Source organism: Mercenaria mercenaria, chromosome 14 (genome assembly GCF_021730395.1).
Source record: "Mercenaria mercenaria strain notata chromosome 14, MADL_Memer_1, whole genome shotgun sequence".
NCBI lineage: Eukaryota > Metazoa > Mollusca > Bivalvia > Venerida > Veneridae > Mercenaria > Mercenaria mercenaria.
In genome coordinates, this window is record NC_069374.1 from 33,384,019 (window position 1) to 33,505,914 (window position 121,896).

General features: G+C 35.1%; 1 protein-coding gene across 1 annotated transcript; it reads left to right on the top strand.

The window, feature by feature from the left end:
* Window positions 1-55,455: 55,455 nt before the first annotated feature.
* LOC123527215 (ski oncogene-like) lies at window positions 55,456-115,856 on the top strand. The gene is made up of 7 exons (XM_045306542.2): window positions 55,456-56,505; window positions 74,642-74,838; window positions 78,460-78,549; window positions 90,880-91,076; window positions 92,238-92,440; window positions 94,323-94,508; window positions 102,087-115,856. The coding sequence occupies exons 1-7, from the start codon at window positions 55,606-55,608 to the stop codon at window positions 102,420-102,422; spliced, it is 2,109 nt and encodes a 702-aa protein (XP_045162477.1). The 5' UTR covers window positions 55,456-55,605; the 3' UTR covers window positions 102,423-115,856.
* Window positions 115,857-121,896: the final 6,040 nt, after the last annotated feature.

Genomic DNA, 121,896 nt, shown 5'->3' on the forward strand with positions numbered 1-121,896 from the left:
AGATTACACTTGTTTTGTAATTTATCGAGTGAACTTTTCGCATACTGATTAGCACACATCTTTTTTCTTTCGTTGGCCATGCTTTAGTAGACCTTTCGGGACTTCTAAAGTCGGTATTATTTGAACCCACATCGATGAGGGACAAGTGATTTAAAGTCAGCGCCCTTAACCACTCGACCTCGTACTCGTACGGATCTTTAATATTCCAAATGCAAAACATCTATATTGTTTTTACAGCAAAATATGTAACAACACATTCGCTAACATGTGCAGGTTCAATAGTTAAAATATACGATGATTCCTTGAATAATAAAGTCATAGCTTTGACTTTTCTTAGCTTCCATCTAATGATAAGTAGCCTTCGAGGTCGAGTGGTTAAGGGCGCTGATTCAAACCACTTGTCCCTAATCGATGTGGGTTCAAGCCTTGCTTGGGGCATAAAATTCTTCATGGGAGGAACCAATCGACATGGAAATTATGCTCGGTGTAGCACCTGGGGTCTTCCTTCACCATGAAAAACTGGAAAGTCACCATATGATCTATAACTGAGTCGGTGTGACAATAAACGCAACAAAAACAAATGTACATTTGAAACAGTTATAGGCTTAAATACATCAAAGTCTTTTACTCTAACTTCTATATCTTAGAGCGTCCGTAAAAGGGTATTTAATGATATTCACTCCGAGATGTTAAGTAGCTTGTATTTCAGTCTAGAAAACAATGAGTTTAAGAGTCGTAAATGCACCGTTCTATTTGGATATTTAAAAACTCTGCAGTGTTGAGACAATCCTAAAGACAAGGCACGCACACAAATATGCATCATATTTAAATCATGCATGTGTTTTTTTCTTTTAAATCCAGTACAAAAATATAATTAGTCAGCCCTGTGGCCGGTAATACGGCGCGGTAAAGACGTTTTGATTTGCTAAAAATATTGAAACGCCTGTTTTTTCACCAAAATGTGAATTCATTAAAAAAAAAAAACACTTGATCTATCATACTGATTTTCAAGCAAATATAATATGAAACATTATCACAAAAGCCAGTAATATGGCGCGGCCGATAATATGGCACAAAGTCACCGAAGAACTAGTCTAGAATCGTTGGAAACATTGTAATAGGTGCCGGAAAATATTGATCGATTCATGAAAACTCTTGGTGAAACATTTGGCAATGCCATTAAAAAACATTAAATATGAAGAAATGGTCTTTGTTTTACATGTAAGATATAAAATTTCTTCCACTTATGGGACGACAATTTTTATTATTTCGTTCTAGACAGTACCGATTGTGAATATATTACATTTCATGATCATTTGGTGACAGGTATTTCTATCTGGCACTGAAACTTATTTATATTACCTATTTCATAGCTTTCTAAGTTCCAGTGAAGTTCATTATCTTATTGATTAACAAGATTATCCAATCGGTATGTTTTTAATCCTTACCCTGCTAAATTTCTAAAATGGACTGGTCCATCTTTCAATTTGGACAGTACTATTAACTGTTAAAGGGGGTGCTTACCAAAAAGATACTGACTGAATGGCGAACAAAGCAGACCATGATCAGACTGCACAGATGTCAGGCTGATCTTGGTCTGCACTGGCCGGAAAGGCAGAATCACTTGCCACCAGCAGGATAGGGGTTAAAATAGGTAAACAATTATAATCAAACAGACCGTTAACGAATGGAACTCAGACAACGGTAAAAACTTGATTCTGCCCCTTAGTCTTCTTTTGTATAACAAGTTTTGTTGTTTGTTTGTTTTGTTGTTGGTCTTTTGTATTTTTTTTTTTTTTTTTTTTTTTTTTTCTGTTTCTTTGTTCTTTTTTGCTGTTTTTATTGTTGTACAAAAATATAAGAAAACTTACAAGTGCATAGTATAGTGAAATATTTTCAAAAAAATATGATTTTTATCTTGTTTCAAAATGAGTATCTTTTGCAAGAGAATATTCTGAAATAAGCGGGAACGTTTTCACTCTGCAAAATTTATGTTATAGTTTTCTTGTCTTCTGGAAGTTTAATCAATTATTATTGCTCTGACGTCAGTCTGTACTGGCTACGTCTGAGAGAAAAATATTTATCGATGGTAAGTGATCGATCACCACTGACCTGAATTTTTTACTAGGAATATATCATTTCCAATCTCAGCAATTAAATTCATTGTCTGCTCAGTGGTCTGTTGAGAGTATTACTATTGATTTATCCAACCATTTCTCAGTGGGCGAGTGTTGAGCCAGACAGTTCATATTTCTCTAAAAATAGTTCCTAGACAATTTGGCATTGACCATTTATAATTATTTGTTATCTGTAAAACTTCTTGGAGAACGAGATGACTGACCGCAATATAAATAAATCAGGAAGTTTTGGTGCCTTTCTCATTGCTAGAGATGGGGATGTCTTTTTTTATAAAGTTTCGAGTTGTAATAAAGGAGCATCCTATTGGACAATTCACAGCATTTTGTTTTCAAAGAAGAACAGTCGCTTGAACAATGAGATCCAAGTATGCCTTCTGGATTATTTATATAATAGATAATGCTACCAGACCAGAGATATGTTTAGCTTCTAAGAATGATATCACAAAACCTGTGTATGTAGAAATTTGATATATAGAAGTTCATGAAGTGCTTACTTGACACTAATTAAGGTGGTAAAGAGCAGCTTTACACAGCTTAAAGAATGTACTCTATAGTTGGTGTACTGGAGGTCATGTAAACACTTCATCTCGGGCGAGGATGAAGTGTTTTCTTCGTTTTACTGTCTGAACTTCAATGTTGTCTTATGATCTACTATATCTTTTTCGTTTTTTTATCAAGCCAACAATCGATATTTGTTTGATCTATTCCGCTTAAATGGGAAGACTATCTCTTTTATTTGATGCCTCAAATAACTAGAACATCAACTTATTTGTAACTATATGATGAAACACACACGATGTTGTGTATGTTGACATATAGAAGACACGAGAAGTTAGAAAAGCCACAGCCTGTGTAATAACATTTTCCAACAATGCTGATGTTGCATCAGTCGAATGTTTCAGTTCATTGAGATATGTCAGAACACCACTCTTAAAGTTATTTTACCCTTTAAACAGAAATATGGCATTAGACAAGAATTGACCATTGACATAAAATTTGAACCCGTGTCCATATAAATAACAAGTTATTCATTCAGCTACATATTAGCTTTACAACTGAAAGCAGTATTTTCTGCAAATGAACTTGTTATTTTATCCGAAGTTATTAGTAAACCTCTATGTTAAGAATGTTTATGGTATTTGTGAACTACAAATATAATAACTCAGGTCTCCATTAATTTTATCGTTAAAAGAATTTCCATGGCACGTATATATTATAAAATATAAAATGTATCGTATAGATCTAGCGCCTTTTTCACGACAAACATGTTCAAAGGCGCTTTACATACATGTAGTATAGTTCACCATTTAATGACAAATTGTAACGTTTACGATAGTGGACGATTTATGTTTTCCTATGACATTTCGTTTTTAACACCAATCAACATTTCATGTTTCCTTTTTATCTAACATATGAAATTGAAATTTATAAATTTTGAAATATTTAAAGCTGTTAATATATCGTTACTTTCTGAAGAAGCAATGTTCTCATTAGTATTAATGAAATTATCAAACGAGCCGGTAATGGATATGACAAGCTGAAATAGTCATAAAAATGCAAATAATTCTAAAGTAGGGTAAATAAAACTGTTATACTCCATGTGCGTCAAAGGCCTAAAAGAGAGATAGGGGTAATTTGCTTTAATTTTAATTCCAGAAAATCATCCCTATTGTTTTACAGATTTTATATTGTTTCATTATTACCGTAGTGCACTTAGACAAGAATTGTTTTGCATCAAAATGTATATCTTTGTTGCAATTAAAGCAAAAAAGTAGAACCATAACACGTTTAACTTAATGATTTATTGTGCTCTTTGTCTTGGTAAAGTACACGAATCTGCAATTTGTCTTGTTTGCTTCTTTGTTTTGGGGTTAACGCCGTTTTTCAACAGTACAAAATGTACATATGTATGTAGAAAATAGCAGTTTCTGACCTGGCTTTGGGACACTGAATTTTTGTTTGCAATTAACGCTAGGATGGTCTCAGATGAGCAGGCAAATACTTACGTTACGATACAACAGAACAGACCCACCACTTGGCCTTCTCTCTTTCAATTGTCTATATTCTTATGTGAAACTTTATCCGTGCTTGATAATTTCTATACCCACACGCGGCCCTCAATGGCTCTATGATTTTTAGAAATACAAATGAAAGACACATATTGTAGCTTGGCATATGCACTTTCCAACGACACTAAGTCTTTTGAAATGTGACTTTGAATGGGATAGCAGCAGTACACTAAACTTAGTGCAAGCAACGGACATTTCTTTAACGAGTTTAATATAATGTAACGGTGGACAGTTAACCTGACCAGTGTTCCTGGATTCTTTACCAGTACAAACCTGTTCTCCAAAAGTAACTGCCAACTTCCCCACATGAATCAGAGGTGGAGGACAAATGATTTTAGACACAATGTCTTCTATCAAATCGTCACGGGAACATACGCCTCGTCCGGGGGTCGAACTCACGACCCCGCGATCCACAATTCGTCTTGGTTAAGTTAAGTATTTATAACTACTTTCTTTCTTCAGTGTTATTCAAAATGGAGTTACAATATCCTACTTAATCTACCAAATATTTTGCAAAATTAATATGTTATGTTTTATATTACTTTACTGGTCACAAGGACTGGTCTTGTAGTTTATGAAGAGATCTTTGAATCATTTAACTGTATGGGTAAAACTTTCTATTGGAAAATCCTGTGTAATGTTTGAAACATGAGCTCGAGTATTCCGAAATATTATTAATTATTAATGAAAATTGTTATTTCTAATGATAACTAAGATATTCAGAAAGGTTAATGTGGATCCGCAAATTGAATCAAAATTGCTATTAAATTTCATGGCCCAAAATGGCTTGAATTTACAATGGACAGTACACTGTTAAACACATTCTTTGACGGCAAACCAAAAACTATTTGAGACAAATAAATACAATGTTCGGGAAAAGCTGGGTCACACAGTGGATACGAAACCCTTTTGATAAAAAGTAAAATTCATCGAGTCATTAATTGGCATAATCATATGCTATATAGCAATATTTGCAGTTGAAACATCCATCCTATTTAATCTTCCTTAAACTAATGCCATTTTACATTTGGACAAAATGTGATTCTCGTTTTATTGAAATGGACAATCAATTTAATGGCATGGGAAATGTATTCAAATATTGAATGCCAGAGGCAGAAAACATTTTTATATGAATTTCAGGCATTTTAGTTCATTTAAAAAACAGTTTTTAAGTTTCTACATTTGTATTTTAGTCTGCCGCCCTACGTTCTAAGTTATCTTTATACTTTAGGTCAAGATCTTAATCATGTAACAAACAAACAAAGTTAATTTGCTTGAATATTGAAAATATCATTAAATGGCACAGTAAGTGCACTACTTAAAGCAGAAAGAATTGTCAACAAGGAGCTTGAGCTGGTGTGGTCGAAAGTGTTATACAGGACATTTTGAAAGAAGTTAGAAAGATAAGAATCAGTTTTTAAATTATGACTATGTGACTATATGACCTTTAACTTCACCGAACAACCTTGTCCTTAAACGGCTGCAGGTTGCATGTTTGTGTCAAGTTATTTGAAAATAAGAAAAAAAGGCAAACTTGGATCACTGCTTTTTGACATTGACAGTCTTTTTGTGCCAAACGTTTGTGTCTTTCTTTTAATTGAAATATGTTAGAATGCGGCATAGAGGCATAGGACAGATATGAATTTTGGCGGCAGGACGGACAGGCAAACAGAAAACCAAACCAAAGTTAAAATAGTATCAGACTCTAAGATTTACGTTATAGCTTTCGGACTATGAGCTATTAAAAAGGAGCATTTGTCGTCAAGCCCTTACTACTATTACGATCTCTTTTATCTACTAAAAGTGTAAGAGATTTCTTTATTTATTTATTTGTTTATTGATGCCAACTGATCGATAACTTCTAACCTTAAAGTTTAAGTAAGACATACATTATTACCAGTCACAGCAATGTAATTTGTCGTCTGCTCAGAGATCTGTTGATAATATTACTATTGATTTTGCGTATAACTGTTTCTGAGTGGGCGAACTTTGAACCAGACAGCTCGGATTTATCTGAAAATTGTTCTCAGACAGTTTGAGGATTGGCCGCGCGAAGAAATTATTTGTCGTCTGCATTCAGCTTGATTAACGACATATTTGACGGCAATTTTTATCGTAGATACTAAAGCTTGGTAAAGCTGTCCAACAGCAACCGATTTTGCATGATTCTGCAATGAACTAAATATTCCATCCTTTCAACAAAATAATAAAAATGAATTGTTTATTCTATTTCAAAATTTTACTGAAATCAGAGGATCAATCGGAACTATTCATTTGTAATAAAAGTTTGGTGTAGCAGTATCTGTCTTGTCTAAATATCTGACGAAGAACGCGTTTATGTAAATTCGTTTCTTACAGTTATAAAACTCTTGTTACATGAGAACAATCACACGATCTGATCAAAGCTTGCAACTGAGTGTACGTTCAGTATTTCTGAAATACATGTATTCCGTTTTAATTAGCTTTTAACATAGAAATTAGACCCATTTACCCGGCATTAGCAAGAACTACCCATATCTAATTAATATACGCTGAATGTGTGCTGATATTCTATTGTGAATGGCAATTACCTGCCTATCTTATTTCACGTTTTATTAACAATATACATGATGTGACAATAGAATTTATATAAAGCTGCAGGTTGACACATCGATTTCTGTAACGAGAAGCCGATCCAAAGAAAAGGGTCATCAACCTATAAAACTATGTAATATATGACTATCCCGTTTTTTGTTTGTTTGTTTTTTATGACAATATTTGAGCTCTAAGTCTAAGATGAGAACACATATGGGCAATCGCTCAAATCTGGTTTCTCATTACTGACGGCATTGGATCTACAGGCCGTCTGTTAAGGATATATTCGTTATAAGCGATTAAAGTAATGCGTCTTATTCGTATATTAAACGATGAGAATTGATGTCAACGTCTTATGATACAAGAATTTTTATAGTTATTTGATGTTTTAATTTTCTTGAAAGATCGGGAGCTCTACTAGATATAAACATTCACGTGACGTCAGTAGACAAGTAGGAGACGTTTTACTTACAAAGGCCTTCGTCAGTGACTTTTGCAAATACTGAATTTTATTAAATGATATTATATAGACATGCATTTAATTAAATCTGTTGTTATAAATCAATGAAATGCTTTATATGAGCCGCGCCATGAGAAAACCAACATAGTGGCTTTGCGACCAGCATGGATCCAGACCAGCCTGCGCATCCGCGCAGTCTGGTCATGATCCATGCTGTTCGCTTTCAAAGCCTACTGCACTTAGAGAAACCGTTAGCGAACAGCATGTATCCTGACCAGACTGCGCGGATGCGCAGGCTGGTCTGGATCCATGCTGGTCGCAAAGCCGCTATGTTGGTTTTCTCATGGCGCGGCTCAATTATATACAGCTACATCAACATACCCGTGAAATAGTGCGAAATGAATTGCTCACTACTGTCATTATCAAGGAGTGGTGACTTCAAAAGGAGAAAATAAGACATAAAATATCAACGAATTTATCAGATTTTTGAACAATATACTGAGTTTTGATAAATCAGTGAGGTTACTTATAAAATGTTTGTTTTCGATTACATTAAATATGGCAAGCATTAAAGTTGACATTCTTATATGCATTAGCAGTGTCCAATGTGTGAAAAGGATGGATGTTTATTTTCTAGCATATATCGACTTTCGGAGCACCAAAGATCCTTAATTACTTTGTCGGGTATCACCCCATAGGAGTAGAATTTTAACTGAGTTTTCATCCTTCATGATTTGATATGAATTTTCAGCTATATTGGTTAAAACTAAGCTACCCCTCGTCTGAAAATTTCTCCCAGAGTATATTCGCTTCCTCATACCACTTATGTAATTGATTAGGTCGTCACAACGTATCAGAACGTATACACTTGTGTTTATTTTGGTGTCCTAATCAATTTATATAATTGAAAGAAAGTCCACAGCAACAAAACGCCGATTTGTGGTGCATAATAAGATTGGAATATGGGTTGTAAAATGTTTCATTGTTCCATGTGTTTTGAAAAGGAGAAACACAGTTCACATTTCAAATGATGATAAACAGAATATGGACAGATTGTTTTCCAGAAATCTATATACAACTTTTCTCATCGCGCCTAGCCAAGGACGTTAACCTAACTATCATTTTAACAAACAATAATGCAATATTATCAATTGTCATATGTTTTACAAAACGTTTGCATTGTATCACTATTGAAATCTGATTCATTCTTCTCGTTGTGGAGTTATCGCTCTTAGAAAATGTCCGTGGTGTTCAACTCATTTCGAAACATTACGGGCATATACGAAGGTAGTTTTGCACGTTCGAATCATTTTGTTTTTCTACAATGCAGAATTTCATTAAACCCTGATATTTTGTAAAACTTCAGAACATACTTATAAAATTTTGCATATGAAAAAGATACGGTCGTGTGTTTGATCTTTTGGTAGACTGATTTGAAAGATTTGGACCTCGCATAACAGCACTATATGGAAAAATAGTATAGGCCAGGGAGGCCCGCTGAGGCAGTGACCTCTAAAGTGGTTGCGAATGTTGAAGTTTTTGTCAACAAAGATCACAGAGCGACATTCCAGGCGGTAGCTGATCAGTTTTGGAATGCAAAGCATCGGCACATCAGATTTTGCACGCAAAATTAGGGTGGTGGCGAAACAGTTGATAAAAGACAAAAAGGCAACTAGGATTACTACAATAAAAGATCATCTGGGGCGTTTTAACCGCGATGAAAATAAGTTTTTGAACTACATTGTCACTGGGGATGAAATGCGGGTTCATTATGCTGAACCTGAAACAACAAAAGCACTTCCCAAGAAGATTATACTGTCTCCCTCTGCCGGCAAGGTTTTGCTGGTTGCTTTTGGGGATTCCTGTGGAATAATACTGGCTCATTTCATGCCAAAATGTCACACTGTGACTGTTAGATACTATTTAGAAGTAATTTTGGAAAAAAATGAACAAGTTGTGCTCCAGGCTATCCGTCTTTTGCATGACAATGCCCCCTCATACTGCCTCATCTACAGTAGAACTTTTCTATTACTTCAAGTGGCGATTGTTGTCCTACTCTCAATACAGCCAAGACCTTGCCCCTTAAAAAATATTGAACGGATTTCGAGAAAGAGCAAAAGTCCGGATATTTCCAGACCGTCCCTCATAGTAACAAGCTCCTCACAATTCCACATTATAAGATGCTGAGACAATCTGAAAATTCAATGGATTGGGATAAGGAATCCATTTTTATGCTCCATACAGCAATTTTAGTAAGAAATGGGAAATTATTGCACCTCTCTCTCGAATATTTTTTGTAGGTGTTCCTCTATGCCGCTTAATTGCTTGATTGTTTTAACACCACGTCTACTCATAACGTTAACTTGGGTCTGTGTTGCCCAATTTATGCACATATAATCATATGATCTATGATACAAACGAAGGCAGTACAGAATGGTGTTTTTCTGTACAAAATGAGTTAGGAACACGACTTACAAAATCACTCATTAGTATATGGAAAAAGAGAATACAAACAAACACCTTGATGTTCCAGTAGTACAGATGCAAAAGTATAGGGACAGATAATTTTGAAATGTATCTAAACCTTGGTACACCCAACCAATGGCGTAAACATGATTATTTGGTTTATTTAGGGATATCAAAGTATACGTCACAATGATGATAAAGAAGATGATAAATGCCACGGTTCAGTATCACTTTTAAGGAAACAATTCATTTTTAACATTTCCTTTTCTCGTTCTTCAGTTATTACTCTTAGAAAATGATCGCGGTGTCAAATGTATTTCGAAATATTACTGGTTTAAATTAATAACTTAACACCGATGTACATATGAGAATCCGACATGTCTAACTATAGTAACTGATCCAGGTGTGTAAAATCATCTATTAGACTGTATGACACACGTTTTAAATTACACCATTCTAAGGCAAACAATCTAAATTAATCCATATGACCTATTATTGTGTCGGTGCGACGTTAAACCTAACAAAGAAAAATAATAAGCATTTTTCCACTAGCTGCAGAGCAGTTGGGCACAGCTGCTGGTTATATGACACCTCTTTCAACATTTTTTCTAACATTGCAGTCAGTGAAAAATACTATTGTATTATATATTGACCGGAAAATAAATATTCGTCAAAAAACAGAATGACTTAGAAATAATAGTCTCTAACTGCCCGAGCCGTGACAATCATCGGCGGTTTTAGGACTTCCAAACTTTGACCGAAGCGGTTATTGGCCTTACAGTGTTTATGGTACCGAATTTGTCTTAGTTCCCAACCCCATAAGAAATCAACTATATTACATATTATCACATAATGTCAAGGTAGAAAACATATTATCACATAATGTCAGCAACCTTTGATACAGGATTATTGCTATTTTCGCGTTTGTCAACCCACTGTTTGGCTACGTGTGTATACAGTTGACGTTTCTCGCAAACTGGCCTTAGATGGGAGTTATACCAAAATCGTTTTGCGGATTACACAATTTACTAGCACTTGGATATTTCTGTAAATGTCTAAAACAGCATTGTCGCAATTCTGTTCTAAACGGCTTCTTTAACTTGTCTAAAATATAAAAGATACTTACTCAGAATTATATTTTAGTGAAACAAAATTTCAAATGTTTTTCCTAAACCTGTTTTATGCAAAAGGTTCCGTTAGTAGGTTCCTCAATTACTCTGGTAAGTTTACTACTAAAATAATATCAATCGTATGTTTTCCTAAGGTTGTTTGTGTACATTGTTGTCTTTTTAAGATCCAGAATCCATTTTGAAAAATCATAATAGAGTTAGTCTAAAATCTATATTTTACCTTCGTTGCTTCGTTGTATGATTATTTTAGTGACAATATTTCCTCTTGTTTTGTATTCTTTTAAAATATCAACGGCAAATACATGACACACTGAGCATAATAGATACCTGAATATGTTGCGGCATTATTTAGATAGCTTAGAGAATATGTGCCCTTATTTGTGACACGCGTCAGTACTTACAATATTGGTAGAATATGATCACTTATAGAAATGTTATTTTGGCATGACAATATATTTGGTGTGTACTTGAACTTGTTTTTGAGAATACACGAAAAAGCTTTATTACACGTTATCCAAGATTGCAATGGGCATCTTTCACTAGAATATATCATCTTTTGATATTTACTTCGAATGTGCAAAATCCTTATCTTTTGTATTTAACTTTACTAAATAGGCAAATTACGTTTGCATACAGAGAGCTACGTCAATACTAAAATGCTATGCAATAACGGTTGAAAAAACAGCCGGTTCTTGTAATGGTAGTACGCACTTATACTGTGTTTATCTATACATGAATACAGTGTGTACTATTTAAAACCCAATCTGACTAAAGTACATCTCCTATTACGCTACGCATAGGATCTGAAAACGACCTATTCATTGCCTCGTTCTGACGGCCCTTTCACTAGCCAATCAGAGCCTAGCTTACAACATCTTGCAAATCTACCTCTAGCATTGACTTTTGATATTTACAATTCTTATGTCGTAACGTATCAGATAGCCGGTTAGCTCAGTCGGTAGGCCACTTGCTTTGAAAGCGAGGGGTCCCGGGTTCGAGTCCTGGAATAACTGCAAATTTATCTTACTCTTTGACAATCGAACAAGTCGCCTGATTGGATAACATAAAAATAGCAATAATGGAAATCCAAAATATACAGAAGACGAATGTGAATGGGTCGTTCTCAGATCTTCGTTTAGAAGATCAAGTACTTTAGTCAGATTGATTTAAAACCTAAAGCATAGTACTGTTATTACACAGAAACTTTTTAACTTTATATTTGCATAAACTATATGAAGTAATTGTTCATGCTTTTAAATATGAAATTTGGATCTAATATACTTTAAGTGGATTGTTGATGATTATAGCAGTAAAATATCTATCACTTGTACGGAGCAATCAATTGAAAATACTTTTACAAATATATATATATATTTGTATTTATATCTATATACAGTCTTTCACTATATATATATATATATATATATATATATATATATATATATATATATATATATATATTTGTTTTATTCTTAACAGTCTTTCACTATTGAACACTACATCCAAAACACAAATATCATCTATATTTAATCAAAAATGTTAAAGGCATTTTGGGAGTAGGAACAGCTAAAGGACAGGAATGATAGCTGTAGACAATCAAATGCATGGAGCACAGAAATTGAACGGTAAACAATTCGGCACTTCTCAGCAGCACCCACATTCCTAAAAGTTTTATATGGACGCAACATAACGCCGTTCATTGCCGCCTTTAACCTTTACTTTGCTTAATTCATTTTGGGCAATACCATTTATTATTCAAAGGTGTGTTCAATGAAAATTTACTGACTGAATAGCGAACAACGCAGACCATGTGACCAGTCTACACGAACGTGCAGGCTGATCTTGGTCTGCACTGGTTAATCCTGTCTTTTAAGTCAGTTGCTAGGTACAGTAAATAAAATCTTTAATATTTAAAAAAATGTTAGTTTGAATACTGTAGCAATATTCATCATATTTAAGATTGTCAAAAAGGAATATTTGGAAGTACTAACACCGGGTCGTTGAATAGCTTGTAAATAAACAAAATCCTTTCTATCTAGAAAATATTACATGCGTCAATACTAAGTGCAGGGAACCAAAGATTAAAGTGGAATTTCTTCTTCCAACGTCGTGTCATTAACCTTTAGCCTGTTAAAATTCTAAAATTTACTGACTGAATAGCGAACAGTGCAGACCATGATCAGATGTGAAGGCTGATCTTGGTCTGCACTGGTCGCAAAGGCAGAATCCCTTGCTGCCAGCAGGCTAAGGGTTAAAATGCACTATGATAACCAAAAAATCCTTCGAAGTATCATTGGAAAAATATGAAGCGGACATAAAATTACCACTCTCACCGAAACAACCTTGACCTTACACTGATATAGTAACAGGTCGTCTCGTAATGATAAGCATGTCATTTGAATATCTTTCAAGGACGAGTGGACTCGAATCACAACTTCTAGACCTTTGATCATAGACAGAAGAAGACCGGACAAAAAACAGAACACAAAGAAGAGTATCTGTTACTCTCGCTCTGGTTACGCGCTGTACTATCGGCCTACAAGAGGAAATTGCTTTCCTTAAAATACTGTTTACCAATGCTAACTGATCTATCACTTCTGACCTAGAAGTTTATGCAAAGAATATATCACCATTACCAATCTTAGCAATGTAATTTATCGTCTGTGCAGTGATATATTAGAATATTGCTGTTGATTTTATCCATCCATTTCTGCGTGGGCTGATGTTGAGGCAAACAGTTCTGATTTCACTAAAAATAGTTCCCAGGCGATCTAGGGATTGAACGTCCGAAAATATTTGTCGCCTGTCAACAACAGCTTGGTTAATGGCATTTCAGTCCGCAGTATGAACAAATCAGGAAGCTTGGGTATCTGTCTTATCTAAATATATGTTTGTAAATTCGTTTCTTAGAGTTATAAAACTCTTGTTACACACGTACAGTCACACGATCTGATCAAAACTTGCAACTGAGTGTACGTTCAGTATTTCTGAAATAAATGTATTCCTTTTTAATAAGCTTTTAACATAGAAATTAGACTCATTTACCCGGCATTAGCAAGAACAACCCATATCTCATTAATATACGCTGAATGTGTGCTGATATTCTATTGTGAATGGCAATTACCTGCCTTATTTTTATCTTATTTCACGTTTTGTTAACAATATATATATGAGGTGACAATAGAATCTATATAAAGCTGCAGATTGACATATCGATTTCTGTAACGAGAAGCCAATCCAAAGAAAAAGGTCAACCTATAAAACTATGTAATATATGAATATCCCGTGACAATATTTGAGCTCTAAGTCTTAGATGAGAACACATACGGGCAGTCGCTCAAAACAGTCTTCTCATTACTGACGGCATTTGATCCACATGCCGTCTGTAAAGGATATATTCGTTATAAGCGAATTACAATTAGAAATTACAGTGATGCGTCTTATTCGTAAACTTAAACGATGAGAATTGATGTCAACGTCTTATGATACAAGATTTGTTATAGTTATTTGATGTTTTCATTTTCTTGAAAGATCGGGAGCTCTACTAGATAAAAAACATTTACGTGACGTCAGTAGACAAGTAGGAAACGTTTTACTTACAGAGGCCTTCGTCAATGACTTTTGCAATTTTGAATTTTATGAAATAATATTATATAGACATGCATTTAATTAAATCTGTTGTTATAAATCAATGAAATGCTTTATATGAGCCGCGCCATGAGAAAACCAACATAGTGGCTTTGCGACCAGCATGGATCCAGACCAGACTGCGCAGTCTGGTCAGGATCTATGCTGGTCGCTTTCAAAGCCTACTGCACTTACAGAAACCGTTAGCGAACAGCATGGACCAGGATGTGCAGTCTGGTCTGGATCCATGCTGGTCGCAAAGCCACTATGTTTGTTTTCTCATGGCGCGGCTCAATTATATACAGCTACATCAACAAACCCGTGTAATAGTTCGAAATGAATTGCTCACTACTGTCATTGTCAAGGAGTGGTGACTTCAAAAGGAGAAAATTAGACATAAAATATCAACGAATTTATCAGATTTTTGAACAATATACTGAGTTTTGATAAATCATTGTAGCTACTTATAAAATGTTTGTTTTCGATTACATTAAATATGGCAAGCATTAACGTTAACACTCTTATATGCATTAGCAGTGTCCAATGTGTGAAAAGGATGGATGTTTATTTTCTAGCATATATCGACTTTCGGAGCACCAAAGCTGCTTAATTATCTTGTCGAGTGTCACCCCTAGGAGTAGAGTTTTAACTGAGTTTTTATCATCATGATTTAATATGAATTTTCAGTGTCTGAGAGGATTTAGATACATTGGTCCTTGGACACAGTTTCTCACTATGAGATGTTAAGCCGTCCTAAAGGGATCAATAATCCATCTACTGGCTTGGCTATCTGAAGCTAATTTGGTTAGAACTAAGCTACCCCTTGTCTGAAAATTTCTCGCAGAGCATATACGCTTCCTCATACCACTTAAGTAATTGATTAGGTCGTCACAACGTATCAGAATGTATACACTTGTTTTTTTTTTTTTTGGTGTCCTAATCAATTTATATAATTGAAAGAAACGCCTACAGCAATAAAACGCCGATTTGTGGTGCATAATAAGATTGGAATATGGATTGTAAAATGTTTCATTGTTCCAAGTGTTTTGAAAAGGAGAAACACAGTTCACATTTCAAATGATGATAAACAGAATACGGACAGATTGTTTTCCAGAAATCTATTTACAAATTATCTCATCGCGCCTGGCCAAGGATGTTAAGCTGACTATCATTTTAACAAACGATAATGCAATATTATCAATTGTCATATGTTTTACAAAACGTTTGCATTCTATCACCATTGAAATCTGATTCATTCTTCTCGTTGTGGAGTTACCGCTCTTAGAAAATGTCCGTGGTGTTCAACTCATTTCGAAACATTACGGGCATATACCAAGGTAGTTTTGCACGTTCTACAATGCAGAATTTCATTAAACCCTGATATTTTGTAAAACTTCAGAATATACTTATAAAATTTGGCATATGAAAAAGATACGGTCGTGTGTTTGATCTTTTGCTAAACTGATTACAAAGATTTGGACCTCGCATAACAGCACTGTATGGAAAAATGGCACAGGCCAGGGAGGCCCGCTGAGGCAGTGACTCCAACAATGGTGGCGAATGTTGAAGTTTTTGTCAACAAAGATCACAGAGTGACATTGCAGGCGGTAGCTAATCAGTTTAGGATCGGTAAAGCGTCGGTTAATCAGATTTTACACGCAAAATTAGGTATGAGCCAGGTAAGTGGGTGGTGGCGAAACAGTTGATAAAAGACCAAAAGGCATCTAGGATGACCATAGCAAAAGATCATTTGGGGCGTTTTAACCGTGATGAAAATAAGGTTTTGAACTACATTGTCACTGGGGATGAAATGCGGGTTCTTTATGCTGAACCTGAAACAACAAAAGCACTACCCAAGAAGATTATGTTGTCTCCCTCTGCCGGCAAGGTTTTGCTGGTTGCTTTTGGGGATTCATGTGGAATAATACTGGTTCATTTCATGCCAAAAGGTCACACTGTGACTGCTAGATACTGTTTAGAAGTAATTTTGAAAAACAAAAATGAACAAGTTGTGCTCCAGGCTATCCTTCTTTTGCATGACAATGCCCTACTAGACTGTATGACACACGTTTGAAATTTCACCATTCTAAAGCAAACAATCTAAAATAATCCATATGACCTATTATTGTGTCGGTGCGACGTTATATCTAACCAAAACAAATGACAATAAGCATTTTTCCACTACCTGCAGAGCAGTAGGGCACAGCTGCTGATTATATGACACCTCTTTCAACATTTTGTCTAACATTTCAGTCAGTGAAAAATACTATTTTATTATATATTGGCCGGAAAATAAATATTCGTCAAAAAAAGAAAGACTTAGAAATAATAGTCTCTAACTGCCCGAGCCGTGACAATCATCTGTGATTTTAGGCCTTCCGAACTTTGACCGACGCGGTTATTGGCCTTACAGCGTTTATGTTACCGAATTGTTCTTAGCTCCCACCCCCATAAGAAATCAACTAGATTATATATTATCACATAATGTCAAGGTAGAAAACATATTATCACATAATGTCAGCAACCTTTGATACAGGATTATTGCTATTTTCGCGTTTGTCAATCCACTGTTTGACTACTTGTGTAGTTGACGTTTCTCGCAACTGGCCTTACATGGGAGTTATACCAAAATAGCTTTGCGGGTTATACATTGTACATACGTTCCTGTCTAATACAGCATTGTCACATTTCTGTACTTAACAGCTTCTTTGACTATCAAAGGTACTTAATCAGAATTATATTTTAGTGAAACAAAATTTCAAATGTTTTTCCTAAACCTGTTTTATGCAACAGGTTCCGTTAGTAGGTTTCTCAATTACTCTGATAAATTTACTACTAAAATGATAGCAATCGTATGCTTTCCTAAGGTTGTTTTTGTACATTGTTGTCTTTTTAAGATCCAGAAACCATTTTGAAAAATAGGGTTAGTCCGAAATCTATAGTTTACCTTCGTTGCTTCATTGTATGATTATTTTTAGTGGCGATTTTTGTCTTGTTTTCTTTCAAAATATCAACGGCAAATACATGACACATTATGCATCACAGATATCTGAATATGTTGTGACATTAGTTAGATAGCTTAGAGAATATGTGCCCTTATTTGTGACACGCGCCAGTACTTACAATATTGGTAGAATATGATTACTTATAGAAAGGTTATTTTGGCATGACAATATGTTTGGTGTGTACTTGAACTTGTGTTTGAGAATAAACGAAAAAGCTTTATTACACGTTATCCAAGATTGCAATGTGCATCCTTCACTAGAATATATCATCTTGTGATCTTTACTTCAAATGTACAAAATCCTCATCTTTTGTTTTTAACTTTATTAAATAGGCAAATTAAATTTACATACAGAGATACGTTAATAATTAAATGCCATGCAATAACGGTTGATAAAAAATAGCTAGTTCTTGTAATGGTAATACGCACTTATACTGTGTTTATCTATACATGAATACAGTTTGTACTACTAGTATTTAAAATCTAAAGCATAGTACAGTCAATACACAAAAACTTTTTAATTTAATATTTACATAAACTATATTATTTAATTGTTCATGTTTTTAAATATGAAATTTGGATCTAATATATATTTAAGTGAACTGTTGATTATAGCAGTAATATACCTTTCACTTGTACGGAGCAACAAAATGAGTAAAATCAATTGAAAATACTTTTACAAAAGTATATTTGTTTTATTCTTACTGTCTTTCACTATTGAACACTGATAATTGATAATTTCGCGTTTGTCAACCCACTGTTTAGGTGTTTTCCTGAAAAATACAAACAAGCTGTTATTAGACCTTTGCTATTAAAAAGCAGGTCTTGAACAAGAGCTTTCCAACTATCGTCCTGTGAGTAACTTACCATTTTTGACAAAACTTATTGAGAAAGCTCTTCTGTACAGATTAAACAAACATGTAAATCAAAACAGTCTTTTGCCTAAGAACCAGCTTGCAAGAAGAAAATATCACTCTGTGAATCTGCGCTGCTTCGGTTGGTTCATGATCTTCTAAGTGGTATGGAGAAACAGGAAGGCACGGCCCTTATTGGAAAGGTCTACCTCTCCATAGTGTTGGCTTTCAAACTGAGAGGATTTAGATTAATCTACTAATTTTACGGCGTTAGACTTCACTTTCTAGCGCAAATTACGGTGAGCCAGTCTAAAATGGCCCAATGCGCTTGCGCACAAGTAAGTTTTGAAATCCTCTAAGACGAAAATACTTGTTCGTTTAAAACAAAGACACATAGTGTAATACTATTGTTACCAATGTTGGAAACGGTTCAGTTACTAATAAAAAATATATAGATATATATTTACTATTCTTTGTTCGCAGTATTCAAAGATATGCATATGAAATGAATCACGTTAAATTAAATGAATTTATTGTTTAACTGGCGGTTCTTTTGACCCGTTCGTTTGGGCCACGGAAGATCTGCCGGCATAAGAAGAGCTCTTCCGAGATGTTCGATTGTGCGTCTTCCTGTTTTAGAAGATCTTCTTAGGCTTCCACCCGATAGTCGGAATTAAAAAAAATACATTTAAAAAAAAAGAATGATATATTTTTTCACTTCTGGCAGACGTCCGTTCGATTGGGATTTTCTTCCAAGCTTTACTAAAGCTTTTCCGAAGCTATTCTCTTCGGCCTAAACGAACGGGGCAGTTTACAAACAAGCCAGCCAGGTGAGGTTCTCCAAAATGGTCGCATTGATTCTGAGGTCATTAGGTCATGATCACAGTGACCTGGACAAGGAAAACAGTTTCCAGACTATAACCCAAGAAAGCTTGGGCTAAGGATCTCTAAACTTTATGCGAAGGTTCGCCATCACCGACAGAATGATGACCCCTAATAGGTCACAGTGACCTGCAACAGGGAAACTGTTTTTCGTCTATAGCACAATCTATCATATAACCAGAGACATAGATAACAATTATTATCTATGTATCTGATATAACTTTAAAAGCAGCAACACTGGACGTCTCCTACTTGTTGCAATTGACTTAAGTGCGGCATAGATAGCTTAGAGAATATGTGTCCTTATTTGTGACACGCGTCAGTACTTACAATATTGGTAGAATATGATTACTTAGCCTATAGAAAGGTTAATTTGGAATGACAATATGTTTTGTGTGTACTTGAACTTGTGTTTGAGAATAAACGAAAAAAGCTTTATTACACGTTATCAAAGATTGCAATGGGCATCTTTCACTAGAATATATCATCAAATGTACAAAATCCTCATCCTTTGTTTTTAACTTTATTAAATAGACAAATTACGTTTGGATACAGAGCTACGTTAATAATTAAATGCCATGCAATAATGGTTGATTGTTACAAAAAGCCAGTTTGTATAATGGTAGTACACATTTATACTGTATTTTGACTATAAATGAACACTTGTTAATTTTATTTTACATAAACTATATGAAGTACTTTTTCATGTAGATGAAATTTGGATCTAATATACCTTTAAGTGAATTATTGATTATAGCAGTAAAATATCTTGTAGGCTAATCACAGAGTAGAAATATTCGCTATCATTCACTTGTACGAATCAACAAAATGAATAAAAGCAATTGAAAATACATTGTACTTTTTAAAAATTATTTTTGTTTTATTCTTAACTGTCTTTCACTATTGAACAATACATCCAAAACACAATTATCATCTATATATAATCAAAAATGTTAAATGCATTTTAGGAGTGGGAATAGCTAAAGGACAGGAATGATAGCTGTAGACAATCAAATGCATGGAGCACAGAATTTGACCGGTAAACAATTCGGCAGTTCTCAGCAGCAAGTTTTATATGGACGTAGTATAACGCTTTAACCTTTATCTTGTTTAACTCTTAAAACAGACCGGTCCATCATTCAATTTGGGCATCTATTATTCCAATGTGTGTTCACGGAAATTGTACTGAGTAGCGAACAGTGCAGACCATGACCAGTCCTCACGGACGTGCAGGCTGATCACTGGTCGCAAAGGCTAAAAGATAAAACCTTTTTAGTCAGTTGCTAGGTACAGTTAATAAAATCTTTAATACAGAAAAAGTTAGTTTGAATATTGTAGTTGTCAAAAAAAGAATATTTGGAAGTACTAACACCGGGTCGTTGAATAGCTTGTAAATAAAGAAAATCGTTTCTATCAAAAAATATTACATGTGTCAATACTAAGTCCAGGGAACCAAAGATCTCCTTCCAGCGTAGTGTCATTAAAATGCTCTATGATAATCATAAAATGATCCGCACCATGAGGAAACCAACATAGTGCATTTGTGACCAGTCTGGTCAGGATCCATGCTGTTCGCTAACGGTTTCTCTTATTGCAATAGGGTTTGAAAGCGAACAACATGGATCCTGACCAGACTGCGCGGATGCGCCGGCTGGTCTGGATCCATGCTGGTCGCAAACTCATTAGAAGGATATGAAGCGGACATAAGATTTCGACTCTCACCGAAACAACCTTGACCTTACACTGATGTAATAACAGGTCGTCTCGTAATGATAAGTATGTCATTTGAATATTTTTCAAGGACGAGTGAACTCGAATCACAGCTTCTCGACCTTTGTTCACAGGCAAAAGAAGACCGGACCAAAAAACAAACACAAAGAAGAGTATTCTGTCACTCTAGCTCTAGTTACGCGCTGTACTATCGGCCTACAAGAGAAAATTGCTTTCCTTAAAATACTGTTTACCATTGCTAACTTATCTATCACTTCTGACCTAGAATCTTATGCAAAGAATATATCACCATATGTAATTTATCGTCTGCTCAATGATATATTAAAATATTTCTGTTGATTTTATCCATCCATTTCTGCGTTGGCTGATGTTTAAGCAAACAGTTCTGATTTCACTAAAAATAGTTCCCAGGCGATCTAGAAATTGGACGACGCAACAACTGCTCGGTTAATTGCATTTCCGTCCGCAGTATGAACAAATCAGGAACTTTGGTACTATATTTGTTCTACTGTGAATGAAAGGGGTGCCAGTGCGAACAACTTTACAGGGGTCACGATCTGAAACATTTCTTTCAAGTAATTGCAACGACTCGATAAAAAAGAATTCTGGTTGATCATTTTACAAAAATAAGTGAAATAATGAGCTCAAGTTGTTTTATGTCTTCAGAAATATGCAATTAATTTTGTCTTGAAAATTAAACTGAGATAAACCTTTCTGTATGGTGGCTGATTTCTGCCATTTCAGTCTAGTGCAAAACGACTAACTAGCGCGCCAATACGACTAAAACCCTTTTTTGCCGTATCGGCGCGCCTATTTGTCATTTTAGTGTGTATGCGCCCTTTAAACGCACCAACAGGACAGAACAGCAAATCAGCACGCCAATACGCAAAAAATAAAAATGTACGTGTCGTATTGGCGCGATAATTTCTCGTTTTGGCGTGTTGGCTTGTTGGCGTACTTTAAACGCGCCAACACGACAGAACAACAAAATAGTTTTATTTATGGTTATACTTCTACACATCTGTCAGAATAATTTGTATGTTTGATATATTGATAACGTGACACATAAGCACAGATAGTGCTTGACTCCCTTTTCATGCAATCATCGCTATTATTATTGTTGAATTGGTGTAAATAATAGAATTAGGGTCATGTGTGGCTTATTTGGGTTCATTATATGAATAGCTGGATCCCAGCATCACACATTATATCATATACAAAAGTTAAAGGGAACCAGATATTTGATAGATCAAGTACTCGTTGTTAAACGTTATGTTAAAATTTGGACCAATCAGAAACAAGTTCTAAAAATAGCACGTCTGCTAGGGTATAAATAGGTAGATGGATGACGGAGAAGGCATTCGGTATCTAGCGGTAGAAGAAGACACATCAAGGATTCAATTACTAATTTATCCCAGTACCTTGATAAGGAGACTATTGCAGTTACCCTGTCAGGGCGGATAAATTATTAAAAAAGAAGACGTTTGAAGTTCATAGACTAAAGAAGAGTTGCAGAATTTCAACAACGTTTCGAGGTATAGGGCCAGCGCATAGGAGTTTTACCTTAAAGGTAGTTGAATGCTATAGACGATAGCATATATAGGCTGAGCATCGGGAAGCTGAGACAGAGACCCAGAGTTTGGTAATCTACTGAGATAGTAGGAGAGTTCCAGCTTATAGACGGTTCAGCATTATTGGCGAAGTACAGCCAGGGCATCAGGGATATACCTATATGGTAGTTGAATGCTACATATGATAGCATATAGGCGCTGAGCATCCAGGAGTCAGGGCAATCATATAGAGTTTGAGAGGACAGAGGCCGAGCATCTATGCGATAGGACTCGTATGTTGTTGATTCAAAAACATTGTCTGACGGGAACTTCAACAAAAAGACCAGTCAAGTATAGAGTGTCACGCCTTTAGGAGTTTGAGCTAATCATTTTTAATTAAAGATTGTTAGTTTGAAATATTTAGTGATTTGCCTGATCCCTGAAATTGTCTACCTCATAATAGAAATCATTTACGAATCATTGGTACACGAATCATTTAGGCAAGGTAGCCAGAGGAAAATTCTATGTATGAGATATTTGGTCTCACCAGCTTTACGTTTTAACAAAGGACATTCTACATCGTTTGTCAGCTAGTCTAAGACATAGTCACCTTAGCGATTGGACCCAAACCATTGTTCAAGATACTAAAGGCGTAGGCACTTCCCTGGGTCATATAACTCGTATCCTGACAACATCAATATGTCAATTGCCAAAAATCCGACCCAAGCCAATCAAACGCTTATAGCTGAAAACTGTTTACTGCCTTTTTACGCTCTGTGCCGTAGATTAGAATATCTATTTCCCTGAAACACCTTTTTACTTCACTTTAAGTATACTACATGACCGCTATCAAAGGCCTTTAACCTTCCTTTCCTTTGTTCACTTTGTTTTCGCTATGGACCTTAATTATCATGTGCTAGTAATTAGGTACTGATGCTGATTTTCATTTGTTAACTTACACCACGAGAAATAATCACAAGCGATTAGTACCATGTCGTCAACATATAATTCCGGCCCGTCTTGGTTCTTCGGTATTACAACTGGATTTTTGTAAACGACAAAAGAGAGTCCAAAGCTTCCCAGTACCTTGCTTTCTGTGCAATAAGCAGTTGGCAAGCTGAGGACCGGTTAGCCCAAAGTGACTCTTTATAAATGAATGTTGTATGACACATAATATGTGGTAACAGATTGGTTACAAGTCATTGGTCTAAATTAGGCTAGATCTGTGATAGAATATAGAAAATACGCCTGTCTAAGAAAATTATCTAATTCAAAACCAAGTTTCCTTTCACAAACGAGAATAATTGTTATTGTTGTTACTCTGGCCAGTAGTCTTGTTACTTTATGACTGTTTAAATGTGCAACCTTTCTTGTCTTCGAAGTAAACAGCCACATATCTTTCTGTCTCGATTACGTTGAACAGTAACATAATACTGTGAAATCGTTTATATTCGTGGGGGACTAATTTTCGTGGATGTCATGGTTTAGTCGATCCACGAAATTTAAACCCAACGAACAAGCAAAATTCCCATTCATTTTATGTTCAAAAGTTGAAATCCATGAATTCACAGTAATCAGGCTCACAATCAGGCTGGGACAGGGCAGTAAAAAAAAAATTACATAATTGTGGTGAAAATGAGATACGTATTGGGATACGTTTATTTTATCCATCCATTTCTGTGTGGGCTGATGTTTAGGCAAACAGTTCTGATTTCACTAAAAATAGTTCCCAGGCGATCTAGGGATTGAACGTCGCCTGTTAACAACTGCTTGGTTAATGACATTTAAGTCCGCATTATGAACAAATCAGGAAGCTTTGGTACAGTATTTGTGCTTTATTTGTTTCTTCATTGTCAATGATAGGGGTGCCAGTGCGAACAACTTTACAGGGGTCACGATCTGAAACATGGATACCATGATACAGCATCAAGAAACTGAATCGATTTTTTTTTAAATGTCAGGGTAGTGAAGATGATGTATGTGGGGATATGGTGGCTGCTTTTGGGGATGAGATATAGAAATTTATCTGATAGTTAAAAAATACAAGAGCGGAGACAGGTGTATGGGGTGTTTATATGGATACCAAGATACAGTATAAAAAAACTCGGACTAAAAATGGGGGCGGGGAGGATGGAGCATCCCTGTGACCTTGGAGAGCCAGTTATCCGAAACTCAGTAGGGATCTTTCTCAAGTGTTACTTGGTCATTGTGTGAAGTTCGAAAGCCGAAGCTATTACACTTTCTGACCTAGTGCACGAAGGCTGTAGCTACTATACTTTGTGCTTTGAGCCCGGAAATGAAAGAAAACCAAGAACTTAAGTCAGGTCCGTGTGACCTTAACCTTTGAGTCACTGACATTTTCAACAGAGATCCTTCTCTAGTGGTATTCTCAGTCTCTGGATCGCTGTGACTTTGACATTTGACCTAATGACCTCCAAAAACAATAGGAATCTTTTTCAAGTGTTGCTTAGTCATCCTGTAAAGTTTCAATGGTGTAACTGTTATACTTTGTGAGTTAGGAAACCGAACATATTGACAGATGGACGGACGTTCTTACGTACGGACAGTTTATTGGATATTTCATGTGTTACAAAGTACCCAACAAGTGACAGAGAGTGCTCAAAAAGCATTACGAAATGAATGAGCTCTACGGTAACCTATTGTATTTAATATAATACAAAAGTCCTTTGGCTTATTCGGACAGACGGATGGACAACGCCATTCCATAATACGTCCTTTTTACAAAACGGGCATATAAAAGTAACCTTGCACAAATCAGTTGTTGCCATTCGGCCATTATATGAAAATGACTACGTGCGAGTATCCAGATACAGATAAAGCATACGAACAAAAATAGTAGTAAGAACGTGTAGAGGGTAAAATACTCCGCGAAGTCAATGACATTTGTCTTATTCTAGAAAATAATCTGCAGAAGCAGAAAATTATACCTTGTTGATGAAGTAGAATACAGATATTGTTTCATAAAGTCTTGCCTACAGTACGTCTGACAGTCACTTCTTAAAGACAAGTGTATCGATAGAAAGTAAACTGAACTCTTAAATTCACATTTCTGTCGAGACGTTACATTCTAAACTTATTTATAATTATTATACCACATTTATGTGACACTCTTTTCATGTATTTTATAGTCAGATTCAAAAGTATTTACAGAAAAAAGGCCAAAAATATAACAAATAAACTAGAGGTTTATCTTTCACCGCTTAACATGAAGGTATTGTAAAATGCCACAAGGGCCATAACTCTGGGTAAAATAACTGAACCATACCATTCCAACGAGATAGACAACTTGACTTGGCAGCGGTTTGGTGGAATTCCAACCAGGGGTAAAGAAGTAGCACAGATCAAAGAATTTGACAAAACAAGGGTCATGATTCCCATCAGACCATGACGTTACTATTCCCAACTATGCTTCACACTAATCACTGTTGATGTTTGGCGAAATTCAGCCTAATTGTATACAGCAAGAAGTGAAAAATATGGCAAATCAAGGGTCATAACTCTGCTTAAATTCACTAAACCGGAACTTGCTGATAATGTGTATAACTAGGCTAGGCACTGATCACTCCTCGAATGTTTTGGTGGAAATATGTCCAATGGGGTAAGAGAACTTGCCAAAATATCATAACATTTGAATAAATAAAGGGTCAAAACTCCCCTGGAAATCACTAAACCGGAACTTGCCAATAATATGATTAAAAAGTTTGACACTGATCACTCCTCTGCGTTTTGGTGAAAATCCACCCTATTATATAAGAAAAGTGTCTAAAACATCATAACATTTCAACCAAGAGCGATAACTCTGCTGAAAAACACCGAACCAGAACATGGCCACGATATACACAAGTATGCTTTACTTGGCAAGGGTCAGTGTTGTGAAGTTTGGTGTAATTCCTCTTGGTGGTATTGGAGCAGTTGCCTGGACAAGGTAAACTACAACAGATTGAAGGCCATAATTCAACTGAAAATAAATGAACCAGAACATGGCGACAATGTGCACAATGAGACTTGGCAATGATCACTCTTGTAAGGTTCGGTGGTAATCCGCCCAATGATATAAAAGAAGTGGCCAAAACATCGTAAGATTAAATGAATAAAGGGCCATAAGTCTACTAAAATCACCAAAAGGGAAAATGCCGGTAATATGCACAACGAGGCTTGGCACTGATAACTCCTGTAAGGTTTGGTAGAAATCTACCGAACAATATAATAGAAGTCAACAAAACATCATAAAATTTGAAAATTTAAGTGCCATAACTCCGCTGAAAATCATCAAACAGGAAATGCTGATGATATGCACAACTATGTTTGGCAATGATCACTTTTGTGAAGTTTGGTGTAAATCCATCCAGTGGTGTCGGAAGATTTTCTTGAACAAACTTTGTGACAGACAAACAGACTGACAGATCATCGACAATATGTCACTCCCACATGCGGAAGAAATAAAATGGAGAAGAAAATGACAACGAATTCATATCATAACTATATTTAAAATCAAGCAAATGTGTAAAGCAAGTTATAGAAACATAACAGATATTGATAGATACTGTTCTACACCTTCATATGAACAGAGGATCTGGTCGTCAAATTCCCTAATCTTTACGGGAAGAGAGTTCCAAAGCCGGGGAACAGTGTAGGAAACGATCCGATTGCCATACATCTGATCTTTTGCACAACCGTAGATTTAGTGATTTGTAATATTAGGCTTTTAAAGTGGAATTTTGCACATATTTCAAGTAAAAATCCACCTGAAATAGATGTGTGTGTAAAAAGGGTGAAGGAAATTATAGCTTTTAACCCAATAAACTAAAATCTTCCTGTTACTAGTAAGAAATTATAACTTTCGAAATATGACTTTTCTTATTTTGACTGGGGCAGTCTTTTTAAGAAAAGTCAAACTGCACGCAGGAGTTGCTTCCCTTCAACTTCAGAAATCGCTACCTGTAGGCAAGGGAGATCACTGCGTAGAAGCCTGAAGAAAAAGACCATTATTTTATCAGTCCAATTTCTTTATTTCTAAAGCATCAACTTCAAATACTTATGCGGCATTATCGTTAATTTAACACATTTAAATGCACAGCCACGGAAAATTGTTTTTATAAAACATTCACCAAAAACACACTATGTGCAGTAAGATGCGCATAATGCCACTTTAATTAATTAACATGTGTGTTAACATGTTCTTCTACCATTTTCCTGATGTAACAAGGGAATGGCCATAAAAAGTCTTCTATGGCGATGATTACTTTGCACAGTACTTCCAGGGTGTCTATTCTTATCTTCTGCTGTTAAAGGTGTAGGTTAGAACAATTTTGTACTGTGCACTATTTTTGCCAGTTGACCAATAAGTGGTGGGATGTTTTAGCGATAATGTGAGCTGCTGTGTTCTGGACATATTTGCAATCTGTACAATGGTGTGTTACGAATAGCACTCAACATGACATCGTAGTTGTTAATATCGCGAGGCAAACATGTAACTGACTGGGGTCGTTGTGAACATCATTTGATGTGCACTATTTTTGGGTAATTGTGAATATCCGGCACGGCACTCAATGTTGTTTTAGTGTTCCATGCACATATTGAGGTCAGCTTCCACACAAACCATTAGAGCTTCATGACAGTGTAAATCTAAAATTATTAGAAAATCACATTAGGATAATTCAGGTTCTACTAATGCCAACTTTTCTCTCGTTAGATCTATACATAGAGCTCTGAATTCGGCTACCCCTATCGGGCCTCAGTCAGTACATGCGATCAGCTGTTTAGACGGAATAGAGGCTATGACTATTCTCTCGTTAGCTGTGCAGGTTTTACTTTGTAACAGCGAGTGAAAATAAAGATATCTTCACTGTCTGTCTGTCTGTCTGTCTGTCATCTTCCGTATGTTCCAGATGCAAAAGTACTGAAATTCTCGTTTTACCTAGGTATTGCTCATTAGTCGCTTAAAGGTGTATTATCATCAGATCTGTTTGTCGCACTATGTATGTGCTGATAAAAACTACTTACGAGTTGTAGTCGCACAAATACTACAAAAGGGCTTGGTATTGATGAAGATGCGGATGTTGCCCCAGGAAACAACATTCAGTATATGTTAAAATGTCCTGTATGAATGGTGTGTCAGAAATGTAATGAATGTAAAGTCATTAAGGTTAAGTATTATACAATTTTGCAACCCGTCTGTTAATCAGTCAGAATATAGGCTTAGAACTGGTAAGACAACTCTTAAATATGAATACATTAACTCAATATTAGGATTATGTAATCACTGCAAAAATGTTGCACAGACTGCAAAAAGACCTCCAGGCGTGTTAATTGCTAAAAATAAAGCATTTGGGTATACTGTATGAAGCTTTTACAAACATGTACGAGGCCACAGGCCACAGTTGTACCAAGTGATATTTCATGCATCAAGCGGATGGGATGTAATACCGTGTCTTGCATCACTGCTAGGCATTTCTTAAATGTAGATAGATAGGTACACTTCAAATGCTGCAGGTTGTGCTGATATAGGGCAGTTGGAAATCTGTGTTAGCTAATCGGTACAGATTTATTAGTATGAACCAGTCAGGACTGAATAAGAAAATATTTATTTAGTACGACAGAATGTTATAAAAATATATGCAAGAATTGGAATTATTAAGTCTGTCAGAAGGTATGGCTGTGATATGTTTTGTAATATTAAAACACCATTTCATGAAGTAAAACGCTAGGTTTAGAATAAATTCATATTTATTAAACCATTTCCTATTTGAATGATGATGTCAAAGATTCAGCTTAATCTTTATCTTTTTAAACAAATTCTGAATATATATATGTTAAGTTTAAAAATTCATAAAGTACAATTTAGGTATATTTTCTCCTTTTATTGCCAAAAACCTTAAGGCAGCACTAATAATACTTTACAAGCAAAACATTTAACAGTTTGCACTAGGAGATAAATGGTCTGAGAGCAGTTTATTTTTGGCCCTCCACAATTATATCATATTTTACTATTTTATTTAAAAACAAAAATATCAAGGTATTTCATCATGTCTGATATAAATTATACTTCGATAAAGTAGATTGTTGGAAACCAATTTATAGATGTAGATTTTGCTTAGTGAGTATAATCATTGTTGTAGTGTACATTTTCTTTACTTAAATACACATTAATATAACTGTTCATATAAAGAGCCTCGATTATAAAAGGTTACATGTTTTACCTCATGTTTTCATGTATGCCATGAATTGAGAGAATAAAAGAGTTTGAGTTTGAGTTTTCAAAACAAGAATCCCTTGTTATCATTTTTCATGCACATTAGTCACAGTTGTTCATTTTGAGCAAGGTAAATATGTATTTAGGGAAGTTTTAACACATGAATGTTAAATTAAAAGGCTTGAAAAAAAAACTTTTTAGCTAATGTTGACTTGCAAGATCAATTCTCAGCTAAACTAATCAATAGAAATGGAGAAGACAAAAAACGTATATCCACATACAAATAAGACGATGAGATAATTTCGCGACACAGCGTGAAACTAATAGCATATAAATTGCTATACGAATGCCATCCTGTATAGGAAAGATGGTATATCACTCGAGCACTTCTATCGTCGACACTGAAAATGTTTTAATCTGCATGGCACATTTGTGCTTTTATGCTGGACTGTTAATGTATCCTCGCAGAAATATGTTGGTTTTTTTTCTTCTCTTTGTCGCATAGCAACTGTCAAATGAAGTAGGATAACGCTCTTTTACCGGAATAATTCGTAAGACTTCGCTAAAGTGCATCCATACTGTTAGAAGAAACAAAAACACGAAAACCAATGAAACAGGGCATAATACCATTTGAATCGTGACAATTATTGTCTTCTCTGTAACAAAGCAAGTTATCGCATGCTTCTTTAAAATAAATAACGTCGATGCTGCAAAAAAAATGCACTTCATGAGCGTTTCATTAAATTTGTACTTGCGAAGTTATTGCGAAAAACTATGTCACCCTCCTTATGTTTTTAGAAGAGAATATTTGTTAATTGTTTGTTCCGAAGCACAAGGAAAAAGAAACGGTAAAAAACGTTATACACATATAACAAAAGAACTAAGTGGACCATTGCTCTCAGTGCTCAAAAGGAGATTCCTGCTATGTGATGACAGATGATGATTTTAGCCCTTATCCTGCTAAATTTCTATAATGATCTTGTCCAGCTTTCAATTTAGACAGTACCATTAACTGTTAAAAAGGGTACTTACCAAAAAGATACTGACTGAATGGCAAACAGTGCAGACCATGATCAGACTGCACGGATGTGCAGGCTGATCTTGATCTGCGCTGGTCGCAAAGGTAGAATCACTTGGCGCCAGCAGCCTAAGGGTTAGTGTGACTTTTTGCATTTGTTAAAAATATTTATTTTATAAATTTTACTAGATTAAACATGTCACTTAAAAGTTTTTAAAAACTATTAACTACTACGTTTTAGTTTGTTTGGAAGTTTTTTTTTGTGGAATTTATTTCCCTATGATAAATATGGTATAATGCTAGCAGTAACGGATATGCAATTCAAAATGAACAATTCGGACATTATTTTTATTGCAGAACAGTCCTTTTTAAAGACAGTCACTGTAAGGGAAAGCTTGTTTATCTCTTAGACTAGATGTTTGTACCGGCAGTTACTTGATTATTACAATAAAGTGAATATGACTTTATGGGAATGACCGGGGTTAAGTACTTTTCACTATGCACGAAAAAAAAAACCAGGGTTCTTCAACGTATGCATGGACGTCTTCGGATTGTCACAAATTGTAGGAACTCGTTTACAAGCTGCGCATGCTGTTTGTTTTCCTTTAAAACAAGAAATGTTGAATAAGAATTTTAACATCAATAATACATTTAGGAATATAAAACTGCAGGTACTCTTTCAATAAAGAGTAAAATATTTTCTATAATTTCGTCGTATCATTTTGTATGATACAAAGTAAATTAGATCGGACAACGGAAAAATACATGGGATGAGTAATAGTGCAATATATATTTAACAAGTCAGTTGAAGTGAAGAAACAGAACTTCAGAGCTTTCAATTTATTTTTTATCATAGAAAATCAGCAACACATTATTTAGTTTAACCCTTACCCTGCTAAGTTTCTATAATGAACTTGTTCATCTTTCAATTTGGACAGTACCATTAACTGTTAAAACAGGTGCATACCAAAATAATACTGACTGAATAGTGAACAGTGCACATCTTGATCAGACTGCATAAATGTGAAAGCTGATCATGATCTACACTGGTCGCAAAGGCAGAATCAGTCGTGTTCAGCATGATAACTTTAAGGGATAAAACTTTCACAATCACTACTGTGTTCGCTTTGCTCTTCAGCAGTAATAGTTTTGGAATGTCAGCATATACAACCACAGGAAGAAAGTGTTTCAGTTTTTGTTGTTGTTGTTGTTGTTGTTGTTGTTGTTTTTTCAAAAGTAAAAACTATGAAGTCTACAGCTTTTATGTGTTTTTCTGATGACAGAAAAGTTTCCTATATTCTAATGCTTATAAAGTATCATATCTTTAAATGTAAATTTAAGGCAATAACACTGAACAATCAGGACTGAATTCAGCTGGGTTAACTGATTGCATTAAAAATTTTAAGCTAGAGATATTAATTATAATTAAAGGTAGTCAATCACATTTAATCAACATTTAATGACATTTTTTACTTTTTGTATATTCTGGTAGAGAATTATTTAAGGAACAAAAAGACCGATTACATAGAGTTAGATTCCTATTTGAAATGTATATTTTATTATTTTTATAAAATTTTGTAATTACTCCCCTTTAATATGAAAGTATATAAAAAGCTGGGTATTTCTTTTTATTTCGATACAATGTCTAGTTTTACATTTGCATTTGATAGACATATCAACTATTGAACAATTTGAACCAAAATGCAAGTTTTAAAGCTGTGTGTAGCTTTTGAATTCATTTATTTCCAATCTATCTTGGTTGCGCAACCAAGATAGGCAAAGGGAGGTAATAATAATTTTTCAAACTTGCGTTTCTAATGAATTCCATCTAAATACATAATTTTTAATGCAAATATTTTACAAATATATTACAATATGTCTAATATTTATACATTTCCTTAGGCAAAGTATGTTTATCAAATTTATACTTATGATAAAATAACTCTATCTTGGTTGGGCAACCAGGATAGGAAAATGAAATTTTAAAAATACCTCCAGTGAAAATCTAATTTGTATTAAGTGTTAAGTGAACATAAATGAGTGTAAATGATCAGATGCTAAAGTTTCGAACAAATCCGTTACATGGCCAAAATCTGATTATCCACCTTTAAACTTGGCACTGTTTTTTTAATAAGAAGAGAAGGTGAAAACTAGTGCAACACAACACCCTTTCTACTTTTTTTTTTTTTTCCTTTAGATTTGTTTTTAAAACGAGAGATTTTTTTATGGTTATCAATAAAACAAATTGTCCAAAAATGGTATGATAAATAGTTAAGTAAGACTGAAATTATCTTCCGCCAGTGAACACCATGCATATGCGATATTTTCACGAGTGGCACAGCCACGAGTGAAAATGTAAGATATGGTGTTCATGAGTGAACGATATTTTGATCTTACATGTAAAACAAACAAATTTTCTTTTTAATTCATGTTTTGACTAAATTTACCCATTTTATAGTTTCTTACCAGTGAAAAATATATTTGATATTTTTCTCTGTGAAAATACAAGATATATTTCACTCTTAATATTTCGATAATTCACTGAAAAAAATGTAATTAATAATATTATCAGTATAATTCTCGCGTATTTATTTTGAATGCACAATACTTGCGGATCAAGCATGTGAAAAAAAAAACAATGTCTGATCCGTGTTTTTACGAAAACAATTTACAGCTCGAATTTGCATTTATACAGCATATAGAAGGGTACTGTATCATTTTGCATTTTGTACTTTTACCAGCAGTGCGTAAGGCGTAAATTTTGTTTGTTTGTTTCCGGTATCCCGACCTACACTAAATTTTTGGCCCGACCCTAAATGTTTTTAGAGATGCCTTGGAGAATATTTTACTTTTTAACAAAAAGTTGCACAACTGCACTTTTTATGGTCAGTGATGTTAGAAATCAACTTACTGATACTCGAAAGGTATAACCCCCTTATTTGTATTCATATTTTTTTTGACACAAAAATAATATCCGAAAAGTTTCACTTAATAAAACAAATATTCAAAAAAAAAAAAAAACTACTTACCCTAATTTTTTGAGCATGTTACCGGAAACAAAGAAATTGTTTAGGCCTAATAGACATGGTTGGGTATAATCTAGGGACTTTCTCAAACCATTTAGTGATATAAAATTCATCTCAAATAATCGTCTCAAGAATTACCTTTGGAAACGACCAATTATGTTTTTAAGAGACCAGAACTATTGTTAGATATCAGCAACTCTAGGCAATGTAAAAAAACGAAAGGTAGTTGAGTTTGTGTATATTTCGCATTTGCAAACTAAATCCGGAGACTGTTTTTTATTAAATTGAATACCATGTTTCTGAGTTTTATTTTCATTGACAGTACCGTAGCATGATTTTTGTCTGTAGTGCGTTGTTCATCCATCTAGGAATAATACTGGTCTTTTGGTTAAGGTAAAATGAGACACCATCCACCGACAGTGTCATGTAATTTAAGTCTTAAAACGGTGGTCATTGCATATAGAACTCAACCTATCACAATAATTATTGCATCTTCAACATAGCATCACACTTCAATTACACATGGCAGAAAGCACGCGGTTTTTTAAATAAAAAGTATTAGAGGTAGTGAAGAATGTCTAATGGATACAGACTGATAATTGGGAAGCGTAGCCTTCCCAATGTTGCCAAACTACGTATAACGACATGGTGAAATTGTAGTTACAAATGCCGTTACTACCTTTCTCCATACATACGCTATAAAAGTAGTTCAGTAGTTCTATGAAATTCAAAGGTCTGAGAGTGAACAGATCGGTACCATTTATTTAGCATTTGCAATAAATGTGAAGACTTATGATTTATAAATGAAAAATATGGCAGGGATTATAAGTTCTTGTAAAGAACTTCCTCTACGCGGTGTACTACTTTACGACGTTGACCAAGAACAAGAACACATGGTTCCGATTTAGCGCTACCTTTCTCCATACATGCGCCGTAAAAGTAGTTCAATACTTACAAGGAATTGAAAGATATGAGAGTAAACAGGTTGATGCAATTTTTATGGATATGCAATAAATGTGAACACTAATTAATTTTTAATTGAAAAATGTGGTTTTAATCGGATACACTTGTAAAATTTATAAATGTTTTGATTTTTGTCTACACGTTGAACTACTTATTTACGCGGTAAATATTTGTCATGTGGCCAAGGCGAATGACACACGGAAAACTATATTATTCCGCTAAAAATACATGTCGTCGGTAGCACCAATCTTTATAACGTGAAAATCACGGATATAGAATTTTTTTATGAAGTATTTGCAAAAAATAGTAGTCACTCATAATTAGGGCCATTTTCTTACATATTACTGATATGATGCTAGTCTTGCCAACCCTTTTGTGGTATTTTGTTGATTTGCTGCTAGTCTGGCCCAATTATTTTCAAGTGCGCACACAATATTAGTTGGATTTCTTGACATGTAGAAAATATTGGGCCTTCAACATACTGAATTTTTAATCTCACTTTGTTTTTTTTTGTTGTTTTTTTTTATGTAAGATTGTTAAAAATTTGTTACACAGTTTAGAAAATAAATATTTTAACATTTTCTCTGTTTGTTCTCTCGGCTTTATGCATTGACATCTCACTTTGGAAGATTCTGCCATGATTGTCTGTCGAACCTGCTTTCAGTCTAGTCCGTTTGATTTTCTTAGATCCTTGCCAAAGACATAAACAACCCCTATTGATCCTGATGTCGATGTCAAAGCGACCTTTAAAGCCTTCGTCTGCTTTTACTGATGATCAGACTTCATAAATACAGACATTGGTTCCTATTAGATCTAGAGCAAGTCAAAGATTATGATTTGAGTAACCTTTACTGACTGTGGTCTAGATATGGCTTACTTTTTGGGTTCAATGAGTTAAAAAAAATGGAGGCATTTAGTGAAATATTGCAAAATGATGGAATCTTTTCTTGCCTGGCTTCTCTATTAAAATGCATACCGGTACAGCTTCGCTTCCCTACAGTCCTCTCAGGGCTTTGATTTTCTAGAGTGCGTAAGAGGTGCTCAATTCATTTAGGGATTCTTTGTCTATTTTATCTTGATAAATACATGTGATTGAAACAGCTGATAGAAGTTAAGATTATAGAAGATATTTTGCCGATCATAATTAGTAATATCCTGAAAAAAATGGATATCTTCAGGAAACAATATTGAAGCACTATGGCTATTTAAGTGTCAATCTCATGACTTAAGGAGGTAGGTTACCTTGTTACCAGGGTAAATTCAAATTAGTTGAACCGCAGTGATTTTTTGTATTTCGTGTAATTTAATGTTTTAACTGATATAATCTCAGTTCCGTTTATCTCTACGGATATTTAACACTTTTCAGTGTATTTTGGTTTCAATGTTATCCGTAGAAGTCTGCATAATTAATAGTTTTACTAGTATGCGCATTAGCTTTCTAATAAAAGCTTAAAATGTATATGTCGCGGGGCTCGTGTTTCCATGGTAACGCATTTTCTCTCATTTTTCAACAATTATGTATGAAAACGGGTTTTTCGACGGCTTCAGTGCCATTCTGTTATTGACCAACATGGAATATTTGGGTAATATGATTAGCAAAAGAACAAGAACTTTACATGGTACTATGTTTTTCTTAAATTTTAGAGTAACCATGGCAACAGAGATGTTTAAAATAGCTTATATGTTGCTTTTTATCGTAATTTCTTATAAAAAATATATTATATAAAATTATCTTTCTTGTTAATGTAGCTTTAAAACATCTTATTTCTAACGTTAGTAATATTTTCGTATGAATTGCAATTAATTTAACAAATTTCACAGCTTAAAATACTTACAGCAGTGCCCGTCGTCTGACATTTTTATTGAAAAATCGTTCTGCATGCTGCTATTATTCTCATGGCTATTGTTGAAATGAAAATAAAAAGCCGAAGCTGCGTTCCTTAAATAGACCAGTGTCAACGCTTTTGAATTTTACAATTAGACATATAGGTCACGGGCTTCGTTTCCATGGTAACATCAATTTAATTCAAGACACCATAATTTTATGCTGAAATTTGAACAAATTTATAGCTTAGTTTTAGTATTTAAGTAACAAATTATCAACGGAAACTTGGAAACAGGTATAACAAATCAAACTGTCCATTTTTTATTTGTAAATGACCGTAATAAGTTACCTTTCAGCCAACTATATTCCCAATCACATCAGTTACCATCGTCCATTTTCTTACATTCCGCATAACATTTCAATATAATTACATAAAAGAAGCAAAATATTGATCATTTTTCAGAGCAAAAGACTAATAAAAAGTATTTCAGCAAATAATGGCTGTATAAAAACAGTTCAAATAAAGTAAAAGCACAGAATAACGTACTTTCAAAATAAAAGCTATTAATTTTGCGCGGTAACTGACACGTAACGTCATGACGTCAATGACGTCATTTTAAGGCAACAATGTTTTGAAGCGTTTCTGAGGCAATTCATTCATTACTTCTGCATTATTAAACCATTAAACATAAGATCGGAGGCAGGTTCAAGATTTATTTCCAGAAGAATGGATATACAAACACATTTAGTTTGTCGTAAACGTCGTCGTAAATCGTCACGTTAGCTTCCGGTTGGACATGCGCACTTACAAAAATTAAGGTAACCTACCTCCTTAAAAACGTTCTTAAGTATATCAACGCGTAGATATCACAAAATCTGAAATACAGGATGTAACAAACTAATCAAGTAAAATCTTTATATGGCTGAACTACTTTCCCAACTCGCATATATGAAACAAGCGTCATTCCTGTATGTTTTTTTTTCTTTTTCTAATCTTGTTTTGTATTAATAAAAACATTAATGACAATAATTATTACTCTATTTTTATAACTTTGTTTCCTAAAATTCTATATTGAATTATAAAATACCGTCCATTTTTTTTTTCAAAATTGAATAATCAACTCCAGAATATCGTGTTAAATGTATTGCTTACAGCTCAGGCAAAGAAACGTTTGAGACAGTCTTGCAAAAAAAACAGGTAAATATCTTTGAAAACTAGACGGCAGGTTTAGAGGAGAGACATTTATATTTCCCACAGACAAAATAGGATTAATTTGAACAGTCTTCAAAGGTGATAATCCAAAGAACACGTGTGTAAATTATTTTAAAAATGGCACGTCTCATAAAATTTCTGCTACAGCTATAATAGGAAAACACTTTCCGACCCCTGGCGGTCATGTTTCTGGTGTGGCAAATTGATTCAAACGAATTTGATAGAGTGTCGTCACCAAAGCAACACTGTCGTGAAACTAATTTAAAATTAGCTCAATACTTTCAGACAAGAAGCCTCTCAAAATTACTATCAAAGCCTTATAATAAAAATCTATAAGAAGATTCATTGGACGCATAGAACGCAAGCAAGTAAAAATAATAGCAGACACGGTTTGACAGTGTGTGTTCACGAGAGGTAATGACATATGCGACAACCCTTACGCCCCATAGCACCGGCACTTTTCTAGCATAGCGGAGTGATCTGAAGGAATTTGTCAGTGGATTACCCAAGGAACGTTTCTACAGAATTATTTAAAAATTAACCTTGCTGTTTCGAACAAGAAGATTTTCAAATAGCTGTACGAGGAAAACTTGCTCCGCCCCCTGGTGGCCTTGTTAGTTTAATTCAGTAGCAATTTCTGACAAGAAGAGAGTCTCAAAGGATCCGCTATAGATACACAAATGAAGCATGTCCAGCCCCTGGCGGTTATGATTTGAGGTTATATTGAATTCAACGAAAACGGTTTGTAAAATCATTCTGAAGTAGTGCCAACGGTTTTTGAGGAAAATAATATTTAAGTTTTCCTGTGATTGCCATTGCAGATAAAACATGTTCGTCCTAGATTGTTAGGAATCTGAAAGAGCACTATTACCAAGAAACATCCCTGTGAAGTTTGATAATAATTGGCTCTGTGATATAGGAGAAGTTGCTTTTAGACCATCTCGGATTCGCAAGATGTTCGTAAACACCTTTAACTCTATTTTCAGAAATTGCTAACTTTTATTGACATTATTATATATGTAACCGTATTTGTGCGGAGTGTTTTACGTTACCTTAACGGAGTTCCTTTTACTAAATATGTGGGTGAAGTTAGCACCAACACTACCTATATAGTCACTATATTTGTTTGCGTATCTATTATCATATAGGGCAAGGGATGATTAACTTGAAAACGCGTTGATACCAGTGCAATTTTGAGAAATGTCAGGTGAAACTTGATGCATTTTATAGGATTTTTAACCTGCCGATTCGATGAAAACGAATTGAACACGGGACACGTAACGAATTTTACGCTTTTATCACTCTTCATGCTATGTTTTTTTATACCAATATGTTACGGAAACGTAGGGACGTTCTATTTTTGTTTAATTATCATTTTTCACAGCACAAACTTTTATTGTCTGCTCTCTGTCTTAAAAAGATCATCATTTCTTCATGTAGTCCTCGAGGTAAAAAGCGTGAATGTTAGGAAAAGTACAGCATTTTTCTTGGACTGTCTACATATGCTGGCTACGATGAATAACACATGTGCTTCCCTCCTACCATGGAACATATATCTACCACCATACATATAGATAGTACTGCCTTTTTCTATTTGCAGATTCGCTTGACTTCAAAAATGGTCCACGTACCTAGGTTCCACTCAGACCAGTATATATATAATACCTATTCTACCTATCCGTGCAAATTGTCCATGACAGTAAAGTTGGTAGGCAGTTGGTAGTTGGTTGTTGAACATTCGAATAACCAACTACTTACTAGTTGCCAGTTGGTAATTCAAAATGTATTAGCAAGTCCGATTAACTTTTCAAAATTAATGAAAAAAAATCATTCTAATCCTTGTTTTGTTCTTTAATATTAATCTTCATTTCTTTAAATGCATTCAGCAGTCTCAAAAAGTACCTGGAGAGCCAGATGCCAATTGGCGATATTTTTAGAACAGCCTTGTTTTCAGACACAAATAGATAAAATCATTCAATTTAACATTTAATATGTTCTTTCATATCAATACCCGATACTTTCAACATAAATATCAGTCTTGGAAACACTCTGGAGAGCCAGTTGCCAATTCGCGTGCGAATAACCAACAGCCTACCGGTAGGCATTTGGTTATTCGACATTTTACAGACAGTCATTTCATATCAATATCCGACACTTTCAATGTATATGTCAGTCTTGAAAACACTCGGGAAAGCCAGTTGACAATTCGCGTGCGAATAACCAACTGCCTACTGGTAGGCAGCTGATTATTCGACATTTTGCAGACAGTCATTGTTTTGGTCGAAAATGTTAAAAGTTCATTCTTATCATTGTTTTGTTCTTTAATGTTAATATTCATTCCTTTAAATGCATTCAGCAGTCTCAAAAAGCACGAGGAGAGCCAGTTGCCAATTCGCGATATGTTTCAGAAAAGCCTTTTCTCAGGCGCATATGCATGAAAAATTTCAATTTTACATATATTTTGTTCTTTCATATCAATATCCAACACTTTCAACGTATAGGTCAGTCTTGGAAACACTCTAAAGAGCCAGTTGCCAATTCGCGTGCGAATAGGCAGTTGGTTATTTGACATTTTACAGACAGTCATTGTTTTGCTCGAAAACGATAAAAAAAAAACCCATTCTAATCCTTGTTTTGTTCTTTAATGTTAATATTTATTCCTTTAAATGCATTCAGCAGTCTCAAAAAGTACCAGGAGAGCCAGTTGCCAATTCGCGATATGTTTCAGAAAAGCCCTTTTTCAGACACATATGCATAAAGTAATTCAATCTAACATCTATTTTGTTCTTTCATATCAATATCAAACACAATAGACAGATCAATCGTGGGAACATTAAAGAGCCAGTTGCCAATTCGCGTGCGAATAACCAACTACCTACTGGTATGCAGTTGGTTATTCGACATTTTACAGACAGTCATTGTTTTGGTCGAAAATGATAAAAAAATTCATTGTAATCCTTGTTTTGTTCTTTCGTGTTGATATTTATTCCTTTAAATGCATTCAGCAGTCTCAAAACGTACCAGGACAGCCAGTTGCCAATTCGCGATATGTTTCAGAAAAGCCCTTTTTCAGACACATATGCATAAAATAATTCAATTTTACATATATTTTGTTCTTTCATATCAATATCCGACACTTTCAACGTATAGGTCGGTCTTCGAAACACTCAGGAGAGTCAGTTGCCAATTCGCGTGCGAATAATCAACTGCCTACTGGCAAGCAGTTGGTTATTCGACATTTTACAGACAGTCATTGTTTTACAACGAGTACTTGCTCTATCAAATATTTGGTTCCCTTTAACTTTGGTATATGACATAATGTGCGAAGCTGGGACCCAGCTATCCATAAAATGAACCTAAATCAGCCACAAATGACCCAAAGTCTATTATTAACAGCAATTCAACAATAATTATAACAAAGATAGCTTGTAAAGGGAGTCGAGCACTATCTGTGCTTATGTGTTACGTTAGAAATATATCAAATATACAAATTATTCTGACAATGAGTGTTTTCAAGACTGACGTATACATTGAACGTGTCGGATATTAATATGAAAGAACAAAATATATGTAAATTGAATTATTTTATGCATATGTGTCTGAAAAGAGTCCATTCTGAAACATATCGCGAATTGGCAACTGGCTCGCCAGGTGCTTTTTGAGACTGCTGAATGCATTTTAAGGAATAAATACTAACGGGAAAGAGCAAAACAAGGATTAGAGTTAATTTCTTATCATTTTCGACCAAAACAATGACTGTCTGTAAAATGTCGAATAACCAACTGCCTACCATGCAGTAGGCAGTTGGTTATTCGCACGCGAATTGGCAACTGGCTCTCCTGAGTGTTTCCAAGACTGACCTATACGTTGAGATTTCGGATATTGATATGAAAGAACAAAATATATTTGTAAAATTGAATTATTTTATGCATATGTTACTGAAAAACAAGGCTTTTCTGGAACATATCGCGAATTGGCAACTGGCTGTCCTGGTACTTATTTAGACTGCATTTAAAGGACTGAATATTAACATTAAAGAACAAAACAAGAATAAATATGATTTTTTTTTCTTTTCATTTTCGACCAAAACAATGACTGTCTGTAAAATGTCGATTAACCAACTGCCTACCAGTAGGCAATTGATTATTCGCACGCGAATTGGCAACTGGATCTCCTGAATGTTTCCAAGACTGACCTATACATTGAAAGTGTCGGATATTGATATGAAAGAGCAAGATATATGTAAAATTGAATTATTTTATGCATATGTGTCTGAAAAATGGCTTTTCTGAAACATAACGCGAATTGGCAACTAGCTTTCCTGGTACTTTTTGAGACTGCTGAATGCATTTAAAGGAATAAATATTAACATTAAAGAACAAAACAAGGATTAAATTGAAGTTTTGATCATTTTCGACTAAAACAATGACTGTCTGTAAAATGTCGAATAACCAACTGCCTACCATGCAGTAGGGCAGTTCGTTATTCGCACGCGAATTAGCAACTGGCTCCTCGTTAAGTGTTCCCACGATTGATTTATATATTGAAAGTGCTGGATAATGATATGAAGAAATAAAATATATGTAAAATTGAATAATCTTATGCATATGTGTCTGAAAAAGGGCTTTTCTGAAACATATCGCGAATTGGCAACTGGCTCTCCCGGTGCTTTTTGAGACTGCTGAATGCATTTAAAGGAAAAATATTAACATTAAAGAACAAAACAAGGATTAGAATTAATTTTGTATCATTCTCGAGCAAAACAATGACTGTAAAATGTCGAATAACCAACTGCCTACCAGTAGGCAGTTGTTTATTTGTACGCGAATTGGCAACTGGCTCTCCTGAGTGTTTCCAAGACTGATCTATACGTTGAAAATGTCGGATATTGATATGAAAGAAAAAAATATATGTAAAATTGAATTATTTTATGCATATGTGTCTGAAAAAAGGCTTTTCTGAAACATACCGCGAATTGGCAACTGGCTGTCCTAGTACGTTTTGAGACTGCTGAATGCATTAAAAGGAATAAATATTAACATGAAAGAAGAAAACAAGGATAAGAATGAATATTTTATCATTTTCGACCAAACAATGACTCTCTGTAAAATGTTGAATAACCAACTGCATACCAGTAGGAAGTTGGTTATTCAGACGCGAATTGGCAAATGGCTATTTAAGTGTTTCCACGATTGATCTTTCTATTAGAAGAGTTGGATATTGATATGAAAATCCAAAATAGATGTTAGATTGAATTATTTTATGCATATGTGTCTGAAAAAGGGCTTTTCTGAAACATATCGCGAATTGGCAACTGGCTCGCCTGGTGCCCTTTGAGACTGCTGAATGCATTTAAAGGAATAAATATTAATATTAAAGAACAAAACAAGAATTAGAATGTGACCAAAACAATGACTGTCTGTAAAATATCGAATAACCAACTGCCTGCCAGTAGGTAGTTGGTTATTCGCACGCGAATTGGCAACTGGCTCTTTAAGTGTTCCCACGATTGATCTATTAATTGGAAGTGCTGGATATTGATATGAAAGAACAAAATATATATAAAATTGAATTATCTTATGCATATGTGTCTGAAAAAGGGCTTTTCGCGAATTGGGAACTGGCTCTCCTTGTGCTTTTTGAGACTGCTGAATGCATTTAAAGGAATAAATATTAACATTAAAGAACAAAACAAGGATCAGAATGAATTTTGTATCATTTTCGACCAAAACAGTGACTGTCTGTAAAATGTTGAATAACCAACTGCCTACCAGTATGCAGTTGGTTGTTCTCACGCGAACTGGCAACTGGCTCCCCTGTGTGTTTCGAAGACTGATCTATACGTTGAAAGTGTCGGATATTGATATGAAAGAATAAAATATATGTAAAAATGAATTATTTTATGTCTGAAAAAAAAAAAACTTTTCTGAAACATATCGCAAATTGGCAACTGGCTGTCCTGGTACTTTTTGAGCTTGCTGAATGCATTTAAAGGAATAGATATTAACATTAAAGAACAGAAGAAGGATTAGAATGAATTTGTTTTTATCATTTTTGACCAGAACAATGACTGTCTGTAAAATGTCGAATAACCAAATGCCTACCAGTATGCAGTTGATTATTCGCATGCGAACTGGCAACTGGCTCTCCAGTGTTTCCAAGACTGATATTTACATTGAAAGTGTCGGATATTGATATGAAAGAACATATTAAATGTTAAATTGAATGATTTTATCCATTTGTGTCTGAAAAAAAGGCTGTTCTGAAACATATCGCGAATTGACAACTGGCTCTCCAGGTACTTTTTGAGACTGCTGAATGCATTTAAAGGAATGAAGATTAATATTAAAGAACAAAACAAGGATTAAAATGATTTTTTATCATTAATTTTGAAAAGGTAATCGGTCTTGCTAATACATTTTGAATAACCAACTGGCAACTAGTAAGTAGTTTGTTATTCGAATGTCCAACTACCAACTGCCTACCAACTTTACTGTCATAAATGGTCCTCGATTCTACGCTCGACTATAGTAGACATATACCTATGTTCGACCGTTAAACATGTACTAAGTACTTACAATTGTCTATGGCACATGTCACTACTTTCGAAACTGGTCTGCGTACCTACGCTCGACAATGTCATAAGGACATACCTTCCAAAATGGTTCATGCGCCTTCGACAATGCTCCATTCCCATACGCCCGTCATTAAACATATATCTAATATACTTTCGAAAATGGTCCACGTACCTACGCTCGACCATTTCACATACCCCTAGTACTTACATTTGTGCTTGGCTCATATACCTCATGTACCTACACTCCCAAATGGTTAAAAAGTAACTACGCCTGAAAATTACACATGCGCATAATACCTACCATTGTCCAATCACCAGTCCTATCACCGAAAAGTCGTCCTTATTGCGGGCCGCTAGTGTTGAAACGGACGGCCACTGGGTTGTCATGTTTCTTTCTAATGCTTAGAAGTGTCTCTGGTACAAAGTGCCGCCGGTTTCCCCTGCATATTTGCAGTACACCGCGTACACTGCATTTGAACTCTTACAGTTAATTTCGTTGCGCACGTTATATGTCGTTCCGATGATGTCCATGAATGAATCAGCTTTTTTGTTGTATGGTCACACAGCACAACGGTTTGCACCACACGGGCCACATGAATGTTTTTCTTTAAAAAAACTGTTTATTGTGTTTCTTGTGTATAAGTATTTCTTGCAGATTGCAGTCCCTCTTAAAGGCTATCACGGGTACCTCTGGAAATACGTGTTTCGTCCTATCAGAGGTGTGGAGCATGGGTAAATGTTTTCATAAAATCCGACCTATATTTGGTACTAGTAGTGCTCGGGAAAATGTCAGCACAATCAAAACCCGCTTTTTCACTTTTTTTTGCTTTAAAATCGTAGAGCAGCAAGTCATCACTACCTTTCTTACTTCAGTTTCCACAAGCCATGTGTTCATTATATCCTCTATATTGCAAATTAGTTTTGATTTCGGCTCTGTGTAATTTATATTCTGAGTAATCAGAGCAAATTCTTTTAACGCGGATACCAATACCATACAGGATAGCTTTCTTCATGGTTTCTGGGTGGGACAATTCCTGGCGGAGGTACAAGTGTTTGTCACTTCCTTTAGTGTGTACGTCTGTCTTAAGTGTGTTTCTGTGTATGGATGTCGTGACGTCAAGGAACTCTAATTTGTCTGTAGAGTAACGTAAAGTTATTTCGATCCTCGGATGAATTTGGTTCCTGAGCTCATGGAATTCCTTTAACGTGTAGATACCATGCATCCACAGACCCCAGACGTCATCAACAAACCGGAAATACTCCAATGGTTTTTGTGCAATCTTTGCATCAACCCATGCGCCAAGGTACGTCGATGCATAGTTCATTTCCCAGATGCGAGCCAGTCGTCGTCCCTGCTTTTTATACCTACTGTTTGCCAGCAAAGGAAAATGTATTGTTCTCCAGCACGGTCTCCATCATTCTCACGATGTCTTCTGTTGGAATGTCTGGGTGTATTCTTTCGTCTATGGCCTTTATAACCGCATCACGAGCCTCCTGACGCGGTACACTCTGGTAAAGGGCCTTTACATCAAAGTAGAAAAGTAGCGTTCCTTTCGGAAGTTGTTGTTTATTATTTCGCACTTTGTTTAGAAAATCTGTGGTGCTTTTTATATACGACGGACGTTATGTCACACGGCTACGGAGTTTTTCCTTCACTATTTCCGCCATCTTTTCAGTTGGATTACCGCTTCCAGGTTACAACACACTAAATAGTTGTTCTTCTTTATTCTATATAAAACTGACATATTTCCAGTGGCTGCATCACACATTAGGACCTATTTTAAATGTCTGTAACTTACATTTTCTTGAAGAATATTGTCAGTGCTGAATAAAAATCAAAAGCAAATTGGGGGTCATGTTTGATGCAAGAAAAATATTTTCATTCAAACAAACTTCAAAATCAGCTAAAAAATGAGACCCCAAATTGTAGTGGAGGTTTATGATCTAAGTATACATGACAAATTCTGTCATGTTATTATTTCATTATGAAAATGCTACCTACATGTCACGCATAGATTTGTCATGAGATTTCAGCAAAAAGAATGCAAGGAAAATAGCTCTACAGAGCAAAACGCTGAGGACTATTTGAACCGCCATTATGCAACTACCATTTTTTCGCGCCATTTTTATATTTAGTGTCTGTATGCCTCCATTCGCAATAGCTCAAACGGCAGCCCAGTTTTGTCTGGTTTTCCTTGAAGCCTACCAGAAGTGCCATTGGATGACGTAATATAACCTTTCAAGTCCGCTGTAATTGTTTCTTTTTTTGCAAATCTCATCTGCGATCTTTTTCACCTTATTATTTATTGTAATTGTCTTGTCTTCTCTGACTTCAGCATAAGTTTTATCATCAGTCAATTCCCCCTGGAGTTTATTCACGTAATCTTCGGTGTCCATGACAACGACTCCAGAGCCCTTGTCCACAGGCCGAATAACGATTGTGTCATCATTTAGCAGTTCTTTCATCGGTGACTCTTCATCGTGTGTAAGGTTTGTCTTATATATATACAGAACATACCCTTGTCCATAACGCAGGGATATAAATATACCTAGTATCTACCTTTGTACAGGACGCATGGAACTAAATCAACAATGGCCCATGTGCCTACGCTCGACCATTATATATACATTTTGTATGCCTAGTTCCTACCCTTGTCCATAACACACGGACCTAAATTCGACAATGGCCCATGTACCTACGCTCGACCATTAAATATATATACCAAGTTCTTGCCCTTGTCCATAACGCACGGAACTAAATTCGACAATGGCCCATGTACCTACGCTCGACCATTATATATATACCAAAATCCTACTCTTGTCCACAACACACAGAACTAAAATCGACAATGGCCCATGTACCTACGCTCGACCATTATATATATATACCAAGTTCCTACCCTTGTCCATAAAACACGGAATTAAATTCGACTGAAAATGGTTCATGTACCTATATATATACCCGAACACTTTGTCAATACGGTGCGAGCTCCTGTTACTTCTCTGAAGCACTTGTGATAGCATTATGTGTGATACATAATCTTTTCTATGGATATTTAACAATCAAGCCCATTAAATCGGTTTCACCCATGGTACTACGCTAGCTGCATTGCCGAAAATGACCTCTTATGCGTGAATTTCTCCTTTTTCTACAAGTTCTACAGTACCAGGCCCGTAACTACACTGCTCAAGGCAAAAAGTAACAATCATTTTTACTCCATATTAAAACATTTTAAACTAATAAAGACAAATCCAGAAAGGAATTGTATAATTATCAATTTTTTCTACAAAATTAAACAGCGTAAAGACCCTTAGGTTGAATTTAGGACAAAGCAATCCCGTACAGTACTCCTCCCAACACCCCATCTTCTCACGTCCACCCATTGCAAATTTGACCAAAGCGGACAAAATCCTCGCGCTTTTAGTTGACTACTAAAAGCTATTTTAGATAAAAGAAAAAGAAAGCATTTACATTGATAAATATCCGTTTTACAACACTTAATTCTAAGGGGACGGAATTTATAAATATATTTATTGTTAGAGATTACACACAAAAGATTTTATTTCGGAAAAGTCTTTTTGGCGGGTTTCGATAGGCGCTATTTTTTTCCACTTATTTAGACTAATACACTTAACAAAATTCCTAATTGGCCAGTTTATATTGTATTACTATTTTGTTAATAATGCATGTATTTACAAGAAATTTCACATAGGTACTGCAGCTAATTATTGATTTATGTTTGGCCGACTCACGACCAGCGTAACCGCATTAGGCGTTTTGACCAACATTGCATATTTTGCAAGTGCAGGGCATACGCACCATTATACACTGTTAGTGATCATTTTTGGCATTACTGACGAAAGTCCTACTAGAAAAACACATATAATTGTGAAACTGACACAAGAGAAACGCACCAGGACTGTCGGAATTTTACAACAGAGCTCAAAATCGGTCACTTCAATGAATTGTCCTTGGATTAAATTTTGCCAAAAAACCGCGGGTGGTAGATAACCAACGATTGAAGGTTCTTGTAAACGGAAATAAGGTTAAAAATGGAAATAACCATCAAAGTAACAGGTACAAACAAATTATTTCAAAATTCTTTTGAAATTGTAAAAATAATTACACACGTGTCGTAAATGTGTCCCGGCTAGCAACATTCCGACAGCTCGATCGCGTTGCATTGGTGTCAATTTCACCATGATATGTGTTTTTCTAGTAGGACTTTCATCAGTAATGCCAAAAGTGTAAATCAACACGTGCATGATGGTGCACATGCCCTGCACGTGCAAAATATGTAATGTTAGTCAAAACGCTTAATGCGGTTACATTGGCTGTGAGTCGCCAAAAATAAATCAATAATTAGCTGCAATACTTATTCAAATGTCGATATGTGAAATTTCGTGTGAATACATGCATTATTAACAAAATAGTAATACAATATAAACTGACCAATTAGGAATTTTGTTGAGTGTATATATATATATATAGGAAGAGTGACCTTTACATTATTGGCCGATATTTTCGGACGTAGGCAATTGAAAGCACAAAGAAAAACTGGATTTCAATCCGATTAGAGTAGGCTAAAATTAGATATATGAACTTGGTCAATACTTACAAATCTGAATTGTATGTGCCACCCGCTGTTATTACTAAAATGTCTCTCTTTTTTTGGTTTATTTAACTACACTATGCCGCCTACAGTTTTGTATTGTCTGTAACAAACTTAACAAAAATAAAACTTAAAATAATACTTTAACTATATCAGCTAAGACTGGATTCTAAAGAAATGGTTGGTATTCATACAAATGACACAGGCAAAAAAAATGATTGAGGCAAAAAACCAACCCGAGGCTGAAAAAAATGACCGAGGCAAGTGCCTCATATACCTCAATAGTCGCTACGGCATACACACAATTACTTAAATTTCAAGAAACATCTAAGGAACCGACCCATTGATATTCGTGCTGGGTTGACTGGGACTTAATGCAAAAGTCATTCATTCATTCAAGAAATGAAATTTTCGGCTCGCCTCGCACGCAAATCATATACACTATCCGAGGATAATCAAAATTTCCATTTTTTTTTTTTTTTTTTTTTTTTTTTTTGCAAATTTATTTCAAGGATAAAGAACCAAAAGCCAAAAGTACAAGCACGATTTTTTTCGTGGACTTATAGAGGGCTTCAAAAGCCATAATTGAAAATTCCAACGGAATTGGTTTTATTACAGCTGAGTTACAAGTGTTTTAACTCACCACACTCGTATACACTGGTGTTGTTTTATTGTGAGCATGGAGGCTCCTGATCGGATGGAATAAAAAAAAGCCTTGTACTCTGAATATACCAGCCAGGCAAATTCTGCAACGATTTGACCCCTTCCAAAGCCACCGTCTATAGGTGGGTAAGGGGACTTTGGAATTGCACGTACATTAATAAGAGAGGCTCTAGAGTATATCTCGTGAAGGGCGTCCTAAAACATATGGCATTGTTGCTGTAGTAGACATAGGACTCAATAATACCGTTTTCCAAGTAGTTGCATCAGTAGGCATTTCATCTGTTTATAAAATTCTGACTAAATACTTGAAATTTTCGAATGTACGTGCATGGTGGGTACCGCATCTTTTTACCAAAGAGCAAAATGCTCAGAGTTCAATGTTGCGAAAACGTCTAAAAATCTATAAAAATGCAGATGAAAGAAGGTTTAACGAACTTCTCAGAGGGGGCGAGACATTGCTATTTTGAACCTCAAACCAAACAGTGGAAAGGGCAAAAATGACCAGTTATCGCAAAAAGAACTCAAAGTTGCAAACGGGTTCTCTACACCATTTTCTTCAATTCCAAAGTCCCCGTGGTGCAAATACACAGAGCACCCGGCAGAACTGTTACTGGAAAGTTTTACAGGGACAAGGTTCTAAAATCAGTTTGAAAACATTCCGTTAAACGTCGCCTACAAACTAGTTTGCCTTATTCATGACAATGCATCTGCACACAAAAGCAATATTGTACACCAGTATTTGCAGGACCAGAATGTCAAGCAATTGTCTTCGCCCGACCTAAGTCCCTGTACTTTTTTCTCTTTCTGATAAAATACAGTTCCAGAAGCGCCCGTGGTAGCGCAGTGTATCAGGGTCTGCATAGTATACCAAGGTCAGACTATTGTGTGGCGTTCAGGTCACGGATAGCCCCAGAGTGGGTAAGACCGTACTTGTATTTTAGCAATTTATGTTTTCCGGCTAATTTAACACTATGATCAGTGCATTGGTCATATGTTTTCCGTTCTAAAGTCCAAATTCCGTGGAAGTTTTGCTAGGTGTATTAAAGCAAGAATGGTTGAAAGCTGACATACGAGCTTCAACATCTTTTGAAAAATTGTTGGTCCTGAAAATACTGGTGTAAGGACTAAAAAGCAAAGCCTAGTTTCAACTGGCGTCGTAAAGCTTTTCAAGGAAGTTTGCATGTATTACACAAAAATGCCATCGTGTCAGCCTTATGTTGATTCGGATACCAATCTTTGGGGTCTGCATAATCCTGAAGAAAAAAAAAACGCACATACTTTGACAACCATATCAAATGATGTCGTTACAACACGAGCAGCGCAATGGTATTTACATTTTTTTTGTTTAAAAATCCACGAAATGACTGACAGCTTGAATAAGGCTGTCATTTAGACCGGGGCTTTTATTTAAAAAAAAGGGAGTACCGACATTAATGTGCAAAAAATGATGACAAATAGTATTAACTTAAAACAAAACTCGAAAGGTATTGGGGAAAAAAGAAGGCATGTAAAAATTACTTTGAAAAAAAAACACGTTAAAATGCATCAGTAAAGTAATCATGTGTCACGGACGTGGGCAGGTGCTAGATACATGTGGACCCGGAATCTTTAAACAGAAATATGGTAACTTTCTTCAGTTGTTTTTTACGTTAAGAATGTTTCTTCAGTTTCACAGGAATGATTCCTGCACGAACGCAGATGAAGTTCCCAAAATTTAACGTCAACGTAATAAAATTATGAGATGTATTTTTTTTTATATAACGGCGATATCATTCCAACAAGGTTAAGTACCTTTGTGTCCGTTTCACGAAGCTTACTTATAGGCCTAACTATAGCAAAGGAACCAGCGTGGGAGCCATCTCGTCTATCCGCGTATTTTGAACATTAATTTTTCATTTGGCATGGCCACAGAGGTCTAAATTAAAGCTGTTTTCTGTTTTAATTTCATTGTGGATGTATTTTTGACATTTTGGTAGAAAAAATAGGAGAGGAGGTTGTATTTGGTGAAGTGAAACTCAATTTTAGTGTGAGTAGTACTTCCAGGTCACAGCAGTGTGATTTTGATGTGATTTTACAGTAAGCAAAATTTAACAAGAGAAATCTATCTTAGAAGATACATGACCCCTACTTTTCTCTTCATTTTATGTCAGTTTTATCATAACTCTTTAAAATGAGGTAAGGACTTTTTCTCTGAAATGGGTCTAGCTATGTTTGGTAGCTCTTTAAAAAATGTCAGTTTTATATAGAATATATAAGGAAAAATATTTACTGTAGTGTGACCTATAAGACTAAACCATTTTAAGATAATTAATTTTAACTAATCGTATATTCCAAGCACTTGAGCCACCGAGTAAAAGTATGATAGTTGGTCATTGTAGCAATATCCTATGAACGCATTTTAAAATCCGAACCTAGGAGGGAACTTAGGGTGAAAGTTATGAATTTTTGTGAAACAGGCTGCAGGACTAAAGTCGAGGGTAGGTTCATGTGTCATGAACAAGGGTTGGTGGTTGAGCGTAGGTACATGTACGCTATTTATGGTACGTAGGGCCATTGTCAAAAGTAGATACATGTGCCATGGACAAGGGTGGGTACCAGGTACATGTTTAATGGTAGAGCGTAGGTACCAGGACAATTGTCGAAAGTTGGTTCGTATGTCATGCACAAAGCTGGAAGCAATGTACATGTTTAATAGGACTGATTACACCAAATAGGAAGTGACTATACTCAGTGTTACATGTGAAGTAGTCCAATATGTTGTTCCATGCTGTTGATGAAATCTGGTATAATGAGTCATATGAGGATGTAACAGTTATATGTTTGGCTTAGTTTTATTGCTTATTGTATTGAAAAATGATCCAGACCATTTTCATTGTGAATTTCCTGGAAAAAGTTTTATTCTTTGAGAAAATGTCTACATACGCGTAATTGCTAAACGGCTATTTTCATGGGGGTATTTTTAGAGGGTGATGTTTCTCAGAACAGATTATTTTTCTTATATGTAACATAACATGTCAATATTTTCTATTTTTGATAAGAAGATATGTCATACTAAATGACCATGTATGGTTATCATGTCATTGAAATGCTCTAAAGTGCTGAAAATGAGGTCTGAATATTTTATCGTTTATATGAAACAAAGAATGAACTGAATTGGTAGAATCTATTTAATAGCGTAGCATGTTGTTGGACAATTGTCGAGGGTTTGTGTGTCATGCATAAGGGTGGATACTTGGTTCATGTATAATAGCCAAATAACCTAACATTTATTCTCACAAATTAGATGTGTAAAATGTAGAAAAATATCTTCAAAATTGGAATTATAAAGATCATTGCTATATAATAAAAAAGATTAAATCATTTTGTTCCGGGTTTCAAGGCATGTGTAAGCTATTCTGGAATTTGTCTTTGTGGGTTTTTTTTCTGTTATAGCCCGATTGGACTTTAAGTTAAATCTGTGCGTTATTCAGGGTATATAGCCTACATGCATTAAACACTTGAAAAAAAAAATCTAATAATGACCAGTAGATGTCAATTCAGTTCTAGGTGCCTATATTGGGGTCGCGGTAAAAAAGGAGAGGAATGCGTTAATGGTTCCTTCGTTTCCATTGTTGCAACAAAGAAACTATTCTCGCATACTACGGTACCAGAGATCTACCCTGGTTTCTTAGTTGTCTCGGAATTTTGACGAACCTGTGATGGATGAGAATGCATAAGAACTTTATAATTTATAACTCTGGTGATATCTTCTTATACATGGTAAAAATATAAATATTATATCCGTGGATAAATCATATCCAGTATTTGGACTTATCTTAGATGTAGCCTATAGACTCCGGTGAATATCATGGAAGTTTAACTTAGAACTCATCATACACAGTGGGGTATAAGTCTAAGGTCTTTTTTTCTTCAGGTGATTTCTAGATGAATGACACAATAAAGAAATTAACATGAGCGCACTTATTGATTGGAAAGGTTTCAACATTAGTGTCGTGATGACATTTTTATATTATTCTTTTTCATGGAAATTCCAACAATATTATGTAGGCATTGTAACTGAAAATACAAACTTCAAGTAGGAGCTATCTATATTATATGTATGTGAAGTTAACTGCATCAGAATACGAGGACTGAAAAATTTTTAAAATATCATTTCCTGAAAAAGAGTTATTTGAGCTGAAAAAAATGATCCCGGATGAAATATTTGGAAAAAATGGAGACAACTCAGCAAAGACTTTATGATAGGCTTAGGTGACAATTGACCTAGTACCTCATGCAAACTACCCACTTTTTACCTCTAACCATGAAAAAAGCATGCATACCTGCCACATGCAAAACTATGTAAAGATCAAATAATTGATTGCCCTGGGGAAAGTAGGACATTTTTTGTGATGAAATTTGTCAACAAACAGACGATTTTTTTTTAAAAAGTCAAAACCCACAGAATTTCACAAGGTGAAATATGTTGAAAAGGCTACTGCTGGAAAGAGAACAATCTCAACTACCCATACATATGCGTCAAAGTATGGGAAAGATATCTAGAAATATGAGAAAATCGGAGAAATTAATTTCAAGACTGTTGGATGCATAACTGTGTAATCATACATGGCATTTATCATAGATAGGTTACTTTTCCTTTGCACTGATATAACACGGACAGGATTAGGATTAAGAAACGGTGTTCACTCAACAATTTCACCATATAATTAGATTGTTTCCCTTGCGTAAAGAAGGCTTAGGGTAAATCTCTTTATTATGACGACTGTTGTTTAAGCTAAAGTGTGCACCATAAGATGGAACTTAAACCTAGCGAGTACAAGACAGTGCCCGTGATAAACCAGAAGACCCATCAGGAAAAGTATTATACATACACCTCCTAAAAGATAAGTCCTGTAATGTATTGCATCCGAGACTTCCACCGCAAGAGCTTCACGTTACATTTTACGAATCACAAAAGGCGATTTTTTTCTTTTTCTCAAGGAGAATTTTGACAGCAAGTGTCTTATACATAAACAATGCACCCGAACGCGTTATTTCATGCCATCGGGGGCTGGGGGCAAACTTCCTGGATTGGGACCAGCTGCGACCCTGCCCTGGTCTACAATTTGGCCAAATGCAACAAAGGCCATTTAACAACATCATAGCTCCAAAAATAGCAATTTAATCAGAATCTTTTAAAATCATAGAAATACCCACTGATCTCTTATCTTCTAAGAGGTGAATTCCTTTGCTAATAAACGCGAAACAATGCGCATTCTCATTTACCTTTCTGTTTGTAAAATCGGCCCTAATTTCTCATAAATGAGACTGACCGTTATACGATTACCGAGATCACGGCTGAGGGCATTTATTGAAACAAACTATAGACGAGATAAGCGGTAGTGCGAGACTACCACGAGCCGTGACGTCAGCGACTAGACGGCTACAATGCATGTAGACTGGCTAGGCGAGTGGACACTATGTGGGGTGCAACACCAGCAGCAGCAATAGTGCCTATATCTGTAACTGAGTGAAGTCAAGTTTGGAAGTGAAAAATACACAAATTTGTCTGACACAGAAAGCTATCCATCCTAAAAACAAATACGAAATATTCGCTGTTATTGGAAATTGGCGCATAACTCTACATTCTGAGGGAGGAGAAAGCAACAGCCATATCATTTCTCAATTAGACACGTATCAACATTTTTTCCTCAATATTTTTCATTAATTTGTATTAAGGTATGAATCAATTGAAATTATAAATCATTCCCGTAATAAGGATAACATAGTATGAGCTGTCTTTATAATATTTTTGTTCTAGTAAACAACTCAAGGTCATACTGCACATGAATGATTGAAAACTGGAAGAGCCGCCACACTTTGTGTTATCCAATCAAAGTCTAGTCTAACAGTCAGTGTTATGTCTTCAATGTGTAGTATGCAGAGACCGACCGACATTGAAGAGGAAATATATCATGTCAGAAATTCGGAGTTTATAACTAAAATGTGGACGGATATTAAACTTGTTTAATGGAAAGTGCACCACAATCGGTTAGCCCGCACATTCAGCGGGTGCTGAAGAGTTTTCAAACGTCAGCGAATCGGACTTTACAAGGCCCAGGTGGTTTAGTTTTGTTACAACCTAACGGTCATGAAATCCAACAAATGGCGAAGATTTCGTCCGATGAATATCGTAAAGCTTTGGTTGCGAAAAGTAAGGAATTAGAACACATGTATCGTTTGCAAGCACCAATCCCGTTACAACAGTTCCCTGTGTTCACTCCTGCAGATTCTAGCAGAAGTGAACAAACTGACACTATTTTAGAGGGGGAGAAAATTGCTTGTTTTGTTGTTGGTGGTGAAAAAAGATTATGTTTACCCCAGATTTTGAACACAGTGCTGAGGGATTATGAGTTACCCGAAATACATGCAGTATGTGATGATCTGCATATTTTCTGCTCGCGATGTCAACACGAACAGTTGGACATTTTAAAAGCATCAGGAATTTTACCCCGGAGTGCACCAAGCTGTGGACTAATTACAAAAACTGATGCAGAGCGTCTTTGTAATGCTTTAATTCGTACTCCAAATGACACAACAGCCCCTGATCACCCCTCCCATAACAGTTTTAAAGTTTACCATGAGTGTTTTGGAAAGTGTAAAGGAAATTTCAATCCGGATGCTTACACGTCTTCAAAAGCTCTTTGCATACAATGTGTAGATTGTGGTAGATGGTTTACGCCACAAAAGTTTGTGTGTCATTCCCATAAAGCATTGGAAAATCGCACGTGTCACTGGGGATTTGACTCTGCCAATTGGCGTCACTATCTTCTTTTGGCTAAGCATCAACCAGGGATTGAAAAATTGCAGGATGTTCTTGAAGCTGTGAAGAGCCGCTTTGACTCGAACAAGTACAAAAGGAAACAACAGGTAATTTAGACACAGACAATTTTAGTTGAAAATCGGACTGATTTTGCTGCTTTTTTCAGTGTGCAGAATTATTTCACAAGCTTTTTCCTTTCTAGGACTAGCTTGACAGGAAAGTAGACATGAGGTCTGCTGTTCGGTTACAAGAGATAGAATACCATTATACCAATACAGTCTTTCTTTTGATTAGCATTTTATAAAGATGTTAATAGTGTAACTGTGTATATCGAAACAACATTTGTTCCGCATTATTTTTCTTATTTGTACAACGGTCATGCCGATAAGTATCCTTAATTCGCAGGATGAATGTTTTAGTAGCATCTCTGTTTTTGGCGAGAGTTGAGATAAAGAAAATTATCGGCACGACAGTCAGCCAAAGATTAAATTTCCCAAATGATTTTCAGCTTTTAGGTTTCTTTGCTATTTTACAACAGTTTGACATAGAGGTGCGCGGTATTTCAGGTATACCGGTAACCGTGGTACGATACCGCGGTACCATTGGGGAATACCGGTATTTTATCAACATTATCCCTACTTCTGTTTATTTTTAATTTACATTGACAGCAATTGACACCATGGATGATTTTCCAATTTATATCTCTGGAATTCCCATGCTACTATTATTAGTTTCCAAAAATAACCACCCAATGGTACAATTGAACATGCATGATCGACCGCGTGATCCCCAATCAAAAACTTCGAAAACCTCCAGATTATTCCGTATAGATGGATGACGTCATGGGCGCACTTGTTTTTACTTTGAGTCTGGTAAATTCGGCAAGTCCCGACTTCTTGTTTAAATGATGATAGTTAAAAATATCCCGGTATGTTTTTGATGTATTCAAAAAGAAATAAAGAGTAAAATGTTGAGTCGAAATTTATTATTTTTTGTTTGAAACGATTTGATGAAGCCTTCATACTACTTGTAAACGTTACTGGTTTATCAAACGGGTGCACGAATCTAACTTCAAACAAGCGCGACCTACATGTATATACATGTGACCCAGTGCTTCCCTAGAGACAATATGGCGTCTTCCGACGAATACACGCTGCTAAAAAATACTAAGGGTCATTAATCTAACTAGTCATTAGTCAAGTTAATATTCCAGTGTATTTTTTTCTTTAATTCTAGTCAAGTAACCAGTCTTCATTGTTGCTCATAATAAATTTAAGTATTTCTGAGAGTTTTTCAATATTTTTATGACCACTACCATAGAGCTGTAAGTCTTACGATAAAAATGGTGGTATACCGCGGTAATTAGGAAAAAATTGGGTATACCATAGGTATTTTTTTCAAGGCGGTACCCATCCCTAGTTTGACTGACAATCTACATATATAACACGCTGCCAGTTGACCAATCCTAGTGCTGTAAGCGTGCAATGGCAGCTTTTTTCGTGTCATAAAATTAATGTTATTTTTGAAGAAAAGCTGAAAATAGACCTTTCTGTATCTGTGGATGGTATGTATGTAGGATTAGTATGGAGAGGAAGAATCATGTTCAGCTTACAGGGTCATGTTCCCATAAACCAGTGCCGTAAACAAAACAACTCTATTTAAACCAAAGGACTGCATATTAAGTAAACAAGCCTTAAAGATTGCATCACCAGCCAGACAACTTAATTGACTTGAAACAGGAGGTGCTAAGCTTTTGTTGATCCAACTTTCTCTTTTAAAAAAGGGGCTTTTAAAATAATCCAAGTTTAGGGTATTTACATGTACTTGAGTAACATTGCATGAAAAAACTTGTATCAAGGATTATTCTCTTTCATATTCTTAGGTATTTTTTTATCTTGTGATATTTCTTTTTATACAAAATATTATAATTGGAGCTTAAATATATAGCAAATTGATAGTAACTGTTGTCATGAGATAGTACAAGAGATTTGGTCAATTGGGCAATTGTCTATTTTGTTTAAAATAATAACATTTTTTATAAAGTATGCTGTTAAAATGAATTTTAAGAGCCAATTTTTTTTACCAGTGACATTAGCTGTTTTATTTTTAAAAGCTGAAAAACTTTCCCATTTCCTTCCAATTTTTAAATTCTTTAAAAGTGGTTGTTGTTATTAATGGCAGTGTTTAAAATTCATGTATGACTTAAGAAAGCGTGTATATATGTATTATCATTCTTATTAAACTTGCATTGTATTCATGTATACTACTATACATTATCGTGACAGGTGTGTTTAATATTATGGCAAGCGTGCCTTGCATAAAATTTGACCAGTCTGCCCTTTTCTATTTAGGTGAGGTCAGTCAGTAAACACTCATAAAAAATCATATATCATTTTATTTTCTGTTCGTGGACCCTGTTCAAATAGGTTCATATCACTATGGAGTCGCATTGAATATATCTGCATACCTGGTCTTATTTGTTAATACTTGTGTAAAAAGCTTTTTTACGCTTGGCGAAGTATGTTTGTAAAGCGAGTTTTCTGCAATCAATAGACAGTGTTCTGTTTCATGGGTTATTTTTATACGTTTTATTTACTTTGCTCTTAAAATTGTAAAGGCCATGATATTAAATTTATACTTTTAGGAAAGGGAACATGTTCTTTTGCGCTAAAAAAAGACATATATTGAAGAGAAGCTTAACCCTTACCATGCTGGACACGATTGATTCTGCCTTTGCGACCAGTGTACATCATTATCAGCCTGCACATCTGTGCAGTCTGATCAAGATATGCACTGTTTGCCATTCAATCTGTATCTTTTTTTTTTGTAAGCACCCCTTATAACAGTTAATGGCACTGTCCAAATTGAAAAATGGACAAGTTCATTATAGAAGCTTGGCAGGGTAAGGGTTAATCTTTCGTTGTTTCTGTTGTGAAGCCCACTTGAGATGACTGCTCTCAGGATGACTGTTGGGTGTATGTGTGTCTGTTTGATGTGCCGGGCTAGATCTTTGAAATGCGCCTGACCAGAGCATTCATATTTGATAAAAATATGATAAGCTGTCACATGTATGCTAACTCTAAGGTCGTCAGAAATCAGATCTTTTTTGGGGTCATAGCTTCGAAATGCATCCATGGATCAGTCTTTTTATTTGGCATAAATGTGTTTTCCTGAATGATACAGAGTGACACACATAAAAACCAGGCATCTGTCTTGAAGGTCAAGGGCATTCTTATTGGTGAAATTTTACAAATCACAGCTTACTCAGGCTGTAACTTTGACATGTATGCATGGAGATTGGAGAAACTGATTTTTATTTGGCATATTGTAAGACAGTATTGCACACAAACACCAGGTCACTGTTAGGGATCAAAGTTTATTTAGAGCTGTTGCAATAAGTCCTGATGTTTGGATTTAAAACTTAGTGCTATGGTCTTACACAACAAAACAGCCAGGGCACTAGACAACTTTTGGGGACAGGTACCCATACCCTCAGGAAGGGGAATTTTTCGACGTTTTAAGACGAAAAGAGGAAGATTTTAGCCATATATATGTTACTACTTTTCACACTTATCAATACTGTTTTCAATCATTTCTAACTAATGTTACTATATTGCAGCAGTAACCTTCCTTAAGGTAACTAAATATAACTTGAAAGAGAGTTCATATTTAGTTGTGTCAAACAACCTGTTATCAGGGGAATTTTCTTCTGTGAAAGGGGAAAAAACATATTATTTTATAAGGAGAATGGGGCCCATATTTGGCCCCCAAAACGTCCAAACGAGTGCCCTGACAGCACTATTAATACCAGGTCCATCAAGTTTCAGCCATCCTCACACCCAACTGCTGCCCATTCCACAATCATGTGCTAGTATAAGACTAAGTGCATCTTGACAGTTTCTATTTCCATCATTTTTTCCCTCCAGGTAGTATTAAATTTATGATATGTATTTTCTCCATTTTTATGGAACTGGTTCCATCCTTAATCCCTTTTCAATGACCGTTTCTAATTAGGAAGCTTTGTTTTGAATGTTCCATGTAACACCCTGTAAAATTACATGAAGGTAAGAAACCAAAAAGAATAGTGCATTACCAATGCAAAAAATTGTGTATTAAATTAGGCTCCAAAGTGCAGCTTCTAGGACAGGTATACCGTAATTTACATAATCTTGAATTTCTTCCAAACCACAAATACAATGTAGCAAATAAATTCAGTCTTGTCGCTATAATTTAATACAATTTATATATGTTCCCCCACTGGAGGCCTCCACTGACCGACTTTTCCAGCTGACTGATGTTTATCATTTACTTTGGTCTGTATGTACCAGGTTGCATGAAGAAACAAAGTGTCACATGTTTCAGGAATTATGTGACCTGGAAATATTTTTTTTAAATACTGGAAATAAAAAAGATGTTTCAATTTCATTCTTTCTGTTTTTGCTCTCGGAGGAGAAGTCACATAGGTTCAGTAAACTTTTTATGTCTCTCCACATTTATGTGGTGGGCATATAGCATTGCTGCTATCTGTACATCCGTAGTCTGTCCGTCCGTACTTCCGAAATCTCGTGTGTCCAATTCCTCCCGCACAATTCGCCTGATTTGCTTCCAACTTTCACAGATGAACAAGCTAGATGTGCAGATGACCATAAAGGAAGGGATCTTTTCTGTGACTATTTTTACTCAGAATCTGAAAGAATTGTTCCACTTGTACATGGTTAAATAATTTTGTAAATTGAAGTGCTCAGTAAAAATTGTTGAAATTAGCATACTTTCAAAGATTTAGATGGGAAATACCACAAAACCACAAACTGTCGTCCATGACACTTAATCAGTATCTATTGAACTCTGTTACAAAGTTTGTAACTCTTGCTTCTAATAACTTGTTTGCTTACAATTATTGCTATAGCAGCTTCATCTGTTATCAGGTGATATACATGTGATGTAAAATAAAATAACAAAAAAAAACATGATGCTATGAGGACTTATTTTTGTAAGCAAGTTTAGCAATCGTAATGTAAATTTCTGTCCTTTCTGCTCATGGCAGTGATATATATTTCTGTTAGAAATGTTGGGAAATTTCCCCTATGAAATTCAGAAGATATATATATATATGTTGTGGCAATTGAATGATACATTTCATGAAGTCACATTGACCATAGAGTCTAAATACTTTGTTGGAGTAAACACTACCATAATTGAAATTGAATGGTTACTGCCTGTCATTGACCAGTAGGTATTAGACACTCCTTTGTGGTCAAGGTGACTGGCCGCCGAGAAATCGACTGGCCATTGTTCTCGTTACAATAGTTTTGCCGGTCAGTATTACCAATAAAGTGCATGGTTATACCACTCTATTTACCATCTCCTGATCAGTGGTAATCCGGCTTTAATTGTTATTATTATTACTTACAAAAATATAATTATGTACATAATTTTAATTGCACTTTTAAATATTCAGTCTGTCATATTTCACTAGTTTTCCTTATTGGCTTTACTGTGAAGTTCATCCATTACAGGGTTATACTGCAGGGCTTTTTTCCCCTATAAATCTACCTCCGGTAAAAGGACGTAATCCCAATGCCAAAAAGTATATTTTTTTCCCAAAGTTGAATTTAAAATTCCCAAATGATTATACCATTTAGGGTTTTTGCTGTTTTAAGATAGTTTTGCTAATTTGCATGTATATACTATATTTAGGTAAATTATAAAATACTGTTGAACAATTACTGAAATGCAAACTCATTAATATTTCACACAAAGACACATTTATGTAGATTTTGGTAATTTGCAAATTGTCCCAATAAGGATGATGTCCGAGAGCATTTTCCCAATTCCACCGGTGTCGGTGGCATTCCCAAATTGATGAAAAAAAGGCCTGTACTGTATTATGAAATATTATATATATTAAAAAAAAAAGGGTTTTCTTACCCCTAGCCTGCTGATGGAAAAATGACTGATTCTGCCTTTGTGACCAGCGCAGACCAAGATCAGCATGCACATCCATGCAGGCAGATCATGGGTCTGCACTGTTCGTTATTCAGCCAGTAAATTTTCAGGGAACACCCCTTAGAATAAAATAAAATGGTACTGCCCAAATTAAATGATGGACCAGTCCATTTTAGAAATTTAGCAGGCAAAAGCAAGTTTTATCTGCGGGTAACATTATTTGTTCAAAACTTTAATTAAATTTGGCAAATCTCTTCAAAACCTTTACAATTATATGCATGCTTTTGCTTTCAATGAAAAGAAATATATTTTGATTACTGTTATTGAATCAGTTTCCATCCTTAACGGTCAATGTTAATTTGAATACATCATTAAATGAAAGGAAAACAAATTTGCTTCTTTTGGTAAAAAAAATCTTATTTATTACCATTAATGATGGCACTGTTCGAGAATATTTTTCAGATAAAGGGAAAAGGTTTCAATACTCATAAATTTCAATATTTTTATCTAAAGGTTAAAAATGCTCCAATAATGTCCATAACTTTTGCTCTGCCTGATTAGAGAGCTTGTTTTTCTCTGATGATATTAAAAAAGGTGCTGATGGAAATAGGGTGACCTATAGACATAAGAGTTTTCTTTATTGGTGACCTTTTATTGACGTCCATCAGTCTCCTGCTGGAAAACAGTCTGAAATAGGAAGCAGTTTCCCATTTTCCCAATAATTTCCAGTTACGTTTGGCTAGTCAGTTTATTGACTAGACGACTGGAACCATGCCATGGATGTGGGCAGCAAGATCTCACAGAGAATCTAATTGGAAAAATCTCTTGTCGGTTTGATTAATGAGTATAATGTCTCCAGCAGTGGCTGCCAGTATTGATTCTCAGAAAAAAAATAGCCTTTTTCTATCAAAATGAGTGGTGCTGTATAGTGATGTATTGATAGGTTATTATCTCCGAGACTTCATTCATGGTTTGGGATGAGAAAGAAAAGGAATGGGACAAAACTGTCTTGTCTGTTTAGAGCTTACTTAATTTTGATGATTATTTCGGTTTTGTTATGAGTCCTTTTGGAAAACTTTTTTGATCATATAGAAATGGGTATGTAGTGTATTTTATTGGTAATTGACAATACTGCCTTTACGAACAGTGTAAACCATAAAGCCCCTCCTTCACTGAAGACTGAATGTCCTCAAATTTTTGGCCAGCAAACCAGACCAGTTCTACAAATTCATCTATTTATTTGTTGACAGTTCATATATTTTTCACACTTGTTTACAAATAATTAGGCCTCTTGATCAAAACAGCCAGTCAAACTCGGTAAAAATCAGCCATATAATTCAAGTTACATCAAAGCAATAAAACTCTCATTTACTTTCCCTCTAGAGCCTTGGATGACCAAATAATCATTATTACACATTCAATACATCAAATGCTTAGCTGATGGTCCAGAAGTATCATGACTTAACCCTTACCCTGCTAAATTTATATAATGAACTTGTCAATTTGGACAGTACCATTAACTGCTAAAAGGGGTGCATACCAAAAAGTTACTGACTGAATGGTGAACAGGGCAGATTATGATCAGACTGCGAGGATATGCAGGCTGATCATGATCTGCACTGGTCGCAAAGGCAGAATCAATCGTGTCCAGCATGATAAGTAGAGATGGTACTTATCCAAATAAATCAAAGGGGGACAACTCTGAATTGATCAATAAACTGAAGCCAACATTAAACATTGATAAAAAGTGAAAGGAAAATCAGATAGGTCCTTTTTCAAAAAACTTATCAGGCAGACAAAATATGACCTACATTTGTTTAAATCCTATTGTATTCAATATACAATATGCACGCTTTTCTCGTGACTTACACTGACAGTTATTAGCTCATCTGATTTTTTGAAAAAAAATGATGAGTTATTGTCATCACTTGAGCGGTTGTCGGCGTCGGCGTCGGCGTTGCCTGGTTAAGTTTTATGTTTAGGTCAGCTTTTCTCCTAAACAAACTTGGAATACTTGTTCACCATCATAAGCTGACCCTGTATAGCAAGAAACATAACTCCATCTTGATTTTTGCAAGATTTATGGCCCCTTTTGTACTTAGAAAATATCAGATTTCTTGGTTAAGTTTTATGTTTAGGTCAACTTTTCTCCTAAACTATCAAAGCTATTGCTTTGAAACTTGGAATACTTGTTCACCATCATAAGCAGACCCTGTACATCAAGAAACATAACTCCATCTTGCTTTTTGCAAGAATTATTGCCCCTTTTGGACTTAGAAAATCAGTTTTCTTGGTTAAGTTTTATGTTTAGGTCAGCTTTTCTCCTAAACTGTCAAAGCTATTGCTTTAAAACTTGCAACACTTGTTCACCATCATAAGTTGACCCTGTACAGCAAGAAACATGACTCCATCCTGATTTTTGCAAGATTTATGGCCCCTTTTGGACTTAGAAAATATCAGATTTCTTGGTTAAGTTTTATGTTTAGGTCAACTTTTTCTCTTAAACTATCAAAGCTATTGCTTTGAAACTTGCAACACTTGTTCACCATCATAAGCTGACCCTGTACAGCAAGCAACATAACTCCATCCTGCTTTTTGCAATAATTATTGCCCCTTTTGGACTTAGAAAATCATTTTCTTGGTTGAGTATTATGTTTAAGTCAACTTTTCTCATAAACTATCAAAGCTATTGCTTTAAAACTTGCAACAGTTTTTCACCATCATAAGTGGACACTGAACATCAAGAAACATAACTCTATCCTGCTTTTTGCAAGAATGATGGCCCTTTTTAGACTTAGAAAATCATGGGTAGGACAATATTTCTATTACACAAAAAAAAAAATCAGATGAGCGTCAGCACCCGCAAGGCGGTGCTCTTGTTTTGTAAGTTATAGTGAGGCCCTGATAGAAAGTTTAGTAATGCATGAAGATTATATAGAATAATGCATACATTCCTTTGAAGAAAATTAACGACATTAAGAAACATTATTAAGTTTTGATCTTTTAGCCAAAGTTGTTTATTATTTGTTCTTAATGGTGATACATTGGTTTACACAACATTTATGTATCAAAATGTAAAATGTATATATCCAACAATGAGAAATAACAAGAAAAGTTAAATTGGTAACACAAAAATTCATTGTCGTCAAATATAATTACAATGTTTTAAGGTAGTGGTTGTAATTACTACATGTTAAGGTAGCTGACAGGTAATGACTCTATGTAATGTATTTTAAGCAATTCTCAATTTAAACATTCTCTGGAGGGAACTAGCACGATCATTTGCTTTCCTTGAAAAACGAATAAATGCGGAAAAAGCATATGGAGATTACTCTATTTGATGATTTTCGTTACAGGTCAACTACCCTAAACAAACTAAAAGGTGTTTTATTTATTGTTGAAAACAAAGTAATCGGATAATTTCAGATATCAACATTAATTTAAAACTTATACTGTTTACACAACTTGAAAAAAAGGTTTTTGTTGGGGCCTCTCATTTACAAATATATCAACAATTATCACCTGAATTGAGTGCATTCATGAGTGGAAAATATTGATAGTAAAATGGTGTAGGGGTTTGTTTACAATATAAAATCTTTAATAACTTCTTTAAGGTACATTTTTGGTATGGTTTTGGTAAGCTTATAATAAAGAGCATGTCATTCTCTTTCACTCAGAATTTTTTCAAGCGTTTTAGACTCTTGGCTAGTCTTGGAATTTGACTTTATCAAAAGACAAAAGGAAGTTCAGTATAGGCTCTTTCAAAATGTTGAAAGTAGAGTAAACTTACCTTATACTCTATTGAATTTATTTAGCTGTGGGAGCTTTTGATATAGACTATAATTGGGGAAGTCCTAAAATCTTTGAAAAACGGTCAATACAAGAGTTGTCCATTTTGCTTAAGATATTTTGAGAAAGTCATTTTTTAGATATCAAATATTTCTATTTTTGACATGGAGAAGAGGAAAACCATTAATATATTTAGAAATTTGGTGCACTTAGCTATCATTTCACTCTGAAAAAAACCTATAAAGATGAATTTGAATTTTTTAGGTACCATCTCTATGATAAGGGTTAATTTATAGCCTGTCTGTTCTAACATATGTATCATAAAGGTGTTTTGGTAAACACAAGTAAAAATGTTTACTGTTATCCTGAAAATTCAGCAAACTGAGATATTATATTTGAACTTTTATTTCAATTTTTTTGGCATCTGTTAAAGCAAAATTTGATAAATCTATTTAAAAAAAGTAAAAACACGCACACATGTCCAAAAAAATGCCAGTTCACTACTTGAAGTGTGTGTCCTTAAATTTGACCTTTGTAGTCTGTACATAAATACAGTACTGCAGTCATTTTTCTAATATGGATTTTATTATGTGACATTCATTGTGTGCATCTATCAGTCAGTCATATTTTGTGTCAAGAGCACTGTAAACAAGGGATCATGAAGTTTTAGCCTAGCTAGGTACTAAGGATAAAACCTGTTTTCAGAATGAGAAACAGAATGTATTGTCATTTGTGCAGTAGCTGAATGTCAGCCTCTCCGAATTTGAGCTAAGTTATCAAATTTATGTCCTTCATTTTTAGCCGGAGCATTTTATAATTAAATTTGAAAACCATTTAAGATATTGAAACTTGGCATATAGGTATATGGCCGTGGGACATGAAACAATTCCGTAAGTCGAAGCATAAATTGATTTCAGTAGTCACAATCTTTCAGTCATATTTGGTGTCCAGAGCCTAACTTACATTATAAACCATTCAAGGTATTTAACCTTTAGCATGCTAGATAAATTGTCGTCTGCTGGAAATGTCGTCTGCTAAAATTGTAAAGTTCATTCAGTTTGCTCCAAAATTGGAAGAAATATTGTCAGAGTAGCAAACAGCTTGGAACCTGATCAGACGCCGATTTAATCGGCGTCTGATCTGGTTCCAAGCTGTTTGCAAAGGCTGTTAAATTCGCCTGCAGCAGGCTAAGGGTTAAATGTCTTCAGGGTAAGCATAATAGATCAGTGGTGAATGCATGAATTGGGTTGTTATATCAAAGATAAGGTCACAAATTGATCTCAAATGCCATAACTGTTTGTCATAATGATATTTTGTGGCAGTGATGAAATGCAAAAGTCCACATTACTACCCCCTCCCCCAACTTTCCCACTAAAAAAAAAGTTTGCACTTTTAGTTTCTTGTGCCTTAGTATCCTGTCATTGCTGCTGTACTAAACTCCCAACTGCCCCAACTCGTTCCCCACTCACATTGCACCCCTGCCTCTTGCAGCATAGACAGAGCTCTAGGGGTCTTTTATATGCTACAGGAGCAGTACCCTTGGCTTCAGACCACCATAGAAGGGGGACTGCTCCACGGCCCTTAATGAAACTCCAGTACTGTGTATTACTACAATATTTTTTGCTGACCAGATTCAAAGAAATGTAGTGTTATCATTTTGCAGTCTTTATTGGTGTGTTTGTAAAAACTCCTTTCAAAGTGATCAAGGGCTAATTTCTTACAGGCACCACAAGACTGTGCTAGGATTTTAGCTGTTTCATTCTAGATATGTTTAGATATTAATCCTAACCTTTTTCTTTCTTCAAAGATGATTTATTCTTTGTAAACAAAGCTGAGTAACAGGTGTGAGTGGCATATATAAACTTTAATAAAGGGTTGGTGACCTCTGTCAGCTATATATATATGTCCTTATTTTACTTCGTTTTTTTTTTTTGCTTAATATTTTACTTATTGCAGATACAATGAAAAAAAGTGACATATTGTAGATTCAAATAATTAAATTATTTGTGGTGGCACCACAATCATGGGTACATTTTATGTATTATCAATAACTTTTTGAATTAAAAAGATGTTAACAAGCACCTGTATTAAGTTCAATGGGGGTGATAATTAGATGGGATTCTTTTTTGCAATATTGGGTAATTTGCAGTATCTCCCTGAACTTTTGAACCCTTTGCAAATGACCTTCAGTGTAGATGCTGTAATGTTGTGAACCAGTCAATAACAATAATAACCAGACTGGAAACATTCTAGCCTCCAGTTCAGTCTGAACTTTTGAACCCAGTCTAGTTTGACCTTAACTTGTAGCCTTGACCCTGCACAATTTATTTTTTCCCCTGAAAATCAAGTACAATTGTACTTTGTCTGGAGCAGAAAGAAAAATGAGAAAAAATATCTCCAGGGAAGACAGCCATTGTAGGAGAAAGCCACTATTCAAAGTATTTTACATTGTGAATGTTGAAGCTGAAATGTTGGAATGAACAGTGAGTTGCTCTGTATATTTGAACAAGTCTGACAAATTGTTTATGCAAGTTCCAACTTTTCATTTGTGTGTATTTTTAGATAGGGGACATTGTTAACTCAGTAATAAGTTTTAACTTGACTATTCTAAGAATAACGAGAGATATGCTACTCACCTGGGTGCTGACATTTAGCGTAATACCTTGGTTAAAGTTTTGCATGCACAGGGTTCTGCTGAGGATCTTTAATGGTGGGGACATAATTTTGTCCCCTTGGTATAAAAAATGTGGGGACATTTTCAAAATCTAGGGGACATCAACTTTCGACTGTATGCCATTGAAATTAAACAGTATAACATTACTAAAATTGAAGTCTTTATTGTAGTACAACCATTGATACTTTTTAAATCAACTCTCCAGAAATTCGGTGTCACTTTCCTTTTTGGCTTCATCCGAAGTTTCTTCACCCTTTGTGGTTCGATTTTGTGAGGCATTTTCAGTTTTGTAAACAATAAGTGTCGAGTAGTCGACAGATTTTAAGCAGTCACACTTTCAGTTTCACTTGCCGAGACAGTGGGTTGAGAATGGTAAACAACATCGGGTTTGTTTGGTCTATCTGGATTTTTATGAAGCGACATGAAGTACTAGGCCGTTAATCATTAGACTGAATGTTTTTCCTGTCTGCAGATACAGAAACATAGCTTAAAAATGTTCATCCTTGATCAAAATGACGTTTTTGCGGGAAACTCTTCTATTCGGATACGGAAGAAAAAATGAACGATTTGTACTCAATTCTGGTCGTCCTATTTGCAAATTCTTCCTCAAAGTTTTCGTAACGCGACAACAGAAGCTTCTAGGCCAATTTTAGTGCAACATTCATTATTTTTGTGAGAAAAACCCTGCATGCACGTTCATATCTCAGAAACCTTTGCATGTAAATGTATTGGAACTTTACATAAGACTTCCTAGTTTCCAAACCTACTGAAATAACCAAGTTAGATAACTCTTGGCTGATTTTTTTTCTTCAAGTTATGGCCCTGTTGACTAAGTTAAACTTAAAGTTTTGCATGCAGCTAACTTTTAAGCTGTATCTTAGAACTAAACTATACTGGATCGAAACTTCACACAATGCTTCCGAATCATTACACCTACTGCAATAAATATAAATTAGAGGATTTAATATAAACTATTGTAAAGTTAGGGGAATTAACTCCTGATTTTATTATGATAATTGATAAGTCAACCAATAATTCCATTTTACTATGTTCCTTTTATTTCTATGGTTCTAAGATATGTATGTAATGGTTATGTCCATCATAATTAATAACAAAATATATTTCCAAAACCTTATTTAAATCTTTCACTTCATTATCTCATTAATAATATTTTCTGCATAATTTCTTAATTTCCGATCTAACTCCAAATTTTGACCTAAACAGTTCTAAACCTAAAAAGTATTCTGACCTAAACAGTTCTTAGTCTTCAAATCTTCTGCCCACAACAATTTACAAACTTGAGCAGCTTCAGAACGTAGCCACACCTACAGGTATCATATTTCACAGGGCTGACCCTTTCTTAACCAATCAATGCCTTTGTAAAAGAATAGATAACTTGTCAATATTCATTAATTAGGTTACTAATGATGATTCCATCTTTTCCCACCAAAACTAAAGATCAAAGGCACTTTCACCTATGTGTGACTTTTAACAAGTAATACCATAAGAAATTGCAGTATGTATATCATGCTGCTTTCTAGACAAAACCAGCATGGACCTTATGTTATATCAAAGACAAGCTATGTACACTTAATTAGCTCACACCTTGCCTAATATCTATACTTAATTCTGTCCAGACCATAATTAATATATATGCAGCTGCTGTGCATTCATGATTTGACCCAACAACTACTTAAAAATTTATCAAATATTAATAATGCATAATATCAAATTCATCAAAAATAATATTCATAATCATAACTCTGTGACACTATAACCCTTTTTAACCCAGAAAATTTGATAATAGTGCAACAATCGAGCAGTATCTCAACAGCTAATGTATATATTGGGGTTGGAACTTCACACAAGACATCCTTTCAATCAAACGTACCTACATTGTACATAACCAAGTTAGAGATTAGTTCAACTTATTGCCCTTGACTTCTGAGAAAATTTTGTGCAAATTTTGCATGTAAGTTGTATATCATTGCCAAGTTGTGAAATATAAAATTGTAAAAAATTAACACAGTTGCATTAAGTCTTGCCGACATATAGCCATTGGCCCGTTGTTGTTCGATTTAGAAGCAGTCAAATAGTAAGTGGATCACGCTGTCTTGTGGAGAGGTATTGTTGACATGATGATTCTTACCCCTAATTCGTATTGATTTAACCCTTACCATGCTGAACATGACTGATTCTGCCTTTGCCGCCAGTGTAGATCATGATCAGCCTGCACATCCATGCAGTCTGATCAAGATCTGCACTGTTTGCCATTCAGTCAGTCTCTTTTTGGTATAAAGCACCCCTTTTAAGAGTTAATTGAACTGTCCAAATTGAAAGATGGACAAGTTCATTAAAGAAATTTAGCATGGTAAGGGCTTTTGTCCTATTTCGCTGTCCATCTACTGCAAGATACTGGTGAATGATATAGGAACACAGAGGGGTACTGTATTATAAGTACACAATTACAAGCCAACAAAACCTTTTAGAAATAGTTTAAAAAGCCTTATGAAATGCTTGAAAACATCTAAAAATATTTTATTAACTGCTTCAAACATTTGATATGAATATTAATGGCTGTTTTGCTTTTTTGATGGTTGAAGACACTTGACTATACCTCAAAGTAGACTAAAATATTGTAGTATGTGTCTTGTTTGTAACTTTAAGGCCTGACCAAGTTAAAAAGTTATTCATCGCAATTGCCACACTCGCACCACTGAAAGTGCGCTACTTTTCACGGACAAGCAGTGCACCAGTCAAATGACTGTAATTATTATGTCCAACATGCAGTGTGGAAGACATATTGATTTAGTGCTGTTTATCTGTCTGTCAGTTGCAGTCTCGCTGGTCGCTGTGCACCTGCAGGTCAAAACATACCCAAACCAGAATGTACCCAAGTTTCTCAAATCCTGAATTATTGTTAATGTAAATGGGTTGTACTTTCTATTTTAAGACTTTCTTCAGTTAAATGAGAGTGAAAACAAAAGAAACAGTATATTTCTTTGATCTTTACTTGTTCCTGTTGAAAACAAACTTTTTTTTTCACTCACCACCTCAGTATTTTCAGAAAAAAATCTGATGAACAAATTTTTAATATGGTGTGGCCTAAAGGTACACAACAACATTAGATATGCCGAGCTGGTATTTTAGTTGTAAAATTATACAGTCGTAATCATGACTGGCAGTCAGCCAAACCGAAAATATTTGCTTATTTTAGCAGCCAGTCTAGGCAACTGTCTGTCAGATAAATAATAATGATGATATGGATCAGGTTGTACACAGACAGAAGTGGTAGCATTTTTGTCTGTCAAATAAATGAACAGTATGATAGGTCATACACGGACATTAGTGATAACATTTTTTGTTTGTGATTTTTGGGTGGGTTTTACGAATGTGTTTTCATATTTATTTCCTTCTTGAAAGCTTTTCCCTGCTAAATTTCTAAAATGGACTAGTCTGTCATTCAGTTTGGGAAGTACCACTAATTATTCAAAGGGGTTTTCACTGAAAATTTACTGACTGAATAGCGAACAGTGCAAAGGCAGAATCAGTTGCCGCCAGAAGGCTAAATGTTAAAAAACACAATCATAAAAGTACTAAATTTAGGTTGTTTTTCTCCAAATGTCTCCTTAAATTACGAATAAGTCATTTATCCTCCACTTCTAGTTGATGTAGGGAAGTTATCACTTAGTTGTGGAGAAAAGTTAAGTATTTCATTTAATTCAAAAACACTGATGGCATGGTTAAAGGACATGTTTAAAAGGTCTTGAAAAATTGTGTTAACTAATGACTTCCATTGTTGGCTAGATCTGTCGTTGTTGTCAGATACGTAATCTTTGGCTACTGGTTAAGAAAAGGCAAAGAAACAGACCTTTAAGAATTGAACATTAAAGGTGATAACAAATTAAGCTGTCATAGATTATAATCTCCGTCAGACCAGAGCGCCTGAAATAGTTCTAGTATTCTGGTACCCATGAATAATAAATACAGCATTTACTGTTCCTTGACTATTCATTGATCTGTAGCTAACTAAATTATGCAAACATTCTTCCAATTGTGGCAGTATCAGTATCAGCAGTTGTATATTTTTCCTAAACATAGAACAAAGAAATACTGGTTTGAATGAAGGCACTAGCTAGGCATAGCCAGGGATCCGGTGGCTTGAATTCTACATTATAACAAAGAGCTATAAAATAAATAGATTGGCAACTTGAAAGGCATATAGAGCAAATCTCGCCAACCTCCCGTGACAAAAAAACGAGATCTCGTTACCGGAAGTGGCGTTTTCTCCACGCGCCATTTTGTATGCGAAAGCAATTATGGTCATCGGTAAAATAATTATCACCGTATGACCACGCTTCTTTCGATGGCAAAAAAACCCTGTACTTCGTGTCTTAAGACCATTTCTCATTAAACTAATTTTGTTTTAGAAGCTAACATGTATTTTAAATGTAGTTTTAAAGGTACAAATTGTAACTGCATGCTCGCCGATGTTTGTTTTTAGTAAGATAACGCCAAATCACGCTCTGACACGAGCTCACGCGAGATTACAGCCAGTTGCCATTCTGTGTATTTTATACTTCTTTGATTATAATAAGAACATCAGAATCAAATCAGGTGTTTCACAGTTTCTTAACTAACTGCTACAAGGCTGGAATATGCTTTACATGTTTAGTTTAGCAGTATATATATCACCAATCCACAGTAAGAAAGTCTTGGTTTTATATAGATCAAAATTGAACATTAAATAAAACAATTATAATAATTGCAATTCTGATATTTTTAACTCAAATTCAGCCGAAAATTGTAAATACTTTAAAATTGAATTAAGGTGATCTCGCTTGAAAGCATCGGCTTTTAGATCATAGAAAATACACATCAATAATATATACTATGAGCGAAAAAGCCAAGACAACATGATGCAATCTGTTCTATATGCCTTAACCTTAACAAACAAGTTATTTTTTGGTTGAGCGTCTACATAGAGTACAAAACTATTGTTGAAATAGAGATTGCATTGAGATTAAGTACCTAATTTGTATGCAGCTGGTAAGCGGAACAAATAAAACTCGGTCAAGCGTTTTCCTCTCTTTGATCGTTAAATGATTTAGTACTGTAATGTATGGCAAATAAAAGGTGATACAAGACAACTATTATTACAGCACAATAAAAAATTGTATGTTTTTCTTTTCGTGTAATTAAATTTTTTGCTGTTTTTACGACAGTTACAATACTACTGTAATACTAATTGACCGTGATGAGGTGATTAACCTTTGCATTCTTAAACTGTTTCAGTTAGGGATGACACAGTTATTATGGCTTTTCACTACTTAAATTATTGCAGTTATGGACAAAGATGAATTTGTATTACCGTATATTCAGGTTTCATGGTCATATTCTTGTAGAGAACATGAAATTTTGATATTAGCCTTTACCTTGCTAAATTTCTAAAATGGACTGGTCTGTCATTCAATTTGGGCAGTACCATTTGTTATTCTAAGGGTTGTTCACTGAAAATTTACTGACTAAATAGAGAACAGGGCTTGTCTTGCCTGCACGGATATGCAGGCTGATCTTGGTCGCACAAGTGGCAAAGGCAGAATCACATGCTGTCAGCAGGCTACTCATTAAGGTTATTAAATATGGTGAATATTGTAAGTTCTAATATTCACTATAGTACATAAATTGATCTGTTTTTGTAAATATCATTAGGGGGGGATATATATCAGTTTCAGAAAGTAAACTGCCCATCAACCCAGCTTTCTTGTCGAAAATCTTCATTCAGAATTATATTTCATAGTATTTGACAGGCATAATGTTTTTTGTTATTTCAGACGGAAGTTGTTAGCAATGACTCTGCAAAGAGAAGTAAGAGTGAGGACAGTTCCTCCCCAGAATCTACGTGGGCGGGAGAATCTTGTTCATCACTACGTGCAATGATGTCGGCATTCCAGCCATGGTCCCCGGCTGTTACAAGTGCTATGAAAGATGGAAAAATGTTGCCAGCCCCACCAGCTATTATGAGAGAAGGGTAGGTGCCAATGTAAACCTAAGTTTGAAAAACTGTGTTACATATAAGAGACCAGTCAAGCTAGAGACCAGTCTCATATTAAAGCTATTCCATTGGTCAGATTTGAAATTGTGCAGTTTATTAAAGTACAGGAGTGCTTGAGACTGGTCTCAAAACCGTTCCCATGATTTTGTAATTGGAATACTTGATGCTGTTAAAACAATAGCAAATGTTACTTTTGTTGAGATGTTGCAGAATTCAAAGACAACGGATTTCTTGCAGTAATACTGGCAAATTCTAAATGTACTACCTTTAGCTTAAAAGTCAAAAGGTTTGTTTTGCTACAAACTCCTAATTTTTTTTAGCTCACCTGTCACAAAGTGACAAGGTGAGCTTTTGTGATCGCGCGGCGTCCGTCGTCCGTCCGTCCGTCCGTGCGTGCGTGCGTGCGTCCGTGCGTCCGTAAACTTTTGCTTGTGACCACTCTAGAGGTCACATTTTTCATGGGATCTTTATGAAAGTTGGTCAGAATGTTCACCTTGATGATATCTAGGTCAAGTTCGAAACTGGGTCACGTGCCATCAAAAACTAGGTCAGTAGGTCTAAAAATAGAAAAACCTTGTGACCTCTCTAGAGGCCATATATTTCACAAGATCTTCATGAAAATTGGTCAGAATGTTCACCTTGATGATATCTAGGTAAAGTTCGAAACTGGGTCACGTGGGGTCAAAAACTAGGTCAGTAGGTCTAAGAATAGAAAAACCTTGTGACCTCTCTAGAGGCCATATTTTTCATGAGATCTTCATGAATATTGTTTAGAATGTTCACCTTGATGATATCTAGGTCAAGTTCGAAACTGGGTCAGGTGGGGTCAAAAACTAGGTCATTAGGTCTAAAAATAGAAAAACCTTTTGACCTCTCTAGAGGCCATATTTCTCAATGGATCTTAATGAAAATCGGTCAGAATGTTCACCTTGATGATATCTAGGTCAAGTTCGAAACTGGGTCACGTGGGGGTAAAAACTAGGTCAGTAGATCTAAAAATAGGAAAACCTTGTGACCTCTCTAGAGGCCATATTTTTCATGAGATCTTCATGAATGTTGGTCAGAATGTTCACCTTAATGATATCTAGGTCAAGTTCAATACTGGGTCATGTTGGATCAAAAACTAGGTCAGTAGGTCTAAAAATAGAAAAACCTTGTGACCTCTCTAGAGGCCATATTTCTCAATGGATCTTCATGAAAATTGGTCAGAATGTTCACCTTGATGATATCTAGGTCAAGTTCGAAACTGGGTCACATGCGGTCAAAAACTAGGTCAGTAGGTCTAAAAATAGAAAAACCTTGTGACCTCTCTAGAGGCCATATTTTTCAATGGATCTTCAGGAAAATTGGTCAGAATGTTTACCTTGATGATATCTAGATCAAGTTCGAAACTGGGTCACGTGGGGTTAAAAACTAGGTCAGTAGATCTAAAAATAGAAAAACCTTGTGACCTCTCTAGAGGCCATATTTTTCATGAGATCTTCATGAATATTGGTCAGAATGTTCACCTTGATGATATCTAGGTCAGGTTCGAAACTGGGTCACGTGGGGTCAAAAACTAGGTCAGTAGGTCTAAAAATAGAAAAACCTTGTGACCTCTCTAGAGGCCATATTTCTCAATGGATCTTCATGAAAACTGGTGAGAATATTCAGCTTGATGATATCTAGGTCAGGTTCGTAACTGGGTCATGTGCGGTCAAAAACTAGGTCAGTAGGTCGAAAAATAGAAAAACCTTGTGACCTCTCTAGAGGCCATATTTTTCATGAGATCTTCTTGAAAATTGGTGAGAATGTTCACCTTGATGATATCTAGGTCAAGTTTAAAAGTGGGTGACGTGCCTTCAAAAACTAGGTCATTAGGTCAAATAATAGAAAAAACTTGTGACCTCTCTAGAGGCCATATTTTTCAATGGATCTTCATGAAAATTGGTCAGAATTTTTTATCTTGATGATATCTAGGTCACATGTGCTCAAAAACTAGGTCACTATGTCAAATAATAGAAATAACGACGTCATACTCAGTTCAACACTGGGTCTTGTGGGGATAGGTGAGCGATTCAGGACCATCATGGTCCTCTTGTTTATAGAAGATAGAAGTGTTGTTAGTGCAGGTGCACTGGCTTTCTTATCTAGCACCTTGCATACTTGTGTTACACAGTATAAGGTACAGATGCTGGAGACAAGAAATTGGGTGCATGCTGGTATGTTGTTACCAGCCAGGTCTTCAAAGCGCAAGAATTGGATAACTGCATTCATATGAAAAAGCATTTCTTCCACTTTTTGCCCCAAGGTGGCAACATTTGAGCAAGTACAGTTTACAATGTAGCTGTGTCTAATCACAGTAATCAGTTACTGATAAGCTATCTTTGTAATTTTAAAGCTGGAAAAACTTGGGACAAAGTGTGTACTTTTGTCGAGCCCGCTTGTGGTGAGCTAGATATAGTCATCACTTTTGGTGGGTCAGCGTATGTGCGTGCATCCGATTTTGTCCGGACCATAAATTTGACATGCATGGACCAACTTGTTTGTTTTTGGCATAAATGTTTACCTCGGTGAGAAGGAGCGTCATGCTCTAATCCAATGTTCCTATCTCAAAGGTCAAGGTCACAGTTGGAGGTCAAAGGTCAAATTGAAGTTTGTCTGGACCATAACTTTGACATGCATGGACCAATCTTTTTTATATTTGGCATGAATGTTATGCTCAATGAGAAGGAGTGTCATGCGCAAACCCCATGTTCCTATCTCAAAGGTCAAGGTCACAGGTGGAAGTCAAAGGTCAAATTGAAGTTTGTCCGGAGCATTTCTTCTTCATGCATGGTGGGATTTTGATGTATCTTGGCATGAATGTTCACCATTATGAGACTGAGTGTCATGCGCAAGAACCAGGTCCCTAGGTTTAAGGTCAAGGTCACACTTGGAGGCCAAAGGTGCTGGCGGGCTCGACATTCTGCCCCTGGGCATGCAGAATGTATTTCTTGTTTTTATAGAAAGCATTGTTAGGTCACTTCCAGACCAGAATTCTGCCATTTCAAGTATTAAGATAGTAAGATATTGACACATTTTGACAGAGATTCTGTGTTGGGTGGGTGATGGGTTCAGGGTTTTTTTTTTACCAGGAGGGGAAGGGGCCTAGGCGTGGAAAAATAGCTCGGTCTTTGGGAAAAGGGGAATAAAAAAATTGATGTAAAGTCAATTTTGGGGGAAAACTGCACAATTTAAAAGAAATTTTCTGAGGGGAAAAACCCATGGATATGAGGGAGAATAGTGGTAGAGCTAGTGCTCTAGTTGTATGATGCTAATCTTTGTGTATAGGAGACATACATGTATTTTTTCTCTTGCTGATGGCATCATTTCAAAACACTTATCATCTTTTGTGATGCTTAAACATGTTAAACCAGGAAAAAAGTTTATCAGATTATCATTAAGCCAGATGTTACAAAAAAAGATATATCATAGTAGAGACAAAGATGTATCATTGAGAAGAAAGGCACATGTAACATGCTTTTTTAAATGCTGAATTAATTGAGACCTATGTTTGAAGTAAAGTAAGACATTTTTGGTGCAGTCATGTGGAATAATGTTTTGTGTCTATTTCAGGCTTACAGGCACAGCCCCCTCCTACTTACATTCAGGTCCACCAGTGTTGTTACATCCAGACAAAGTTGTTCCGCACTCGGAATCAAGCAGGTATGCTATGGTGACTGTTGTTATGTTTACACCTGGGTATATAGTTATGAATAGTGATACAATAAAACACTATGGTCTGGGGATCACAAGTGCTTTCATATCTCAGTGTTGTCATATACATAAGGATATTTCTGTCAGATAGCTGAAGTAAAACACAAATAATACCTGATTATTGTTGCAGTTTGGATTTCTTATATTCTGCCAGAAAACAAATGTAACAGTCAAAGTTGTACTATGTAGGGAATCCTAAAAAGTTGCACATCTGTCATTTTATTGCCAGATGATTTTGCGTCTCTGAGCTAAGTTGTTCCACATTCAGAATTCAGTTAAGGTAATGTAAAGGTCGTCTGTAAATTAGATTAAGGTAGGTAAGAATTTTTTTTATGTATTTACAAAATGCCAGTGTTTTCTTTGGAGGGAACCATTATTAATTAAGAGAAAATAGTAGCATCATTTTGACTGAAATGGGGGAAAATGTGAAACAATGAATGAAAGTTCATTTCTACGTTATTTAAAGCATTTTGTACGTTCACTTTTACAATTGACCTACGTTTGTGTTAACTTGTTTGGAAACTTAAGTTGAAATCAGTGTACTTTAAATCTTGGTTAAGTTGTCTTGCTCAGGATTTCTGTCCTTTTTATCACCCGCTAAAGGTGGAGAGATATAGTTTTGGCATTGTCCAGTCATCCTTCCGTCCATCTTTCCATTCGTCTGGAGCCATATCTAGAAACTGGTTTGGAATATTTAGATAAAACTTCATATACATGTTCACCACTATAGGGAAATGCGGCATGTTATGTCCAAGTAACACCAGAGTTATGGCCCTTAGTATTGTTTAGTGTTAACTATATATAATTATATGCAATTTCTGCTTCATAACTTGTGACATATTTGACCTAGAACTATGAAACTTAAATTTTATTTAGACCAACATAATTTGGTAGTGCACACACACGTTCGTCAGGATCTCTTTAGTAACTTCAGAGCTATTTCCCTTTAATTGTTTAAAAATCCTCATATTTGTACATGACAAACTAACCAATTGGTAGAATTTCATCAAAACTTTTTTCAATTTTTTTCCATGAACATTTATTATCAATATGTAAAGTTGTGTACCGACATCCAGTCACCCCACCACCCTGGTCACACCCCCTCCCCCTCATTATCATTATACATGTCTGTTCTGAATTATTAAAAACCAGGGGAAAAAATCCGATTATGTAAGTGTGCATCATGAAAAAACACATGCCGACTGATTGCATGCCACTCCTTGCCTCATTTTATTCAAAGCCACTTCCAGCATCTGGTTTATGAAAATTTCGAAAGTTTTGAGATTACAGGATGTCTGTGGAGAACGGCACAGTAATTGAATTCCCATCGATTTGTGGTGAAAATTCCTCACATATTCTGGCGTACTGCCTCAAACTTGCAGGCTATAATTGTACAAGAACAAGTAATTGGCAAAAAATAATTCCGGAGAAACTTCTTAAATTGTAGAGTTTCCATGTTGACGGCTCTTGGGTCTTGTAAATCTTATCGTGCAAGCCTGGAATGAGCCAATGAAAAAAGTGCAAATTTGTCTCTGCTGAATGTGACATGGTGGTTCCTGCAATTTTTTAATGGAAAACGTGCTTTAAACAAAATTCATGTTTGTCAGAATTTCTAACCAGTATGAAAATGAAATTATAGATAAAACATTCAAGACTGCCATGCTGGTTATATCATTGATCAAAATTAATGAAATTACACTAGTGCAAATGTTTTAGCAAGCTTCGGAAAGTTGATATATTCCTTCGGGTAATCTTCGGCCATTAAAGCAGCAAATCACCATTCTAAATTATTAAGGGAATCTCATGTAAAAATTATGTAAGTCTCGCTGAACTTGGTCTAGGAGTGTCAGTTGTTGCATTATGAAAATGCTTGGGATGAACCGGCAATACGAAATGATCGGAACTGAGCTCTGATTGTTAATTCCTTTTGCCTACAAGTAGAAGAGTTTTTCTGCAAGTCGTCCAGGAAATTGTATAGTTTTGATCCGACAGCGAACAGACATAGAAGGTTTTGAGCTAAGTTTCTGCATCTGCAGGGGAAAAACTTCCAACTAATGATGAGGGGCCTAGTCCTTCATGCGGTTCCCTTTTAAAGCCCCTAGATAGCTCATGGTGTTGTTGACCATTACCCACCCACTTCCTCCACGTGAGTCTTGTGATAGCTCAAAATCTGTTGACAGTTCAACACCTATTGTCTCTAAAACTGAAAATGTGCCCCAAAGCCAAAAAACGATAGAGTTTGAAGAAAAGTTGGATTTATTCCAGTGTTATATACTCAAAAAGATTGTATGTCCACACATTTTTCTTAACCAGGGGACATGACTGTGTCTTCGTCATCTTTGATCCTTTGCAGAACACTGCAGTAGTCTTAATGTCCTTTATGGACCTTTATCTGACAGAATTCTTTTGCTGGACATCTGGACATTATCTTTGTAGACTGTATGGTGGTTTATGTTTGATTGATCATCAACAAAGACCAATGATTGACAAGTCAGTGCAGGTCAAATGGATAAAAATATGAGGAAACTACAGTAAAGGTGTTTTTGTCCTCTTAATTAAGTCAGTTACGAAACCCAAGTCATGATAGTAGTTGTCCTCTAAGTCAGTTAATAATGAAACCAGTCGCAATATTACAGGTATTTTTATGGATTAAGTTTCAAAGACACACTACTCAAATTCCTTAAATCTGTTTAAAAATTAAAAGGTCTGAAATTTTATCAAGTTATTTTATAGATTTTGTACCAGGGCAATAACCTATATGATTATGAATTATTTATTGCATTTCATACATACAGCAGACACCTTTCGTGCCTTTGGGGCGTAAAGTAATGCTTTTCTCCCTTCCTTTTGAAGATCTAAATCGGAATAGGTCATCAGGTACATATTTTATCTGTTTGTGTGAAGTCAAACAAATGAGATATTCATACAAATGTCTGTATCAATATTAGTGGGCAATTAGTGTGCCAGACAGTGGTTTTAGTTGATAGACAGAAATATGTCTGATCTTTGTGAAAATTGGTCTTTATTATGATGGCTTGGTAATTACCCTTGGGAGTAAACAGAATGTTTTCTGCCAGTCATTTGTTCAAAGAATTATTCCCTTGGAGTTAGGGGTGTTTTTTTTTCCTACAAACAGTTTTTCTAACATTAATAAAACACTACTTACAGAGGCTGATCCATGATATACTTTTTTTAAAACAATCTCATTTACATCTGAAAGAAATTTTTTTTTTCCACAACTAATGAGGCTCCCTCAACCTGCCTTCCATTTCGCATTCTATATGGCGGCCATCTTGACCAAGTTTTGAAAAGGATCCGTTCTGTTATTTGTGAGAAAATAATAGAATTAAAAACAACGACAACAAAAAAATGTACAACAGTTTTACTGTATTTATCTTACAGAATTATAGACTTTTAAAACTGTTTTCTCAGCTAAATTTCTGAAATGGACTGGTCCATTTTTCAATTTGAGCAGTATAAACTGTTGTTTAAAGGGGTGTTCACTGAAAATTTACTGACTGAATAGCGAACAGTGCAGGCCAGGATCAGCCTACATGTCTGTGCAGGCTGATCTCAGTCTGCACTGGTTGCAAAGGCAGAAATACTTGCCGTCAGCAGGCAAGGTTGAAAAATTAATTACACTGGAATATTTAAAACTGCACGTACACAATCTTATCACTGTAAAAACGAGGGCTTAAGGTCACAAAAGGATTCGAAGTTCTCTCATTTCAAATAGTTCAAGTTAGCAACAGAACACATCTTTTAAGGTCCTAGTATTTCTTAAGGTGATGAAAAAAAAAGCGAAATCAAACAGTGTTACACAATGGGCTATTTTCCATGCATAAATTTGTTATGTAAATTCTTTTTAAACTTTGTTTAAATAAGATTATTAAATAGGTCATTGACAAATGTACTTTTGTGAGAAAAAGTGCGGGAGCTTGACACGTTCTGTATTGCAAGATAGCATAAGATTGCATAAGTTTATTTAATAGTATGTTTGAAACACATTTGCGTAGATGCCTTAAAAATTTTGAATAATTCTTTTTCGCTATATAATTATTTAACTTTACTTGTAAAGGACATTTTCAGGTTTATCACTAACTAATGGTAAATTTGATTTCTAATGATGTGATCTTTGAGGACTATTTCTGATTCTCAATTCTTCTACATGCTCGATATATTATGTACCAAAGTATAAACAGTTTCCAAATGAAATAAATGATCTCAGAATTTCGATTTTCAGAAAGTAATTAAGTGACTTTTTTTTATGTAACGAAAAAGTAAACTTCTAAAGAATTCTTCTTTTTACAGGTATTATTTTGATAATCACCTAATTAAGATTATTCTGAGGAATTTTTGATATTTGAATTAGATCTGTCTCTTTTTGTTCTTACTGAAAGGGAGGAATTTTCCCACGAACTGCTGCATAGTTTTCTTTTATATACAGGATTAGGTTTATAACGAAACAGTTAATTCTTGGCAACAAGTATTGCCAATAACATATTTCCACTGTAGTAAATATTCTAATAACTTTCGGTTTGTATCTTCATCTGATTTTTTATGAATGGCTGGCATCAGCTTAGTTTTCTGGAGTATATGGGGTGGCGGTGGGCCCGGACTCCATGAAAAATAATTCTGATCATTAAAGTTCAAGTCCCCGGGTACAACATCCTCAGTGAGAATTGAGCATGCAGTTTATTCTTGAAGCCTAAAAACAGTTGTTTGTTTAGAATAGGCTAGCCCAACCAGGGTTCTCGGAAACGCCGAAATCGGCGTCCCTGTACGCATAATTGGTCCCGGTATACGCGTCTTTATTGCAGCTTGGGAGTCCCCGGATGCACATTTCCGCAGAGGGACGCAAGCATTAAATTGATTACATAAACCTACGAATACACAAGGTTTGACTCGAGAGCAAAATATGTGGGCGGAGTTACTCGCTTGTCACCGATAGCCGCGTATAGCCAATCAGCGTTGCCCGTTTCCACTACACCGCGAGACAGGCGAACTCAATTACATGTGATTGTCGGCGTGATTGCATATGCACAGATGACAACCTTTGATCGTAAACAACGGATTACAAAGCGTTCGAAGTAACTCCAATTGTTTTCTCATGTAATAATTACCAGGCAGAATTAAAGAAATTTTTAGAAAAAGTGATAATTAGGCTTAAGTATGAATGTCCGAGTAATTTTAAGATGCTGTTGATGCGGTCTTAACATGATTTTTTTTTTTCTGCAAAATGCTGATGTTACTGAAGAAGCATTATGTTGATCATAGACATACTGCACATTCTTGTTGTATTTTAGACCAAATGTTTTAATGATTTGTATTAAAATAAAGGAAGGGGATTATGTCCAGGTAGATCAGAAACAGCAGTGTGTGTGGGGGGGAAGTTTATCCTGGGGTGATTTTGTCCTACATTCATTTTTGATTGTATTGTTTACCTTCTGGGTGAAGAATTATGATTACAAAATGTCTATTGGTCTACTTTTAATTTGACAGTACAATAGAGGCCTATGTTTTGACGAAACGTTAAAAAGTCTGTCCGTCAGTCTAGTTGGGACTGCAACTTTTTAAGCTTTGGGAGTCCCAGGACTGCAACTTGAAATTGCTAGTGAGAACCCTGCCCAACCCTTAGCCTATTTGATTATCTTCCTAACCCTAGCAATTTTTTTTCCATTTTTATAGGAAAATTTTCTTTAGTAGCAAAAAGGGGGAGTTTAAAAGACTGTAATGAACTTAATGCAAATGGGAGTCTTGTTCTGTAAATTAATTAAAACAAATTTAGTTTCTGACCTGTGTAACTAACAGTGACAAACAAAAATTGTAAATAAACGAAAAAGGCAGCCTACTAAGGGGACTCCTTGGCTGAGTGGTTAAGGTCAGTGTCTTTGTGTCATTTGAAGTTATTGTGACAAAACCTAACTTGAGGTGTAGAATTCTTTCATATGAGGGTCCATGGTGGTTCTAGCTGAAATAATGCTGGGCTGGGCCGCCGGGGTCTTTGTCCTGAAAAGCCAGAAAGTTGCCATATGACCTATAATAGTGTTGGTGTGATGTTGGACAAAACAGTAAAAAAAGAAAGCTGTCCTTAGAACCCTAGAAATTTGTTCAGGGTCAGAACCCATAAACAGTTATGTCTGATAACTTGCAACCTATGGGGAAAGTTATTATATTAGATTGAAAAAAAAAATATCTAGGAACATGGCAGATTAAAAATTTAAAAAGGTCAATGGCCATTCTGAGAGAGAATTTTTGCTCTTTTTTTTTGTATTTTTTTTTCAGGTGTGTTAAACTGGGTAAATTTAATACACATTTAGGAAAGAACTAGGTGCTTATTTCTGCTTGGCAGCTGGCATATGAAATTGGATAGACCTGAAGGCAATTAATGTGATGAAATATCTTGTTTGTCTGTTAAATCAGGTAGATTATACAGCAATTGGAAGCATGCTACTTGTGCCAGATTCGGTGCTTTCTGGCGCTTTTACAATTACACTGAAAGCATGTTTCTATTTTTTGTGAACTATATACAGATCCAAAGCTCTTAAGATTATTTCGGAAATAAGAACATAAAATGATTCAAATCGATTTTCTAAAAGTGAGGAGAAATATTTATGCTCTGCAGCTTCTATTTTCCTTCAAATTATTTAGATTGTAGTTTAATAAAATGAACTTATTTTTATGCCCAAAATATTGGCAAAACTTGGAAAAAGTTGTAAATTTTATTGTGACACCACACAATGTTAGGTCATATGGCAACTGTCAAGCATTTCTTGGTGAGGGAAGACATCAGGTGCCCCTCCAGTCATTATCTAAGGCGCCACTTTGCAGGGGTGTTGTATATGAGAGATGTTTGCTATGGAGGGTTGTCATCTGTGAAAGGTATTTCTGAGAGGTATGTGCTCTGAAGGGGTATGGGAAGTATTTGCTCTGCCAGGTTTTCAGGCATTTGCTTTGCAAGGGTGTCATCAGAGGCATTTGCTTCACAGGACTGTCCTCTATGAGAGTGATTTGCTTCGCAGAGGTGTCATCTATGAAAGGAATATGTTTTGCAGGAGTGTCATCTATGAGAGGGATTTGCTTTGCAGGAGTGTCATCTATGAGAGTGATTTGCTTTGCAAGAGTGTCATCTATGAGATGGATTTGCTTTGCAGAGGTGTCAACTATGAAAGGGATTTGTTTTGCAGGAGTGTCATCTATAGATGAGAGGGATTTGCTTTGCAGAGGTGTCATCTATGAGAGGGATTTGCTTTGCAGGAGTGTCATCTATGAGATGGATTTGCTTTGCAGGAGTGTTATCTATGAGAGGGATTTGCTTCGCAGAGGTGTCATCTATGAGAGGGATTTGCTTTGCAGGAGTGTCATCTATGAGAGGGATTTGCTTCGCAGGAGTGTCATCTATGAGAGGGATTTGCTTTGAAGAGGTGTCATCTGTGAGAGGGATTTGCTTTGCAGGAGTGTCATCTGTGAGAGGGATTTGTTTCGCAGAGGTGTCATCTATGAGAGGGATTTGCTTTGCAGGAGTGTCATCTATGAGACGGATTTGCTTTGCAGAGGTGTCATCTATGAGAGGGATTTGCTTTGCAGGAGTGTCATCAATGAGAGGAATTTGCTTTGCAGAGGTGTCATTGCTTCGCAGAAATGTCATCTATGAGGGGTATTTTTTCTGCAGGAATGTCCAATATGAGAGATACTTGATCTGCAGGGGTGACGTCTGTGAGAGGTACTTGCTCTGCAAGAGTGTTTGCTATGAGAGATATTTGCTCTGTAATAGTGTGGTCTGTGAGATGTTTTTGTGCTGATGTCCCTGATGGAGGTTTCAGTGTACTCTATACCTGGAGTAATCATAAGTCTTTTCAAATGCTTTTCAGATATTTTCTGATTGATTTATGGAACATTATTTCTCAAAGTTTATCTCCATTCTCTTAAATGATCATAAAGACATGAGGCTTTTTACAAATGTGTTAGACTGAAGATTTATCATTTTCCATCAGTATCTAATAAACAATGTCATAGCAACAAGCCTGCATGTATTCTGAGAGCTTGATCTATTTATATGAGCCGCGCCATGGGAAAACCAACATAGTGGGTTTGCGACCAGCATGGATCCAGACCAGCCTGCGCATCCGCGCAGTCTGGTCAGGATCCATGCTGTTCGCTAACAATTTCTCTAATTCCAATAGGCTTTGAAAGCGAACAGCATGGATCCTGACCAGACTGCGCGGATGCGCAGGCTGGTCTGGATCCATGCTGGTCGCAAACCCACTATGTTGGTTTTCTCATGGCACGGCTCATATGCTGATTTCAGTCTATTAAATCTTAAAAGAACATGTTTTCTTGAAGAAAAATACATAGATTTTTTAAAAGCATGTAATTAATGATAAAATCTGTGAAAAGAGGTATTTGCAACGCAGGGGTGACATCTGTTTGCTATGCGGCAGCGGGCATGTCACATTCCTTACAAGTGGATAAAACAATATCAGTATTCTGTATCTGCAGCAGCAATTACATTTTGATCCTTTTGTTATTTGTATTATTTATAAAGTTTTGTAGTGTGAAATGTGATAAAGTTGTAAGTGAAAGATGGCATTATTTGGTTTGATGTAGAACAAAGCATGGTACAGGAAAGCTTTGCAATTATACCAAGTCTTTCCGTTTGTTAAAACCATAATTCACATAGTGTAACTAGGTAAGGCCGTAATAAAAAAATTGTTTGTTTGTGGTAACGCAACTAAAGTTTTTTGTGTGGGTGGTAGGTAGGGAATATTTTTATTTTTTTGGCATAAAGCATATAGGGAAAAAACTGTTTTTTCGTGTAACTGGCCAGAGAAAAAGTTGGGTTGCAGCGATTTTCACAGGTAAGTCATGGTACAGCAAACAAAAGTTTTGTTTAATGATAGCCTAACTGAGGAAAAACAGGCTTTTCCTGGTTTCTGGCAAGATTTACATTACTACATGCACAGTGTATCTCTCTGGGTGGAAAGAAAGAGGTCAAAAATGACATGTTGGAATGCTGAGAGATATTTCTGGATTATAAAAACAGTCGAGATGAGGAGAGTCTGTATCAGGCCTGTGCTCAGCAGCCATAATCAACAAACATTCATGTTGACATAACAATGTCTGTGGGTTTAATCAGACATAATCTGTTATGATAAATGTCTGCTAGTTAGACTATACAGTTGATGACAGGAATTGCATGTTTTATAGTAACTGTTCTTTTGAAGATGAAAAAAAAAGTGAAGTAGAACAACAAATAAAAGTGCACAAGAAAAGAGACACACTAGAAAACTTTACTTTGTTCTTTTAGAAAGGTATAGTAAAATGTAGTATTTAGATAATCATGTAGATAAATCTTTCAAGGATAAATTGATATAATAAGGGAAGTCAAAAATATATACAGAGACATGTAACACAACACAGTATCAATAAAATTAAAGGGGCAGGGCTGTGGAAACTCCCCAAATAATCTGTAAGGCAACTGGGTTTTTGTATCTGTTTAGGTTAATCTAACCGCACACTTATCCCTGGAAATTAGAAAAGAAAATTGTATTCAAAAGTTTCTGTAGTCTGTGTTCAGACCCTGTGTTTTGTTCACAGGAGATATCTCCTGTCAGAGGCTTTTCAAATTTTGTATAATTATTGGTCCCGTTTCTTCTCAAAGATTGGTCAAAATATATAAGAGAAATGATTAAAAATAAAAATTATCTAGTCGGTAGCCAGACTAAAGTTTCTGGTTAGATGAAATTACTAGAGAACATCTTTCCTGTTGAATTTTGGTTTGCTACATAGCATGTTTTTCTTTAGGAATGTTGTGAAAAATTGTGTTAAAAAGCACTCCATCACTCCTTTGTCTATCCTTACCTTAAATTAGGGTTTTTTGTTATACTTTCTGAACTCTTGGCAATTAACATGGGATCTGTTTGTTACAGAACTCTATATAGACTTAGTACAGCAGTTAGACTGGCATCAACAATTAAAGTCTGGTATCTGGTTAAAGGACTACTATTATTGATCTGTTGAAAAAACGCTAAAATACTAAAAGAAAATTGCTATACATTATTCATAGAAATGGTATTTTCCATATTTTGTTGCTGACAGGGATAAGCGCAAGTATTAATTACATAATGATAATCCCAGGTCAATACTTGGGGAAATAGGTGATTGATATTTAATGTAATGGATGTTTTTATCACTCTTTTATGACCAAATGTAATAACAAAGTCAACACAATTAGGTAGTCTGGACATCCCTTGTGGTTTCTGGTGCCACAGAGTTACTTTCTAGGTTTTTCATGCCGCTGTATTGTGCTATTATGCCGTGACATCCCTCACGGGTTCTGATGCTGCTGTATATTGCTGTGCCGTGACATCTCTCAGAGTTTTTTATGCAGCTGTATAGTGCTATTATGCCATGACATCCCGCGCGGGTTCTGATGCCGCTGTATATTGCTGTGCCGTGACATCCCTCAAGAGTTTCTGATGCCGTTGTAAAGTGCTGTGCCATGACATCCCTCGCGGTTTCTGATGCTGCTGTTTATTGCTGTGCTGTGACATCCCTCAGAGTTTCTGATGCCGTTGTAAAGTGCTGTGCCGTGACATCCCTCGCGGTTTCTGATGCCGCTGCGTATTGCTGTGCCGTGACATCCCACAGAGTTTCTGATGCATCTGTTAAGTGCTATGCCGTGACATCTCTCAGAGTTTCTGACACCGCTGTAATGTGCTGTGCTGAGTTGTCAGTTTGGATTTCTGATGCTGAGACTTCTCATTGCTTGTCTGTTGCCACTGTAATGTGCGGCCATTCATAGAGGGATATCGCATATACTCTGTTTGGTAATATCCGCAGTTTAATTTTGAATTAATCATATTTTAAATCAAAGAGAAGTGAGCAGTCACATGCTTGAAATATATTGTACAATGTAAAAAGAAACTGAAAATCAAAAGGTTTGATTTACTTTGATTATGAACTTAAAGGACAATGTGTATATTAGGTGTAATAGTACAGTCACGATGTAGTCAATGCCATTCTGTTTGGCTATATAAACGGTAAAGATTTTAAATGTTTTTTGAAAACATGTCTTTGAGCAGTTTGATATATGATGTTTATTATTTAACATGAATGAACAAACCATCGATCAAGAAAGTATTAGCATTCTATTTATTCACAGATCATTGTATGAATAATAATTGTGTTCATTCATAGCCATTATTGATATAATAAACGTATTTATATTTATCTGCTCAACTGCCAATTTTTCTTAAAAGATTTGTAGGTTCAGTATATGATGAAGTGTTGACATTAGCCCTTATCATGCTGGACACGATTGATTCTGCCTTTGCGACCATGTAGATCATGATCAGCCTGCACATCCGAGCAGTCTGATCAAGATCTGCACTGTTCGCCATTCAGTCAGTCTCTTTTTGTTAAGCACCCCTTTTAATAGTTAATGGTACTGTCCAAATTTAAAGATATAGAAATTTAGCACGGTAATGGTTAGTGTCTTAGTGAATCTGGTTTAGTTTAGTTTTAAGTTAGAAGTTGACAGTAATGTTTTGAGAGTCACCTGAGGTTAAGGCAGAATTGATAAACCAACTAAATCTAGCAATTAATAAAGATATAGGCAGGTGTAAGTCAGAAGAGATATTAATATAGTAGTTTAAGAAAAGGTAGTTGTCACCTGGCTGGTGTGGAACTTTTAAAGACAATCTTCAAGCTTCATAATTTACCTGATTCGGTATTTGAAGTATTTGGTTGTTATTTTTGGGCTGAAACACCTGCATATTAAACCGTACTTTACCCTGTATCAGTATCTTAATCGATATGCACTTACCATTGTTTTGCAATTAACGATCAATGTATAGATTTTAGACAGACAACAGATAAAAATTGTAATTCAAAGGCTGAATGGAATACTGTCATAAAAATGTTCAATGAGACGTGACACTTTGCTGTCCTGTTATTGGGTTCATTTGTATTGATCGGAAAGTAGATTCTCCCTCAGGAGCCTTAAATTCTATAATACAGCAAAAATCCATATCTAAAAGACAAACTTCTTTACTATGCTATATATAAATGTAATACTATACATACAGAGGGATGTTTACCTTTTTTTAAATTATTGATGATATTGCAGGCTTTTGTCCTTCTTTCAACAATTTTGATTAAAGCTGTTTTATGCAATAGATATATGTATAAACTTACAAGAATTTACATACAGTTAAGTATGCACTGAATTTATTTGCTGATAGAACTTTGTACAAGAGCTTTTTTTATTCGTTCCAGGTACGAGCCAAATTATGCGCCAAATGTATCACTTGCCCCAGTTCAAAAGTGCAAAGGTGAAGATGATGATGAGGAAGAAGAGGAGGTAGAAAAGAAACGAGTGCCAACGCCAGAACCTGGCCCGTCTAAACCTTACAGAGAATGGGATCTGTCAGAAAGTGATGAATCATCAGGGGAACGGTCATCACCGTCGCATGGTACGGTAGTCCTTATTGTCGAAGTGTACTCTCTATGTTACGAAATATTCATGTTTGAAATTATGATGCAGGGATTTCTCTAACAATTTGAATATGTCACAATTGAAAAGAGAAGTTTGGAAGTGGAGACATAATTTGCCTCAGATGGCTGAAATTGTAAGAATACAACAGTTACTGTAAAATGGCTGCTGATGTAAAAGTTTTGAATGCAGTTATGAACCCAGTGAAAGACTTCCTTTGCAGTGTATACTTTAAAAATCTTTCAATAGCTATGTTTTCTGTTTCTTCTTAAAGGCACTGACCTCCAGATTTTGGCTAAAAAAGGATTTTTCTTTAAAATTGAAAGTTTTGTAATATTATGAAAATTAGAACATAAGTTTTTGTTTCAATGCCAGTCAAGAAAAAAAAAACATGCCCAAGTCGGAAATCGAAACCCGAGTCACTGCGGCAATAAACAATTTCCGGCTGTCTTGACCAATACACCACGAAGGAATACGTACTTCACAGTCGATAAATATGAAGCTTTATAATTAAGGCAGTTTACCTCCAGTATCCCTTATCCAGTTACAAATGTTTTTCAACTGAATGGAAAAATCAGTGAAAGCACAACTCTTGTATTTCCATAACCTTTAATCGGTCAGTAAGTAAGTTTCAGTGTGTTCTTTAGAAATATAGCAGTAATTTTCTGATATCTAAAAACTTTTTTTTTTTTTTTTCAAACATTCTGGAGATCAGTGCCTTTAAGAAAATTTTCAATTAGCTCATATGATTTTTTGAAAAAAAAGAAAAAGAGTTATTGTCATCGCTTGGTTGGTGTCGGTGTCAGCATTGGCGCTGCCTGGTAAAGTTTTATGTTTAGGTCAGCTTTTCTCCTAAACTATCAAAGCTATTGCTTTAAAACTTGCAACACTTGTGCACCATCAATAGCTGATTCTGTACAGCAAGAAACATAACTCCATCCTGCTTTTTGCAAGAATTATAGCCCCTTTTGGACTTAGAAAATATCATAAAAACACACGGGTAGGACAATATTTCTATTATACAGAGACAAAAAAACTCGTCTGCACCCGCAAGACGGTGCTCTTGTTTTGCAATACTTTAATTGTTCCACTGTTTCTTTTATCTTTTGGAACTCTGTAAAAGTTGAGAGATTTACTTCAGGTGAAGAATCACAGTTGTCGCCCACCACCGAGAACCAGCGTGCTCTCGAGATAGAGCTGGAAATGATTCGGCAAGCGCTGGACGGCAAAATTGGTGACGAAAAAGAAGAGAAAGACCGTTTCTTACATGAGTTTTGTAAACTAAGAGCGAAACATCAGGAATTACTAAACAGAAATATTCAAGCCAGGAGAAATTTAAAGCAGGTACTTCAGTTAATGTTGTTACATTGATAACCCCAGAACAAGAGAGAGTAGGAGGTATACATCCCACTCATAGCTTTAATTTTGTATAATGGAGGTGTCCTAACTTTGATATATGCAGGGGTGTGCAATAAAATCAAGGGGTATTTGAAACGTTAGTGTGGCAGAAAAATGGATTCTTTAGCCTGCTGGTGGCGAGTGATTTTGCCTTTGCAACCAGTGCAGACCAAGATTGGCCTGCATGTCCGTGCAGTCTGATCATGGTCTGCACTGTTCGCTATTCAGTCAGTAAATTTTCAGTGAATACCCCTTCGAATAATTAATGGTACTGCCCAAATTAAATGATGGACCAGTCCATTTTAGAAATTTAGTAGGGTAAAGGTTAAGTGGCTTTCCCATCTTATATATTTCTCCAGAGCTTCTTTGTTTATAGCATTCTGACAGTAAACTGACTGACCAAATAAGGTAAAATTAAAGTTCATTTGCACTGGTGACATTCGAGCACTGAAGGAAATATATGAGCCATGCCATGAGAAAACCAACATAGTGGGTTTGCGACCAGCATGGATCCAGACCAGCCTGCGCAGTCTGGTCAGGATCCATGCTGTTCGCTTTCAGATCCTATTGCAATTAGAGAAACTGTTAGGGAACAGCATGGATCCTGACCAGACTGTGCAGATGCGCAGGCTGGTCTGGATCCATGCTGGTCGTAAACCCACTATGTTGGTTTTCTCATGGCACGGCTCATTATTATTATAAATTATGATGTTCTCAGGTGCTTATTTCAGTGCATAAACAAATCCTACACATACCAGTTCCTAAATGAAATTTCATAAAAAGACATTCAACATCAAGTGAATCTTATTACAAACAGCCACTGAAACTATATTGGTATCTGAAATGCACATGTGTCACTGCTAGATGTAGCATGTTTACTTTAGGAGGGGAGCATCTGCAATTCAACTTAATCCACTCCCTTTCAAGAAAATTCATTGTTTAAACTTATTTAGGACTTACACTAATTAAGGAGGGCTAGTTATGTGGTAATGACTGTAATGTACTTATCAGAACAGAGGGTTAAAAAGTACAATGTACTGGTAGAGTGTAATGAACTTTATAAGAAAAACATGGTAACTGATGCAGAGTGTATACTTTATAGATTCTTCATTATGACATTATAAGAGATGTATTTTACATTACCTAAACTAGGGTAAAAATACGATTTAGGTACATGTATGTACATTACGAATGTAATAAGCTCACAGGATTAAGGGTATAATTTAGAATAACAGGTCTGGAATGTACTTTACAGGAACTAAATTAACCCTTTAGTCTGCTGCAGGCGAATTTAACAGCCTTTGCAAACAGCTTGGAACCAGATCGGCGTCTGATCAGGTTCCAAGCTGTTTGCTACTCTGACAATATTTCTTCCAATTTTGGAGCAAATTGAATGAACTTTACAATTTTAGCAGACGACATTTCCAGCAGACGACAATTTATCTAGCATGCTAAAGGTTAAAACATGATAGGGAATGCGCTGCATTTTAAAGAATCTAGTGCAAATTTAACTAAAGCAGATCTTTAGTAATGACGTATGCACATTACATTACTAAAGCCCTGATGCATTGTACTTGACAGAAACTAGAATTAACCCTTACCTTGCTAAATTTCTTTAATGAACTTGTCCATCTTTCAATTTGGACAGTACCATTAAATGTTAAAAGGGTTGCATACTAAATAATACTGACTGAATGGCAAACAGTGCAGGTCATGATCAGACTGCACGGATGTGCAGGCTGATTATGATCTGCACTGGATGCAATGGCAGAATCCATTGTGTCCAGCTTACTAATATAAAGCTAACAGGTTTTTAAACTTTTTACAGGAATTAGCAAATGCTAAAGCATCAACAAAGGAGAAACTTCAGGTAGTCAGCGACAAGAACCATTCAATGGAGAAAGAGCTGAACAAATTGCGACGAGATTCGGAATCCAGACTTAAAGAGGTGAAAGATGACAATGCCAAGCTGCTAAAAGATGTAGAGATTCTCCAAAAGAGAGATGACTTAGAGGTAATGCCCTGGTTACTTTTCAAGGATACTTGTTGATGGTTTAGTAATAATGGTGATAGATGATGATGATGATGATGATAATTGAAAAAGAACTTCTTGTTACTGTCGTAAAAATGTGACTCGGCCATCAGGCAACAAAGTCCACTGCTACAGAACAATTTATTTCCTCCAATTTGAATTTTATTGGCCCACAAAAGCATAAGATTGGACCACTTCTTTCAGTTTAGTTCCAAAGGGATAAAAGGTACAATCAGTGTTCTGTGATACTTTCTGAATAAAATCTGTGTGTTTTCTCTTTGAATGGAATACCGGCCTCAAAATGACTATCTCAAAATTTCATTGTTTCATTTCCTGTGGGTTTCATTCATTGAAGGAATTTGGAATTGTCCAATGAAACAGTTATGAAAGTAAAAGTTTCTGCCAGCTCCATAAATTGTTAAGAAACACCCTATGAAAACAATAAAGAATAATTACACTAGATTTTTAATTGGACAAATTCATCCACGAAGTACATGAATGATAGAAGCGTTGTTAGAAAGCAGAACCTCAAACTTTTATAGAATGTTATAAATCTGTCATTTCAACAACAAATGAAAGTTTAAAGGAAAACTGTAATATTTTATGGCTCACAAAAAGCAATATCTTATTTCCAAGAAAGGAAAAGTAGTTCCATCCCAGAGACACAAACATGCCAGTGACGGAGGGACTGATGCATGTTACATTAAATACAAGATTTATGACGCCTTAACATGGAACGAGGAATGTGAAGCAATCAATAAAATTTCTCTCCAGTTTGAAGTGGTTAATATTATAAGTTTGCATGACTCAAGGAGTAAATCATTTTCTTGTAGTAAATTGGGATGAGGGTAGAGTTTTACACATGAAATAAAAAGAAAATTTGTTTGTTTCAGTGAAATATCAATTTTATTTCACAAGTGAGCATCAAAAACTGATATTTTCACGAGTGGCGTAGCCACGAGTGAAAATGACTTTTTTTGGTGCTCACGAGTGAAATAAAATTGATATTTCACTGACACAAACAAATTTTCTTTTTATTTCATGTGTAAAACTCTACTTTTGTCGCGTAATTTATAAAATGTCGAAAATCGCGCGAAAGATCAACAGAAAGCATAACGCAAATGACGTCATTTTAACGACGTCATCGTCATTATGGTCCCCGGTATTCATAACGCTCGGTATACAATTTGACTTCAATCGCGACAGAGGACCGGAACTAGTTCGGCAAAAACAATGAAAATAAAAATGATAATCTACTGTTTCAAAACTGTGGATTATCACTTTTATTTCACTGAGAAAACTCTATAATTCACTGGTAAACATAAAATAAAAACTTGTATTTAACGTCAAGATTTCTCAATATAAATAACAGTGTTCTCGTTTTAGATCCAATTAATTGCAAGCTTTTAGTACTAACATGTAAAGTAAAAGAGACGTTCATTAAATGCTCATTAAGCATGCAATAATGAAGTATGTTAATTTCAACGTTTTCTTGGTATTGGGAGTAGGTTGGTATTATATCTCCATAATAATGGTTTGAATGTCTCATTAGACAATATGACTGGATTTTCCTCCTTTGTCTTTTTACTTACGAGAACGCCTGGTCTTTTAAGGACACAGCAAGCTGTTTTACCAAGTTTAGGAGTATTTGTCAATATGTGCCGTGTTATTTTAGGATCATTCATGCAGCATTTTGATACTCAGAATAGCTCCGTTAATTTGCTTTTTCAAAGGTCATGGGAATAATGTAGGGTTGGAGACTCACTCGAGGTGAGGCATTGAATTCTTCAAGTGCGGGAGCCATCCAGCTGGCTTACGAAAGGTCTTTGGTTCTACCCAGGTGTCTGCCCGTAATAAAGTGATGCATGGTGGGACACCTAAGGTCTTCCTCCACCATCAAAGCTGGAAACTCGCCATATGACCTATAATTGTGTTGGTGCGATGTTAAACCCAACAAAAAAACACAAAACAAAAAATGCAGGAACAAGCATGGATGTAACTTACTGTACGTTTAAAGAAAAGTCACATGGGTTCTAGAACTTCCACATGAAGACAGTAAAGATATGGTAGAGTCTGCAGATTTTTTATAGCCGCTCTTTAGTAAGAAAGAAACCCAGATAGCTCAGTTGAATGAAAGCAACTGTATAATGTCTGGTCAGAATTTCAGGCCTTATTCTGCTTATGCCGAATGTTGATTACAAATTCCTTCTAAGATTCCAGTACTTAAGAATAATTTTCAGTCATGTTGCTTTTGTAGAGGATTAGGGTATTTGAACATTTTTAAGAGTACCTCTGTGACGAAATAATGTCATGGAGGGCTTAGAATGAATTTTAGAATAAATGTTCACGATGACCAGGCCTTTAGACCACATGGTATGATAAGCACGGGGGTGACACCTCTGTGGTTTTTGTAATTGTTGGACTGACACTTGAAACAATAACAATTCATGCGAGAAACATCAATGGATTTGAAATATGATCCGCGAGTCTTCCATTATTGTTGAATTGAATTTGATAACTTAGTTACAGTCAATCATTGTAATTAGCATTGAGGCCTTGAACGATACTGTGATTTATGGCCGTAGATAAAATATATTAGCATTCTTCTTCATTGCAAACAAATACAAGAGCCGAGTCAAAATAAATCGGGAACAAAAACAAAATTTATAGCTTAGGCTTGTGTAGACATACTTCATATGCAGGCATGAGTTGGCATTTGGGCGTACTTTAGTATCACACAAAGTGCTTTAAAGTTTGACTCCAGATAATGTTTTTCTTTTATTTATTATTTACATATTTTGGTAATTTAAATTAGTTTTAATTTGTAGATTTGCATCTGTTATTGTAATAAAACTGATGGCGGATGTAGAATAAGTGAATATGTATGGCATTCATAAGGATGAAGTTAAACATGAGACATGCTTGGTTTAGAAATTTCAGTCATTCAGTCCATAATGAAGAGAAGGCTCAGTATTTGTTTTGTGCCCTGAGGTTATAGGTCATAAGAATATAATTAGAAATCAATGTCGACCTTGTTTAAACTTTGTTATGTCATTGTGTGATCTACAAAATTATCCAGTTGTCTTGCACCATGTCTTGATATTTGACAGGTGTACTAATCAAGCATGCCCTTGAGACACTTTTAATATTGAAATGCACTTGATTTATGTGTGTAAACTTGTGAAACACTTGCTGGCCATTCTAATTTGGTAATTTGTCTTAATTAATGAGATTATGTCATCAAAAATTTAATGAATTTAGGTAGTTATAACTGATTAGCTATTCCATAACTGATAAATTGCTAGATACAGTTTTACTTAGGCAGACAAATTTTGATATATGCCCAATTATTTTGCACTAATTTGAATATATAACAAGTACTTTGAGTGCAATATATCCTTCAGATTTCATTGATTATTTTTAGGGAAAATTAATCTTGTTTTTATTGACGTTGTTACTGTGTCTCCAAATTTACACTTGAGAAAAGGAGTGTTTAAGATATACTGCTCTTAAATAACATATAAAAAATAATACCAGAAAAAAAAGTTTTTATATTGTTTATGAGAGTGTACTGTAGCATAGCTGCTGGTAATTTCCTTAGGTTTAATCTTGAAGAATACGCTTTTAGAAAGTTTGTTCCAAATTATCCTACTCTTCAGATCAGTTCTCATGAAAAGTGAAAGCTATTTGATAATTTCTTCTATCTGATTAGCTTGTTTCTATGGTTATTCTAATAAAAACTTTGAAAACTTAATGAAATCGCTGGCATTCATCCCATTCTTAAGATATCTTACATTTCTAGAATTTTCAGGCACTTAAAATGTTCAGGTATAAGAGACCTTTCCCTTCATTTTAGATTTGGCTTAAGACAGACTGATATTAAGTTTTGTTTTTTTTCTCCTTCAAGAAGATTTATGGCAAACAAAGCCAGAGTGAAAAATTTCAGAAATCAACACAGTCCGTGTTATTGTATAGAGAAATAAGAAATTTCAGTATATGTATTTCGAAAAAGCGTTAAAACATTTTTGAGCTTCTGGGACAAAAATGAACAGAACTTGGATTTTCCTTTTACCTAACTTGAAAGAAAATATGCATCAGCATGTTTACAGCCTTGTTCACTTAACAGTTCAGAATGTTTGCCTCATCTTGATAAAAAAATCCATATATGGGTGCAGAAGCAATTTCTTAGCACCTTGATTAATTTGTCTGCCAGGTAGTCACAAATCTGCCCATGTGGCCAGACTCCAATATTATCACCTGGTCCAGTTGTTGCTTAGTCAATACTTTATAGCACCTTGATTAACCCTTAGCCTGCTGGCGGCAAGTGATTCTGCCTTTGCGACCAGTGCAGACCAAGATCAGCCTGCATATCTGTGCAGTCTGATCATGGTCTGCACTGTTCGCTATTCAGTCAGTAAATTTTCAGTGAACACCCCTTCGAATAATAAATGGTATTGCCCAAATTGAATGATGGACCAGTCCAATATAGAAATTTAGCACAGTGAGGGTTAATTAACACGATTCTGCCCATGTGGTTAGTCTATATTATCACCATTGGTATTGCTTAGTTAGTCAGTTCCATTAAAGATACATAGAATCAGATCTTTGATAGAAATGAATTTTTTTTATATAAATCTTGCAAAAGTTCTTATATTGATATCATTCCTGAAGCAAAGTATGTTTATCAAATCTATACTTGTGCTAAAATAACTCCATCTTTGTTGGGCAATCACTGTCCAGAAAAGGAATATTAGGTTTTAAAATTACGTCCAGTAAAAGTCTTAACATGTAGTATTAAGCACTAAGTGAATACAAATAAGAGTTGAATTAAATATCATATGCTAAAGTTTCATATAAATGTGTTACTTGAGAAAGCTTTAGATTTAGCTGGAACAACTTTGGCCCAGTAATTGAAGCATGTTTAGTAATATTTGAATTCTTGTCAAGATTTAATTCTTGTCTAGAATCTAGACAAGAAATAATTCTTGACAAGATTCGATTCTTAAAGGGGCCTCCATGGCTGAATGCTTAAGGTCATTGACTTTGAATCACATGCTTATCACTGATGTCGGTTTGATTGTCACTCTGGACGCTAAAGTCTTCATGTGTGGAAGCCATCCAGCTGGCTTACACTAAAGGTTGGTGGTTCTACCCAGGCGCCAGCCCGTGATGAAATGATGCATGGAGCGGCATTCTGGGGTCTTCCTTCAGCATCTAAACTGGAAAGTCGCCATATGACCTAAAATTGTGTTAGTGTAATGTTAATCCCAAGAAACAAACACACACAAAAAAAAACACAAAAAAAAAACGAACAACAAAACAAAACAAAAATTAACTCTTAAAATCTTCAGCATGGATTTTGATGAAACTTTGTTGAAATATAGGTACAAGATATGTTTGCAAGTAGTTTTCATTTGTTTTGGGTTGATTAATACATAAAGTTATTCCTTGTAAGACTTTAATAGGGGTGGGTGTGTGACAGGAAGGCTGAGAATGCAATATTTCAAAATATAACAAACGGTAAACAAAACAGTTACATCCTCGAAAGTGATGGCGTAACATATATAATTATTTTGAATTGCTTATAAAATCCGAAATCTACTGACTGTACTGTATTACCCAGCATTACATCAAAGACAGTATTTACTAAATGTCTGTACTCGAAATCCCCAGGCTTAGCTTTGAAGCATCTGCTGGAGTTAGATGGATTATCTACAAAGTACATGGTATACTTCAAGAGCCAAAATTTTCTGTCCTGGCTGTTTATATAATATTCTATGAGTCATTTATATTTGGCAGAAAACTGTGTTATATTTACATATAAAAGCCTTAAGATGCCAGTATTCTGTAATATTTCTCTATATCTCTCTTGACGGTCGATCTATTGTGCTCTGGCGGCATGCAAATTTGCAAGGGAAAAAACGCTAATACATTTTCTTGTTGAATGGCTCCTGTCTCTGGCTTGATTTACTGAGAGACTTGTTAATGCCTGAGAGAATGTTTATTTCTTAGAAATTTTCCTCGGAAAATAGCTGTTTTTTTGCATTGCTTTTTAAGGGGGCTTGGAATTTATTTCTATGCAATATCAGGAGAAGTTGCACCATTGTTGGTTTGAACATGGTGATAATTTGTACCATTTTGTTATTATGGTGTCAAAATTCTGGCAGTCTAGGAGGTACAGCGGTGATTAAAGTGTTCGGTCTCTCAGTCTCCACAATTCCTCGGTCCTCGGAGTGTAAAATCCACCCAGTCACATTGCCGAGTCCAAGTCTTGTTCGGATGAGTGAATCGTAACTGCACTCAACAAACTGGATGGATATTTTATTGAGCAATGTATAATTCCCCCCCACCCCCACCCCCCCACACACTAATTGTTTTACATTTTTCCAGCTAAAACACTTTGTATCTTATGTAAATCTTAACATCAGGTATTAGATTTTTTGAACTATTTTCCTCCGAAATATATCAGAAACAGTGCAATTTTCGCTCCTATTTTAATCAAAAAGGTGTAATTGCCCACTGCTTATTAACCTGCCCCCATTTTCTCCAAACCAAAATATCCACTGCCCTTTGAACTAGGGCCTGCCACTGTGAATGCTTGTATTATAGCTTTTGATGGTGGCTTTTCCAGTAATGTGTTCATGGACGTTTTAGAGCAACAGGTGGATCACTTCAATACAAAATGTATCTCATCAAACTTGTTTGAAAAAAATATCATGTTTGGTTTCCTGTTTGTTACTTTAATATGATAAATATTTAGAAAGTAATTATCTTGATAAAGATAAATGTTTGATGTGTGGTCTTCAGATACAGCCAGCAAAGTTTACTATAGGATAAAAGGATATAAAAATAATCGGAATTGTACAAAAATTAGATCATTACTCTATTTGAATTGAAAAAATAGGGAGATGAAATATTGTGAATAAACCCTTATCATACTGGACACAATTGATCCGGCCTTTGTGACGATCAGCCTGCACATGCAGTCTGATCAAGATTTGCACTGTTCACCATTCAGACCACGAAATATTTTGCCCCTGAAATAAACAATGTCACAGTTAGCAATAAATTGACCTTATGAGATAAATACATTAGGGAAGACTGGACGAAGAGGAACATTGGTAGGGCACCGGCCTGTGGAACTAGAGGTTGCGTGTTGGTGCCTCCCTACTTTACAACAAAAATTATATCGTATGAATGTTATTTAAATTCAAAGTCCCATGTAGTGTGTTTTCCAACTTGCATATAAAAGAACCATGAGAAACACTGGGAATATGGCCTCTTGGAAACCTAAAATTACTAAATTTCTTCTGAAGAAGTTTCTAAAGTATGAATAAAGGTAGATTTAAAAAAGGAGATATGAGAGTGGGTGTATCTATCATAGATATTTTTAAAAATATTTTTGTCTCCTTAGCGCAAACAGTGGCTAATTGCTTCCTTAAGCTAGTGCAGTTGATCCCCTTTTTGTACTTAGGCAACAATTTAACACATTTGCACATTGTAACACAGTGTTTCTTGAAAAAGAAAACAACATTTTACACTTACTGTTCTGTATTTCAGATGGGCAAGTTGATACAGATAAATCAGGAACTTCAAGCTAGACTTCAACATTACGAGATGGCGTTTGAACAAATACGGCTCGAGAATATTATAATGCAGGATAAACTGCTACAGATGGGCATAAACGTGCTCGATCTTGTCAAAGCAAACTGTAACGGCAGTCTAAAAATGATCAGGTCACCATCAGGGTCGCCGCCACAGCGCACAACACCACAGCGCTCACCGACGGAACACACATCTTCGCTTCTTGGCGCATATCCCATGCTTCCTCCGCCGGGACTGTTGCAGTCGCATGCAGAGCGGTTCATTAAAAAAGAACGAGATGGGTGCACTTGAGACGTTTTTCGTCATTCTTTGAAAATTCGGAGTAGAAATATTCTAGGATTTACAAATTGGAATTTCATCATTTGGAGTTAGCCTGTTTTAGATAGTTAATTTTTCTTTTTCTGGAAGCCTGTGATGTTCAAATGATTTAGATAAATAGTTTGTTGTTATGATGTGTTGACATTTGTTAAAAGTACTAGAAGTTTTATCTAATAAAAAAAAATAGGCGATGGATATGGAAAAGCTATGTGATATACTGGAGGAGAAATACAAATCGGACTGCACAAACATGCAAAAAAAGGCGTTGGATGTTAACGTTTTGGGACAACACTGTTCTCTATATGTCGATATAGATTGCAAAGCGCCCATTTTTGTTTCACTGTTGTGCAGAGACTTCCTTTTCATTGCTGTGGCGAAGGATGCAAAAACAAATTCTGCACAAATTACAATTTGTGGATAATGGCCAGAATGTATATGAATTCAATGCTTAAACATGCATACAAGTTTCTCCCATGTGTGTTTATAGAAACAGGACATACTGTCCAAATGAAAAGGTGTGTTTGGTTAGTTGGGCATATAAATGTGGTTAAACCACAAGTAAAAGATATAATCACATGTTGTCATGAGGAGAACCATTATATTGTGACAAAGTAACTTTTGTGCAATTTAGTAAGTGAACACTGTTTATGGTAAAGCTGAAATTGTATGGAAACCAAGGTTACCAGAGTATGTATATTCATAGATTGAAAAGAGTAACAACTGTAGATTATTCTGCAGAAATTTAAGCCTACAAAAGAAGGAGCTATGTTGTCATTGGAAGCTTGTTACGGCTTACTGCTGTGTGGTACTGCAAACTGCAGTGTGTTCCAGCATATACGACAGAGTGTTTCAGCATACTGGCATATAAGTGTGTGTACTTTTGAGTAGGCATGAAGTGTATAAAATAAATGTCAGTCTCATTAACAATGCTTGCTGTATATCATGTAAAAACATTTTTAAGGTAATCAGAAAAAAATACATCATTTGTTATTTTTGTTAGTGAGTTTATATGTTAATGACATTTACACAAAACAAAACAGGGTTTTTCTTAAATTCACAAAAACTGTGACAAAAATGGCAGATATTATTTGTTTAGGATAAATACACCTATGTTTAAAGTGTTTTTTATCAAACAAGAAAAAATGGTATGTTAGGAACAAGCAGACCATCAGATTAATATAAATTATAAAGATCTTGGACAGCTATTTGAATGATTGGATTTGAATTATACATAGAAATATTACAGAATCCATAAAAGAAAAAAAAACAGTATATTCCCTAAATTATAAAAAATCAGGCAAGTAGTTATAAGGGGAACATATGTCTTCTTGCCAACATTTTGCAGGAATAATCAAAGGTGTATTTATCTAGAGTAAATTAAAAGAGTATGAAATGAAAGCATTTTACCGCAATTACCTCAAGCCGTATCTTGGTTGTTCATCTTGGATTGTATTTGTTACTTTTTTTTCTCCTATTTTTCGTATTTGCAATATTTTTTTTTCTCATATTTTAGTAGGTAATTGATAGCAGAATTATAAAAGTTATGAGTTTATCAAAAACAGTTCAGTCACCTAGATTTTTTGTCTGGGAACTTTTTTCAAAGGTAGTGCTTAAATATATGTGATTTTATTTAATCTGACACAGAGGGAAAAACGAAAGTTTGGGAAATAGATGAAGGGATAAAGAAAGATACATGAATATTTAATGATCCTATTAGTATTCTAGAGCGCATGCTTTGTAATAAAAGAAAATTTAAGTACAAGACTTTTTAAAGAAGTAAGTGTAAAAGGATTTAAAAACTGGAATAAGAATTTGTCTAATTGTAATTTAGCTGTTGAAATTGTAGTAAAGGAGATATGATCTTTAAGCTGTAAATGTGTGTTAAAATGAACACAAAAATTTTCTTAGAATGAATCCCGGTTAATTGATTCTAAGTGTCATATTTTTTTTTTTTTTTTTGTTTCTTAAAGCAGACTGTACATAGGGCATTTTGTCAGTTTGTTTTACAGAGCTATTTTATGTGGGCATATCAGTTCATCCAGGTTGCATAGTTTTAAAACTTGAACTTTGGAACCAGTCTCCAAATGCTGTGTTGTCATTGGTTAATTTTGAAGTTTGACATCAGAAACAGCCAATCAGATGCCCGAGGTTTAAGACTGGTTCCCAAATTCCGTTTTATAATTGTGGAACCAGTATGTAGTTCTTTATAGCCTAAAAACCTTAGGACTTGATAAAGAGTGTAAAGATAAAACTTTACAGAGTTACTGTTCTTTGTTTTGCTTGGCAAAGTTAAAGAAGCAATGTCAGATAAATTTTGCAGACAGACTAAAGAATTTCATTTGGTTGGGGATGTTGGGGGCGGGTAGAGGGGTAGTTGTAAGCAATGTTTATTAAAAAAGCAGAAGTCAGTATTGTTATATGTATAGATTTTATGAGTATGATATGAATGACAGCTAAATTCATTACGTTTTACGAGGGATGATCCAGAATTCAGTAGACGTACATAACAAAGAAAACACAAGAAAAGATCCTTTAATAAAAAAACCTTTTTTGTGCACAATTTAACAATTTTTACACCTGTCCAGCTATTAAGCAGTGTTAATTAACGTGAGAAATATAGGTAATGGTTTCAGATCCTAGGACAACTGCTATAGTGGTGCTTTAATTTCTTTCTTGAATTTCAAATAATGCCACAATAGGATATGTTATATTGTATCAGTTTCAGATACTATTGAAAGTGTGTTCACACTAGTTTGGGGCCATTATTTTATATTCATAAACATTGAAACGTTGAACAAATTCTTAAATAGGCGACTCTTAAATCAATTATATTTTGCAGTTGACGCATTTTGTATGTCATTCCTATTGTGTCATCATGCTTCTAAAACTGTTCATGTCAAATTTCTTTGATTATAATTCTACGTAAAAGCGACTGATTGCAAAATTACTGTAAATGTGAAAGTTTAGTTTGTATGAGTTTCAGTCTGGGATATTATTAGATAAAATATTTAGAAGAAAAGTCTATGCAAAAAATTCTGGATCACCCCTTGTTCATTTACTGACACTGCAGAGTTTTTCCACATATTTTGCAGTCTACACAAGCAGTGGTATTAAACATAAATACTGCTTTCACTGAATAAATCAGTTTTTACTTTTTATTTACAATAACTAATGAAATCACAGTCTAAATTTTTGAAAAAAAAAAATGACTTAAATCTTCTCTTTATGCAATGTAGACATAAACACAAGACATTCTAGCGAAGTCCTAAGGTTTTTTAGTGAGTTTAGATCTGCATATACCTGATAACTGAAGTTTTTTCAGAATATTTTGTATTTTATGTGTTACTTTTATGTAAAGTAATAGAAGATAATTGTTAGCACAAGTGTGGAGTAATTTTTTGTGAAAAAGAAAAATACTGAAGAAAAAAAAGTTGTTTATAAACATTTGTGCTGGACACATGTGTTGTATAGAGACTTTATATCCCAGGTCAAGGACATTACGCTTCTGTTTTTGTCTTAAAGAGTTTCTTGCAGATGTGGATTAATGTTTTAGATATTCTATACACAGTTCATAGTACTTGAGAACATACAATAATGGCAGATGGCTTAAAACATACAAGTACTGAAAGTGAGTGGCAAAAAAAAAAAAGACCGACACTTTTTTGTAACAAAAACATAAATGGCAAATTTTGCTTAATTTATTAGCGTGTGCGTTTACGTAGTTCCATGTCATTTAATTTGCTCATAAAGGTACCAGTTTTACATTTGGGGCGCAACAGTTCATTACATAACTTACATGTAACTGATTTTGGAAGTTAAAATGGAGTTTAAATGCCATGAAAAAAGTCCTATGAAATAAGGAAAAAGTCCTCGCTATGTATTTTAATAAGTGAAAGTGGTTTTGTGCAAGTAAATTTAATTAGAATATGGTATATTCTACAAGAAATGTGTTATGATTAAAAAAAAAAAACTAAACCAGTCTGTAAGGCATACGTATATACCTAGGATGTAATAGACAAACCTGTTCAAAATAAGTCCTTAACTGAAATAACATTGCATCAACCTTTTAGAAAAATAAATTATGGATTTCACCTTCTTGCTAGATAATTTAATTGAAATCATGTAAAACAGATGATGCTCCTCAAAGTCATTATTGGTGAAAAAAGTACACTTCACACGACTGCTTACACTTTTGTATAATCATTTTTGTTTGTTGAGCCCAAACAGTTTTAACATAGAAACTGTTTAATATGAGAAATTTGGCCAGTATGGTATATGTTATATAATTTACATGTTGTGGTCACATTCATATAATGTCATTCGTTATTTGACAGTTTAAACATATAATGCTTCTTCATCTAAAAACATTTGAGTCATTCTCACAACATTTTTTTCTCATCTTGCACGTAGAGCTGTTGTTGTTTGTAACATTTCTTATCACTATAAAAAAATGCTATTTAAAAATTTTACTTTGTTATAAAATTCTATTAAATTCAATGTGGTAGTAAAATGATGTAAAGTTCAGCTGTATTGTAAAATACTGGCAAGATTTAGTGGGACTAGAATGATATTAAATTGTTGGTAGTGATATGCTGTTAAATTCAGCTTTGTTGTAAAATGCAGTGATAATTAGTAGGGTTTTGGTTCCTCGAGACAGTAGCAGTTAATTTTGGAATATTTTAACATTTCTTTACATTTCGTTGACAAACAACATCTGAAAGGAGCTAAAGACATATTTTAGCTGAATATTCTTTTGTGCTCACATGAAAAAAATATTTCTCGGATTGTAAGATTTCTTTTAAAAATGAATTCAAGAATGAATTTTAACTTATCTCTTCCCCTGATTGTAAATTCAGAAATATGTATTCACATTGAAAAAAAAAAAATTTGGGGTTGTGTAACTGTTAGACTTACAATGGAGTTATCTCCCATCAGTGTGTGACAGCAGGATCACATACTACATAGTAGACTATATCCACACACAGAAAGTTAATGGATTTTCTTTCTTTTTTTTCTTACTCTCTGACTAAGTTTTTAACTGATAATGAGATATTAATGTGTAGTGCAGATCCTGCTAGAAATGCCTTTTTTTGTTGTTGATAATTTGTCAAACTGGTTCTTCATTCTTAAAGCATGTCAGGTTGGCACAGACTAAATCAAGACAAGGAATTGGTTTTATGATAGAGAAGTTCCTTTCATATAAGATGACATGTCCATTGTCCTTCACCTCTGCTTCATGCAGGAATGTGGACAGTTACTGTGGAGAATAAGTCACTAGTGGTATAGAGTCCAGAAACGCTGTTAACATACCGAACTTACGTAATTGTAATAAGTTGAAAAAATATTACAAAAATAAAACAACTCTACACCCATTTCAAAGGAGGAAATTATCACTTTGAAAATTTCATTAAGTAACACACCTTAACTATTGAAACACCTTTTTGCTTTTCAGAGGCGATCCCAAATCCAACTATGTTGAGGTAAATAATAGATAATACTAGTAAAAGAATTTTAGCCAAATGTTAATGCTTGTTAAAAGTTTCATCTGGGCATTGCTTTGTTAAATGTTATATCATTAGGAATACTGTGTTTATAAAACAAATTGTAAATTTGTGGTTTATTTCATTTCATTTCTGTTAAAATTGTATGTATGTTATGTTCTTTGTTAATTTTCTTCATGACACACGATGTATTTAATAGCTAACTATAGAGATATATGTACAGACTTTAACGAGTGCTTTCCATTCTTCTTATTTTAAGAAACACCGCTACATACATGCTTTATGGAAATATGTTTAGTGTAATTATTGCTTACTGGGAAAAAAAATCCAACTGTTGTTGGCAAAAGTAACCTAGCTTCTGTTCTTACTGGTATAGAGATAGTTCGGTTTATATTTTTAATCTTGCAGACATCTTGGAACAGTTTCATAGCATGTTTATGCTTATGAAAGCCTTGATACAAATTTTATGGCCAGCCATTATTTACAGTGAGGCAGGCAATTCACATTTCAGCTGAGCAGAAGGTCTATAAAAGAAAAATTCAGAATAGAAAAAAAATCACTGTTCTGCTAAATGGTCTATTGCTGGAATATAAATTGGTTTTAAAAGAATGTCAAAAACCTATGATTTTAAGTTATAGAGATCTACTATTAAAGTAAAAAAGATACAAATTTAGCATTTTTAATTGAATTGCAGAAGGTCATTGAAATCATTTGATATAAAAATTTCAAACAGAAGGCTAATCCAGCGTATAAATGAGATTTCTGTGGTAAAATAGTCTGCAGTTAAATCCTAGAGCTAGAGATATAAATTTATTATCTAATTTGAGAACCCTTTTTTACAGTTGGAAAAACATCTCTTGTAAAGTTTTGAAAGATTTTACAAGGACAATCCTAAAGATGTTTGTCAGAAATAAAGTTGTTTTGTTTATCACAGCTGTTTGCATGTTGCCCCAGTATGAAGCAGATACATTTGAGCCACGCCATGAGAAAACCAACATAGTGCATTTGTGACCAGCATGGATCCAGACCAGCGTGCGCATCCGCACACTCTGGTCAGGATCCATGCTGTCTGCTTTCAAAGCCTATTGCAATTAGAGAAACCATTAGCGACCAGTATGGATCCTGACCAGACTGCATGGATGGTTTTTCTCATGGTGTGGCTCATTTGTTTTGCATTGAGATGACAAACTTGCAGTTCAGATAGTGTCACAATAGTTTTGCGCTGTGTTGACAAAATTAACAATTCAAACAGTTAATAAAACCAGGTGCTTCATTTAACTGCGAAAAATATCATTAAGAATGAATATCTCAAAAAATGAGTCCTGTAAGCATGTGCTTCAGTTACTGGTAACACTTCGTTAAAAGATATTTGAGCCGCACCATGAGAAAACCAACATAGTGCATTTGCGACCAGCATGGATCCTGACCAGACTGCGTGGGCTGGTCTGGATCCATGCTGGTTGCAAATGCACTATGTTGGTTTTCTCATGGTGCGGAAGACCAAGTGGCTAAAACTTGAAAACGTTTTCAGTCTTCAACTGACTTTTCTGTGTGAAGGTAGTAAATTAACCCTTATCTGTGCAGTCTGATCATGATCTGCACTGTTCGCCATTCAGTCAGTATCTTTTTTGTGAGCACCCCTTTTAACAGTTAATGGTACTGTCCAAATAGAAAGATGGACAAGTTCATAAAAGAAATTTAGCAGTGTAAGGGTTAAAAACAAAGTTAATTGAATGAGCAAATCACTCCGGGCACCCACACTCTTACCCCAGCACTGGCTTCAGTCACAATTACTGATGTGACACTATTGACATAATTACTTTACTGGAGTATTTCAGGACTTCAGGCTATCAAAACTGATACATCCAATCATATTATATTTATATATTTATACCCTTATACCCCCCCCCCCCCCAACAAAAAAAACAACAGTTTTTGCTATAAGCCTGGACTATAGTGTTGGTCTGTAGAAAACATTTAACCTTAACATACACTTAACAAACACATTCTTTTCATACAGTTTTGTTAAAAAAACAAACTGTCACCACTCTTTAATCTTCATAATGTTTTGGTTCGGTCTAGATTTTTTTTTTTATAAATATTTTGAAAGTTTACTACATGAAGAATCTTGTTTTGCTTCTTACAGTCTTCCAGTTTTTATCTTAGTTTGTGACTCATTAACAGTAGAATTACTTACAGGAGAAATTTCTCAGGTATTATTAATTTGGTAATCCGTTGTCATGGCGAGTGAAGAATAACTTGTCAACAAAACTGCTTACTCATTCCTCATAAGTCAGACACACTTCTGTCATCATGCAGGAGTGATTTAGCTCTCATTTCTATGAGAGCTACACAACTTAAGGTTTGTTTCATTAGAAGCTATAAAGCTTTCGATTTCAAAAACTAAACAAAAGTTTCGAGACCAGTCTTGGAATGGAACACATGGCTATTGGTCAATTTCAAGGTTGTTTTAAGAAACTTCCAATCATTTTCTGGAGTATTGAGATATTTTTGTAAATCTTGATTTGGATGCATTTTGTCCAATTTTGTTCGTGTACAAACTGCATTTTCTTTTCGAGAAGTTTTAGGTACCTGTATGGACCAATTAAGTGTTGCTAAAATTTCTTGAATTTTAGTATGGTCAATTAACCAGTATCTGTTTTAGTAAATTGTTTATAAATTCAGATTTATAAGTATGGCCATTGTTTAACTTAACCCTTATCATGCTGGACACGATTCTGCCTTTGCGACCAGTGCAGATCATGATTAGCCTGCACATCCGTGCAGTCTGATCATGACCTACACTGTTCGCCATTCAGACAGTATCTTTTTTGGTAAGCACCCCTTTTAACAGTTAGTGGTACTGTTCAAATTGAAAGATGGACAAGTTCATTATAGAAATTTAGCAGGGTAAGGGTTAAACGCACAGAAAAACCAAAGGTGGTAAATTACCTGGAAATCAGCTGCCATTTCATTTGAAACGCAAAATACAGTAGAAAACAAATTAAATTCTTCACATTCAAAAATATTAAATGTATTATTGTTAAACAGCTGTTGTCTGTAATAGCTTATGATCTACATACATTTCAATCAACAGATATTTTATTTGATAAAATCTGCTATCTCATTACTGTGAAATCGTTTGAAGTCGTGGGTGAAATTTCCTTTTATTTAACTTCAAAAGGTGAATTCCAAGAATTCGTATTCCCATGTATTAGACCAGATTTGTACACACAAAAAACACACGCACAGAATTTCTTGCCTATGAAATTAAATGATTTCGTATAAAGTATGAAATTTTCTACAGCAGTTTCACAAAGAATTAGTCAGATGACAGTAAAAACCCATTTTCTTTTACATCTACTAGTATTTTCAGAAACAGTTTTTAACAATACAACATATATTTTCCAAATGTAATATTTTAACAAGATAGCTTGTATTTTGTTTTTAACAAAATATGTATTTATTACATTTACTTGAAACTTTTTACTTACATTTTGAAGAAGGAAAATTAGTAATTTTTATTAGCTCACCTGTCACAAAGTGACAAGGTGAGCTTTTGTGATCGCGCAGCGTCCGTCGTCCGTCCGTCCGTGCGTAAACTTTTGCTTGTGACCACTCTAGAGGTCACATTTTTCATCGGATCTTTATGAAAATTGGTCAGAATGTTTACCTTGATGATATCTAGGTCAAGTTCGAAACTGGGTCACATGCGGTCAAAAACTAGGTCAGTAGGTCTAAAAATAGAAAAACCTTGTGACCTCTCTAGAGGCCATATATTTCTCAAGATCTTCATGAAAATTGGTCAGAATGTTCACCTTGATGATATCTAGGTCAAGTTCGAAACTGGGTTACGTGCCGTTAAAAACTATGTCAGTAGGTCAAATAATAGAAAAACCTTGTGACCACTCTAGAGGTCAAATTTTTCATGAGGTCTTTATGAAAATTGGTCAGAATGTTCACCTTGATGATATCTAGGTCAGGTTCGAAACTGGGTTACGTGCGGTCAAAAACTAGGTCAGTAGGTCTAAAAATAGAAAAACCTTGTGACCTCTCTAGAGGCTATATATTTTACAAGGTCTTCATGAAAATTGGTCAGAATGTTCACCTTGATGATATCTAGGTCAAGTTCGAATCTAGGTCACGTGCCATCAAAAACTAGGTCAGTAGGTCAAATAATAGAAAAACCTTGTGACCTCTCTAAAGGCCAATTTTTTCATGGGATCTGTATGAAAGTTGGTCTGAATGTTCACCTTAATGATATCTAGGTCAAGTTTGAAACTGGGTCACGTGCGGTCAAAAACTAGGTCAGTAGGTCTAAAAATAGAAAAACCTTGTGACCTCTTTAGAGGCCATACTTTTGAATGGATCTTCATAAAAATTGGTCAGAATGTTCATCCTGATGATATCTAGGTCAAATTCGAAACTGGGTCACGTGCCTTCAAAAAGTAGGTCAGTAGGTCAAATAATGAAAAAACCTTGTGACCTCTCTAGAGGCCATATTTTTCATGGGATATGTATGAAAGTTGGTCTGACTGTTCATCTTGATGATATATAGGTCAAGTTTGAAACTTGGTCAACTGCGGTCAAAAACTAGGTCAGTAGGTCTAAAATTAGAAAAATCTTTTGACCTCACTAGAGGCCATATTTTTCAATAGATCTTCATGAAAATTGGTCAGAATGTTCACCTTGATGGTATCTAGGTCAGTTTTGAAACTGGGTCACATGCGGTCAAAAACTAGGCCAGTAGGTATAAAAATAGAAAAACCTTGTGACCTCTCTAGAGGCCATATTTTTCATGAGATCTTCATGAAAATTAGTGAGAATGTTCACCTTGATGATATCTAGGTCAAGTTCAAAACAGGGTCACGTACCTTTGAAAACTAGGTCAATAGGTCAAATAATAGAAAAACCTTGTGACCTCTGTAGAGGCCATATTTTTCAATGGATTTCATGAAAATTGGTCAGAATTTTTATCTTGATGATATCTAGATCAAATTCAAAACTGGGTCACATGAGGTCAAAAACTAGGTCACTATATCAAATAATAGAAAAAACCACGTCATACTCAAAACTGGGTCATGTGGGAACAGGTGAGCGATTCAGGACCATCATGGTCCTCTTGTTCAGAGATCAGAACAAAAAAATCTAAAAGTAAAAGAAATGTAATACACTGAAATTTCCGTTAAGTTACTTGTAACATCATACAAGAAAAATCAAAATATCGATATTTGCTTCTTCCATTTGGAAACATTTAAGTTGATGATAAGATTTTTACTACATGGCATTTTGCATTCAGCTGTTGATAATTGACTTACATTATGACTCAGAGTGAGTGCTGCATAATCTGTCTTCAGATTTTCATTTTCTTCAGTAACTTAATTCATTAAAACGAGTTGCAAAGCGATGAACATACAGCAAAAAGGTGATATCTACTTCCCTTGTATATATTCAGATAATACCTTTTTGCATGCTGACAAACATATTTTTCAGATTCCATTCACAATTTTTAATTTAGATTTGGTGTTTTAGATATCACTCACTCACAGTTTTTTTTTGTGTTAAAACACTATGTTACAGAACATTAAATTCATCTGATTAGCAAGTTTGCATTAGAAATGAGCTTGGAAGTGTGATTAAATTTTTATGTGTAAACTTAAGACTTAATGTATATTCTTCAGCGGTTTATGGAAATGAATTAGCGAGTTATATCACAAAAAGTAATGAAGGTATTATAGTATGATTTCATTGATACAGAAACACATTGGCACATGGAAGAATACGCTTTAGAAATGATAGAAACATTCTCATCAAAAAGATATTTTAGGTGTACGAAATATACTATCAAGAACATAAAGGTATAAGCCAGCCGTAGCAACATAAAAATGAATTCGGTAAATCTCATAAGAGTTATGTTCATTTTTTGAACAGAAACATCTCAATGTCAAGACAATTTAGGAAGGCCATTAAAATGAAATGAGATGAACTGAAAAGAACAGTAATTGTGTTTACAGGCAAGATCAAGTTGTGAAAATACCTGAATCTTGTGATCACTTCATGTAGGATAATTTCGATCTTACGCTAAAAAAAAACAAACAAATGTCATCCATTTTAGAATTTTTAGGACTGAATGGAAAACTAAAATCACATATCAAGGGTTCAACGCAACAAGGGCGTATCTACATATAATTATTATATGTAGATACGCACTGCGTTGAACCCTCGATATGCCTTTAAGACAAGGATTTGAGTTGATGTCCCTCCCTCAAGAATGAGATTCGAGTTGAAATACTTTTCCTGCTGCAAGATAGAGTCTTTAGTTCAGTTTGTCTTCCTCAGAAATGGAGATACAAGTATAAGTATATTTGATTATCTTTTAATAAAAACTTTTCTGACCCGACTCCAGGGTTTGAATAATGGGGCCCATATTCATAAAAGTTTATAGTGTGAAACTTAACCCTTATCCTGCTAAATTTCTATAATGAACGTGTCCATTTTTCAGTTTGGACAGTACCATTAACTGTTAAAAGGGGTGCACTGGTTGCAAAGGCATAATCAGTCATATTCAGCATGATAAGGGTTAATACTTTGTAACATATATCTTAATAACTTAAATATTCATTTTGCTCTGTTGTTGTTCAGTTAGAACAGATTATGATGTAACTTTAGGTGACGGTTCAGTCTGCATTTACATACAGTTCAGTTTTGTTATTATACAAATTTATTGCAAAATCGAGTATTTGCCACTCTTCAGTCTAAATTTCAGGCTATAAACTTGGATAAAAATGGGCCCAGTCTAATGAATGCAGTGTTGTCATTGGTCAATTTCAAAACTGTATTCCGGAACAGCCAATCAGATGCTCATCTTTAGAGACTGGTCTCCAGATTCATTTTTTGTAACATTAGAAGACTGGTTTAATTATAAAATTAGTTCTGTTTCCCATGTGCATAGATAGAAACACTGAAAGGTTCATTCTAAGGTACATAAATATGTTCGGTGAGTAAAACGTGTGTGAAAACTAATAAACTTTGCCTCCTATGATGATGATAGACAGAAAATTCGTGTTTTTTTTCTTTTTTCATTCTGAAATTGATGTTTTATTCTGTAGATAACATGCTAGCATTTCACATCTTCTGTGTTCACTCAATTTTCTGGAAATTCTGGTATCTTACAGTTTCTGGAGAACGGATGTTGAAAATCAATACACAGTGACATTTTGGAAGCTTTTCTCTTAAACTTCCTGCATGCTTACAACTGCATAGGTTACCTAAATTTAAGGCAGATTTTTTTCTTCTTCCAGGAAAGATGGTATTTAATTCACAATTTATTGCCGCTGCATTTAACCGATTCATTTAATTAGTGAGGTGGGATTTTACGAGAGAAAATTGTTGCAAAGCAGCACAATCAAAACGTGCTTCAAAAACATGATTATAGATGTAACCACGTTTCTGTAAGTTTTAAAAGAAAGGAAAAAAAACAATTTTGCTGAAAGCCCCACCCACATTTTTGTCTTCAACACAAGACTTAAAAGCCATTTCGTAGCTTTTTGCAATGGTGAAACTTGTATATAAAAAAAAAAATATTTTTTTTTTTAAAATTTTGTTATTATTTGGAAGTGAGATATTGGCGGTGTACAGATGTTGAAATGCTGTTATGTTTATCATTGTATTACAAGCCAGTATAGGTCATTGTTTATTGGTGTTTTATGAATTTTAATGAGCCGCTCCATGGGAAAACCATGCTGGTCGCAAACCAACTATCTTGGTTTTCTCATGGCGTGGCTCAAATATTTTATTTGCTGCACTAGATTTTATGTTTTTATTATTTTTTGTGCTCTGGTGATGTTGATAGTGTGAAGCTGATGTATTTAAACATTGCTTCCTTCAATAAACTCAGTAAGCTTTACTTTGTTCTTGTTCTCAATTGGTTTTTAGCTCGACTTTTCGAAGAAAAAGTAGAGCTATTGCACTTGCCCCAGCGTCAGCATTACTGTTGGTTAAAGTTTTTGATGAAGTCAAATATCTCTCTTACTATCAAAGCTTTTGACTTGAAACTTAGGGTCTGATGGACTACATTCAGTGAACATTAAGAAGTACTGTGTAAACAATATAACAGGCTGATCACTGCAAAATCAAGTAAGTCCAAATATATTAAAGAGACCAATCTTTCTTCTTTTTCTGGTGTCTGTTCTTGAAAGCATCGTTTTAGCTTAAAGTTACGAAGTAGGCTTTGAGAAACAAAAATCAAACAGCACCAAATCATAGAAAGAAAGACTTGTTTGATATGAAAATTGAACAGCATGTAAAACATGACTTTTTTTTGTATATTAATTTACGAAACAAGTGTCAGTATACTGATATAAACATTGAATTCTAGAAAATGACTGCCTATAGGGGCCCCACTTCCGGACAGTCGTACGCCTTTAAAAACACCATTTTCAGAGAACTGTTACACATGTTAGTTTTGATGCATTTGCATTAGCGCGAGAGTGGTGAAATTTTACATAACAAGGTGGAACACAGTTTTCAGCAATTGTTTATCTTTATTTCTTTACAAATGGCATTCATTAAATTGAATCATTTTCAAAGGGAAACCACTTTTTCTCGACGATTACTTAAAATAATCAGAAAAAGTTGTCTCCCTTTGAAAATTAATGTCATTTGTACTTAAAATAATCGGAAAAAGTTGTCTCCCTTTGAAAATGAATACCATTTGTAAAGAAATAAAGATAAACAATTGCTGAAAACTGTGTTCCACTTTGTTATGCGAAATTTCACCACTCGCACGCTATTGCAAATGCATCAAAACGAACATGTGTAATTGTTCTTTAGAAATGGTGAGTTTTTAAAGGCGTTTAACTGTCCGGAAGTGGAGCCCCTTTAGGCAGTCCTTTTCTGGAATTCAATGTTTATATCAGTATACTGACACTTGTTTCGTAATGTAATATACATGTTTTACATGCTATTCAATTTTCATGTCAAACAACTCTTTCTTTCTATGATTTGGTGTTGTTTGAGTTGTGTTTCTCAAGGCCTAATTCTCAACCTTAACTGAGCATAAGTTAACATACTCCAAGTGAAAGCTTTTGTGATCATTTGCTGTCCGGCCACACTTTTCTTCAAACGACGTCTCTGAAACCGTGTGGAGGAAGTTGATAAAACTTGGCCTGGATGTTCTTTCAAATTGGGTCATCTTCTAACAGTTCCGGTTGTGTTTGCCGTTGTTAAAAATAGAAAAATCTTCAAACAACATCTCCTAAACCACTAGAACAATTTTGAAATAATTTTACACAAACGTTCCTTGAGTGACCCTCTACCAAGATTGTTCAAACTATTCTGTTTCGTAAAAAAACATGGCCGCCAGGGGGAGTGGTCACTTTTCCCAATATGTATACAGTGGAAACTTTAAAATTCTTGTATAAAACTGCTGACTGGATTTAAAAACAAGAGCTGTCCATAAGACAGCGCACTCCACTATCTGGGGATTTGACAGTAAAATGAATATATGTCTGAATAAAAGGAATATATACCAAGGGGCATAATTCCATCAAATACACAAATTTGAGTTATTAGGATTGTTACAACACATGCAGATGATGATGATAAAAATATATTTTGAGTTTCAAGTCATTATCTTGTATAGTACCAAAGTTATGTCCAGAAAACGAAGTTTGTAAAAAATTTAAGTATAAAAGGGACATTAATTCAAAAATACAAAACAGAGTTATGGGGATTATTACCACACATGCAGATAATGATGATAAAGATACATTTTAAGTTTCAAGTCTTTATCTTACCTTGCATTAAAGTAGTATCCAGAAAGCGAAGATTGCAAACAAAGTTTAAGTACAAAAGGGGCATAATTCTGTCAAAAACACAAACAGAGTTATGGGGTATGTAGCCACACATACAGATGATTATAAACAAATACTTTTAATTTCAAGTCATTATCTTTTAAAGTACCAAAGATATGTCTATAAACGAAGCTTTCGAAAAATTTTAACATGAAAATATTCATAGTATAACTCATTGGTGACCTTGACCTTGGGTATAATGGGCACAGCCCCTGCACATACTTGGTTTGTATGCTGGACAATGTTTATGTGAACTTACAGTATGATGTAAGCAAAAGTAACAAAGATATGACAGAAAAACAAAGGTTGCCGAAAAACTTTAACCTTAACAATAACCTAAGTATAACAGCTTGGTGACCTTGACCTTGGGTATAATGGGCCCAGTCCCTATACATACTTTGTTTGTATGCTGGACAATGTTTATGTAAAGTTACAGTAAGATATAAGCAATAGTAACAAAGATATGACAGAAAAACAAAGGTTGCCGAAAAGCTTTAACCTCAAAAATAACCAAAGTATAACACCTTTGTGACCTTGACCTTGGGTATAATGGGCTCAGCCCCAACATATACTTTGTTTGTATACTGGACAATGTTTGTGTGAAGTTACAATAAGATATAAGCAGTAGTAACAAAGATATGACAGAAAAACAAAGGTTGCCAAAAAACTTTAACCTTAAAAATAACCTAAGTATAACAGCTTGGTGACCTTGACCTTGGGTATAATGGGCTCAGCCCATACACATACATTGTTTGTATACTGGACAATGTTTATGTGACGTTATAGTAAGATATAAGCAATAGTAACAAAGATATGACAGAAAAACAAAGGTTGCCCAAAAACTTTAACCAAGAAGGGTCATGCCAACGACAACGCCGACGCCGGGGTGAGTAGTATAGCTCCCCTATTCTCTGAATAGTGGAGCTAATAATTTAACACAAACGGTTCTTTTCTGACCCTCTACCAAGATTGTTCAAATTATTCAGATTCATCAAAAAACATTGTCACCAGAGGGCTTGATCACTTTCCCTACATGTATATTGTGGAAACTTTAAAAATCTTCTTGCCGGATTTTAAAATGATTTTACACAACTGTTTCCACGTTGACGACTTATAAGATTGTACAAATTATTCTGTTTAATCAAAAAACATCCTATAGGACATAGGATACTAAGAGAAAATTCTAAATAATGTTACCAAGTAAGTGGATTACTGTAAAAGCAAAAATCTTCGTGAGGGTTTAATTTTCACTATATTAGCGAGATGACTCACCTGGCGAACTTAACGCTTGTGTAATTATTAACAATTAATATAGCGGTAATGCAAATTGAGAAAATTTTATTGCAGAAACTGTCAACATATCGAACGGAAACAGCCATATTTACAAAATTCGTGTATGTTTTGTATTTTCTGTAATGACTATAGGATAACATAATTTTAAGAAGAATAGATTAAACTACATAAATATTTCATTTAGAATCCATATATTAACTTCTGTTTCTGTTTAATAAAAGAAGCCCAGTGACGAAGATTACATGTAAAGCCATAACTCTACAGTTTGTTACAGGTAAAAAGTCGTCAAGGTTTATAGGTTAATTAGAAGTGTTTAAAACATCCATACAATTAATAGCATCAATCTTTACTGTACCAGTATCACAGATTTGTAGACATTACCAGCTGTCTATAGGTAACTTTTTACGATGTATACCTTTTATGCACACAGACTTATTAAATAGCGGAAACAAGCAGGATAACCTTTTTTTACAATCTCATACTCAATATTTCAAATTCGCTAAATTTTGACTCGGCAAAAATATGTACTTTTACACTAAATTATAAGAACTAAAGAACAGCCGAGTTTAGTCGTGTTTAGTCTGTATTTTCTATAAAGCTTAATTGATACCATGCTGTTTCAAAGAAAGCTTTAAATAAGATCAACTAATTTCACTGCCATGACAAGGCGGTTTCAACCAAAATTGCTGTTTCATTGAGACAGCACTTTGTACATTTCAAATTTTAGGGCGAAACAACTGTAGGACTGATGAAAGGGTGGAGTCGATACATATAAACAAGTCTCCAAAGACATATGTATTTGTCCGTAAAGTGTGTTAAGGTATTAGGAACAAACGTTTTTAGCTCACCTGTCACAAAGTGACAACGTGAGCTTGTGTGAGCATGCGGTGTCCGTCGTCTGTCGTCCGTCCGTGCGTGCGTGCGTCCGTTAACTTTTGCTTGTGACCACTCTAGAGGTCACATTTTTCATGGGATCTTTATGAAAGTTGGTCAAAATGTTCATCTTGATGATATCTAGGTCAAGTTCGAAACTTAGTCACGTGCCTTCAAAAACTAGGTCAGTAGGTTTAAAAATAGAAAAAACTTGTGACCTCTCTAGAGGCCATATATTTCACAAGATCTTCATGAAAATTGGTCAGAATGTTCACCTTGATGATATCTAGGTCAAGTTCGAAACTGGATCACGTGCCGTCAAAAACTAGGTCAGTAGGTCTAAAAATAGAAAAACCTTGTGACCTCTCTAGAAGCCATATATTTCACAAGATCTTCATGAAAATTGGTCAAAACGTTCACCTTGATGATATCTAGGTCAAATTTGAAACTGGGTCATGTGCGGTCAAAAACTGGGTCAGTAGGTCAAATAATAGAAAAACCTTGTGACCTCTCTAAAGGCCGCATTTTTCATGGGATCTGTATGAAAGTTGGACTGAATGTTCATCTTGATGATATCTAGGTCAAGTTCGAAACTGGGTCACGTGCGGTTAAAAACTAGGTCAGTAGGTCTAAAAATAGAAAACTTTATGACCTCTCTAGAGGCCATATATTTCATGAGATCTTCATGAAAGTTGGTCAGAATGTTCACCTTGATGACATCTAGGTCAAGTTCGAAAGTGGGTCATGTGCCTTCAAAAACTAGGTCAGTAGGTCAAATAATAGAAAAACCTTGTGACCTCTCTAGAGGCCATATTTTTCATGGGATCTATATGAAAGTTGGTCTAAATGTTCATCTTGATGATATCTAGGTAAGTTTTGAAAGTGGGTCACGTGCCTTCAAAAACTAGGTCAGTAGGTTAAATAATAGAAAAACCTTGTGACCTCTCTAAAGGCCATATTTTTCATGGGATCTGTATGAAAGTTAGTCTGAATGTTCATCTTGATGATATCTAGGTCAAGTTCGAAACAGGGTCATGTACGGTTAAAAACTAGGTCAGTAGGTCTAAAAATAGAAAAACCTTGTGACCTCTCTAGAGGCCATACTTGTGAATGGATCTCCATAAAAATTGGTCAGAATGTTTACCTTGATGATATCTAGGTCAAGTTTGAAACTGGGTCACGTGCCTTAAAAAACTAGGTCAGTAGGTCAAATAATAAAACAAGAGCACCGCCTTGCGGGTGCTGACGCTCATCTGATTTTTTTTGTGTAATAGAAATATTGTCCTACCCATGATTTTCTAAGTCTAAAAAGGGCCATCATTCTCGCAAAAAGCAGGATAGAGTTATGTTTCTTGATGTACAGTGTCCACTTATGATGGTGAAAAACTGTTGCAAGTTTTAAAGCAATAGCTTTGATAGTTTATGAGAAAAGTTGACTTAAACATAATACTCAACCAAGAAAATGATTTTCTAAGTCCAAAAGGGGAAATAATTATTGCAAAAAGCAGGATGGAGTTATGTTCTTGCTGTACAGGGTCAGCTTATGATGGTGAACAAGTGTTGCAAGTTTCAAAGCAATAGCTTTGATAGTTTAAGAGAAAAAGTTGACCTAAACATAAAACTTAACCAAGAATTCTGATATTTTCTAAGTCCAAAAGGGGCCATAAATCTTGCAAAAAGCAGGACGGAGTTATGTTTCTTGCTATACAGGGTCAACTTATGATGGTGAACAAGTGTTGCAAGTTTTAAAGCAATAGCTTTGATAGTTTAGGATAAAAGCTGACCTAAACATAAAACTTAACCAAGAAAACTGATTTTCTAAGTCCAAAAGGGGCAATAAATCTTGCAAAAAGCAAGATGGAGTTATGTTTCTTGATGTACAGGGTCTGCTTATGATGGTGAACAAGTATTCCAAGTTTCAAAACA

What these genes read in the sequence shown, in the direction of transcription:
- LOC123527215 (XM_045306542.2), top strand. Translation starts at nt 55,606, where the DNA reads ATGGAAAGTGCACCACAATCGGTTAGCCCGCACATTCAGCGGGTGCTG. An exon ending in AGTACAAAAGGAAACAACAG is followed by an intron (nt 56,506 to 74,641) that starts GTAATTTAGACA and finishes TTGTTATTTCAG; the next exon opens with ACGGAAGTTGTTAGCAATGA. An exon ending in AAAAGAGAGATGACTTAGAG is followed by an intron (nt 94,509 to 102,086) that starts GTAATGCCCTGG and finishes TCTGTATTTCAG; the next exon opens with ATGGGCAAGTTGATACAGAT.